The 120,960-nt window shown below is 43.8% G+C and overlaps 9 protein-coding genes, 2 long non-coding RNA genes, 5 other non-coding genes and 2 pseudogenes across 16 annotated transcripts; 7 read left to right on the top strand and 11 right to left on the bottom strand.

The window, feature by feature from the left end:
- Nucleotides 1–2,143: 2,143 nt before the first annotated feature.
- On the bottom strand, nucleotides 2,144–2,336 carry LOC127781012 (U2 spliceosomal RNA). Its single transcript, XR_008018901.1, has one exon. It is a non-coding gene; the product is annotated as a U2 spliceosomal RNA (small nuclear RNA).
- Nucleotides 2,337–3,655: 1,319 nt separating this feature from the next.
- LOC127778839 (uncharacterized) lies at nucleotides 3,656–7,205 on the top strand. Its single transcript, XM_052305472.1, has one exon. The coding sequence runs from the start codon at nucleotides 3,777–3,779 to the stop codon at nucleotides 4,266–4,268; it is 492 nt and encodes a 163-aa protein (XP_052161432.1). The 5' UTR covers nucleotides 3,656–3,776; the 3' UTR covers nucleotides 4,269–7,205.
- A 1,670-nt stretch (nucleotides 7,206–8,875) lies between these two features.
- Nucleotides 8,876–14,771, bottom strand: LOC127778361 (serine/threonine-protein kinase RIPK-like). Its single transcript, XM_052304945.1, has 4 exons — nucleotides 14,157–14,771; nucleotides 12,843–12,978; nucleotides 11,538–11,674; nucleotides 8,876–10,792 (listed from the first exon to the last, which is right to left on the bottom strand). Exons 1-4 carry the CDS (start codon nucleotides 14,607–14,609, stop codon nucleotides 10,106–10,108), a joined length of 1,413 nt encoding a protein of 470 aa, XP_052160905.1. The 5' UTR covers nucleotides 14,610–14,771; the 3' UTR covers nucleotides 8,876–10,105.
- Nucleotides 14,772–21,750: 6,979 nt separating this feature from the next.
- LOC127778360 (exportin-T) lies at nucleotides 21,751–29,969 on the bottom strand. The gene is made up of 15 exons (XM_052304944.1): nucleotides 28,225–29,969; nucleotides 28,044–28,139; nucleotides 27,871–27,960; nucleotides 27,675–27,779; nucleotides 27,429–27,488; nucleotides 27,258–27,320; nucleotides 27,079–27,174; nucleotides 26,105–26,269; nucleotides 24,966–25,139; nucleotides 24,791–24,856; nucleotides 24,589–24,687; nucleotides 23,372–23,515; nucleotides 22,762–22,917; nucleotides 22,603–22,654; nucleotides 21,751–22,259 (listed from the first exon to the last, which is right to left on the bottom strand). Exons 1-13 carry the CDS (start codon nucleotides 29,917–29,919, stop codon nucleotides 22,828–22,830), a joined length of 2,943 nt encoding a protein of 980 aa, XP_052160904.1. The 5' UTR covers nucleotides 29,920–29,969; the 3' UTR covers nucleotides 21,751–22,259; nucleotides 22,603–22,654; nucleotides 22,762–22,827.
- Nucleotides 29,970–32,355: 2,386 nt separating this feature from the next.
- LOC127778425 (60S ribosomal protein L27a-2-like) lies at nucleotides 32,356–33,075 on the top strand. Its single transcript, XM_052305025.1, has one exon. The coding sequence runs from the start codon at nucleotides 32,448–32,450 to the stop codon at nucleotides 32,886–32,888; it is 441 nt and encodes a 146-aa protein (XP_052160985.1). The 5' UTR covers nucleotides 32,356–32,447; the 3' UTR covers nucleotides 32,889–33,075.
- A 7,151-nt stretch (nucleotides 33,076–40,226) lies between these two features.
- Nucleotides 40,227–43,914, top strand: LOC127778290 (probable GTP diphosphokinase RSH3, chloroplastic). The gene is made up of 6 exons (XM_052304869.1): nucleotides 40,227–40,761; nucleotides 40,868–41,053; nucleotides 41,923–42,383; nucleotides 42,599–42,757; nucleotides 42,837–43,191; nucleotides 43,302–43,914. Exons 1-6 carry the CDS (start codon nucleotides 40,354–40,356, stop codon nucleotides 43,542–43,544), a joined length of 1,812 nt encoding a protein of 603 aa, XP_052160829.1. The 5' UTR covers nucleotides 40,227–40,353; the 3' UTR covers nucleotides 43,545–43,914.
- A 387-nt stretch (nucleotides 43,915–44,301) lies between these two features.
- TRNAS-GCU (transfer RNA serine (anticodon GCU)) lies at nucleotides 44,302–44,383 on the bottom strand. Its single transcript has one exon. It is a non-coding gene; the product is annotated as a tRNA-Ser (tRNA).
- Nucleotides 44,384–45,339: 956 nt separating this feature from the next.
- TRNAS-GCU (transfer RNA serine (anticodon GCU)) lies at nucleotides 45,340–45,421 on the top strand. The gene has a single exon. It is a non-coding gene; the product is annotated as a tRNA-Ser (tRNA).
- A 1,084-nt stretch (nucleotides 45,422–46,505) lies between these two features.
- TRNAS-GCU (transfer RNA serine (anticodon GCU)) lies at nucleotides 46,506–46,587 on the bottom strand. The gene has a single exon. It is a non-coding gene; the product is annotated as a tRNA-Ser (tRNA).
- A 6,595-nt stretch (nucleotides 46,588–53,182) lies between these two features.
- LOC127779949 (uncharacterized) lies at nucleotides 53,183–55,561 on the top strand. The gene is made up of 4 exons (XM_052306882.1): nucleotides 53,183–53,841; nucleotides 54,595–54,690; nucleotides 54,787–54,854; nucleotides 55,007–55,561. The coding sequence occupies exons 1-4, from the start codon at nucleotides 53,197–53,199 to the stop codon at nucleotides 55,134–55,136; spliced, it is 939 nt and encodes a 312-aa protein (XP_052162842.1). The 5' UTR covers nucleotides 53,183–53,196; the 3' UTR covers nucleotides 55,137–55,561.
- A 1,582-nt stretch (nucleotides 55,562–57,143) lies between these two features.
- On the bottom strand, nucleotides 57,144–58,446 carry LOC127779950 (uncharacterized; annotated as a pseudogene).
- Nucleotides 58,447–62,306: 3,860 nt separating this feature from the next.
- On the bottom strand, nucleotides 62,307–64,195 carry LOC127780305 (uncharacterized; annotated as a pseudogene).
- Nucleotides 64,196–65,969: 1,774 nt separating this feature from the next.
- On the bottom strand, nucleotides 65,970–68,540 carry LOC127778816 (uncharacterized). Its single transcript, XM_052305448.1, has 8 exons — nucleotides 68,291–68,540; nucleotides 68,009–68,141; nucleotides 67,253–67,375; nucleotides 67,101–67,154; nucleotides 66,862–66,908; nucleotides 66,514–66,612; nucleotides 66,274–66,325; nucleotides 65,970–66,156 (listed from the first exon to the last, which is right to left on the bottom strand). Exons 1-8 carry the CDS (start codon nucleotides 68,384–68,386, stop codon nucleotides 66,137–66,139), a joined length of 624 nt encoding a protein of 207 aa, XP_052161408.1. The 5' UTR covers nucleotides 68,387–68,540; the 3' UTR covers nucleotides 65,970–66,136.
- Nucleotides 68,541–69,139: 599 nt separating this feature from the next.
- On the top strand, nucleotides 69,140–70,678 carry LOC127780073 (uncharacterized). The gene is made up of 3 exons (XR_008018770.1): nucleotides 69,140–69,519; nucleotides 69,953–70,111; nucleotides 70,335–70,678. It is a non-coding gene; the product is annotated as an uncharacterized LOC127780073 (long non-coding RNA).
- Nucleotides 70,679–77,327: 6,649 nt separating this feature from the next.
- LOC127779985 (uncharacterized) lies at nucleotides 77,328–78,310 on the top strand. Its single transcript, XR_008018758.1, has 2 exons — nucleotides 77,328–77,415; nucleotides 77,847–78,310. It is a non-coding gene; the product is annotated as an uncharacterized LOC127779985 (long non-coding RNA).
- Nucleotides 78,311–92,912: 14,602 nt separating this feature from the next.
- On the bottom strand, nucleotides 92,913–92,985 carry TRNAF-GAA (transfer RNA phenylalanine (anticodon GAA)). The gene has a single exon. It is a non-coding gene; the product is annotated as a tRNA-Phe (tRNA).
- A 15,549-nt stretch (nucleotides 92,986–108,534) lies between these two features.
- Nucleotides 108,535–109,271, bottom strand: LOC127780798 (uncharacterized). The gene has a single exon (XM_052307769.1). It carries the CDS (start codon nucleotides 109,267–109,269, stop codon nucleotides 108,619–108,621), a length of 651 nt encoding a protein of 216 aa, XP_052163729.1. The 5' UTR covers nucleotides 109,270–109,271; the 3' UTR covers nucleotides 108,535–108,618.
- A 6,145-nt stretch (nucleotides 109,272–115,416) lies between these two features.
- Nucleotides 115,417–116,543, bottom strand: LOC127780715 (uncharacterized). The gene has a single exon (XM_052307674.1). It carries the CDS (start codon nucleotides 116,514–116,516, stop codon nucleotides 115,677–115,679), a length of 840 nt encoding a protein of 279 aa, XP_052163634.1. The 5' UTR covers nucleotides 116,517–116,543; the 3' UTR covers nucleotides 115,417–115,676.
- Between the last annotated feature and the right edge of the window lie 4,417 nt (nucleotides 116,544–120,960).

Raw genomic sequence — 120,960 nt, 5'->3', positions numbered from 1 at the left:
TCCCTAATATAGCCCTCTTCCGTGTGGCTATTATTCCGCCAGGTAAACATGTCTCCCTCAAAACCGATGTCAATGAGGCCACAATCAGCTAAAGTGTCCCGGAACTTGTCCATCTGAGCTTGGCTCTTCGGCCTACCTCCCTATTTTTCTGCAGCTACGAGTATCTCATTAAAATCTCCCGCCATCAGCCATGGCTGAGCTGGATTCATCGCCAAGCTTCGCAAAGTGTCCCATGTCTTGAATCTAAGATCACTTTGTGCCTCTCCATACACCCCTATAAATCTCCAACTTCCACCACCCCCCTCTTCAATATCCACATCAATGTGGTACTTTGACATGCTTCTAAGAGACACATCAATCCCCCTCCTCCATAACACTGCAATTCCCCCCCTTCCTTGTCCTTCACAATCTTTCACCACCATATTAACCAAACCCAACATCCACCTCAGACGCTGCATTCTTCTCTTGTCTAATTTTGTTTCTGACAAGAAAAGAACATCGATCTTTTCCGACTTCTGAAGATCCAGAAGTCCTCGAACTGCCGGGCGGTTTCCCAACCCCCGACAGTTCCAAGCCACTAGCTTCATTTCTTCCCGCAGGACTGGATCGCAAGTCCCGCTTCCATTGGGTTTTGTTCCTCACTATTCTTTAGCTCTCCCTCCTTCCTTCGCTTTCCTGAAACTTCCTCCCCTTCCTCCCCTCCCTCCATCTATCTTCTCTTTCCCGGGATCACCGTCCCCGAGCCTGCTGGCAAAATCTTACCTCTAGTCTCCCTTGTCATTCTTTTGAAAGTTTTCTGTTTGCTACCTCCTGGCCCTGTTACTCCCGAAGGCACCTCTCCCTGAGCAGCCCCTCTGTCGACGTGCATCGGCTGCATGGCGTTGTTTTCCATGTATTTCCCCTAGGCGTCCGCTTTTTCCTGCACTCCGTCATGTTGAGCTGGTTTCAGCATCTCCCCTCCTATTTCGCCCCCTTGGGGCTGATTCTTTCCCGCACTAACCATCTCCTTCTCAATGGAAAACAATGCTTTCTTAGCCTGTTCAGGTTTGTGCATCTGAACCGATTTCTTTACAGGACTCGTCACTTCCTCCTCCTCCCCATTTCTGGCCTCTCTTCCAGTAACTACTGCCCCAGAATCCTTCCTCCTCCAAGATGGTGCATCACTCCCCCTACTACTGCTATCCCCAGATCTTCTCTGCGCTCCCCCCTTCCACCCAATTGTCTCATGTTACTTCCCTCCTCCCACCTCCTCTTTTCTGGGATGAACCGCAGTTTTTTGCTATAACGTTGCTCTTCTCCCTCCTTTAGCTGCACACTACACACTTTATCAGTATGCCCTATGATCCCACATGTATAGCAGAAGTACGGTAGGAACTCATACACCAGGGGACACCATATCTCCTTCTTCCCCTTCGCCAAACTCAGAGTTACACCACGCATCAGGGGTTTACGAATATCCAGACGAACCTTTATACGAAGGAACTGCCCCATAGCAGTGCCATCCTCTTCCGACTCCATTCGCATGAATTCACCCACCTCTCCCCCGATCGCTCTCCCTATGGCCTTGTTCATCATGCCTAAAGGCATCTTTGAAGCCCTGATCCAAATAGGAACAAAGGCAAACACCATCTCCTCCAAAACCTTTGATTCATCATAATCCACGACGATCACCAGATCTTTACCAAACATCCAGGGTCCATCCTCCAGAGCATGCCGCTTCCCAGATGCTGATGAAAGGTAAACAGGAAATGGTTCTCGCCCAGATCTCTGCACGTTATTCCCCTGATCAGACACCAGATCTTCCCAGTGCTTGCGCCAAACCCTCCGCGTTCACCACTTTCTCCGCCAGAACCTTCCCGATCGCCTTCGGATCCCCTGATCCCACACTTCCGGACTCCGCCTCGCAGATCCAGATCCCCTTCTTCTCCGCCTCCGACAATTGCATGCGCTTCATCAGTGCCTGCATCGCCTCCATGGTGCCCTCCGAACCCTAAAACTACCCCTCCCCGGCTAGTAAGGTTTGGCTCGGCTCCAAAATAGAGAATCTAACCGTGGACATAGAGGAAGGATGGGATGTGGACTCAAGGATCTAGACCGAAGAGATCGATCCGATCCGGCACGAGACCGATGGGGCACGAGACCGATGGGGTGGAGAGAAGATTGAAACCCTACCCACGCAGAACCCACCCCGAGTCGCCTAGGAACCCTAGGCGCCGAGGACATGGTTGGCTAAAATAAATTTAATATCAAAGTGAACACATGGTACACATATCAAATATTAAACTGATAAGAACATATACTACACTTGATCTTAGCCAAAAAGCCGAGAAAGGTATGATTTGGTTAGAAACCCTGGGTCATCTCATATACCCATGTCTCCTCTTCCAATCAGGTCTAGGGCGCGAGGTGGGACTAAGATAAAACCACGCAGCATATATACCCTGTTCGAGCCTGATTGGGTCTCAGATTGACGGCCCAAAAGAAGCAGTATATGTGGGCTTCTCCCGTGCGTAAAAGCCCAAGGCTTCGTATGCCGTGAGCAACGAGGCCGAGACCGAGACGCGGTCGCGCGCTGCCACGCCGACCAACTTCGCCCACGCACGACGCGACGCGACGCGCCCACCGCCCACCACGCCGTCCGCTGGTCGGCGCCGTCGCCCCCGCCCGCGCCGCGCCGCGCCGCCTCGCCTGGCCGCCGTGTCATGTCTACGTCGAACACGCACGTGTGGCCCTGCGCTTTGCGCGTGGAAGCTATAGCGATCTCTCCTTCTCCCTTGCGTACGTGTTGCTCGTGCGCACGGCGCGCGTCGCGTCGGCGGCGTGGCGTGTCGCCCAGCGTGCGTGCGCGCGCGCGCCACCGCGGCGGCGGCGGCGAAAGTCAATGACGACGCATGTCAGCGTGCGTGTGAAACGAACGCGACGCCGCCTCGCGCTCCTCCTTCCTTGCAAGTAAACGCTTCATCTGTAGTGTAATAGTAATGGATAGATTAATAGGGATAAACAAAATCTCCTTACTACCTACTAGCTGCCTTTGCTTCTAGTACTGATTGTTCTTTATAATCTTTTAGTACGTTTCATCAAAGTTTCTTACTTCAAGAAATGCATTTCATTGCTCCACGAGAAACCGTGCAGGTGCGTGCTTAAATTTTATCAACAGCTGTAATGGAAGTCTTTCCTCAAAGTCAATTTGATTATTTCGAATACACTCATATATATACATAAACAACAAAGCAATCATAACACCATGCGTCTACCATGTAATAATGTATAGTATATAGTACCTGTATTTGTCATTATTTAGTGGACTCTGCTTAGTTCTCCTAAAATAATATCAACCAGTGCCGTACTCTGAACAGGCACAAAGTATACACACTTAATCAACCCAATAAAAAAAACAAATATATTACCGTGGTTTTCTCAATCAAGCAAACGAAAATACTTTACCGACCAAACAACCGCAGCAAGTTAGCGACAGCAAGCAAGCCAGCCGCCCACTTGGCGACAGCTGGCAACGCCCGTTGCCACCCGTCCGACGTGGCGTCCCCATCCCACTTACTTGTGGGCCCCCACACCTCCATGATTCCCTCGCGCGTGGGCCCCACCCTCCTCCTCCTTCCGTTTATAAAGCCCAAGGCCCAAAACGATCACGCGCGCACGAAGAGGAGACGAGAGAGAGAAGACGCGACGGCCACAAGGTGTTCGACGCCGTCTCGCCGGAGCAGCAGACGCCGGCGAGGAGGAGGAGACTAGTAGCTTGGAGTCTGAAGGTTCCAGCCATGGAGCTGGAGGTTGGGGAGGAGACGGAGGAGGTGGGGGTGGAGGTGGCGTGCGAGTGCTGCGGGCTCACGGAGGAGTGCACGGCGCCGTACATCGCCGGCGTGCGGGCGCGGTACGAGGGCCGCTGGATCTGCGGGCTGTGCGGGGACGCCGTCGGGGAGGAGCTGGGGCGGGCCTCGCCGCCGATCTCGCCGGCGGAGGCGCTCGACCGCCACGCCTTCGTCTGCGGCGCCGGGCGCCGCTCCACCGCGCCGCCGTCGCCAGCCGAGAGCGCGGACGACCTCATCTCCGCGCTGCGCCACCTCCTCCGCCGCAGGCTGGGCTCCCCGCCGCTGCCGCCGCCGAGGAAGGTTCGCTCCACGCCAAGCAGCCCGAGGCGCGATGTGCCGACCTCCGCCACCGCCATCGTCTCCGTCGATACCGGCGGCGGCGGCGGCGCAGGCGGCGCGCTCGCGCGGACGGAGAGCTGCTTCGCGGCGCTCGTCGAGTAAAATCTCCCCCCCCCCCCCCCCCCCCCGCCACCCCCCCAAAGGGTAGTTTTCTAGCCTCAGCTTTAGTTATCTTTTGTAATGTAAATAATTTTTCTACCTTTTTTTCGTCTTGGTTTCATTGATTTTGCTAGCGAGAACATAAGAGCAATAATAAAATTGTGTACAGATCAGCGAAGAACTACATGAAAAATGGAAGTAATTCCATTTGTTTCTCTTGTGTGGTTTGTGGTTTGTGATTTGTGTTTGTGCATATATTTTTTTTCCTTGAGAAATGCTTCTGTGCATAACTAAGTTGATCTCTTTGTATCATAGAAGTTCTCTCTGCCCTGCAATGTGTATGATAAATCATAATCAATTCGTGGTTAATGTTTTATGCATTATTACTAGTCTGTCTTTTTAGTTCACATTATTCCTGTTCCTATCAAAGAATTCTAAGTTGATCACCAACCTCGTTTTTTTTGCATAGATGACAATTTCAATTGAAACTATTAACTATGTTATTGTCCATACGCTTCTGACCTCACTGTAAACTTGGAGACAACAGACAAATCCTATTTTGATTACCGCAGCATCTGGGAGTAAATCGAAATGAATATTCAAGTTTCTTTTTATTTGCATTCTGAGATGGTTTTCTAAACCTCTAGCACAGGCCAATGAAAACTTCGTTTTTAGCTTAATTATCCCAATAGAAAGATGCACATATGTCTCTGGTATTTAACCATGTGTAGTACTAGTACATTTCTAGCTCATGCCATGAACCTGATTTTAGGTCGGCACAACAACTTAATTAATCGGTCTGCAACGCGTGAGACACGATTGATGTTGATCACTGCCTCCAATTGCTGGCCTTACATGCCCCTTAATTAAACCTGTCTTAAGGAAGTCTCCAACCTCTCAATCACTGCGTACTTATCTATCCTATCAGTGCCATCTCGATCGTTCGTTTTCCTTGCACACTAATAGTACTAGCTCTTTTTCTTTACTTTATTAACTGCTAATTAACCAGTCAACACAATCAACACACAGATGTACGTCAGAGCCCAGCTAGCTTTACATGCTCCATTGGAATATTACACTTTGAAGAGAAATATGGTAAGAATAATTAAACCTAGCTTAAGACCAGTGATCTCTAGCAGATAAACATGGGCTGTAGAACGACGTGTCAAAGGTAATTAAGCTGGTTAATAACCACATCTTGCGTGCTCTGAGATATAGTAATATCTTGGTCACTTTCTGTTCCTAGCTCACTGCTCACCTGTCGAAGAAATGGCCATGTTGTTCTGAACTTTCAGACTTCACCTTGCCCTTACTGTTTCTTCACCTGGAGCCATGGAGATCAGATGGACATTTCCTACTCGACAGATGTGATGTATGAAAGGTTTGTTGTTTCTGATTCGAATGGCATGAATTTATCATGATGTGAGAGAGATGAGCTAGGATGCATGAACATGTTCAGGAAAATGGGCCATATCTTTGTCCCCTGTGGTGGTTTTCGGTCGCTCCTTTTGGTGGCACTGACCGTCCGAAAGGCACATTTGGGTCTGGTTTAGTTCCCAACTTTTTCTTTAAAATTTTAACTTTTCCATCACATCAGAACTTTTCTACACACATAAATTTCTAACTTTTTTCTTCAAACTTCTAATTTTAGTCAAACTTTCAATTTTAGCGTGGAACTAAACACACCCTTGGCTCCAGTTAAACACTGATGAGCTGTAGAAGTACCGTTATCTGACCGTAACCTAACGTAAATGCAGTCTCTACGCTGATCAAATCCTCTGAACCAGGTACTAAAAAATGTTACATCATGTCCTAGTTTTGTTTTTTTATGGGATGAGTAGTGATCCACACCAATTATTGGAGGGGCCTCTTCCAGACTTGTCTTTGGACCAAACAACGGACTTGTCTTTGGATATAAACAGCCAGCCAGTTCTCACTGATTGCTGGCTGCTGTTGTAACCACAGGAAAATTTCTCTGAACTTCCTCCGCAAAAGAAAAGGAAAAGGTCTGAACTTCTGAAAGCTTGGCAGGATTCAGATACGGCAAACAGGAGTAGCAGGACGAGACCAAACCTGTCAATTCTCTGTTGCTTTCCCTGTTTCCATCTTCTGCATGGGCCAAGAAGACCTCGAGAGTGACCAGTAGAGTAGTACAGTGTAGATGTGTGTGTGTGTGAGTGACCCAATAATTGGAGGAGGCTATCTCAATCTTGCGTGCTCTCCCGAGGCGAGGGAATCAGAGCCATTTTGTCTCCGGAAGACAAGGAAAATGGCCATCACGATCAATCACCAGAGTTTGTGAACGAATGGCTGCTTGCTTCTCTTGCTCAAGAATACTCCTTTTGTTAAAGGGTAGTGGCATCGTATTCCTATCATGCTATCATATGTACTCCTTTTTATCAAAAAAAAAAAAACCTAGAAGTGCATTTGATACTAACTAGTACAACTAATCATGATATACTCGTTCCGTTCCAAAAAATATGAATCTAAAACCGGATGTGACATATTAGGACGTGGTACATCCAGCACTAGATTGGTTTTTTATGGGACAGAGAGAGTACTCCTATTCAAATTCATTGTATAGTGTCAAATTTACTTATAGGTTTGTTTTTGCGATGGAGGGAGTATTGGTTTGCCTGGATGGGTCATGGAAAGCTGGAAAAGCAACAGCGGTATGCATGGCAAAAGAGGGACAAAAGAACAAGACGAAACATAGGTAGGATTGCAGGATGCTCAAGTGAGAACTTGTAGTTGTAGATGAAGTGAAGTGACAAGCCGAAGTCCCGTGAACGAAGCAACAAAAAATTGTGGGAGTTTTCCTTTTGTTGTATGTGTATTATTTGCGATTTGAAATCCAGGCTGTATTTAGTTCCTTTCAAAGTTAGAAGTTTGGGTTGAAATTGATACCATGTGACTGAAAAGTTGTGTGTGTATGACATGTTGATGTGATGAAAAAAGTTTGAAGTTTGGATACAAAGTTTGGATCTAAACATAGCCCCAATGTTTAAAGAGAACTTCAACAATTAAATTTGGCCACGACCGGTAAGCCGATAAACAAAAGATGAGAGTAAAGTACTGTATATACAACTTCCAGTCTATCTTTTCACTTATGCTTATATTTATCAGCTAAAATTTAAATTTTCAACCTTAAATTTAGAGTTAATTTTGGGATTTTTTTCATCGAAGTTTATTTTTTAGCCTTTACTTTTAGATTGTTGGAACACGTATATGAAAAAATTATTTATAAATTATTTTTTATTTGCAATTATACCGTTTGTCTTATTCCCTATATAAGCGAAAGAGGGACCTTCCCTGTCTTGCTTGTGATCATCAGTCATCTCATCTCTTCGCTGGATGTGAAGTTACGACAGAAATGATCCATCGTTCAACTTGAACACTTGTACTACTAGCGGTGTACTCTATACTCGCATGTCAGCGTAACGAAACGATGACATCGCCATCACAGTAGGAGTATTGGTACTAATCTGGCAGGACCGAAGATAGAGATTTAGACGGTGACCATAGATTTTGTGGCCAAGTTTTGGCTATAATAACATGTGAGGTTAAGGGTTAATATGCTTCAATTTTAGCAATGAATCAAACATTTGTTATGAATGGTCGTAACTTGTACTCCTAACCTCCTTCTATATTCAATAAAAAGGCGCACTCTTGTACCGTTTTCCGTTTAAAAAAAAACTTGTACTCCTAACTCAAGTTCCGCAAACTTCAGCAAGCAGCCAAACAAGTGCAATACTAGTACTCCATGTCGACCAAATTGAGTTAAAACTTTGAAAGCCAACATGATTTATTGGTAATGTTGGACTATCTGCGATTACCAGACCGACTCAATCCCGAATCCATATCAATTCTGGTTATGTATAATTCAGAATTTCAGATACAATTCTTCAAATCCCTCTTTTATCTTTTTTTTTAAAGACAACAGAAATGTTTTACATCCCCGGCCTCTTCCATAAGACACATAACCTCCCTCTTTGTTTTGTAATGAGAGGGATTTTATCCTCATTTTGTACTACGAGAAAATAGCTCTATACTTTCATACAAGAGTGTCTGGAACACCAAAGAGGAATTCAAGAATATGTAAGGAGTTAATTAGTATTACAAGCCAAAGATAATTTTTCCCTCGTTGTTTTCAGAAGATGGAAGCAGCAAGTACATACCAGACGTGCACTACTGGTGAACAACACAAATACACAAATGGATTAGAGAAGAAAAATATCTGACGCAGACTGTGGTCTGAAAGAAACCCAGATACAGAGTACACCGTATTAGACAAAACAACGAATACTTGAGCTGTATGGCTGCATGCGTGAATAATGCAGAAGCAAATCAATGATTCATAGCTGTATCGAACATTCTAATCTGCCTCTTTTTTAAAACAGAAAAGACTCATGGCAACCACGTACGCAACGGGATATGATGTACTGATGTTTGCAGAAACCAGCAGCTGTGCATCCATCCTAACCTTCGTATAGATCTAGCATCAGAAGTTCAGAAACTACTTGGTAAAGGCCTTCTGTTCATCTGACCATCAAATTGTCCATATATATAAAAAAAAGAAGGAACTGCAGATCTAACAGAACACCAAAAAGTTAAACAACCTTAATAAGATCGATGTTATTACGAGCGCATTTCATACAGAAGAAGAAGAAAAAAAAAGAAAACGTACTAAGTACAAGAACTGAAGAACAGTGTAATCTGAAAAGTACCTTGTACCTAGCATGTTCTACTATTTACAAGTCGTATGAACAGATCTAGTGAAAATCAACAAGCATCAATCAAGGACGCATTTTGTCGAGCACTAGCTAGCACAAAGTATCATTGGCGCAAAAACAAAAAAAAAAAGAAGAAGAAAAAAAAAAGCTAGTACAAAGCACACCTCCCTCCATGGCAGAGAGTGAGAGAGGAGAAGAAGATCAGATCACTGACGTTTCAGGACGCAGCTGCGCCTTCACCTTATGTAGGCGAGGTGGCCGAACCTTGCCGCCGGGATCGACCGGCCGAACACCTTGCCGGCCTTGCCGACGAGCCCTCTTACCACCACCGTCACCCCCCGCGCAACGCCGCCGCCGCCGCCCTTCGCCGGAACAGCCGCACGGCCGGCGACTCCGCCATCACCCGCCGCCGCCACCGCCGCCACCTTAGCGCCATGAAAACACCGCAGTGGGAGCTCCATCTTTCTCCTGCAAGAAGACGACGACGACGATCTAGCTAGCTATGGACACCGTGCTTTTATCAGCTACGCGACCCTTTCTTTCTTTATACGGCGGGCGCTCGTCGGAGCCGGTCAAAGACAGCGTGGCGTCGCGACGTCGGCGCCGCCGCCCGTGCCGGGTCGTGTCGTCGGACGAACACGTTGCATGCGAGGGCACGACGGCGACAGTAACCTCTAAAACTAACTACACGGCGAGAGACCTCGTCAGATACCAATGCCTTGTCAACGGCCGGTAATAAGAAAAATAATCCAGGTTGATGTGATCGTCGAGATCGATCTGTTCATCCGTATCTGCCATTGTCAAATGCAAATTGACTTTCGAAGGGATCAACCAATCAAATCAAACAAGGGTTGGATTAAAGAAGACGAGACCTGATATGATATTTTCTGATCTGATCTTCGTTGTGCTGTGAATTATGAATTGATCGCTCTCTCACTCTGCATCTCACTGAAACAAACAGAGTACAGGGATGCATGCAAATCCTAATCAAATCACCAGTGTTACTACTAGACCTCATCGCACACACACACTGTTCGTCGCACACGTGGAGCAAAGCAAAGCGGCGGCTGACATGGCGTGCGATGCAACGCGCCACGTGTCACTCGCTCACGCCTTGTGGTCGGCGGGGACGTGCCACACCCAGAACTCCTCGTTCCGGCAAGCGGCGGCGACGGCGGGCTTCCTCGGGCTGCCCTTGGGCGACGTCCGGAGGCGGCTGCGGCGGCGGTGCTGCTCGTCCTTCCGCGTCCGCCGCTGCCGCCGCCGTGCCTTGTCGTCCTCGTCGTCGTCGGCGGCGGCGGCGGCGTCGGCCTCCTGATCCGGCGCGACGAACAGCACGACGGGGCCGAGGGGGACGTCGTCGGTGGCGACGAGCAGCGGCTCGAGCGCGTCGACGACGGCGGACATGTCGGGGCGGTTCTTGGGGCTCCCGCTGAGGCACCGGTAGGCGACGGCGGCCGCCTCCCTCGCCGCCGCCGGCGAGTAGCGACCCTCCAGCGCCGGGTCCATGATCCGGATGAGCCGGAGCGGGTCGCGCAGGCACGGCCGCGCGTACTCCACGAGGCTCTGCTCCCTGTTCGGCCGCGTCTTGTCGACGGCGCGCCGCCCCGTCAGGATCTCCAGGAGCACCACGCCGAAGCTGTACACGTCGCTCTTCGCCGTCAGGTGGCCGGTCATGATGTACTCCGGCGCGGCGTAGCCATGGGTGCCCATCACGCGCGTCGACACGTGGGTGTCGTCCCCCTCCGGCCCGTCCTTGGCCAGCCCGAAGTCCGACAGCTTCGCCTTGTAATCCTGGAGGGAGGGACAAAATTCACAGGCCCAAAAACCATTAGCCCATTTGATGCGATTCTCTTACTTGGGCTTATTACTAATGAATGGGCTTTAAAGTGGGGGAAATTCAAGTTGGGCCTGATTTTGGCCCATCTTGAGTAGTAACCCATTAAAGGCCCAAACTTAACATTTGCTTTTTCTTTCAAAAAAAAAAAAAAAGAACATTGACACGGTCATGGAAAAAAATGTAAAGATTTGATTATATTTTTTAGATAATAAAGATTTGATTATATGACCCGATAAAATTATTTTCAGTGACGCTTTTCAGAGGTGAAACTAAAATTTGGGCCTCCTTTTAGCCCAATCTTGAGCAGAACTCACTTACGGCCCAACCTATGAACCATAGCCCACATCACTAAGCTTTCCTTTCCTTTTCTTTGGTAGAGAAGTACAATATGATAATAACCATTAACTAGTACTAGTTAAGTATGAAGTGATGCATAACACTATAACAGCATAAGTACAGTATGATACTAAGTTTCTCTGACATAATCATGTCATAAAATGCTTCAAAATCCAAACTGTGCCAAGTACAATTTCCTAGTCATTACTCTACCTTTTCACTGATGATGATGAAAAGATCATTAGGATGATACTATATATATAGTATATCATATGTGATGTGTGCATCAAAAACTCGTAGCTAACTGAGATGCATGCATATGAGAGGTGTCAATCTACCTAGGAAAAGCTACAGGGCACTCACCGAATCGAGCAGGATGTTGGAGGCCTTGAAGTCACGGTAGATGACCGGCTTCTCTGCGTCGTGGAGGAACGCCAAACCCTTCGCGGCGCCAACCGCGATGTTTAATCGGGTCGACCACGGCAGCACGGCAGGAATCTCTGCAGAAAAAGAAGAAAAGAAAAGAAAATATCTTCAGAAATCTCAGCAGGATCAACGTCAGCTAAAGCCGCGCATGTCATCATTATAATTAATTAATCGATAGCTGATAGCCATGTTATGTATACACATCAATCGAATAAGAAAGCTGGAAAAGGAAAAACAAAGCAGTTTATGCGTATTGTTGCAGCAGAGGAGAAAAAAAAGACGATGAACAGTACTGGCTAGCCGGCCATGCGTGTTGTCGCCTTTGTGGAATTTTGGTTTCTTGTTCTTTCTGCCTTCTGAATTTTCAAGAAATGTTATTATTGTAATTTGGAGGGATTCGATATCCAGTCAACGAGTTAGGAGATTTCGTCATGACCAAGAACAAATCAATCAGCTTGAGCCAGTGAGGCAGCTGGGAAGATTGCAGCACACTAGATTACTATGTCAACCTGAAATTGATCCAACAACTACAGGTGACCTCACTTTCATCTGACGTCTGTAATCTAGCATTAGAAAACGTCTAGTAGCATAATCTATAGCTTGTCTCGCAAGGGTGAGTGAATGTATAATTGACCCTTACCTAATGAAATACTGTTTTCCATGGGTTTTGCAAGCTCATAAGTGAGCAGAGAAGGCCAGTCAAATTCAGTTTGGTCAGAACTCTGAACTCTAATAAGCTAAAGAAGTTGGCTAGCCAAACGAAGGAAAACATATCCATCATCCAAGCTGAAAGCCTCAAAGACACAACCAAGTTTTTTGAGTAGCAAAGCTACCCATTTGAAGTAGACTTCTGAATAATGGCTTTGCTTCTCTCTCATTTTATGATATCTATAATCCATTATTAAGTTGGAATATAACCTCATTTTCTCAATGACCATCAGACCATGGATGGCACCATGCCGTGCCAGGTCATTGCGTTTGTGTGAGAATGGTCAAGCCAACTTCTGTTTTAAATCTCCACTTCACGACCGTACCAAACCACTCATTAACCATCAGTTAATTAGGTAGTCCTACTCGAACTAAAGCTTCAATTTGACACACACCCATGACATGGTAAAGAGACATCTCGTCAGATAAAAAATTAGCACAATGGCAAGTTGGCAACTAGTGCTATAGATCAATGGAACAGTAGTACAAACTTAAGCTGAAAATCAATTAGCGAAGGATCGGTTCAGTGCTTACGTTTGAAGAGGTGGTTCTCGAGGCTGCCATGCTCCATGTACTCGTAGACGAGGAGGCGGTTCTCGTCCTCGCAGCAGTAGCCGACCAGCTTCACCAGGTTGGGATGCCGAAGCTGGCCAAGGAAGATCACCTCTGCCTGCAAGCAACGACGTCAGAATCATCAGAAATCAGGTAGTAGTAGTAGTAGCAGCGAATCAGCAGCATGATCACGTCCATTTCAGTGGCACTGTTGCATTGGGCAGCATGATTAGATCACTGGAAACTTATCCGACCGTCGCCGGAACCGTCACATCGTCCAACTACCCCTCCCTTGTTCTTTGCCTCGCACGTCCTAATCGTGCTGCTTAAGATATTTTTAAACCTGTTTGATTATGTTCTAGATGATCGTGTGAGTAGTAGTAGTATTAGTTGATCTGAAATTAAACAATCTGTAATTAATTGTTTAGGCCAAGCGTTTCAGAAACCGGGTTTCCGAAGCTACTGGCCCCTGACAGTTACTGAATTTTACCAGATAAAATTTCAGATTCAATTTTTTTTAATGAATAATTGGTAGTTAACTAGTCATAAGTCGTAAAAGTTCAAAATTTTCAAATATAAAATTTGAATAATACAGTCTTTTAGGTGGTAACCTCTAGTCGACCGATAACCAAACTAATTACCGCTGATCAGTCTCTGTTTGATGGGAAACTAAATAGCATTAGGAAAGAAACGATTGGGTAATTTGACTGAACATTCCCTGTTGCTACAGGAGAAACGACACAACTTTGCTTCTATGCAATAAATAAAAGGAAAATCGACACTTTCCCAAAGAAAAACAATAATATTAATTTAAAAAACAAAATCAACGATATCTCATATCTCTCACCCTCAAAAAGAAAAAAAAAATACTGTTCCTCACTTGCAAATTTCAGTTATCTAGAGGGTTACTCAATGCCCTAGGATATTCATATACTGGGATACATATATTTGAGTGATCCTTGCAAGGCAACTACTACTCTACCAATTAAGCTATATTTGATGGCCACTCTTTTACTATAAGAAACCATGTGAGAAAATGTTGTTTCCCCCAAGCATTAGATTTAGGGACTCTTCCAAGGAAGCTGGCACTACACTATCTCAGATTAATTACTCCAAGCTTAATTGTTAATCTTATACAAACATAATCGATCAATCTGATTTAATTATCGTATTAAATGATTAACTAACTAAAGTGATTAACGCGTGCATGTCTAATTAATCAAATGAAATCATATCACTTTTTTATTTTTTTTTTTATGATTAAGTGGAAAAGGGACACGTGGAGGGGTGAAGTACCAGCCATTCCTTGTGGCCCTGGGCGCCCTCGGGATCCCAGAGCTTGACGGCGATGGCCTGCGGGCGGAGGCCCGGCTTGACGCCGTCGCCGACGAGACCCTTGTAGACCGGCCCGAAGCCGCCCTCGCCGAGGAAGTTGCCGGAGACGAACCCGCGGGTGGCGTCGCGGAGCTCGGCGACGGTGAAGACGTGGAGGTTGGACCCCACCAGCGACACCGACAGGTCCTGGTCCGCCGCCCCCGTCAGGTCCGTGAACGACAGCCGCCGCAGGCCGCCGCCGCCGCCGCGGGGACGCACCTTCTTCCCCCCGCTCTTCTTCTTCCCTCCGCCGCCGCTGCCGCCGAGGCAGCCGGTCAGGAGGAACCCCCACAGCGACCACGGCCACGCCGCCGCCTCCTTCTCCTTCTTCCTCGCCGCCGCCGCCACAACCTTGCAATCGCTGGATGACCTCATCTCCGCCGCGGGCTATACGCAGCTAGCATGCGCCGTCGCCGTCGGCGGCGGGGCGAGCTCGTCGGCGGCGAGCGAGCGGAGCTGATCGGAGAAGACGCGGGGGTTTGCTTTTTGGTTGGCGATTTGGTGGTGTGCGTGGCAAGCGAGAGGGGGCTGTGTGTGTCACGAGTGAATATATAGGCGAAGGCGAGAGGCTGCAGGTGGGGCCCACTTGTCAGGGCGGGATGGAATGGCCTTTGATTATCTCGTGTGTGTTTTTGTGTGTGTGTTGACCATTGGGGGATATTTTTAATTTTGATTAATGGGTTATAAATTTGGAGGGGATTTGATTTGTTTTTGTGATGATGCGAAATTTGGAAGAGGTTGATGTGACGATTTTTATATGTGGTGATGGTGCGATGTGCTTCCCCCGGCCTTTACCTACCTTGTATTGCGACATGCAAAGACTAGCGTGCTAATTAATTGTGTCCATCTTTTTCTTGTTCATTTTTGTATCGTGGAAATGGATGGATGGAAGCAAGCATGGCCATACACTCCAGTGTGTTTCATACTTCGTATTAGATTTTTCTCAACATATAGAAAATTCGACCAAAACATGTTTAAGTATTACATTTTTCATGTCTCGAAATGGTGCAAATCTTTATAAAAGAAACTTTGCGTGTATAAATTTAAAATTTATAAGAATGCTTTTTTTAGAACAACCTTTTGACTTTGTTTTATTCAATTCATTCGTTTATATTCTCGAATATTATCATAGAACCAAATTATTCGTTGTTAATTCATCCATTCAGCTGCATGCAAAGAAGTACTTACTCCGTTTCACGGTGTAAGTCATTTTAGCATTTCCTACATACATATTGATGTTAATGAATCTAGATAGATATATATGTCTAGATTCGTTAACATCAATATGAATGTGGGAAATGCTAAAACGGAATTGCTAGAGGACTGTCGACAATTTTCTTGAGTGAAAACTGTCAAATTTCTTAGTCGTTGATTCCGCTTTAAGATTTGTGCTGAGATATTTTGCTATTAGATCTAAACCCTTTTTTCACAAGCTAGTCCCATCATTGTATGTTTATAGTAGATTTGTTCAAAGTTATATCTAAGTTACATTACAGTTACATGCTAGTTACATTGTAGTTACACTATAATTACAATGTAATTACATTGTAACTATAGTGTAACTACACTATAACTATATTGTTATCTCTATATAAATTACATATAAAGTTGCATATATTATTTTAATACATATATATATAAGTTATTGTTATTATAATATAGTTCTAGTGAAATTATATACTATAGTTAGATTTGAAAGTTTTCCTCTCAAAAAACACTCGACAGTTTTTTAGCTAGTCCCATGCTAAAATGACTTACATTGTGAAACGGATGGAGTACCAAATTGGTGACCGTGTCCCTGTGTGTACGTACGTATACGAGCCGGCCAACGCGAACAAAGGAACGCATCAACCCAGCTTCAGGCAATGCAGCCAAATTAAGACCAATTCATCAGAAAGAGAGAGAGAAAAATCCAGTGATCACCAACTCAAACTATTAACTGCCCCCAAATTAAAGAAAGAAAAGCAACACCACCGTCTGTTGCAATGCAAGCAAACGCATCAGACTTTCAGAGAAAAAAAAAAGAAATGCGCCGTAAAGGAGGTCGCTTGATTCCAGTCCATGCATACGCGTTTTTGACTCGGAACAAGCAAAGGAGGAAGAAGAGGAAATGAGCCGACGATGGATGGATCGAGAGGTGTTTGCAAGAGTCCCAATCGCGAGAAGAGATGCCAATATTCTCGTCGGTTTGGAGGTTTCTTGGTCGATCTGACTGAATATTTTGATCACTATTCGTCGATCAGTCAGTGCGTGCGAGCTGCTGCCCAGCATCGATGTGATGTACTTAGAGCAAGTTTAATAGCATAGCCCACCACTAGCTTTAATTCATCTATAGGCAATCTAATAGCTCATTCATATAATAGTTACATATATATACTACACTATTAATATCTGGTCCCATATGCCATACACACACTAAGTCTTGGAGTCCATGCTACAGCTGGCTACAAATCTGTAGCCCGCTGCTCTTCTTTCTCCTCATTTATCTTCTTAAAATATATTTACAGCTTGTTTATAGTATGCTATTCTACATACTCTTAATGGTGGCAAATGGCGACCAAAACGACGTTTGTCTGTGTGTGCAGGTCGTTGTCGATTGGTCATCGTTGCCACCACTGGAATCCGGGCATCCAGCTGCGACCTGCGACTGCATCTGCATGCACCATCCAGATGAGAACACCTTGCTGGGAATCTGAGTTCACGACATCAGCATGGTTATGAAGTTCCAAATGCAGCAAATGCAGAGTTAGTACAGTATTTGAGAGTATTAATTATTTTAAATTTAAAATTTAGAATAATTTGATTTTTATTCAACTTTCATATAGAATTCTTTTAAAAGAAAAACGTACTGTTTAGTAGTTCGGGAAACGTGCACGTGAAAAACGAAATATTTTTCATCTCTATCTTCTACTCTCAAAACCTTACAGTTGGTGCCCAGCAAGTTTAGGAGATTGTTGGCTTATTAGCCGAGCCATAGCCATGGTCTATTTTTTAGCATTGGTTCTAGAACCATTAATGATACAAATATAAATGTTTTACCTGTATTTTTTTTTAGTTTGCTTGTTCAGTTTTTTAGGCATACCAACTATAGCTCAACAATCAGAGTTGTGTTTCAATGGGTATGTGTATGCCTCAGTAACTTTCAAGCATATGTAAATAGAACACGCACTTGGTACACTGAAATTAAATTCGTCAAAGAGGGTCAAACAATATTGATCTGTTAACATTTTTAACTGAAGTTACAGTAATTAAAAACAAACCATGTGGCCCCAAACAAGCCAAGTGAGAACATAACCAAAGCTCGTTTCATTTTCAATTCCTTTTCCTTCTAGAGGGAAAGTATATATTGTAAAGTACGTGTGCTCGGTGACAGAGAAAGAGGCTTCTCATGTATGGATCTGATGTCGGTATGATTTACTAATCGTGCCACTGATCATGTGGCGCAGGAATTGCCATGCATGTACCACGAGTTGCTCCTCTGAATAATGGCCATGGGAAGATAGGGACACTCTAACCATGTAATCGAGTATATATCTTATCAAAAAAGAATTCATCCGATAAGAAGCTATTCAAGTTTTAAATTATTTCGGATCAAAATATTTAGAAATTTCGGTACCATCGGTGCCCCCAATAGAAATGGTCAAAACTGAAATTTTGAAGCCTGGTTCTTGGTTAGCTACTTAGCTAATTCTTGGTGCCCAATCAAGAACTAATCAGGAAATTAATTACTGGTTAGTTACATATGTCCAGTGGGAAAACCATATGCACAATGGGTCAATGGCTGTTAATTGATTAGTACATGACCTGATGAGACGGCCGTGCAAGCACGCATGCATGCTGCATGAATTCAGGCAAGGATCAAATATTTAATTAGTGTAATCCTCTTTGCTGCAGTAGGTTGTCAAACACTAGGAGTAGGAACTGATTAAGTCAGAACTGGGGTTAGGTTAAGGGTAATCCTGTAATCTGCATTTGATGATAATAACAGATTATTTGCCAAGGACTACTTGCTTCCAAGAAACATCATTCTGGAAACCATCAAACCAAGTGCCTACGTGCTTTGCAAGGTGAAGAAAAAACAAAAGAACTGAAGAGCTTCGAATGCAAATATGTACTATATTGTTTCTGAAATCAATCATCTGCACCAACTCTGCAGTGACGACCTTCTTAATTTCAGGATCTTTGAAAAAAAAAACTCGGTTTTGAGTTTTGACGTCTAATTAATGGCGGCTCTTGTACACACGATGATCAAAGAGAGATTAGCCATGCAACTAATTAAGAAGCCGTTTTTGTGTATAGATTGTGTTACTTTCTTGTTTTTCTCCGGTAGCTGGTGAAGCGTAGCAGAAGTCCATCGCTTCAGAAATGACAGTCAACCTGTTCCATGCATATGCTTTGGAATGCTTGCAATGCGTGTGCAGAGATACAATATAAAATCCTTCCATCCACTTTGACTTTTGCAGTGGATGCTGATCTCTGTCAGCCAAAATGATTCAGAGAAACAACCAGGCTATGTACCACGTGATCAGTTAATCGAGACACTTATTTTTAGATAATGAGATAATTATTGAATTCAACCAATTACAATAAGGTGATACAAAACAATCTTACTAAGTATTTTCAGGAAGATTGTAAAAATCTTGATTCAGCTCTACACTTCTACGACTTTACAATCCTAATTAAAGAACCTGATTCTACGATTCTAGTAGATAGAATCCACGATTTTACAATTCCTACATATACTATTTTTTATTTGCGATCCTACTCAGAGACCTCTGATTTAGGATCACGATTTTAACAACCTTAGTTCTCATTGAGTTCAATAAAGCTTTATTTATCTATTAAAAAACATAATAAGTTCGTTTTTAAAAATAATCTGTAAGTTTCTTTCCTCGGAAAGAAAATGTGATTAGTCCGTACATGATCTTCCGTATATCTAATTAGAATTAGTTTTCTCCTCAATGACAATAAACCTGAAATTAATCAGCTTGATGAAATTGACACGTTCTAGAAACACTTGTGAAGGACAGGTTAACTTCGTGAGATACGGGGTAGGTTTGCAATCTCTTTCCATGAAGAGATCAAATGTCACGAGACTCCTCACCAAACTGCTAAGCATCGACCTCTACGTCATATGCATACTTTCTGAACTTACTTTCCTATGCAATATGCACTTCTTGCTTCCTGATTGTTACTAGTTTCTCCTCTTCTCTGTACCTGAAGATAAACACTTCGGCAGGTACAACCGCAGCCTTAAGATAATGATTTTGACCCCTAAAGCATCTATCATTATCATCTACTAAACAAGCTAATGCTCTAGATACATGCATAAATGCATTGCATGGTTTCTTGGTTTGATCAGAGAAACAAGAAGATAGGGGGAAAAAATTCAGTGTCAGGGGTTCTTGATTTGGTTCAGGATGGGCATTAGCTACTGGTTTTGTTCATCCCCTACGTGAGCACATATTCCCAATCAGAATTCTTTAAGATGATGTTCTGCTGATGTTTCTTCCGTATATATCCATATGGATTTGCAGTGCTGTTGGTGTGCACATCAATCTTAGTTGGAGTAATGCATTCTTCACAGGCCTGTTGATTGGTGCAGGATTTAGTTAATTTATCACAACTTGTCGGCTACAAGCAAGCAAATGTTATGCAGTAGCTAGCTTAATCATTTTTTAATTAGAGAACATCTAGCTACTAGCTTGATTACTTCTTAATTAGAGACGATCTTTAGCTTGATTTAGTCAACCCATTCTGTACACTGAACTGAATACTAACCACACCTTTTGAATACGAATGCTGCCTTCCTCAATGGACACATTACCTGACATTTGAAATGAAGAAAAAACAGGTCTATGCCGCTACAGAAAACCAAGTCACCAGGCTAGTCGTAAATAACTATCTTATACTTGATAATGCAATCAAATTGATTATCTTTGTCAAAAGCAGATAGCTTTTCTTTTAATATAGGCATTTTAATCAGCCTTGCTCCAATAGCAACATCAATCAGCATATATGTAGTCATTACTTTAACTAGCATTGTTAACTTTCTAAGTAAGTGGTTTGTCTTCACACATTTTCAATGGACATTAGACCAGCAGCAGGCATGTGTGCTGATCAACAAACTCTCATGGTAGGTGTGATTAAAACAGGGTTTGAAGGCATAGACAAATTAAACTACTGTCCAATTAGACAAGAAAGTTAATCTGTCTTCAAATATCTAGTCTTCTCAAAGTGATTAGCTGGCCATATTTTACTACTCTTGGGTGAGAGCACTTGGTTCCAACCTCCAAGTGCCCCCTCCAAGAAAAACAGCTAAAGTGGTATGAAAAAGTTGATGAGCATGGTTAGCTCATCTTGGTGAGTGCTTCTTTTGTCTCTTGTGTATTTTGGATGATGCAGGGTTTTTTTTTTGTCAACTCTTTTGGCATTTGTGTTCTTTGTTTTGCTACATTCTCTATTGGACTTTGCAACTGTCCCATTCTTTTGTTTGGCATTTTCCTTTGTCAGGATCCCTTTCTAGCTGTGCAGTGCAGATGAACAATCCAATTCCAGTGCTTCAATTCCCTTCCCTTTTTTGGGAGGTCTTCAGTCCCTTTCACTACCAAGTTAGTGCTTCAATGTGTAGAAGCTTCAGAAGTTATCAAAAAATTGTGAGAACAGTGAAATCATTTTTCATGCTCTTTGCTGCACCTCCAAATTAGTATACGAGTATTTTAGAACTTCTGTAATGTGGGGATTCTTGATGAAAGGAAGCAGACCATGGTTTAGATTAGAGTCAACTTTTGCTCACCCAAATTTTTTGGTAACTAAAATAATATCACAAAAAATATTTAGTTTGATAACAATGTTTGCCAATACTGTTACACTACCAAATATGGGCAGGGCGAAAATTGGCTCCAAAGTTCCAAATTAAAACCCCATATTTCCTCGTGCGGTGCGGAATGTGCATGATTGGATTAGCATTGACTTTCAGAAGATGATAAAAAATGACTACGTGGATGGGTCTCGCAAGATACATGGAGCCACCACCATAGGGAACAACATTTTTTTGCAGATGATTCCAATGACGTGCAAAGAATTCGATGACAAATTTGATAATATGCACCAACAGCAGGCAAGCAAATTTTCAACAAAAGTCATATGGCCATAAAGCCATAAACATCTTGTCAACCTACAAATATGGGCCTCTATGTGCAGTCATATAAGCTAGACAATCAATATCGTTATGTCCGTCTCTAGCACGCTGATGTGCTCCTGGCCAAGTCCTTGGATAGTTGGATCACAAGAACAAGAACAGAAGATATGATCAAACCCAACTTTGATGGCCTGGCCTTCACTTCACAGCCATATCCATCCTGCCTAACAAGTAACAGTGACTAGACTCTGTTACGTGGTCTAATCCAAAGCAAACTTATCCAAATTCTGAAAGGAAGCCGAACAAGCACGAAAGTCGCACAGAATGGGCAAAAACAAGGATGAAAGATTTCGACCGTTCAAAAATACCGACCGCTATGGTAAAAAGAAAATTTCCACTACCTCAAAAGGAGAAGAGATCAAAGTTGAACTCTTACATTGCAGTCAGCATAGCATGCCTCTTCTGTCACTGGATAATCAGGGTAACGAGAAGGTGACCACGGAAACTTATTAATGCGAACGACGCAACTATATTAAAGAATCTGTACAGCACCCCAGCTAACAAAGGGGTGAAAAACCACTGCCAAAATTTGGTAACACGACAACAGGCGGTGTGACAGTTTCTGTCAGGAAAAACACGGCCCACACATCACTCTTTTGCCTATCCCATCTGTTTAGCTTCACCCGAATCGCCTTACAAAAAATTTCAAGCTCGGAGCAGAACAATGATCACTTCCAGAGAAATATCAAAACAAACATAATGAAACCCTGTATGCTCACAGCAGAAACTCTGGGGATGTATCCCCTGCATCTCACTAACATGCCTTGATCAAGGAACTTTGCCACGGTAGCCAGGCTCGGTAAAAATATTCCCGCAGTATACATCTGCAAGCATACAAGGGTAATTTTTCATCAGTTATGTGCCACTGGCATAAACTACACTGAAACATGCATTGAGGTCAGATTTCACAATAATGCGAGGTATGATTACTGATATTGAAAGGTGTATGAATAGAGCTTCGGATGCTCCATCATTACAGAATATAGGCTAAACCAGAAGCTTTACATCAACTATATTACCACCCTAATGGTGGTGAGGACAACAAGGGAGTGCCCAACGAAGATGCACACCATGTATACAGCAAAATAATGCTCCATGGGGAGAGAGATTTTAATAACAGATGGGTCAAAGATGCAAAAAAGAAGTGTATCAAAATCAAGGGAATACCTTCTGATCTCAGAAATGGTCGAGCTTTATGTACATAGATGATACAACTACCCTGCAAATTATAGCAAGTTAACACAAAGATGTGAAGGCAATAATACAAGCAAGTCATGCAGGAATAAGCATATTGTTGATAAGCCAAGAAAAGAATGAAATAACTACCTATATTCAAATTGTAGAACTGAGGAATCTTTCACTGGCAAACAGATTTAAAATAATTGAATGACGCTATCTGAAGACAAGACTCCCATTCTGCTGTTGTCTTATTTTCATGACAAGTGATTCATAAAATGACTTGAATGCCTTGATATCATTTCCCTGTGATGGAGAAAAGTAAAAGTGAAAAATTTAAATTTGATACAGCAGATAAGAGATCAGATTACAAATTCCTGAATTATGTCAGCATCTTATTACTTTGTTTGTAATAAAACCATAGAACAAACACCATTGCTTTAGTAATACGACAAACAAATGATAATTACCCATTGAATCATTACTCAAGTCTGAAGGTAAATGCTAAATACTTGCTCTCTCATATAAGCCACAACAAATAAACTAGAGCTCCATCATGGTACTAACAACTTCCCAAACCTCGATGGCATTTTGATGGCAAGTCAACCAGTTATCAACGAGACAGCAACACAATGTACTTACATTTAACTTCGTAAATTAAGGGAACGGTTCAACTTTTTAAAATTGCAATGATAGCTATGTTCTAGCTTTTGTGCAGTTAGCAACCTCAAACACAGTGGAATCAAAAGAACAAGCATACCTGTAACTTTTGGTAGTACTGTTCAGCAAGGTCTGGTGGGCAGTGTGCTTCTCGAAGTTTTGTTACAAAATTTACAACAAAGTTCTCGCCAAATCTTTCATACATAACCTTTTGAGCCATCATGATTTCACCAAACAGGGCAATCTAAGAAAGAAGCAGATTAGACTAAGCTCTTGAATGTAAAGAAATACATCCATCACCACGCAAAAGTCATGTCCATTTCAACTATAGTAATGAAGTAAAATGACAAGACAATAAGTTGTGAGACAACAATCATTTAAAAGAAGAAAATAACTCATGTTCTATTTGCTTTTAGATTAGTAATTAACTAAATGATAACCTAGCAAGACTGTCACTGAGAATTGCATTGCTACATGCCTACTTTGGCCACTGAGCCTCTAATCATTTATGACCTCCTTGAGAAGTAATGAAAGCACCAAGAAATAGCTCATTGCATCCCATTGGCCAACTGAATTTTCAATTGTCATATTAACATTCCATCAGCAAAGGGAACAGATTAGTTTGACGCTCCCTTACATAGTAGTGGGGCATATAGAAATATTTGCAGATTGTATTTCAAATTTAAGAGAAAGTAGAGTGTATTCTCGCTTCTAGGGACCAACATGAAATTGTGGGGCTATGGGCAATAAAATTGGGAATGTCAAAAGAGGTTGTGACCAATAAGATTCAAATGTCGCAACCCAGTCTGCTTGAGAACAATTAAAAGGCATTTATGGCAATAGAATTCAAACACTACCTAGTGGCACTTTAAACATCATGAGAATAATATATGAAAGGTTGGTTACAGAAAACATATACATTGTCAAAGTACAAAGAAATTTATCGCTCAAGTTAAATATTCTAAGAATTTTTAAGAAATCAGTGTGCCCAACAAGCTACAGAATCACCTGAATAGTTTATATAGAGTGGAGATTTAGATTGCCATTTGATCCAAGTAAATCTGATGTTTAGGAAGTGATAAGAGATCACATATTAGACTACAAACTGCAGTTTCACCTCCAATCGGACACCTATAGGCTGGAGGTCACAATCAAATGCCTATAAACCCTATCAGGACGGACATTAATAAAATTACCAAGAATTTAATGAAGCAATAGACAAACAGTATAATAACTACTTGATGGTATACATTTAACACAGTAAAACAGGTACGAGAAATTGAGATAGATATAGATTGTATGGTTGACAGGTCCTACCGAAATTCCATCACGGAAGTTAAATGACTTGTCAAGGACACTCTGCAAACAGCAACCAGTAGCGAACTTCTCAATCATAAACACTCGGAAGCCAGGAAGCTGAGGAAAACAAGAAATACATGACATTATGAGTAATGCAACTGCCCAAGTACTAGATAGACTCTTCAAAACATGACATAAGAAGAACTGAACACAACAATACCTTATCTTCAATTTCAGAGCTACTACACCAGTCTTTGATAAGGTTGACAAAAGTCTGTACGCATGTCTACAAAACAATAACCGAGTATAAAATAGACAATTCTATTTAAAGTGGAGATGGAGAATGTAACTCGCTTGAAGTGGAAATAAGAAATTCAAGATCAATTAAACCCCACCTTCCGATGTGATATCTCTTTATGGCTGCATGAAGTAATCAAAAGCAACTGCATTATGTTCTCCAGATAATGCCTACAACTAGGAGTTAGGAGAACTGTAGACAGATCATGTGTTGCTATATGAAGCAAGAATGCGTAAAATCTCTTTTCCAGCTCTTGCAGCTCACGCATTTCCTGCAATGAACAAAATTGGCATGAATACAGTATACAAGGAACTACGCAATCCATGAAATACCTGTAAAAGCCTGGCTACATAGATTAGCCAAATTGGCATGAACAAAGTAGACAAAAGGTAGCAATTCAGATGGGGCCTACTAGCTGATGAAGAACCAAGCCAGCTACAAACAGTAGTGTGTGACTAACTATGCAATAAGCCAAGAACATTATCATATCAAGATGATTGCCATATATGTAGCATGGTTGTTAAGGCGGTAAGGCTATAGCAGTAAAACGCTAAGGCATGGCGATGCCATAACCTATGTGGTTAGCAGCGATCAGAAGAAAACCAGCCTAGCAGGCCAGCCCACAAAAGCCCAATAACCTTCATACCAGCCCAAAGACAAAGAAATAACCCTAACACCCGCACCAGGTGTGTCTCTCCTCTCACAGCACCGCCCCCGATGTCGTTTCTTCCTCACGGCTGTATCGCTTCTTCCTTGCACCGGCTCTTCTTAATCATGCTAGCTCTATTCCTCTATCTGTGCTCCCTTCCCCCTGATTCAGAATGAATCAAGTGCTTCTCTCTGTATGTGCTCCTTCCCTTGGATGGATCTGGCGGCTGCTCCCTTGAGTCAAGATGAATCTGGCACAGGGGAGAGAAGAGAGTGGAAACCAGAGCTAAGGGGGAGCAAAATGGTGATGACATGGAGCAGAGAAAAGGGAAAAGGGTGTAGTTGCTGCCGCCTTCACCTCTCCCTCTCCCTCTCTGGGTTATGGCATTAAGCCCTAAGGTGGAGGGATGCCTTGACCCCCTCAGGGTGCCCTAGCACTATAGCGATGCCATAGCGACGCCTTAACAGCCATGATATTTAGTGACTAACAACAAAACAAAATGCTTAGAGAAAACAACATTAAATTAATTGGTTAACACACAAATTAATGCAGTAATATACTGGGTCTTATTTACCAATTCAATTTACCTCAGTATTGCTTGCAAAACCATTTGAAAAGGCATCGTGTGATAGTATCACAGATAAATGACTTGCGATGGCAGGAAACACATCCTCCAATAAGGCATTTGCTGAAGATTTAAACTTGCATATTATTTGGTTTATTAAGTACAGAAATTCCGACATATCTTTTGCCTGTAAAAAGATGATGTCAGCAAGGGCCGCAAAATAGAATTATATGTACGACAATATTGTTTTTAGAGAAATAATAAGGTACTAATTTGATGTTGCATCAAATAGTAATATGCAGTTCAACAGGTACTAGAAAAACATTAAGGCTAAGACACAAGAAATTAACACAATTGCACAAAAGAATGTTTAATGGATTTCTGTGGACAATCATATATTCATTGATTTCCATTGTTGTTTGGATTGACAGTCTACACAATCCTTTCCTTTGTATATTGCTATTTTAAGAACTATATGATACCCCTTGCATTGCTGCAGTACGAATGAATGAAAATAAGCTGCAGAACTGTGATGAAACAATAAGATGGAGAAATAATATTAACTGTAAACAAAATAGTTGTAGAACTACTAAATTATTATTAGAGTCCATAAAGTGGACATTGTCCGCTCAAAGGGATGGGCCAAAGAGGGGGAAAAGTGAGATGTGGAGTCTAACTGGGCCAATCCACTGTATGGCCCTAAAGCGGTCCTTGTAGAACAGAACATCGATCTAATTTAATGGTTAATACTATGATCCAATGGCTGAAATAATTTTGATGGTATGATTAACAACAGAGGCACCTTTTTGTTGTATAAGTATATAAAAGAAACATTACAAAGTACGATAGTTTCCAAAGTCCTGCCGTTATTATTCCTCAGAGAAATACAGCTAAAACAGGACAGTTACCGAAAAAGGGAACACAGGTGCTACAGTTACTATTAGAGATCGCAATAGCTTGCAAAACCAATAACCAGGAAACAGGGACATGAAATACCTCATTATCAACGAGCAACTGTCGCAGTGCAATTGGAATACATGGAAGCATCGAAATGCCTAATATCTCAACCATACGGTGGAGAAATGATATGATCTGTATTTCAGCATTGCATAAGTTACAAATTGGTTAATCATCCAAGCAGTAAATTGCAAAAGATGTTGATAACAGTTACTTACCTTAGATCGCAGGGGCTTCACATTAGGAAATGAGATGAGGACTTGCAAAACTACATCAAGGGTCTGAGAACAATACGAAAAAAAAAATCACATACGAAAAATGGAAATTATGCACATATATGATAATTAAAAAGCATATATATACGTGGAATGGAGAATGACAGAATGTACCTTCTTGAACATAACGCCAAGTGTCGGCCTGCTTCCCATCACAAGCCGTTCATTAAATCCCTAAAAAAGGACAGCATCCAGACACAGTAAGATCAAGCATTAATACTTGAGGCACTTGCCATATACAGAACCAAAGATTTGGCATATGAGTGAATCAGAACGTTTTTTTAGAAATAAAATGATATACTACGTTCACGGAATGTGATATTGCCAACTCCTCGTGATGTGTGAGGATGAACAGCATACCTTGCTGATCATAGTCAATGCAACAATAATCTGTTGAAGACCTATAGCTCTTGGAGATGATTCTTCAAGTCCTTGTGCTTTGGCATCCATAACAAGTGACTCGATCTGGATTGATTTTCACCGATGAATGTAAGATTCTTAAACCCATAGGACCTAAGGCCAGCATAAACAGGGGGAGAAAGAGATCGATGATCACCTGTTGACAGAGAGGATTAAGTAAAGCTGTCAAGCACTGAACCTGCTTATCTGGTGACACCTCTTCAATGCCGATCAACAGTCCCACAGCCTAAAATCATAACAAGCGTCATTGATCCAAGATTAGTGTTCCCAGTGTAAAACAACAGCTAGACAAAGGTGAGAACATTGTACCTCGAATATTTGGCTGCCATCCTCTGAGCTGGAGAACTTAATATCTTTGTTTGCCCAGTCCGTAGCAGTGAATTGCACTAGGGCATCTTGCAAGCTCTGTTAACTCATAGACACACATAACTCAGATCTATAATAGAAAACTAGACTGGCTTAAACCTATTAAAAGAGATAGAGGAAATACCTGCAAAATGGTATCCAAGTAAGGCACTAGCTTAGCCTTCAACAGCCTGATAGCTCTCATGAGCAAGTATCCTGCATGGCAGCTCACGTGGGCATTCTGATGGTGTATGCCACGCTCATCCAAGAACACAGTAAGCAGATGTGGCACATATTGGTCATTCTCCTGCATGAACTTGATATAGCGGCTAATTGTGTCTAGGTACACTAATGCAACTAGGCGGTGTGTGTGGCATGAGAATCTCGCTGAAAGGAGCATTGGGACAAGCTCCCTAATTAACCCAGCTCCAGTCCGGATCTCTTCCTCACCCACTATTTCCCCAAGCCGGTAAAACAGAGTAAGCGCGACCTCAACATCCTCAACACTAACTTCTGCAGATGAAAGGGCCGTCACAAGCAACCCTCTTATGAACAGCTGAGTGGCACCTGGTGCCACACGACAAATGCTCCGAAATAGTGCAATTAAATCCTTTCGCTGCTCTGCCATCAGGTCTTCCTCCTCCTTCCCTATCTTGTCAAGGACATCAAGATGACCCCTATAAACTGGATCATATGACATCTGCATCCGCACCACCTCCAGTATCTGTCCCAAGTGTCCAAGTTGCTTCTCTGTCGGTGCCTTCATCGTACTCACATACCCAGATAAAAACTCAAGCACCGAGCCCGAATCAACCTCATCATCATCGCCGCTCTCTGCGGCCGCAAATACAGCTGGCAGCACCTCTTCCAGCATTTCCAATGCCGCGGCTCCATCAGCATCACTAGAGCCAAGCTTGCGATAACACTCGAGAGCCTCGACAGCGTATGCCGTCACCAAATGTGCCATTTTCAAACCGCTGTCAGGGCTACCAAACCCCTTCTGGGCAGACATGAGCGACCTCAGCAACGCCACCTTTGCCCTCGCGTCCATCCTCTTCGCTGCCACAGCAGAGAGGCACCCCACCGACGCGGCAGCAAGCGGAGCCACGCTCCCCGGGGACAGCGCAATGTCAAAGAGCAAGGGAACAAACACGTCATTCGCGACCAGGGAGACATCGATCCAGGAGATGCACCTCCGCGCCGCATCGAGGACTACTGCGGCGACGGCGGGGTCGGCGGCGCGGAGGGACACGGCGGCCTCGTGCCAGTGGCGGGCGATCTGGGGCACGCACTGCGCGCGCATGGCGTCCTTGACCCTCCCGGCATCGGAGGCCTCCTCGGCGTTGCGCGGGTAGTCCTGGGAGAGCAGGTCATCGTCGAGGGAGACGAGGACGCGGGCGAACATGTCGGTGGGTCCCGGCAGCGGCGGCGAGGGCGGGATGAGATCGAGGAAGTAGGAAGGGTAGACATGGGGGTACTCGAAGCGGACGAGGAGGGCGAGGAGCTGGGCGAGCTTGTTGCGGAGGAAGGGAGGGGAGGCGGCGTTGGAGGAGACGGCGAGGGAGAGCAGCGAGGAGCGGAGGAGGGCGAGGTCGTCGGGGAGGGCGAGGCGGCGGCGGAGGAGGAGCGCGTCGTGGATGGTCTGGAGGCACCAGAAGTGGACGTGGGCGTGCGGGGAGGAGGCGAGGCCGTAGAGGCAGAGGTGGAGGAGCGACGACGGCGGGGTCTCGTCGCGGGCGCGGGCGCAGTAGGCGAGCGCCTCGGCGCGCACGGCCGGGGAGGCGGCGGCCGCGGCGGGGGAATCCGAGGCGAGCAGGATGGCCTGCTCGAGGTCGTCCATGGCGGTGGCGGTGGTGGCGGAGGAATCTGGGGCGGGGCGGAGGGGGGAAAGGAAGAGGGGCGAAGGGGAGGCGGAGTTGGGGTTAATATAGGAGAGGAGAGGGTTTGCTCCTCTTCCTCTCCACTGCGGTGGTTTTCTTTCCCTTCCCTTCTTTCTTCCTGTCTAATCTTCCGTTTTTGCCGGATTTCGTGGGTTTATGGACGGTTTTGGTTTTGGGTTTGGGTTTGGGTTTTTAGGTTTAGGACTAGGGAGGGGAGGGTCTTTTGATATTTTTTTAATCTAAAAATAAATTATTTTGCATTGTCCTTTGAGAAATATCTAGCTCTAAAAGAAATATTTAAGGAATATTAGCAATACTTGAAAAAAATAACAATGTCGTATACATATGAATTGATCATGTGTCACTCTCAGACATTATTATGCAAGTATTTTTTGCGCATTACATACATAATATGAGTTTTGAAGTTTTTATGCAGGCTCCAAGTTGACAATTGCAATCCTTAGGGTTTCGACTCCTCAGCTGATTGTGACGTTATGTGCATGGAATAATTATTGCTCGGGGTATAGAAGTTACGTGTTTCCTTAATTACAACATACCAAACCTATCGTTTCTATGAAAACATTCAAGATTTGACATGTATTTATTTTGGTGTTGGTTAAATCATATTTTTGGACGGTCAGAGATTCCTTGTTTGTGCATATCATTATTGATACATGACACAATTACTAGGGATGTAGATGGGCTGGGTCAACCCATTTACCCAGTGACCCAACCCACGATCTATGGGGCAAAAACCATATGGGTCAACCCACAATTTCACCTAGGCTAACATGGGTTGGTGGCCTCGTGACGCACAGACCACGCGTGGGGTCGACCCATATCTTACACCACGTTTACGCGCTCACAGGCTCCAGTAGATGTTGGTGGGCGGTGGCGACGACGGCGTGCATCCGTGTCAACACTACAGCAAAATCAGTAGCCTACTTCTCATGCTCATTACCTCATCATCTATATCTCCACCTCTGCTCACCCCTTGTGCTTGACGTCGGGCTCGGCATCCAATTCAACATGTGTCTCTTGGAGCTCCGGTCACCATGTTTGTGAATTTCACCATGGAGAAGATCACGGGAGGCTGAGGCTAGAGGCTCTTAGTAGCGCTTGCTTGACGGCCCAGTGTCCTCGTCGTGTTCCTCATTGCCAGCATCGTCTTTCTGCTAGAGATCCAACAAGGCATAGACTATGACAAAATCAAGATGTTGCTCCAGAGGATCAGGGGCATCCGCGTCGTGGGCGACAAGTTGGACGATATCGCCACTATGAAAGCCATGTAACTAGACGAGATCAAACCTTTTTGCAGTGCCGGTACTCATGCATATGCTTATTCAACTTTTGGGTTATGGGTCGACCCATGGGTCAACTGCCTAGGAACGTTGCGGGGGCAAGATGACCCATGACCCATAATCTAGCACGGGGGCGTGGTGGGCATGGTTTCCCTTACCGGCGGTAACCGCGCGGTTACCGCGGTTACCGGGCTTATCGCGGGGATACGGTAATATAAATACCGCGGTAACCTCCTTAAATTCAAATAAATTTAAAAAATAATTTGAATTTTTGATAAATTTTGCACGGTTTTTCGCGGTTACCGCGGTAACTGTGCTTACCGCCGGGGCGCGGTAACCCTGGCCCCGGCGGTTTGAGAAACCCTGGTGGTGGGTCAAGCCTTGGGGTCGACCTACCAGTATCCCTAACAGTTATTCCCTATTATAGGTAACGGTATTACCATATTATCTTATTGTTCTCATCAAACACATGTGTTGAAAAGATAAACTAATAGTAGTGATATTACTCGACGAGAAAAGAACCATGTCAAGTGATTAACACATTCCACTTCCGAGTTCTTACAATGGTTCAAAAGACGCTTCTCTTCTCTTATTTTCCCCTTTCTTTGTTGTCTCTTATCTAACTTTCTATCCATTGGGATGTGGCAATCTTACTGCCAAAATGTTAAAGATAAAACCAATGATGTTTTTTAACAAGAAAAAAATATTTATCGACACTTGTCTGGCTTACTATAGTGGTTTGAAAGACAACTTTCTCCTATTTCATCTATGTCACGTGATTCCTTTAGGGCTCCAACCGTGTGTCCGGTGTGACATGGGACTCTTAAAATAGTAAAATCCCCTTGCGATGCATTTGCATAGTTCATCTACATGGAGATTCCACAACAAAAACACCAGGACAACACATCAAGAAACAAAAATCTAATTTCTTCTTAGCTTCCAAAAAAAATCTCCTTCCTTCTTGGACCAAAATGGCGATAAAACCCCAAACCACAGCCCAACATCCCAGCATAACAAACCAAGAGAGAAACAAGCCTAAAAGAAGCAAGGCCCAGCCCAATAGCCCATCAAGCTCACCATTCCTCGCCTCCTAGGGTTTCCTCCTATCCAATCCACCAACTCCGCCTCGCCGCCTCCATCCCTCCCATTCCCGAACACGTCCCCAAGGTAAGCCGGCGGCGGCGGCGATGACGACGAGCCTGAGGAAGAACCGCAAGAAGCGCGGCCACGTGTCCGCCGGCCACGGCCGCATCGGGAAGCACCGGAAGCACCCGGGAGGCCGGGGCAACGCCGGAGGCATGCACCACCACCGCATCCTCTTCGACAAGTACCACCCGGGCTACTTCGGCAAGGTTGGCATGCGCTACTTCCACAGGCTCCGCAACAAGTTCTACTCCCCGGCGGTGAACGTGGAGCGGCTCTGGTCGATGGTGCCCGCCGAGCAGGCGGCGGAGGCCGCCGGCGCCGGCAAGGCGCCCCTGCTGGACGTGACGCAGTTCGGCTACTTCAAGGTGCTCGGGAAGGGTCTGCTGCCGGAGAAGCCCATCGTCGTCAAGGCCAAGCTCATCTCCAAGGTCGCCGAGAAGAAGATCAAGGCCGCCGGCGGCGCCGTCGTGCTCACCGCCTAGGGTTTGGTCCTGGCCCTGCCTTTTGTTCTGCTTCTTGGTTTTTGAGATCTATTAATCTGAAGTAGTAGTCGTTTCTTGTCTCAAGCTATTTGCGTTAAGAAGACTTGATTAGTTTGTTTTCTACTGTACTTCTTGCATGTTAAGACAGTACGTTATGAGAATTTTTGCACTAAGCGATGCCAGTTCATGTCAGATGCTTCAGATATATCAATGCTATTTTGTGCTGCCAATTATGATTCGTTCGATCTGACTTGGCATGCCCGCGTTATATTAGATCGTCTGATCATGTTATGTACTTGTCTGCCAAATTATGTGGATGGTAAGGTTCACATTAGTTTTGATCTGGCCTCTGCATTATGCTTCATTACAAATTTACAATTATCTGAAATATGTTGAGAAATGTATGATGTTCCTGATAAGAACCCATATTTATAAGTTAACTGTAGACATGTACTAGTAATAAGCATGTTGAATACTCCGGGTTCTGCCATGTTCTGGATTATCTTTTAGCCATATTTCTGAAAATTAGATGTAAACCTATAGCAAGCGCTGTTTGGGTTCTGTGCCACATGACAAACTTCTCAGTGATTTACTGATTTGCATTTTTTTTCTCTCTATGAAAATTTTTGGTCCATTTAGGCATTCCATGGTTGTCTGAATTATTCTAGACCTGTAACTTGAGCACTGATTAATTATGTTATTCATTCACAAATTATTGGATAGGATCAATCATGTAGCTGTCCTTTCTGGAAAATTCATGTCTGCTAGATACTGGATGATTAAAATGTCATGGTTGTTTGTCAGAATTATTCTATTGTTATTTGGGGATTTGTTCTACTAGGTTGTCTACTGTCTAGGGGCAGGGGCTGGATGATGATCATGTTGGTCATTTTGTTGTCTAGTGTCTTGTGTCATTCAACCCTGCTCGCAGTTCAAATTTCTGTGGGTGCTGGAGTACATGGTTCCGCACTTGCACTATAGATGTTGAAATGAGCCAGCGCGAAGTGCAGTCATGATGTTTTTGTGATGAAGTATTCTGATGTTTCATATTGCGAGATATCAGTTTCCACTCATTTTGAAATTTTGAGTAGTATGGGTGGTACTGATTTCTTCTCGTGTTTCATAAGTAGATCTTCTGTACGGTGAAGTCTTGGTAAATATTTCAAGAAATATGGATGTGCGAAATTGATATTAGGGGTGTGTTTAGTTCACGTCAAAATTGGAAGTTTGGTTGAAATTGAAACGATGTGATGGAAAAGTTGGAGTAGCATTTGCCCGTTGCAATGGGACAGGCCCATACAATCGGGGATAGGCCGAGAGGGTGGATTGAGGAGGTGATGAGTCCGCTTTTTATGAACTGTGATCGATCCTGTCATTGTTGCTTTGTACTAGTAGTAAATGGTAATGCTTGACGTAATGACATGTGTCCTAGTGGACAATGTTTCAATCTAAGCTTTCAAACTTAGCGTGCCTAACTTCAAACAAACTTGGGGTGTGTTTAGTTCACGCTAAAATTGGAAGTTTGATTAAAATTGGAATGGTATGACGGAAAAGTTGGAAGTTTGTGTGTATAGGAAAGTTTTAATGTGATGGAAAAATTAGAAGTTTGAAGAAAAAGTTATGAACTGAACCAGACCTTGGTTCCATTGCGTTGTCGAACTGTCAGTCATTGTCTCATCACCATGCAATGTCTTGTTTTGCATCACATCACGCTATTGGTTTTTTTGCGTGAATCAGCGTAAGTCGGATACTTCAACATGTCAATGGCTGTGTTTAGAGCGTAAGTCGGATACTTCAACATGTCAATGGCTGTGTTTAGATCTAAATTTGGATCCAAACTTGAGTCCTTTTCCATCACATCAACCTGTTATACACACACAACTTTTCAGTCATATCATCTCTAATTTCAAGCAAAATCCAAACTTTGGATCCAACTAAACATAGCCATTAATATGTCATTGTCCTGTAGCAGTATACCCTTCAATATTTCCTGATTGATCATTGCGTAATGCATAACAACACTGTCAACACATCATGTTTGGCCCCTTTGAATTACAGGAATGAAAAAACGGAGGAATAGGAAAAACATAAGATTATGACAGGAATGTAAGTGTAAAACAAAGGATTGCAAAACACAGGAAAAACATAGGAATGACCGTTTAATTGGACCACAGGAAAAACACAAGAATTTGAGGAGAGATAAAGACTCAGGATTTCTTCCATGAGGTTCTACCTCTTGTTAAAATTTCTCCAAAACTGTTAAAATTTCTCCAAAACTTGTATGGGAAGAGGCATTCCATAGGAATTTCATAGTATTCCATAGGTTTCATTCCTTTGATTTAAAGGGCTTTGTAGGAAAAATTTCTATAGGAATAAAATCCTCTAAGGGCCCCTTTGAATCGCAGGATTGAGAAAACATAGGAATAGGAAAAACGTAGGATTTTGATAGGAATGCAAGTATAAAACAGAGAATTGCAAAACACAGGAATGACCGTTTGATTGAATCACATGAAAAACACAGGAATTGGATGAGAGAGATAGACTCAAAGCAAAGTTAGCAAGAGGTTGAAGCTCTTGCTAAATTTCCTCCAAAATCTCTATAGGATTATCCATTCCATAGGAATTTTAAAGGATTGGATAGGATTCAATCCTTTGTTTCAAAGGGCTTCATTGGAAATTTTCCTATAGGATTAAAATCCTCTAAAATTCCTATATTTTTTCTCCTAATCAAATGGGCCCTAAAATTCCTATGAATGTCCTTTGAATCAAAGGGGCCTTACAAACTCCCTGGGGGAGAGTTGCAGAATCGAGAACGTCAGTGCGTGGTGGTTTTGATCCGTTGATGCTTCTGCTCGCTAGAGATGCGCCTGCACGTTTGGTTGAAAGCGTTGGAGAGGTTGCAACCGAGCGCCGCTGGATCGCTGGCCGGCCTCACCGGGGCATCCTCCTCCGTCGGCGCGCAGGGCCCGGCCGGCCATCATTGCCGCCGACACTGAATCACAACCATTCGCAATCATGCTGCTGCTATCACTGTGCACACGGTTGGCCGATGGAGGAGGCGGACAGATACCAGTATCCAGTATATCGCATGCCATTCGCATGTACCGTTCCAAACTCCTCCATCTCACACACTTTTTTTTTTCCCTTCAAAACGCAGTAGAGACGTACAAATTCGTTTTTTTTATGGGAGGGAGGAGTAGATGTTAATCGTGCGTGCATATTTATTCATATAATACACATGCACAGTCTACATCCCTATAATCATCTCATCTCAGATGATTAGGTCATTATATCTTCATATTGATGAAATCACCATAGGTTTCTCGCTCTCAATGGTCTACGGTTTATCACAGAAAGAATAATTAGTATAAATACGAATATCCTTATCAAGCCTAGAACTTAAACTCGAATGGACATGTTTCACTATGAGAGACCTAACCAGTTGAGTTATGTTTACTTTGTTCATCCCACACATTTTTGTGTTTGAGAAAAACACACACTAGTACATACTACATACTACAGTTCTCATCCCCTGAATCAATATTTATATACACATCACGGTCGTTTTCTGGAGTCGTCATCGAAGAAACACGGCGCAACGATCTGATCCTGACAGTGAACGGAAGAGGTAAAGGAAAGAGCAAAGGGAAATTAGCCAAGCCAGGCCAAAGCCGCCCGTTTCATCTCCGGCTTCTGCTGATGCTTTTGCCGAACCGGCAAGCAACACCTCGTCCGCACGCACAAGCAACCGAGACGACGCCGTCCGTCTCTCGTCCGTCCGTTTCCCCCGGCGAAACGGCCGCCGTCCTCTTTCCTCCTATCGGTCCATGACGCGCGGGCCCCACCGTGCCGCGGGACCCACGTGACGGAGAGGAGCGGGCACGTTTCGCCGTTTCTGCACGCCGCTTGTGGACGAGGAGGGGAGGGAGTTTCCACTGAAACCGTGTCGTCGTTCTAATCCTTTTCCCAGTGTTTTGCTTTGCTGATCCTCTTGCGCCATATCTTTGCCCAAGACACCCTCAACTTACCATTAAATCATGTATGGTCACACTGCTGACGGATACTTACGATTGTTTAATTTGCCCAATGGGATTTTAAAGCCTCTTTTAAATCGCAGTAATGAAAAAAAATAGAGGAATAGAAAAAAAATACATGATTCTAACAGAAATATAAGTGTAAAACAGATAATTATAAAACATATGAAAAAATATAGAAACTACCGTTTGATTGAACCACATAAAAACACTTACCATAGAATGGATAAAAAAGATAGATTCAAAGGAATCTCTTGCTAACTTTTCTCCAAAATTTTCATAGGATTACCTATTTCATAGGAAATGATAGGATATAATTCAATCCGTTGTTTGAAAGATTTTTATAGTAATTATTTTTCATATAATTGAAATCCTCTAAAATTCCTATATTTTTTTCTATAAATTAAAGGGGCTCTTAGCTTTTATTGATTTTCTTTTTGTTTCTCCGGGAGTCTGCAGGATTTTTGTTTTCGCTTGTGTACGAGGTGATGCCTACGATGCACAAGCTAACCATGAGACGCCAATGTCCAATTTTCGGGCCCCTTTGAATCATAGGAATGAAAAAATAGAGGAATAGGAAAAAATCAGGATTCTGACAGGAATGCAATTGTATAACAGAGGATTACAAAACACAGGAAAAACATAGGAATGACCATTTGATTGGACCACAGGAAAAATGCAGGAATCAGATGAGAGAGATAGACTCAGAGGAAATGTTCCAAGAGGTTAGACCTCTTGCTAACTTTCCTCCAAAATGTACATAGGATTACCCATTCCATAGGAAATTCATAGGAATTTTAGAGGATTTTATTCCTATAGGAATTTTTCCTATATAGCCCTTTGAATCAAAGGAATGGATCCTATGAAATCCTATAAAATTCCTATGGAATGCCTCTTCCCATGCAAGTTTTGGAGGAAATTTAACATGAGGTAGAACCTCTTGGTAACTTTCCTTTGAGTCTATCTCTCTCATCCAATTCCTGTGTTTTTCCTGCGGTTCAATCAAACGGTCATTCCTGTGTTTTTCCTGCGTTTTGCAATCCTATATTTTACACTTACATTCCTATCAAAATCCTACGTTTTTCCTATTCCTACGTTTTCTCAATCCTACGATTCAAAAGGGCCCTTAAAGGATTGAATAGGATTCAATCCTTTGTTTCAAAGGCCTTCATAGGATTTTTTTCCATAGGATTGAAATCCTCCAAAATTCCTACATTTTTCCTACAAATCAAAGGGGCCCTTCATGTGCTTTGGAGTGTCACATTATCAAGGTTCCATACTATCATGGGTTATAAGCACTGACCACATCTTAGAAAAAAAATACTTTCATCTAATGGATTAGCATGGATATATTTCATTACTTATGTCCATTATATGAAACAAACCGATGAGAAAACACTAACATTGATGGTGGAGTTGACCATGTTTAAATCCTGGTTCTCCACGAATATTATGCACGCACGGATAAGGTTTTCAATAGGTATGTAAGTGTGATACACATGTATAACCGAGCGAGTATGTGTTTTCATTTTAAAAGAAAAGAAGCTAATGGCTTAACACCTATGCAAATGCATGAGTATATTAACTTTCCAAATCTAAAGGTTTACTAATACGAGGTGTAAAACAGGCACGAGTGTGGTGCGGGTGTACAGGGATGTGTATGCATCTTCCGTGTAATCAAGAGTGTACACTGGTGTGAATGTGTCTTCCGTGTAATCAGGAATGTACGTAAGATGTGTATGCGTCATCCGTATAATTAGAAAAAAAAACTAGGGCATAATCAGATTGTAGCCAAAATAACCCTTACCAATTTTTCGGTAAGTTGATAATGTTACCAAAATTTTGGCAGGATTTTTTTTATATATTTACCAAACTTTGGCAAGAAGCTAAATGTATACACACCTTTGACAATTTTATCAAAAATAATATAATTTAAAATAGTATCAATCTGAACAGCCCCTAATGAATTATCACCTATGTAAATGCAAAAAGAATAGTACTAAAATATTTCATGTGTAAAACACAAATGGCCACTCGAAACAACCTCCCAGCTAAGCTAAGCTAGGCTAGCCTACTATTCATAACCTCACCACCACGCACGAAACCAAACCACCTCGACTATTTCTTCTCTCTCTCTTTCCCACCCATGCCTCTCCCTCCTCCTCCACCACCACCACCCCTCTCCCCTCTTCTCCTCCTCCTCCTCCTCCATTTGCCATTCCTCCCCGCCCAGCTCCCCCTAATCCTGCACGCGCGCGCGTGCGGGGAGGCGATGGCGCCGGCGAAGGTGATATCCTGCGCGGTGGTCAAATGTGGCGGAGGCGGCGGGCCCTGCCACCCCCGCGTCTCTGCCCCGCCGTAGGGGCATGGCCACGCTGCCGCCGCCACCACACTGGAGAAGCTAATGGCTTAACACCTATGCAAATGCATGAGTATATTTACTATCCAAATCTAAAAGTTTAGTGATACGAGGTGTAAACAGGTGCGAGTGTACTGCGCGTGTACAGTGATGTGTATGCATCTTCTGTGTAATCAAGAATGTACACTGGTGTGAACGTGTCTTCCATGTAATCAGGAATGTACATCAGATGTGTATGCGTCATCCGTATAATTAGAAAAAAAAAGGAGCTGTTCAGATTGTAGTCAAAATAAAACTTACCAATTTTTTTTAAGTTAACAATATAACTAAAATTTTGGCAGGATTTTTTTATGTATTTACCAAACTTTGGCAAGAAACTAAATATATATACATCTTTGACAATTTTACCCAAAAAATGGTATGATTTGAAATTGCATTAATCTAAACATGCCCTAATGAATTAGGCTGTGTTTAGTTCCACCAGTAAAAAAATTTTACTAGGTCACATCAGATATACGGACACACATTTAAAATATTAAACAAAACAAATTACATAATTCAGATGTAAACTGCGAGACAAATTTATTAAGCCTAATTAATCCGTCATTAGCAAATATTTACTATATCACTGTATTGTCAGATCATGGCGCAATTAGGTTTAAAAAATTTGTCTCGTAATTTACACGTAAACTGTATAATTAGTTTTTTTTCAATATTTAATACTGCGTACATATGTTCAAACGTTCGATGTGACGGGGAAAAATTTCTTTTGCCGGTGGATCTAAACACCCGCTTAATAGAGATGTAAATGCAAAAAGAGTGCTAAAATATTTTTCAGGTGTAAAACGCAAATGGCCACTCGAAACAACCCCCAGCTAGGCTAGGCTACTATTCATAACCGCACCACCACGCGCGAAACCGAACCACCTCGACTATTTCTTCTCTCTCTCTCTTTCCCACCCATGCCTCCACCACCACCACCTCTCCCCTCTCCTCCTCCTCCATTCGCCATTCCTGCCCGCCCAGCTCCCCCCTGATCCTGCGCGCGCGCGCGCGCGCGTGCGGGGAGGCGATGGCGCCGGCGACGGCGATATCCTGCGCGGTGGTCAAATGCGGCGGCGGCGGCGGGCCCCGCCAGCCCCGCGTCTCCGCCCCGCCGCGGCAGCAGGGCCACGCCGCCGCCGCCGCCTCGCTGGAGCAGCTCCTCCTCCTCCCCCGCAGCGGGGAGGCGCGGCCCGCGGCGAGGAGGCGCCGCGGCAGCCCGCCGTCGTCGCCCCTGTCCTTCGCGCGGCCCGCCGCGGAACGCGTGGCCGCGAGGCGAGCCCGCGCCGCCGCCGTGGCGATGGAGGTGGTGGAGGACGCCACCCCTCCCGCGGCGGGGGCGGTGCTTCTCGCCGGGGCGCAGTCGAGGCACGCGATATTCAGGGACGAGCTCGTGAGGAGGGCCTTCTACGCCGCCGAGGCGGCTCACCGCGGCCAGGTGTTCGACCGTATCCCACCCTCCCTCCCTCTCGCTCTTTAGCTTCTGACATGTTGAAGTGACCGAGGCTGCTTGTGTGTGGGGGTGGGGCGTTTGGTTTCCTCAGATGCGCGCGAGCGGTGACCCTTACCTGCAGCACTGCGTGGAGACGGCGGCGCTGCTCGCGGAGCTCGGCGCCGGCCCCGCCGTCGTCGCCGCAGGGCTGCTGCACGACACGGTCGACGACGCAGGCCTCGGCTATGGCTCACTCTCCGTCCAATTTGGCGCTGGTGTCGCCGACCTTGTGAAGGGGGTAATTATTTCGATGATTCGATCTCTCGATGATTCGATCTCCTTAGCTACTACTAACTGTTATTTGGATGACATGAGCATATGCACTAGAAAATTCTTTGCTGGGAGCTATTTTCTCTTGCAAAACTTACTGAATGTACCAAATTGATTCCAGCATGTCAACAACATTAGTAATTAGCAGATCAGATATTTTATTCCTTGCTCAACTATTTTTGTACCATCATATGATCTGCATAAATTTCCCTATGTTTGAGCATAGTATAATCTGAGCTGAAGTGCAAGATTATATGACAAACGGCTGTACTTCTATGATAAGTCTTTGTATGGGCCCCCTCTTCTTTCATTTTTGATATTTATTGGACTTGTCAATTTCCTGACTAGGAAGTGGCCACTGCTAGATCATTGATAGCGACCGATAGAACTTTCTGATTGTTACTTTGTTCAATGGGGCTTCTAGATTATAGTTTTTTATGCCTTTCTGAGGTGGGTACTGAGTTTCCGTCATCTCTTTATTATATTGAGCAGAGGGAACCTGCTTGTATTGACTTGTACTTCAGTATTGTAGAATCTCGAACAGATTCCTGGTTGGTTATCAGATCCAATCAGCGTGGTACAGTTTGGTGATTTTTGTTGCCTGCTCTTTTCATTTTCCCTGTTTGTGGATGGGCTATTAAATGTATGATGCTTTACTATTTTGTTGTAACTTGGGGCACTTTTTTTTTTCTTTTTTCTTTAGATAATGGAAGCTTTATTAAGACTTAGTCAAATACACCAAGTTCTTGGGGCACTTATATATGTTTAGTAAGCATGGCTGTTGTCTGAGAACATTGCGAATTGGCTGCAATTTAAGTTCTGCTGCCTTTTCTGTAGGTTTCAAATCTAAGTCATTTGAGCAAACTGGCTCGTAGAAATGATACAGCCAGCAGAGTAGATGAAGCTGACAAATTGCGTACGGTTTTCCTTGCAATGGAGGATGCGAGAGCAGTTCTCATCAAACTTGCTGACAGACTACACAACATGAGGACGTTGGATTCTTTGCCTAAGGTCAAACAACAGTGCTTTGCAAAGGAAACGCTGGAGATATTTGCTCCGTTGGCAAATCAGCTTGGGATCTTGAATTGGAAGGAACAGCTTGAAAATCTGTGCTTCAAGTATCTTTACCCTGAGCTATATGAGGAACTGTCATCCAACCTTCTTGAGTTCTACAACCAAGATATGATTGCAGCTGCAATAAGGCGACTGGAACAAGCCCTTCAAGTGAGGGGACTATGCTATCATACTATATCAGGGAGGAACAAGAGCATGTACAGTATCTACAGCAAGATGGCAAGGTAATCTCGTGTATTATACTCCTTTTGTAGGCATGACCAGAATGAATCAAATAATTGCACTTATTTTAGTTATATTATTTATGTTGTTAGACAAACTAACCTCCATTTTGACCAAGTCAAGCACAAAATTCAACAGAACACCCTGAGGAATGCTTGCTATCCTGACATTTATGTACATATCAACGGATATGCTAATGGGATTTACTTGATTATAGGAAGAAACTGGACATGGATGAAATCTATGATATACATGGGGTGCGTGTTATACTCGATAACAAAGCTGATTGTTTCACCACTTTAGAGATTGTCCATCACTTGTGGCCTAGAATTCCTGGCAAATTCAAAGACTACATCAACAGCCCCAAACCCAATGGGTAAGACTCTGAAAACTAATACTATTATGCAAAAAAAAGAGTAAGTCACCGTGATAACTGTATGCTTGCTAACTTGTAGGTATCAATCCCTGCACACGGTTGTTCTCAGTGAAGAAACACTGCCATTGGAGATCCAAATTCGTACGAGGGACATGCATTTACAGGCAGAATTTGGAATTGCTGCACATTGGAGATACAAGGAAGCTGTTCGAAATTGTTGTTCATCTGTTCCTGAAATGGTGGAATGGGTTAGATGGGTTGTTACATGGCAGTGCGAAACTCTGCACATAGATCACCCTTCCTCTCTTACACATGGAGCTCCACCAAGGGCAATATGCAGTTGTTCTTCTCAGTCTGATGACTGTCCTTTTTCGTATTCAAAACGATGTGACCACAGTGGACCAATCCTAGTAATATTACTGGAGAATGAAAAGGTTGGTAACCTTTTAAATTATTTGTATGTTCCAATGTTTTTTTTTTTTACCTGTTGCCTACCTGGTATTGTTGTTGAGCAAGGAAACTAATTTCTGAATGGTGCTTTCAGATGTCAGTGCAAGAATTCCCTCAAAATTCAACTGTACTGGACCTACTGAAGAGGACTTCTAGCTATGACATGCAGTTGAGGTTAAGACTGAACTGCCATGTCGTGCACAACTTGAACCAAGAGCTTAAAATGGGTGACGTGGTCGAACTGATCCCTTCGGCTCAATGCAATCCTGGAGCTGGAGGTTATGCGAGGGAGTTCCACCAAATGTATGACCACCGGCTCACAGTTTCGCAGTCGTGACAACTCTAGGATACCAAAAACTATGTACATATATATACATGACAGATTGACAGCCCATCAAGATCGTCGGAAGTTTAGGTTTTCCTTTACTGACAAATAGAAGCACTACTCGGGAATCATCTGAAAAAGATCAAGGAATCGTTTCCCTGTGCCAAATGCGCGCGCGTGTGTGACATATCTTGTACATTTGTGTTTGTTTATATGTTAACTAAAGAGGAGTAGAGTGTCAATACGTGAAACATTTCTGGAGTTTTAGTCCAAGAAATGATCCCTGTTTGGGACAGTGTATCATTGTAAGCTTCTATGGCTGTGCAATGTGTGACGTTTCTTCAACTGAAATATATGAAAATATATGGGTTTCCTGCCTGCATCTGCTTGCTCTGACTGATATAGCACACTACTTACTAACCCAGATTTGAAGTGCAGCTGAGTTTAACCACTTACTGTCACATGGAACAAACGAAAAGTGTATCATTGTAAGCTTCTATGGCTGTGCAATGTGTGACGTTTCCTCAACTGAAATATATGAAATTATATGGCTTTCCTGCCTGCATCTGCTATTCTGCTTGCTCTGACTGATAAAGCATAGTACTACTTACTAACCTAGATTTGAAGTGCAGCTGAGTTTAACCACTTACTGTCACATGGAACAAACGAAAAATAAGTATAGGGAGAATAGATAGGGAGAAAGGAGAAAAAAAATATAAGTAAAGGGAGAAATAGATAGGGATAAAGGAGGAAAAAAATAAAAATAAAACGACGCCTGAGAGATTCGAACTCTCGCGGGGAAACCCCATGTACTTAGCAGGCACACGCCTTAACCACTCGGCCAAAGCGTCGCGTGTGCTTGCTTGCACAGCAATACTTTATATAGTATGTTCAAACAAACACTAACTCATTGAATAGCTCTGGATTAGCACTTAACGCATTCTCAATTCTGGTTGTTTGCTTTACAATTGGTTTGCACTTGGCAGATTCTCAAGACATTAATCTGACGATCTCAGAACATGCTCCAAGAGCGTCAGGCGGGGAGGAGGAGGCGACGATAACAGTTGAAGACATTGCTTTGCTTCTCCCATTTATTAAACCCCATTGGTTTGGATTCAGAGGTTAGGACGGAGATGGATAGAGATTAGGGAAATCGCAGCAAGGTGAGGAGGAAGAATAGGGCTAAAGATCATGGAGACAACAAAGCTGAACCTAGAAGAAGAGATGAAGCGAGCAACAGGTACGCGAGCACAATTCATCGCTGGACTTTGCGCTTTTGGCACTTACATTTGAGGTTGCTGCTGGTGCTCCAGACTGTCAGCAATGTGTAGTACGCTGGTGTGTTCTTCGTCCAGAGGGTAGACTTCGAGTGGTTAATGGACGGCACATTTCAGATTTTCACTCAGCAAATCCTCTTGATCGCACGAAGTACGAACCACTATTCTGCATTCCGGACATCTCCTGTTTGGCTGTCTCCATGGCATTAGCGGTTCCTCCTCCTCACCTTGCTGCGATTATCTCCGTCCCAGCCTCTGAATGATTGTTAATCCAAACCGATAGGTTTAAATGGCAGAAGCAATGCTTTGTCTTCAACTGTTATCGTCGCCTATTGACGCTTCTGGAGCATGTTCTGTAGTTCTAGGATATTAAGGTCACCTTAAATACTAAAAAATGGTTTGCAAAATTAAATGTGCCAATGAATCGTAGAACAAACAATTAAAACTGCTACATGACTGGGGAGTACCATTGTTTTTAAGGTGGTTTTATAAGATACAATTATAGCTAATTTGCGAACAGAAGCAACAAAGACGCTTTGGCCGAGTGGTTAAGGCGTGTGCCTGCTAAGTACATGGGGTTTCCCCGCGAGAGTTCGAATCTCTCAGGCGTCGTTAATTTTTTTTCTTTTTTTATTTTCTCCTGTTTATATTTTTGTGTTAGCCTTTTCCTGTTTGCATTTTTTTTGGGGTGAGATTTCAGAGGTTAATGCTCGTCTAGACGTCTACTCTGTCGATGTGAGACTGACTTGTGATCATCTGTTAAATTGTTGATCCTTGTGGGATGTCAATGTGACGATTTTTTGTGATCATCTATTAAACTGTCAATCCTTGTGGGATGTCTGCTATTTCTGTGAAGTGCTCCCGACCCCAATAGATGATTGATCGGTGTTCGGTGGTGGGGGTTGGGAATCATCACCCACGCACGGAAAATGGAGTGATTTATTAGCGCGTAATTAATTAAGTATTAGCTATTTTTTTTTTAAAAAAATTGATCAATATACTCCATCCATTCCAAATTAATCTACATATTTCATAGGTATACCAAGACCAAGAAAAGCTAATAATTCTCTCATACTATATTTACTCTAGCAACAAACTTAATGCATGCACCATCCCCAATATTTCCTAGCCAATAATAAATCAAGATATTATATGTGTGTTATAAATACTTGTGTGCATGGATGCATGCATCAATGTCCATTTACTCTAATACACAAATAACGAATAGACTGTAATAAATAAACACAAATGTATAGATCATTTAGGAATAACCTAAAAAAAACTATATGTAGATTGATGGAATGGAGGGAGTAATTTTTTAAGCAACTTTCGTATATAATTTTTTTTGCAAAACACACACCATTTAGTAGTTTGAAAAGCGTGCACACAAAAAACGAGAGGGGAGTTGGGAACGGCTGGTATCGAACATAGCGAGTCATTTATCGTAACTCACGAACTTAAATCAAACGGTTAAGATTTTCCTTTAAAACATCTCTAGCACTTCTCACTTCATATGGTTCTCACAGAAGAAGAAACAAAGAGTAGAAAATAAAAGAGTCATTTATCGTAACTCCCACGAACTTAAATCAAACGGGTAAGATTTTCCTTCAAAGCATCTCTAGCACTTCTCACTACATATGGTTCTCACAGAAGAAGAAACAAAGAGTAGAAAATAAAAAAAGAAAACAAAAATTAACGACGCCTGAGAGATTCGAACTCTCGCGGGGAAACCCCATGTACTTAGCAGGCACACGCCTTAACCACTCGGCCAAAGCGTCGCTTGTGAATGCGGAAAGCAACAAATTTTACTTGTTTGCATCCAACCATGCATATACCCGAGCCTCGAATTTCATTTTTACCTCTCCCGCTCAAGGGGACGGGAGTTTGATCGGTCACTCTAGATCCTGACCTAATGGACACCGGCGCCGACCAGGCACCACCTCCTCCTCCTCCTCCCCCTGTGGCGGCCGCCTCCGCCGCCGCCGACGAGCCGCGGGACCTGCGCGTGGTGCGGGAGATCCTCCACTCGCTGGGGCTCCGGGAGGGGGACTACGAGGAGGCGGCCGTGCACAAGCTCCTGCTCTTCGCCCACCGCTACGCCGGCGACGTGCTCGGCGAGGCGAAGGCGTACGCCGGCCACGCCGGGAGGGAGTCGCTCCAGGCCGACGACGTCCGCCTCGCCATCCAGGCCAGGGGCATGTCCTCCGCCGCACCGCCGAGCCGCGAGGTAATTGATTTGAGCCCGAAGCCCCTCTTCGCTTTTGTGGAATTTTTTTTCGCCGGTGTTGTTTGCTGCGGAGGACATCGAATTTTCCATCGTCGGTTGCGAAATCGTCAGGACTGCGTGGTTTTTGGGGTTGGATCTTGCGGTTTTGTGTCCAAATCGGAGCCTTTTAGTCTTAGGAATAGGTGAATTTCTGCAAAAACGGAATCCTTTTGCCTTCGGATCAGGGGATTTGTGCTATCAAGGCAGCTCACTAACCCTTTAGCCTTTGGATCAGTGTATGTTATACAGACACGCCATTTGTAGACTAAGACCCCTTTAATTCTAAGGATTTATTGAGAAACTTCATAACATTTGAAAAAAAAAACATGTTACAAAAGCAGACATTCACTCACCCATATGAACGCAAAACCTATCCTTATGAACACCCCCTAAAAGACTGAACCGGCATGTGTTGTGATTCATGAAGTCACCACAAAGATGTCTCGCTATCAATGGATATGTCGCCTATCAATGAAAGAATAATTAATCATAAATGCAAGCACATGTAAGTCTAGAACTTGAACCTGGGTAGGCTGATTCCACCACAAGAACCTAACCAGTTGAGCTACGCTCACTTTGCTCCTATTTGGCCCTTTGATATAAAGGATTGGAGCTTTTCAAATCCTATAAAATTCCTATGGAATGACTTATTACATATAGATTTTGAAAAAAATTAGCAAGATCTCATATCTCTTGGAAAATTTTCTTCGAGTCTATTTCTCTCTTCTGATACATGCATTTTTTTCTTGTGGTTTATAAATCAAATGACTATTCCTATCTGTTTTCCTGTGGTTTACACTTTCATTCCTATCAAATTTCGTGCTTTTCCTATTCTCCGTTTTTTAATCCAATGTTTCAAAGGAGCTTTAATAGGTGTGGATGGTATACTTTTTTGGCAAGAAGATGATATAACTAAATTAATGCTGACAAGATTTTTTCTTTAAAATACTTGAGCTTCTAACCCTACTCAATTGTCGAGTGCTCTCCAAAATTCACAAAGCCGCAATACCAAATTGGAAACCGCTCTTTAGCAGTTCTCTTGGTTTTTGTGAAAAATTGATAAAGAAATGATGAAATTCAAATATATTTCATTTAAAATTGGAAATTCACTTGGTTTTCTATTTGACTGGTTAACAAAGCTGTTTTGTTAACTCAAGCCAGTTCAAAACCTCAAAATTGCATGAAAATCGAGCAGTTTTTGTTGGTTTTGTAAACCGTGTTGGTCCCTTTTATTAAATTTTAATGTTTCTTTACTCACTAGGAAGCTCTTCTTTTGAGAGTGTAGGCTAGTTCCTCTAAGGTTAGTTACAAGGTGGTGATAGGCATGTGAATATTGGATAAGCAAGTCGATGGCATTGTCTAAGGAGGAAATGGTGTATAAGGCGACCCAATGGAGAGGAGGATGAGGTTGGAATGTGGTAGAGGAGGTCGGGATACAACGAAGTAGGTAATAGTTCCAACTGAGGATATGATGAATGGGTTTTATGGTGGTGAAGAAGTATGCGGCTGAATCTTTGGGCAGCATGATGTGGGAGATAGGATCACACTTGGGTTGGAGGAGGTTGATGTTTGTGGCAAAAAAAAAGGAGCATTGAATGTGGCTCTGGTAGCAAAAGAAGAAGATCAATCACAAGCATAGGTAATTTGATGGCATCAATCAATGTAAAAAAAAGATAAAATAGCATATGAGAGGGCCAAATAAGGAAGTGAAGCTAGAAAATAAGTGCAACAAAAGGAGAGGCAATTTTTTACAATGGAAAATAAGGGGCACGATCAATTATAGAGGAAAAAATAACTCTATATTACTTATCTTTTTTTTAATTCATAAACTTCATAAGTAGAGCTAAAAATATGATATGATGTTTTGGGGGTTATATATGATGTTTTTTAGCCATCCATACATTGTCATGTCAATCCTAGAAGTCTCTTCTCTATTCTTGTTCAAATTGAATTATTGTGCAACGTAGAAATGCTCGGTTGGGCCTATACAAGGTCGAGAAAGTGACCTAAACTAGCCACCCTAACATTTCTATTATATTATGCAACAAAATCATCTTAAGACAAGTTGTTTTTTTCCCAATAAGCCAGCCCATTAAGGGCTTTTTGTGGGTCTATTCTTAAGGAATTTTATAAGATCCTACGTTCAATCATTATTTAATTGGTTGCTATAACGTCCATATACACATGAAAAAATTGTCGTAACATGACGGATATCTTCACTTTGGACAGGAGATGCTTGATATAGCACATAAATGCAATGAAATTCCGATACCCAAGCCTTGTGTTCCTTCTGGATCAATCTCTCTTCCACATTATGAGGACATGCTATTGAACAAAAAACACATATTTGTTCCTCGAGTCGAGCCAACACCCCATCAAATTGAGGAAACTGAAGATGATTATAATGATGATGGTTCCAATGCTAATGTTGCCTCTCCCGATTCCAATTATGACCAAGATCTTTTTGGATCGATCTCTCTTCCACACTATCAAGACATGTTATTGAACCAAAACCACCTATCTGTTCATCAAGTGGAGCCGGCACATGATCAACTTGAGAAAATCAAAGATGATGGTTCCAATGATAATGCTGACTCTTCTCATTCCAATTATGTCCAAGATTCTTCTGGATCAGTGTCTCTTCAACATCATCAGGATATGTCATTGAACCAAAACCACCTATTTGTTCATCAAGTAGAGCTGACGCTTGATCAAATTGAGGAAATTAAAGATGATGGTTCTAATGACAATGTTGACTCTCCTAATTTCAATTGTGTCCAAGATCCTTCTCGATCGGTGTCTTTTCCACATTATCAGGTTATGCCATTGAACCAAAACCATCTATCTTTTCATCAAGTAGAGCCGATGCTTGATCAAGTTGAGGAAATTAAAGATGATGGTTCTAATGATAATGTCGCCCCTCCTGATTCCAATTGTATCCAAGATCCACATTATCAGGACATGTTATTGAACCAAGACCACCTATCTGTCCGTGGGGTAGAACCGACACTTGATCAAGTTGAGGAAATTGAAGATGATTGTTCCAATGACAATGTTGCCTCTCCTGATTCTAATTATGACAAAGAGAAGAATGACAGTAACAAACAGAAGCCTTCTAAGAAGGTTTCTCAACTCAATACTTTGGTTGCTGCAAGTAAAGACAAAGTAGATTGCTCAACTGAACTTTCTTAGATGATCATCCGATGGATGAACAATTCCTTTTCTTTTGAAACATGCACAATTTTTAATCTTGCATTTTTATTGCCTTTTATTAAACATACCATGTGCCTAATTTTAGAATTTAATATTCTCATCATAGCCTGAAACATTGTTTTAAAGATTTTAATGCAAAACATGCATGTCTTGGTATTGGGTCTGTGTTTGAATTAAATATTGTATTACATGGTTACTATAGTTATCATAAGTAGTCATATATATGGTCTCCTATGCCCTTGGGGGGTTGATTTTGGTTTCCATTAAAATCTACATATGATGAAAACTTGCTGAGCTTTTTAGCTTGTTTTCATATCTTATTTAATTATCACATGAGCATAATACATATTGAATAAAAAAAAGCAAAATATTTATTGGTAATGAGTCGCATGTCTTTTTGTGAAGTACCACAGTTGTTCCATTTGAATATTAGAATCTACAAGTTTCATGAAAAGTGTGTTGAGGTGAGCAAAAATACTCAAAATAAAAGTGTTGCCTTTTGGGTTGAGTTAATGCACTAACAACTTCAAAGTAAGGATGTGTAGACTGGTCAATAACCGGCTACTAGTGTTGTGTTTAGGATGGAGCGTTCATCATGTTATAACCAATACATAGTTTGTCAGTTTGTTTAGTTACTTAAGAAGGTTCTAAACATGAGGTTAAAGGTGATCTTAGCAACTTATGCAATTTGGTCTAGATATTGAATGATTTTGAGTGGTTTGGATGAGCATTCATACAAACTTGGCTGAGAAAGTGCTATTATAGGGGAGGGTTAATGCAAGTAATGTTGCATTTCGACAAGCGAACCAAAGAGACGATATTCTAAAATCTAGGAAGCCAATATGAGGAAATGTTGAGTAGTGGCGTACAAGCAACCAACTAGAAAAGAAAGATATCTTGAAAGTAGAGTGATCAGGGTCGACATTGTGTAGGAAAGATTATAATGAAATGGAAAACATACGAAGAAAAACTAGGTAGATCACGAGGGTGAAAAGGTATGAAAAAATGGAGAGAGATAGAGGGAAATGTGCTAATAGTAGATGAATTGTTGTGACATGACCTTGTCACATAGAATTGCTAGGGCACACTATATTTACATGCCAATATATTTATATTGCATTTTCCTACATCTAAGTAATTAGATTTCTCGTACAATTCATACTTGGGTATGATATTCTCATGGATAGTTGGGGATGTCAGCAATCTATAGCTTACACGGTCCCTTATGAAAGACTCTATTGGTCTTATTGTGCTCCTTGTGAGCACATTTGGATACACATTCAAATAGATTAAGATAACTCGATGGAATGTATACCCTCAAATTCTTTTTCGATAATGTAATCAATATTACCCCATTATTTTTCTAGCATGAAAATCTCAGATCAATCCAAAACCATGTCCAACTCAATAGTTATATATCATAATAATTTACAACTCGTCCACTCATAAATTATATTTTTTTAAAGAACCGCTCACCATCCCTTCCCTCCTCTTTGTCATATTTGTATCCAATAAACACCTTGCCCATTCTCTTGCTCATCCTTCTGTCTGTTTGACAGATTGGACCAATTTATCACTCGTAGTTGAAAGGAACAAGAGCGATTTAATGATATCTTATCACTTGTAATTGGACTTCAAGCCTCTTTTTTTTAGAACTACTTCAAGCCTACCATCATCGAGTTATGCCTGGTGTCGTGGCAGCTCGGTAGAGCCATGATATCGATTGCGCAGCATTGTCACGTGTGTCATGGATCTGGCTAGCCTGCCTTTGGTGTGTTGGTAAGGCTTGAGGCCATGGGGCTGCGTGTTCAGCTTTGTGGTGTTCTTGAATTGGTGGTTATGTCTGGCACATAGGGTGGTTGTGTGTGAGGATTTGATTGTGGAATGACGAAAGCTTTGTCAAATTCTAGCAAGCTTTGATGACGGCGACAATCTTGAGCGTCGTCACGACATCCCATTTCTCCACACAAGTTTCCATATTAAAATCTTGGTCCGATTTCCCAAACAAGCAACGGCGACGTGAGCGTCCCCATGGAATTGTTGCTTTGGAGAATCTTCTTCCTATGACAGTGGCCATTATTAGGAACTTAGTGGCATCTTGGACCATCTTGTGGCTAGGGTTCACCTTTTCGTATCGGAAATTATACCCGCTTATCAACGGTTTATCGAAACCCGATAAAAACCAACAACTTTCGGTCAACACGGTATGAAAACCAGCTAAAACTGACCGGTTTTGAAAACATAGCAGTGTGCACGTGTTTTCCGTGTAACAGACAAAACAAATTAGGTCTAATGTCTAGTTTCACGTAAAACCGTTTTGTTCTATCTTCTTGATAAAAAGGCTATCTTTTGCTATTTAACTTTGGAAATTGCTATGCATATGACCCAACTGTTCGACTCACGTACGATTGAATTTGATCAACGGTTGTAAACGGCTGCAGTGTATATGAATATGCTATCATTTGATTGATCTATAATTGCTTGTCTCTAGTTGTACATGAGTTGTACAACTAGATCTCATGAGCAATTTTACGGTTCTTAAGGAGGTACCAAAAATTTAGTATAAAATTTGGTACCTTATAGTACCCAGGTATCAAGAGGTATCAAATTTATAATAGAAAAAGTGATACCTCATGGTACCTCCTCAAAAACCGTAAAATTACTCGGATCTCATACATATAGCAGTACTCTTTTACTTTCCTCCCTGTTTATCCCTAATTAACTTTACACTGTTAGGCCTAATTAATTTTCTCTACATTCGTCCCGACTGGATTCTCAAGTAGACGACATGCGTACGTAGCATCCAAATACACGACTCGTGCGCCCGTAAGACACCAAACTCCCCTCTTAAAACGACGCGACAATCACAAGCCGCCGCGCCCCTGCACTGCACCACCCTCTCGCCGCCATGCCGTCGCTTGGGATCGCGCCGCTGCTCGACGCCTACTTCCGCCGCCGCTTCGCCGCGGCGGGCCTCGTCCAGGCGTCCGTTCCGCTGGACGGCGGCGCCACGACGGTGCAATGCTGGCGCTTCCCGCCGGGGGCGAGCGAGGAGCTCCCCGTGCTCGTCCTCCTCCACGGCTTCGGGCCACCGGCGACGTGGCAGTGGCGGCGGCAGGTGGGCCCGCTCTCCCGCCGGTTCCGCCTCGTCGTGCCTGACCTCCTCTTCTTCGGCGGCTCCGGCACAGCGGCCGCCGACGCGCGCTCGGAGGCGCACCAGGCCGAGGCGGTGGCGAAGCTCGTCGCCGCGGTCGTGGGGGCGGCGGCGGCGCGCGTGTCCGTGGCGGGCACCAGCTACGGCGGCTTCGTGGCGTACCACGTGGCGAGGCTGCTCGGCCCCGCGGCCGTGGCGCGGGTGGTGATCGCGAGCTCCGACCTGCTCAAGGCCGACGCCGACGACCGCGCCCTGCTCCGCCGTGGCGGCGCCGAGCGCGTCGAGGACGTGATGCTCCCGCGCACGCCGGAGCGGATGCGCCGGCTGCTCGGCCTCGCCTACCACCGTCCCCGCCGCTTCAGCTTCACCCCGGCCTTCGTGCTCCGGGACCTCGCCCAGGTAACACCACCAATCCAATCCACCATACATTGCTGCCTACATTTGCTGAACAAACTCGAACAAGTTCTTGTGCTTGCCATGATGCCATCTGACATCGAGATCAAGTAGTTCTTGGATCATCTGGATGATCCGTGATGTCACCTCATGGAAGTGTGACGTAGCACTGTAGTATCATACAACAACTGATTGATCACTGAATCGTCGAAAGAGATATGGTCCCTGAATTCCCAACCGCCTTCGTAGCTAGCTAGCACTAGCAGTCACTCACCTGTCACCAACTCACCAACCAATCATCCCTGGATGGAGATGTCTCCCTCAATTTCCCAACCGTTTCGCCGTTCTTCCAATCAATTCAGAGTTTCAGACTGCCGTTCGATCCAGCCTAGCTTTTCCAGTTAGAGACATCCTACTGTTTTTGTGTAGTTGACAAGCACAGAGGCACTCACACTGTGTGAATGTAATTGCCATCTTTGCCAGGCTAATAATCTTCCAATCAAGGTGAGACTGAATGAACTCTGCGTTTTCCTATCTGAATTTCAACAAACGACAGGCCTACCTGTCACCTTTCCCCAACCTATCCGAGCTGGATTCTCAAATTAACTCGTCGTCCTTTTTCACTTTTTTAAGATAAAATGCCTTATTCATTAATTGTTCCTGAGAGTCATTATCTTTGCTGACAGCCTCTTGACTTTAGTACCAGTAACTTGTTCTCTAAAAGAATATAAGAAATAGTAACATTTAACACTGTTGCAGTATCTCTACACCGACAAAATAGAAGAAAAGAAAGAGCTGATCAAGGGGATAACACTGGGGGACAAAGAAAAATTCCAGCTCACTCCACTTCCTCAGGTATGCATAGCATTTAGCAGCTGACAAATAATTACAGAAGTGCTTTACTTGCCAAGTTTACCTTTATCAAATGTCTCTGTCTGTCTAATCTTTCAGGAAGTTCTTGTATTATGGGGAGAGCATGATCAGATATTTCCCATAGAGAAGGCATTTGAAGTAGCAAGGTCAGTACTTATTCCTTCTAATATAATTGCATTATTAATACATATGAAGCAAAACTTTTGCCCTCTTTTTGTTTAAAAAAAAACAGTAGAATTACATGTTGAAGTTGCACCTTGTAATGTTACTTACACAAGATGAATTAACGCAAATGCAGGCAACTTGGTGCAAATGCTAGGTTGGAAATCATAAAGAACACCGGCCATATGCCACAGGAGGAGGACCCGAAACGGTTCAATGAGGCCCTCCTGAACTTCTTGTTACCAGCTCCAAATTCGTCGTTGTGATGGGGATATCAATGCCAACTTCTTGAGCGGCTATCTGTGGAGAGTACTTGATCTAAGTTGTACATTGTCTTATGGCACAGGGTAAAACTTGTACCTTTTGAGATAAAAGTGGGAAATATGATATAGAGTATATGCATTGTTTTTCTTCTCATATACAAAATTGGGTTGAATCCTCTGCACTTGCTAGTTTCTACAGTAAAATAAGGGGGGAAAATGAAGTTCCCTGGATTTAATAAGGGGAAAAAAGCCGCCTCTAAGAATGAGGGGTTACATACATTAAACCAAGCACTGGTAAAAAAATTCTGTTCTGCGCTAACTTATGCGACGCCTGATTTGTCGGACCCAGCCAACCTTTACCTCCTGAAGTAAGAGGAGTTTCGCTTTGATATCCTGTGCTAAGGCTTCATAAGCTGATCTGTTGAGATCCCTCCCCTCAAGCATTCTCACTACATCTGGATTGTCTGTCTGTCCGACTGTCCCTAGGTAACACTCTGACTTCCTTGGCCTGTTTCAATTGCTCTCTTGCATGCAATTAGCTCAGCAAAGCAAGCATCCTCAGCCGGGATGATGGAAGTTGTCCTGCACCGGATCGACAAGCGCTCTTGGCGCGGGTGGTGATCGAATACGCTCTGCTCGGGTGCGGCGGCGTCAAGAGACGCGATGCTTTTGCTGACATGATATGTAAACGATGCAAAATCGTATTAGTGTGATCATTAGGGAATGAAGACAAAAGTGCAATTAAAATGCTTGTCAGCATCACCTCTTTCTTTCTTTCTGACTAGCTGCTTTTTGTCTGCAACTCGGCTTGACGCATTGCTTTGTCACGCATTGAGAATAGTTCCCTTCTCCTCTGTTCTCATCCAAAGAATGATGAAAATTACATTATGTTCCCCCCAAAAATATGGTGCAGCTTGTTGGAAAGATTTATGCATGAAGCTAAGCCTTCATCCACACTATCTTATGAGGATTGCTACGGTCCAGCAGGTTGTACCGGGGTACCGCGCGGTACGAAGATACATCTAACCATTGAATCCGGGATGGGTAGGATCGGGAGAGAAAAGATGAGCAAGGGTGGATGAGGGAGTACCTGTTTTGAGTCGTCGTTCCCGGCGGCGGCGGCGGCGTCCAAGTCGTTGTCGTTCCCGGCGGCAGCGCAGAGCAACAAGGGAACGCTGGCGGCAGCGCAAGAGAGAAAAAAGGGAACGGCGGCGGCGGAAGAGGAACAAGTCCGGCGGCGGAAGAGGAACACGGCGGCGGTGGCGAGGAAGAGGAACACGGCGGCAGCGGCGAAAATCATCCAGCTTCGCTAGGGTTCAAGCCGCTCGATCTCGATCCAGACCCATCTATTGCACACGAAATTACAATACTGCCCTTCCACCGATTATCATCACTCGGTACCGCTTCGGGGACAAAACTGGTACCCCGCGGTACCGATCTACTCCAGCCGTTCGATCTGCCTCGATCCAACGGTCAATAATCGGTACCGCAAGGTACCGTTGGACTGTAAAAATCCTCCTATCTTATACCACTTGCATTGGAGCTAAGCTTCAGCGAGTTCGGTTTAGGATTAGACTATGGTACTACAAAGAGTGACTGAGTGAAGCAAAATCCAAACAGCAAAAGTATTTTTCATATGTACTAGTTACACAGAGGTAAAATTAATGCATCTCACAGTTTCCTTGAAAAATGCATCTTGAAGCTAATGCTAAAGCATTAAACACTCAGGGTTTTAAGGTTCATGCATGATACAGCTTTTCTTTTTATCATATGCAGTTAATATTAAACAAGAACAACAAATAATAACTAACAAGAACAGATAGTGTCACACAGTATTGCAATGCACATTTCTGGAGTTACTTTGTATTTCTCTTTTTGAAACTAAAGAGTCAGTGCTTATATATTTGTATAAAAAAAGGATTGCACAAATAATTTTAGGAAGACAGCTAGAAAAAAAACAAAGAGATATGTGCGAAGAAAAAAATGTTAGCTGCTAGTTCCAAATGGCTAATAGAGCAACTGATAACTAATTAGACTGAAGAAAAGAGCAGATAACATTGCCTACAGTGCTCCTACGGTGCAGTTTCTACTTTGCTACGACTGCTGTGCAATGGCTTACGACTAGCCAGGAGAGATCATATCAAACTAGAACAACTTTCATCAATTGGAAATCGAAAAGCCAATTCGCTAATTATAAAGCGGCATATATCATGCGAACTTATAGATAAATATATGATTGCAGGCTTCCAAATTAAACAAGATCTGATACTCCTTCTAGTGGCCATACTGAATGAACAACAATACTTGCGCAGATAATTAGGGATAGACATTGAGTACCTTCTTCACGGCCTCGCAGGCATTCTCATTATGGCGAATATCGTTACCCCGAGCAATCATAGTGTGGACGTGATCGAGATACCCCTCCCAGTGTGATTCATCAGCCAGAGTACCCAGTCCGTCCAACTCTTCTTGGCTGTAGTCCGCGAGTTCGTTAGGGGCTAAAGGGGCAAGTAAAGAGCTTCGCGTTCCGCGCTCGGCGTTGAACTTGTCAAGGGCCTTGACAACCTTCTTGAAATTCTCATACCGATGAGCCTTCTCCTCCTCGGTTCTGTATCTCCGGCCGTGCTCGCTCATCCAGTCCTCAAATTTTGCCTTCATGGCCACCTCATCCACCACATTGTCCTCCTCGGCGGCATCATCGACGACGGCCTCCTCCTTGTCGGAACACTTCTTGTCATAGAGTGGTTTCCCCCCATGGTTCATTTGGGAGTTGAGGTAATCGATATAGTCAAGATAGGCAAATGTGCCATCTTTCCTGGTGAACCTTGCCATGACGGATGGCTCGATCACGTCCCTCCAATTAACAGTCACCTCCTCCTCCTCCTTCCTGGTCTCCTCCCCGGCTGCTACAGGTAGGAAACAAATTGAAGCTAGCAACGACGAGGAATCGAATCTAATCTAATCTAATGGCGCTTTCTTTCAAGAACAAGGCATAGATAGATACCTGAGTCATCTCTATCTTGCTTGAAATAGAGGAATCCGAGCAGCAATCCAGCCAACGAACTCGTCAAGGCAAGAACACCTTTCACTGCGCCACGGCCGACGCCGAGATCCCTCTGCGCGGAGATGGACGGGAGCGTGAGCCGCTGCGCGCGAGTGAAGAAAATTTTGATCTGAGATCTGGGGAAACGGGAGAGCGTGGTGCTGGACTAGTCCCCGCCGTCGCCGCCGCCGCCGATCGCTGCGCCTGCGCGCTGCGTGCGGAGAACCTCCGGGTGAGGAGGGGAGCAAGGGCCCGGAGGAACATGGACATGGCCTCGATCGATCGATGGAATCGCTCTCCTCCGCCGCGCGTCGCCGCGATTTCTAGGGTTTAGTGTTTGACGGACTTCGCCGCGGATGCGCACGGTGTCGAACGGAATTCCGACAAAATCCGATCAAATTTTGTCACAGTTTAAAACTCGATCAGTTTGAACTTTGAAGAGGTCGCATGGGCCTTGCGCACGCGCAAAATTGGGGGCCGGGCCAAGCTCTAGGGGTTACAACCATCCTTATTTGATGGGCCAATATGGGCTTCTACCTTTTGTCTGACTGCCAACTAAATGATATTGGGCCGAGATGTTCTCCTAGTAGAGGCAGCCCAACAGATTTATCTTGACCGAACAAATTCGATCCGACGGTTGAACAGATTTATCTCGTCCGCTGTTACATTGTTTTTTTTAATGGAAAAACCTGTCACATTGTTCAGCTCATTTGGATATTACATAGAAATTTTCTGGCAGTGATGAGTACAATCATGTAATCAACTGCACTAATTGTTCTTGAGAGTCATTATCTTTGATTACAGCTTCTTGACTTTAGTATCAGTAACTTATTTATCAAAAAGAATGAGTAACAGTAACAGGTAACACTGTGTTGCAGTATCTCTACACCGACAAAATAGAAGAGAAGACAGAGCTCATCATCAAGGGGATAACACTGGGGGACAAAGACAAATTCCATATCGCTCCATTTCCCCAGGTATTCCATAGCGATTAGCAGCTGACGAATAATTACAAGAGTGCTTTACTTCCCAAGTTTACCCTTATCAAATGTCTTTGTCTGACTGTCTCACCTTTCAGCGAGTTCTTGTATCGTGGGGGAGAGCATGATCAGATACTTCCCATAGAGAAGGCATTTAAAGTAGCGAGGTCGGTACTTATTCCTTCTAATATAATTAGAGTAATACATACTCTCTCCGGTTTCACAATTCTTTAATATTTAAACCACATAATCTTCAAAATACATATTTAACCATATTTTTCTACAATAATATTTATAATAAATAAATATATTTTACTTTTATTATAATACTTTGTAATGTTGTTTTACTGACTTTGAACTAAATACTTTTATAATGTTATTGTTCGTTAATGATATAAAAGTTTGAATTTAACCCTGTCCAAAACATCGAGTATTATGGAATCGAGTATTATGGAATATGATGGAGTACGAAGCAAAGCTTTTGCTCTCTTTTTCAAAAAGAAAATTAAAAATTAAAATAATTGCAGGGGAATTACATGCTGAGGCTGCACCTTGTAATTTCACTTACACAAGATGAATTAATGCAAATGCAGAACACTTTGGTGCGAATGCTAGGTTGGAAAATCATAAAGAACACCGGCCATATTTGCAAGTATATTGTATCACAATTTTTTTATGTTTCACTAGTTGAGGTCTAATGTTTCATGTAACTGTGGTTATTGTTGCAATTAGTAATTTTTATAAGTTACATCTTTCTAAAATATTTTATAAATATTTAATCACGATGAATAAAATGGTGTAATCAAATTATGGATTAGATACATATCTAAAAAAGTTGTTTATAGTTTGAGTAAAAAAAGAAAAAGGAGAGAGAATGTAGTCACACATGCACGGTATATGCTCTGCACCCCTAGCTCCCTGCAAGCATGCGCCTCAGATAGATGTGGCAGAGCATGCCTAGCTCTCTCCCCGGCCGAGATCCCTCTGCGCGGAGAGGGACGGAAATGTGAGCCGCTGCAGCTGCATGCGAGTGAAGAAAAATATTCGGCATGAGATCTGGGGGGGAGTGGAGACTCACGAGGGCGGAGAGAGCGTGGTGCCGCTGGCCTAGTCCCCACCGGCGCCGCCACCGATCGCTGCGCCTGTGCCTGCGCGCCGCGTGCGGAGATTCTCCGGGTGAGGAGGGAAGCAAGTGCCCGGAGTCGGAGGGACATGGCCTCGATCGATCGACGCTCGCTCTCGTCCGCCGTCGCCCTGCCTGGATATTTATACGGGTTTTGGCGGACTTTGTCTTGGATCTCCTTGAGGCTTCGACTAACGGCGACGGCGCTTTTGTCCGCTTTTCATCCTGGAGACATTGTCTAGAGGTCAGGTCCCTCTATCACCAAAACCGCTCTTAGACAATTTGTGTGAAGCACTTTGATGCCGACGGGTCGGCAGGAGGGGGATGAATCTTATTTGTTCTCTCGCCCTCTCCCGGCGTAACGTCCTGTTTCGACGACGTCCAGTGGAGCATTTGCTTAGCTATTTTGAGTTGGCGTTGGAGATACACTTGTAACTTTTTGTTGGTCTAGTGACAGTTGGTTCAGTTCTAGTCCTTTCCTCGGTTGTGTGGATGCGACAACAATGAGTCTTGTAATTCACTCCTACTTTATTCAATAAATCTTCATCATGCCTAAATGCCGGCTCATTCAGGGAAAAAAAAAGGCAAAGCTAAAGAGGTTCCCAACTTCCCATCACAAAAGAGGCTGCCTTTCATGAAGGTGAATGGAGAGAGGCTAATGTATATGCACATGTTCTTTACTGGGTGAAACCCCGCGCGTTGCTACAGAAGTTTAGTGTGATAAGACTAAGTAAAAATAATACTCCCTCCATATTTTAATGTATGACACCGTTGACTTTTCGAACAACGTTTGACCATTCGTCTTATTCAATTTTTTTTGCAAATATAAAAATATTTATATTATACTTAAAGAATATTTGATAATAAATCAAGCCACAATAAAATAAATGATAATTACATAAATTTTTTTTGAATAAGACGAATGGTCAAACGTTGTTAGAAAAGTCAACGGTGTCATACATTAAAATATGGAGGGAGTATGTAATATAGCTAGGCAATATAAACTTACGTAAGTTGATGTGGTTTATAATAATTTAAATTTTAAATAGTATATAGAATGTCGATTCAAATGTAAAAGTAAATTGATGTGGCTTTATGAGAGAAGAAAATGAGGGAGATAGTTTGGATCATTGATTAATCATTTAAGGGTTAAAATCAAAAGAGGTGATGCAACTTAATAAGAGAATAAAAGGAGAGAGATAATTTGGACCATAGATGATCATATAAGGACAAAACAATTGATGTGATATGGCTTAAGAGAAGAGAGCACATTAACAAATTTGGGAGTTAGGATTAACCATATAGGTATATAAGATATTATAAAAAAATGGTGAAGAGACATATTGAAATAGTATGTGAATTATAAAATGTGAGATGATGATGATTTGAAAAGCTATAAAATATAATAAACCATAAAATTATAGATAATATAACATGTTTGTATGATGTTTTAATATAATAATTGTTAGTGGATGATGATATACCATATTTGCATATTAAGCTTTAAAATTTAGTGGACTCTAACTTTATAGGATAAGAGAGGATTAGAATAATGAGGGCCTTCTATTAGCTAGGTATTGTAATGCAGATCGAGTGATCAACTTGCTCGTGTGCTGTGTTGACGATTATTATAGCAATTTGCTAGATGAATTGACGAAGCTCTGCTGTGTTGCCTGGTCATGTAACAAAGCGGTCGAGCACAATTAACGGGTGGTGAGTATGATGAATTCAGCTTGCTGAGCTGACGCAACTGTGCTCTGCTGTCTGGTTATGTCATAAAGCAGTCATGCACAACTCATGGCGAGTGAACATCATATACAGCTTAGATCCATATTTTGCCAATACTTCACCATCAGTCTTTCAGATAGCCAATGTACAAATGCTGGAACTAAAATAAAGCTAGTTGTTCAGCTAGGACAACATAGTTTCACAAATAGACATGCGTTGCAACTGAAAATTAAATAGAATTACACATGACTTAGTCCATTTACTTCAGCTTGATCATAACATAAAATGAAATAGCACATTATCATGACCAGGTGATAACTTAGATTTAGTATACCATGAAATAGCACATTGTCATGACCAGGTGATAACTTAGATTTAGTATACCGTCTATGAAACATTGCTACAAGCAGGTTCAACTGTCCCAGAGACACAAGATCAACAAGGAAATCGAAGTTGATGACATGAGCTGTTAAAAAAAAACTAAATTGTATTAGTGATCATTAAGGAATGAAGACAAAAGTACAATTCAAATGCTTGTCAGCATCACCTCTTTCCTTCTGACTAGCTGCTGTTTGTCTGCAACTTGGTTTGATGCGTTGCATTGTCATGCATTGCGAGTAGTTCCCTTCTCTTCTGTTCTCATCAAAAGAATGATGAAAATTACATGATGTTCCGAAAAGAAATATGGTGCCGCTTGTTGAAAAGATATATGCATGAAGCTAAGCCGTCATTCACACTAAAACTTATACCAATTGAATTGGAGCTAAGCTTCAGCTAGCGCTCTTTAGGATTAAACTATGGTACTACAAAGAATGAGGCAAAATCCAAACAGCACAAGTGTTTTTCATATGTACTTCGTATTAGTTACAGATGAAAAATGCACCTCACAGCTTCCTAAAAAATGCATCTTGAAGCTAATATTAAAACATAGTTGCTCATCCTTTTTTTAATTTTTAAGGATTATGCATGTGACAGGTTTTTTTTTTGTTATCATGTACACTTAATATTTAAGCCAAAACAGCAACTAAATAACAAGAACAGAAAGTGTCACGCTAATGCAATGCATATTTCTTGGTGACTCTGTATTTATTTCCTTTTTAGAAACCAAAGAGTCAGTGCACATATATTTCTTTCAAAAACGGATTGCACAAATAATTAGGACAAATAGAAACAAAATGCAAAGAGCAATGATGTGCAGGAGTTGTTAGTTGCTTCCCAAATGGCTAATAGAGCAACTAATAACTAATCAGACTGAAGAAAAGAGTAGATAGATTTGCCTTCAGTGCTCCTACAGTGCAGTTTCTACTTTGCTAGAACTGCTGTGCAATGACTTACATACTAGCCAGGAGATCAGATCAAACTAGTTGGTGTCTGCTTCACGAATATAATGACCCATAGCCAGAACAATTTTTCACCAATTGGAAATCCAAAGGCTAATTCGCTAATTCTAAAGCAGCATCTATCATGGGAACACATAGATTAAAATATAATTGCTGGCTTCCAAAACAAAAGATCTGATCCTCTTTATAGTAGCCATATACCGAATGAACAATGATACTGGTGCAGATAGTTAGGGAAAGAAACATATACCTTCTTCACGGCCTCGCAGACATCCTCATCATCAACACGAAAAACGTAACCCCGAGCAATCGCAGTGTGGATGTGATCAAGGTACTCATCCCAGTCTGAATCATCAGCCATAGTGATACCAAGTCGCTCAACCTCTTCATCGGTTTAGTCCGCTAATTCGGTAGGGGCAGCTAAAGGGCTTCGCATTCCGCGCTTGATGTTTAACTCGTTGATGCCCTTCATAGCCTTCTTGAAATTCTCATACCGATGAGCCTTCTCTTTCTTGGTTATGTATATCCGGCCATGCTCCTTCATCCAGTCTTCGAATTTTGCCTTCATGGCTGGCTCATCCACCGCGTGGTTGTCATCCTCGTCTGTGTCGGCGGCATCATCATCGACAATGGCCTCCTCCTTGTCGGAACATTTCTGGTCATAGTTTGGTTTCCCCCCGTTCATCTGAACGTGGAGGTAACCGTAGTACTCAGGATAGGCGAAGGTGCCATCTTTCCTCGTGAACTTTGCCCTGACGGATGGCTCGATCACGTCCCTCCACTTTACGGTCTCCTCCTCCTTCCTGGTATACTCCCAAGCTGCCACATAAAAACAGGTAGGGAACAAATCAGTGTATTAAGGCTGTGTTCTTTTTAGCTATTGCAGCTTAGCTACTCCTTGACGTTAGCATGTTTTTTAAACTATTAAACGATATATTTTACGTAAAAACTTTTTATATATAAGTTGCTTAAAAAATCTAAAAAAATTTATTCATCAAATTTTTATATATTAATACTTAACTTTAACTAATCATATGTTCATCATGTTTCTCGTTTTACGTGTGGCTAAATAGCCGTATCAAGAATGAACGCAGCCTAAATAGCGGGCTAAAACATTTAACTATAACCTCTCTCAAATAGTTTTTTTTTCCGCGAACGCATAACCTCTCTCAAACAATTAATAGTGGCTAAATTGTAGATTAGAGAAAATAGATAGCCTCTTCTCAAACAGCTATGTCTCTCTCTCTATATATATATATGGCGGCAAAACATTGGAACAAATTGAAGCTAACAACGGCGAGGAATCCAATCTAACGGCACTTTCAATTTTAAGTGCCATACTATACATACCTGAGTCATCTCTATCTTGCTTGAAATAGAGGAATCCGAGCAGCAATCCAGCCAACGAACTCGTCAAGGCAAGAGCACCTTTTACGGCGCCATGGCCGACGCCGAGATCCCTCTGCGCGGAGATGGACGGGAGCGTGAGCCGCTGCGCGCGAGTGAAGGAATTTTCGATCTGAGATCAGGGTGCGGAGAGCGCGTGTCTTCGCTGGCCTAGTCCCCGCCGCCGCCGCCGATCGCGGCGCCTGCGCGCCGCGTGCGGAGAGCCTCCGGGCGAGGAGAGATGCGAGTGCCCGGAGGGACATGGCCCTCGAAATCTCTCGATCGATCGGAGGAGACGCCTCGATTTCTAGGGTTTTGACGGACTTCGCTGTGGGAGTGGGAAGCGTTGATGCGCAACGGGTCGAACGGACTTCCGACAAAATCAGATCAAACTTTTGTCAAACCAAATATTTATAAGGGTAGGTATGGTTTGCTACCCTACCAAATCTAGTAGTACCAAATCTTTAGCATATTTTGGTACTACCAATTATTTGGTAAGTTAAAATTATAATCTAGTTTGTTTGGATTCCTACCAATATAAAGCCAAAATTTGACATTGTAGAGAAGAAACTTCTAGATTAGTGTCAAATTTGATTTGGCATTACCAATTATTTTGGCCACAATCCAAACACCCAACATTACTATTCAAGCTACCAATAAAATTGGTGGGGCACATTTTGGCATCAATCCAAAATGGCCCTAAAATTCAGTTTGATTTTTCCCGTCGGTTTTTTTGTAAACACTTGAGGAGGGTCGCATGGGCCGTGCGCACGCGCAAAATTGGGCCAATATGGGCTTCTACCTTTTCCTTCTAGTGCGCGCCGATGCAACTTGGACCTCCACGTCTCGTGCGCTGCCGGCGACGGCGGCGCTGCCACCGCGATGGCAAGCGCGGCGATGAAGAACTCTTTCGCGTCCACATGGCCGCACAAGGCAGCAAGGCTAACGCCCTTGTCATGAGAATAGCCAGTCTCGACTTGATCCTGTTTTATTGTGAATATATACGCCACTAGACTATTAGTAAAAATGCATAATTTTTACAGGCAAAACTTGACATTTATTAGTACACATACATCAACTCTTAACTCATATTAGTTCTTAGCGTACACATGTTACTTTGGATTTTGGAGAAAGATGCCAAGTAGCTTTCGAATTTCTGTTCAACAATGTCCGGAATGTTTTGAAGGCAAATACTATGTGGGAATAATAATATCGAACGAAGCACATCCCAGCACATAAACAGTAGCAGCAGCCTACTCCGTATTTCAGAATTCAGATAGATTCTAGTTTCTGATACAGCATATTGACAGGAAAACATATACCTCTAATCACCTAGCAAGTATTATAGAGAAAAAGGAACAGAAACAAAACTTGATATTGGTCAACTTTTGTAGACAGTGGCTCTAATCATAGTAGTCTTCATCTGTCAGAAGAAAAAGAGAATGCTTTCATTAGTAATCTTAACAAAACCATCAGTAGTCCATTTTAGGAAGAGAAAAGGATAGATCTGATATGAATAGAAGTTCAAATTTAAACTTACGTGCTTCCTCCTCTTGGTTCCAGTCATCATCGTCGTCATCAAACTCGATATTCTACAGGAAGTTAAGGTATTAGAGTGCTAAAGAGATGATAAATTACAATTCGAAAAAAAAATGATGCATTTGTGTTCCAACCTGTGAAGAAACATACACACCACATAATTTTGCCAAAAAATGAGCTATCTAATAGCCGATTTTCCACATAAATGAAAACCTCAAGGTGTAACTTCCAAGGTACCCACCTGATTATAATCATCATCTGAATTCTCCTCCTCTTCTACTTCTTCCTCTTCATGTTCATCCTCATCATCCCCATCCTTTTCTGTTTTCTTGTCTCCGTCCTAGAAGTACAAAAAACCATATTAACATGGTGAAAAAGAGAAACAAACAAAACTACAAAAACACGGAATTGCTTTCTTGTCACAACAAAATAATGGTGCTTAGTGCATCCATATTAGTATCATAGTCCACAGCCTCAGACCGAAAAGCAGTAACATGTCTAAAATGCATAGATGATATCAAAAATTAATTTTAGATAGATGAGCTGATGAAAATTTGAAAAACTGAAAGATTAGGGATGATGCTCTTGCCTTGTGCTTCTCTTCAAGCTTCTCGAAAACTTCAAATGCCTGATCATCTGTCAAAAAAGGTCAGATCCATGTAAGGATCGACACATATATGGATGAACAACATGTAGCAGTAGCATTGATAATTCAGATTTTATTGCTGCTAACAGACATGACAACAGAATCGTACAACCCCACAAGCAATGCAGTTTGCTAAAGTTCATGACAGAAGCAAAAGGGACATCATTCTTTATCAAACAAACCTGAGCTTCTATCCCAACGCAGCTTCTTACTGCTTGGCTGTCCTCGCTTAGAACCTGAAAAGAAACAAAATGTCAAGAGAGTATTCTGCTGCAACAACATAGCAGATAAATTTTATATGTACAGAAATACAAAAAAAAATATTCAAGATTACCTTGCACTAGTTCCACAGGGAAATTTGCAGGAGTTAGTATAAGATATGACGCAAGAGCTTCACGTTTGGAATGTGTCTTACGTTTCCTATCAGAATACCTTTCAATCTCTTTATCATCATTCTCTGATGAGATATCAACACACAAAAAAAAGTTATCAGAAATAGCTCTACAAAAGCAAGCACAAATCTCTACAAATGCAAGGAATGAAGCAAAACCAGAGGATGGTTGGAAGGAAAAAAAGAGGCTGATATGTTCATTAATTTGTAAAAATGTTTCAATGGAGATATAGATAGGGCTAGTACAAAAGAAGAGTAGGTACTAAAATGATGAATTTCTGGTTAAATTGAGCTCGCAGGGAAGCAAGGCCCACAAAGAATATTATGATTTATGGATTCTAGGCCCCATATCAACACCAAACTGAATGCAAGAGAAAGTTCTCTGTGCATGTCGAAGTCAAAATTATGTAGTCCATCATAGTTCAACAATATATAGGAAACCATAACAGGTTCCACTCAGTAAAACAGGCAGTCAGTCCAAATAAGCCAGAGCTCCAGTAAAACACTTCAGTACCCAATTCTTTGACCCAACAACTCAAAATAAACATGAATTACTTCTTGTAACGAGATATTAACATGTGTTAACTATCTGACCTATGCTACATATATAGTCGAGTTGTATTAATCGAGAAGCAAGTTATCATAATGGGCAGCAAGAGGAACTAAGCATTGTCTCGATAAGTTGAGCCATAGTAGTACTTTTCTTGGGGACATCCTCCTCCAGGTGGTAGCAAGAAGTCTTCCAGAAATCCTCAAATTTCAAGGTGGACTGTATCAGAGCCTTCTCCTCCATGGTCGCCCTGGCGCACGTCATCTCCGGCAGGGTGATGTCCTGAATACACGGGCGCCCAAATGGTGAATCGCCCCCACGAGCATGGCGAATCGCATTCAGCAGCAGCAGCAACGAGACTAAAAGAATGGATGAAGGGAAGTGTGGGGATGGTGGAGCGAGGAATGGAGCGGAGCGGAGAGGAGGCTCACCGGGAAATCCTCGTGGGGGGTGTGCTTGGCCGGGTGGTCGAAGCCGTACCCTCCTCCCCGCCTCCCCCGGCCTCTCCCGCGGCCTCGGGACGCCATCTGGGGAGGAAGTCGAGACGGTAAACCTCCCCGCAGCGGAAGAAGGCGAGACCTCACCGGAGGGAACAGCGGCGCGAGGGAAAGGGTGGCGTCGGCGGGGATGGGCGGAGGCGGCGGGACTGCCGCGAGTGGTCCCCCAGGCTGTGGCTGTCTTAGGGTACGTGGCGGTTGGGCTTTTGACGGGCCGCACGCAGAGGCTATTCGGCTTATTGGACTACAAAGGTGCGGCCGCTCGCTCGCAGGAGACACTTGATCGGAATAGGTTCGTTTTAAGTCCCTTGATTTGACAGTGAGTTTCGATTTCATTCTTAAACCGAAATACCATGTACAACAACGGGTCACTCAACTATCAAAATTAGTGCAATAAAAATCCTACGATTATATAACGGGTGGTTTTGTCCAACGTGACAATTTAACCCCTTCCTTCTCTCTCTCACTCTTCTCTCTCGTGCTCTAGGCAGGCCGGCCGCCGGGTGGAGAGGAGACGACGGGCGAGGCGGGAAAGGAGGTCCGGCGGCCAGCGACGCGGCGGCGGCGGCGACGCGGCAGCAGGGGAGCAAAGCGTCGGCGCACCCCGGGGGGGGGGGGGGGGGGGGGCAGTCGTCTCTGTTTTTGAAACCCACCTGAAAACGAAGACGTTTTAAGAGACATTCAAATAACGTCTTAGATTTTACATTTATTTCAATTTTTTTCGTAAAAGAAATCCTGAAAACTGCCTACTCGTACTGGCCCACCACAAGTCCAGAACCCACGTCTCCTCAGTCCACGGTAACAGAACTCCCCGTCCAGATCTGTACGCTCGCCATCTCGCCGCCGCAAGGGATTTCGCCGCCTCATCTTCACCGAATCGCTGCCTCATTCCGCACCGCCGGCTTGCAGTCCTCAGCTCCACGACCTGGCAACTCCGTTTAGTCCTCACTTTGGCCACCATTACCGGCTCATCCTCGCCCGAGGTGCCGACGCTAGGTGCCTAGCAGCCTAGGTCGTTCCCCCTAGGCCGCCGGCAGCTCGCCTCGCCTATGGACAACAGATGGCTCCCGTCACCGGCATCTCTCCCTCGCGACTCGGTCGCCCTCGCCAGCCCAACCCCTTCTTCCCGTCGCGGCATTGGCTTCACGGCTCCACAGTGACAAGTATGCTCTATCATAGTATCATTCCCTAATCTGTGGGAGCTATTTTTCCAACTGTGTGATCCAATTAGGTTAGTTTGTATTTGAGTGTTCCTCCCATTGGGTTATTCGTTAATCCTGCAGCACTACAAAATAATGCTCCTTTTTCTTCAGGGATTTGCCATATGGCACTAATAAGTTATTTGATGAAATGCCAATGCGTGAATACAGATTCTATAATCGAATTGATGCTTGGTGAATCTTTGCAGATCGATCCATATTGACAATACACTTGTTCTAAATAGTATTCATTAAGGGCACAATCCATTACATTTTTAACAACATTGTTTCTTCTTTATGTTGCATATCTGATATATTTCATTGAATTCATATTGTAAAAAGCCAAAGATTGTGAGAACAGTATCACAGTACATGATAATATCTACTCATGTTGCAGGTACAGTAGCACAATGCATGCAACCTGTGATGTTTAAGCACACATCTAGTTTATGGCATCTTGTCTGCAGAACAACCTAGCGAACTGGAATTCAGAGAAATCAAACTTATATTTTTTTCATCTCTAAGATACATTATCATCGGGGAAGACAATGTTCAGGTTCTCTTCATTAGCCTTTACCCTGTCTCATCATAAATTCTTAAATTCTTAATTGCTAATGTTGTTTTCCTTTCATTTGTTGTCTACATGTGAAATCTTAGCTTCAAAACAGTACAGATTATATATATCTCTTGGTATATCTTATATGAGGCAATATATGGATTTTCTAATTTTTTGTGCAATGGCCTAGTAAACTTAGCTAGCTTATTTACATTTTTGACAGGTTATATATTTTGCAAGGTAATGCAAATCGATTGCATGGGAAAGCTACATCATGGTGTGAAGACGGGAGGAGCTAAAGCAAGTATTAGCTTATAAGAACATTTATAAATTTGTTTTGAGAGAAGATGTAAATCTCATTTCCTGTATGTTTGTTTACATGACTTGTTGAGCACAGTTGCTCTTAATATAATTACCTTTCGTCGATTGGAGTGTGTTACGACTTTGTTTGTGGCATTATGTTGACGGCTTGGATATGAATGGTGTGAATATGGCAAGCCTGTTATCCCACAATTTATACTTATGTGACACGTCTCAATTATTTATAACGAAGCATCATGAGACGCTTGGATAGTTGTAGAGACGTTATTGGATCCATCCATAAAAGTGTCTCAACCAATGTAGAGATGCTATTTTGGTGTCTCAAATCTGCTAGAGATGCTTTACAAATCGTCTTTACAATTTTGCAACGGTCCCAACGGAGACGTTTTTGGGACGCTTTGAAGAAGCGACTCTGTATACGCGCAAGGACAGTTTATAACGTCTTAACGTCTCTAGGACCTAAATAAGGTGTCTCTAAATGCATGTTTTCCTGTCGTGGGGGGGGGGGGGGGGGGGGGGGGAGCAAAGCGGCGGCGATGCGTCGTTCATTCCATCGAGCAGCTTCTTGGCGGCCGCGTTGAACTCCACGGCGTATCCGTTCACGTGGTCCAGGCACTTGCCGTTGCCGGAGTGGATGCGCTGCGACGGGATGCAGCCCAGCGGCGGCAGCGAGTTGAACACCACCTTCCTCGCGCCCAGCACGTACAGCCTCTGCAAAAGCGAACAATTTAACCACCGCCATGGACGATATATCAGGCCTCGTCTTTACCGGTCATTTTCACAGGGGAGATTAGTGTGCATTCTTGCCTTTAGTTGCCGGTCCAGAGTGGTGATGAGGAGGCGGATGAACGTGTCGTGCGTGTACGTCTGGCCATCCGCCATGAACGGCTGCAAGAAGTTATTGATGTAGTCGTTGCTCCCTTCAGAAACAAATCCAGCTAACAATCTGATCAAATGGGGTCAAAACTATCTGATCAGCTGCGCTGGCGGGCAGACGACGGCGTTGAGGTCGACGAGGCCGTCGAGCAGCGAGCAGCAGGGCTCATACGGCGCCACCGCGCCGACCTTGGCCTTAACGAGGCCGAGCACGTTGGTGCTCACGCGCAGCTTCAGCGCGTCGCGTGGGAACAACGACGACCCGGTGCTGGGCGTCGGCCTCGGCCTCGGCCTCAGCGCCGGCGGGCAGTCGGAGTCACAGGCGCTCGCCTCCCCGGGACATTTAATAATTTGCCACTTATATGTCATATATGTCAATTAATGATTTGCCACTCACTGTTTACGACATGTGGGTTTAGTGGCAAATCCTTTAGAACCACTCATAAGAATGGCAAATAGTTAATTATTCCCGCCGCGACGGTGGGCACGACGGTGGGGGGCCTGTGCCTGCCAAACTCGCGGCCCTGCAGCGACCGCAAGGCGTTCGTCTTCTGGGACGTGTACCACACCTCCAACGCCGCCAACCGGGTCATCGCCGACCTCCTCTGGGACGCCATGCCGAGCGCCGGGAGCGGGGGCGCTGCCACCACCTCCGACGCCACCAACCGCGCCGTCGTCCCACTCTACCTGGATGCTCCGCCGCCCTCGCCCCATTCCACCTGCCTTCTCCGCCCGCCACCGCTCCGCTCCGCCTCGCCGTCGCCCCCCAATGCTCGTTGCCGTGCTCGAGGTCGTCCTCTTCGATCTCCCCTGTGCTCCCGCTGCCGCCGCCCTTCCCTTTTGCCGTGTCGCCGCCGCCTCGTCGCCGGCCGGCCGTTGGACCTCCATGACCCGACGACCTCCTCCCCAACGCCAGCCGTCCAGAGCCTAGAGAGGACTGAGAGAGAGAGAGGAGGAGGAGGAGGAAGGGAGGGAGAGAAGAGGGGAAATAGAGAAGAGGTTGGCGTGGCATCCTGACACGTGGGTCTCACACTAACTCAGCCGTCACGTAGGATAAAGCTGGGATCAAAACCGTTGAGGTACTTATTTTGACCGGTTTTAGTTAGTTAAGGGATTTTGACCGGTTTTGGTTAGTTAAGGGACGTCGGATATCTGGTTTTGCGGTTTGAGGACGTTTTTTTAACTCGATGACAAGTTCAGGGACCTTTGGTGTACTTTTTTGTTCTTTAAATGGAGCTGCTATGGATGGGGGGAAATGGGCTGCCACCACTATTGGGCTGGTGCGGTTTGGTGCCTACAAAATTTGGTTTGGGCCGATCTGGTTTTGGTTGAAAAATATTGGGTCCAAAATGGTTGAATCCAGTGGAGGCACGTTCGGCCATTCCCCCAAATCCCCCACCGTCACACGCGTTGCCTGTGCTGGAGAAGAGGGCGAGACCGCGAGACTCCCCCACGTGCGTCGCCTGCGCTGCTCCCTCGCTCTGCGCCCGTCACCGGTGAGCTGCTTCTGTGCGCCGGAGATCTTGGTGTCGGCGAGGCCGAGCACGACAAGGTTGGACAGCCTCGAGAACGACTCGGGGATCTCGCCGGCGAGGTCACGGTTGCCGCCGGCACGCAGCGACTCGAGCAGCCGCAGAGCAAAAGTATTGCCTACGTGGTATGCCACGTTGGCGGTCAAACGCAGTCAGAGGAAGTTTAGACCGGGGGTGGTACAATGAAACAAATTCACGGATTTAAAATGTAATTTTCAAGTTCACATACCTAAATTACACCACCACATATAAGTTTAGGGACCGATCATGTATTTTACTTATATTACTAGCTACTTCCTCCATAAAAAATAAACAAATTCTAAGTACGAATATGGGGGGTAAGCACCATCATGTGGGATGTGGCAGCTATTTCAATAAGTAGCGCCTTTAATTTGTGATTGTGACACGGCGATATATATATGGGATATATTTTCACCGAGTATGTCCACGTCTATTGGGTATCACATCTTTACTACATTGACAAAATGCTTTCACAATATGATATTGGTGTGATTTTTTTCGTTTATACGAAGGAATTAGCTAGGTAGTGGAAATTCCTCTTTTTTGTTTTTCAAAAGACTAAAACAACATTTTTTTTTACTATAAGAAGTAAACATATATGTCGGTGATATGGGTCCAGGGGTATCATGTCTAGAGGGAGGAAGCCGCCCTCAAACTCACGTGGCGCTCCCCGAGGAGGGTCGGGCCCAGGGTGGAGCGACGGCTGCCCCCTCCTAGTTAGGGGTCGGGCCGCTCCGACCCCCTCCGCACACTTGCCAGAGTACATGGATTTAAGGCGAGTCTTGCAGCCGCGCCACGCCACATTTAATGCAGCGTGCGAGCGCGCCTGACAGGCTGAGTGATGCTCGATTGACCGGTGTGGTAGGGTAAGTGTGCCTGCGCACTGACCCCTATCAGGTGGCGTGCGGCCGGTGCTGTCTTGTCATGTCATCATGATTTTTAAGATAATGGAATAAACATCCCGGCCTTTACTTAACAGAGATACATCCAATTATTACAAAGTATCACTCTAACAAAGAGTGTAGTTCAAATAGAATGAAACACACCCAACAAAATAAAAAAGCAAAAGCAAGATAGGAGTACACATTTATTGAAGTCTATTTGTGAATCTCTATCCATAGTTTACAAAGAGTTGCATAACCGTCGTCTCAAGCCTACGACGTGCAACCTTCATAAGCTCTTTATCATCTTCACACTTTTATAGTTGTGCCTAAAACCGGAGCCAATATGTTGCCCTGAAAATTACCTGCATATATGAGATAGATGGTGATTTGTCAAAAACCATATCATTCCTACTCAACCACAGAGCCCAACATATGACAGATGCTCCTACAAGTATGAGTTTACTCTTTTTCTTGTTTACCCCAAAAAGCCAACCATCAAACATATTAGATATGGTACTAGGAAGGTATAAACCAAAAGAAAATTGTACTTCTCTCCAAATAAATTTTGCATGATGACAATCTATAAACAGATGTTGAATGGCATCATTTTTCATGCAGAAACAACATCTTAAACTGTCATTCCAATTTCATCTTACTAAATTGTCCTTAGTTAGCACAACCCCTTTAAGAAAGTACCATATAAATATCTTGATCTTAAGTGGCATCTTAATAGTCCAAATAATCTTATTTCTCTCAACATAACCATTATTAATTAGAGCTAGATACATTGACCTAACTGAAAACCTATCATTCTGATGACACTTCCATCTAAAACAATCAAAGGATTGATTCAACTGAATATGTACAATAGAAGCACACAATTCATGCCAATATACAAGATTCTGACCAACTAAATCTCTCCTAAAAGAAACATTAAGTGGAACAGACCTCGTAACATTAACAATAGTGGAACTTTTCCTTCGGACAATAGAGTATAAAGATGGATATTTATCTTTAAAAGCCAGGTTTCCCAACCATTTATCTTCTCAGAACATTGACCGACCCTGCTCCTGCTACAACATTTGCACATTTGGATGCTACTACCGTACTTTCCAGAGGATTAGCTTCCAAAGGGATTTATCCTGCAGTAGATCCTTTAGATTCAACCTCAACTATGGATCAAAAACCGCTAATTCGTATAAAGCCATCGAGCCAGCCCAACCAGAAACTAGAGCTGTGCTTAACTTTTCGAGGAATCCTTCATCAGTGGTTGTGAATGACTGACTTTTTCAATCCTTTCGACCTTGGTTCCGTAGGAGCAAGTCAGAAAGGTTGAGAAATAGAACCAGCGATATTTTTTTGTTTATAAACTCCCCCGGCGGGTGGTTAATCTCAGGAATGGCGATTTTTGATACGATGCAAACGGTGACACCAGATATATATACAATATGCCTCGGAATAGCCGCGTCCATGGCGTCCTTCATTCTGCTTGGAGGAGAACCCATCAAGCGTATAGCATTCCCCCATGCGAGGATTATGCTTCACCAACCTGCTAGTGCTTATTATCGGGCAAGAACACCAGAATTTTTACTAGAAGTGGAAGAGTTACACAAAGTTCGCGAGCGGTGAAATGCATTGAGATCGGAAAGAACACCAACGGCGAAAGCACTCTGCTGGGCTTGTTTATTCCACATTATTCACATTCCAGTAACCCATATCTAGAAAGTACTTTTGACCTTCATGAGCCCGGACCAAAAATGGGAATCGCCATGTTTCCTATTAACTTGGGTTATAGACTGATTATAAAGATACTTTCTCTTCAATAAGTTCTGCCAAATACCTTCCTTATTAATCAACTTAAACAACCACTTACTCAAAAGACACTTGGTCATGTCATCATGATGAGAAGATTTTTACCTCACGAGCAGACCAAGGGCGAATTTCTACTCATGTTCAGATTAGGGTGACTGCTCCTTAGTGGGAGTAGGTGCCCATAAGTCTTTGATAATTAATGCGAAATGACGCAGGCGTCCCCCGTGTCATCTGGCATGATTTGATGGTGTGCGCATGGTCTCCCGAGTCAGAGGGACAAGACATGTAATAAATGTAAAGAATGTTTCCCTTCTATCCTAGATAGATTTTTAGGCCCCTGTGGTAACCCCTTAAGATATAATAGGAGGTCCAGACCTAGTGAGAAGGGGGCTCTCTCAGATTCCAATCGACTAGACACGTTGTGTTCCTTATAGCGTCAACCACACACAGGAGTAGGGTGTCATGCTTCCTAGCGGCTCGAGCCTGTATAAACCCCTTTTGTCTCATCGTTCCCGAGGGGTCCGACCCCTACATCACTCCTTTCACCTAACCTTGATTCTCACCCGCTGTCCCGGGCCAAACCAAAAGGGGCCCCTTAGTCCGCTGCTATAGGAGTTCACCCTCCGGCAAAATAAATTTCTTTAATTGTTCGGTATGCATAGACGAGATCACTTATAGCGGTACGGCACGACAATAATTCAATAAACACACGGTGAAATGCAAAAAGAAATGCAGGACTCTTTTGTTTACGTTACTGGAACGTGCACTCAAGAGTTAATACTATGTCAACTCTAACTGCCAATTAATTAACCACTGTACTCGTCATTGCTTTAGCCTTTAGTTACGTCGTCGCTTCCACCTACTACTATTAAACAATTACTCCGATAGAGACAATTAAGCGCATGTGGTCAACAATAAACACTGACGACGACTGACCTGTAATTCCGATTCTGAGATGGGATTACTTTTAATTGCTTCAACACTTGCTATTTGTTGCATAATGTATTTCCCTGTCAACAAAGTCAGCAATTTTGTATACGCATATGCTGAAGTTCTTTTTTAGCATAGTATATGAAAGGTTTATTCATGACAATTCAAAAATCAATTAATTAATTTAGACCAGTTCCAATGTCAACTATTACTCCAAACAAAAATGTGAAACTCTGAATTAAGGAGATTATACTCTTGCCCTTTGACTAAATCATAGGCCACGATCAGTGAGCTAGTGAGCGTACGCGTCGAATCGATTTCTTTTTTTATAATGAAATGAATTTCGACCTTTACTTTGAAGAAGCGCTATAACCATTATGTCGGATCGATTAGTCGAGTGAACGTATATATGCTCACCTGTCATATATTGATTTGGTAAGTACCAAAAATTAATAAACTTACTTTCTCCGTTTCACAATATAAATCATTATAGCATATCCTACATTTATATTGATGGTAATGAATCTAAATAGATATATATGTCTACATTTATTAACATCAATATAAATGTGAAAAATATTAAAATAACTTATATTGTGAAACGGAGGGAGTAACATGAATTAAGATGTCAACTAGCAATCAATCAATTTGCTATAATTAACCTCTTGGCCTAGCATCTTGGGCAACTTGGCAGTTGACAATTAACAACGCCCACTGGAGCATACGTTCTACTCCTAATTATATAGCCTACTTGTCTCTCCTATTGCGGACTTGTTCAAAAGTATGCATCTATAAAAGACTCTTCGTAGTAGCAAGCTAGCATAGACATCGTGTGTCGTTCTTCTCCAATCCTAAGGTTATACATACCTTTGGGTTCGTCTTCGAGGCTCTTGGTCGTTGGTTCCGCGCGTCTTTGCGACAAAGTTAGGTAAATTTTTCACAATTTGCATGCAAATTAGTTTGTTTAGTAATGCCTCATAGAGTCAAAGCATGAACTAATTCTTTCATATTTTCATATATACAAGCATATTACTTGGAGCAAATTTACTGTTCTTGAGGAAGCACCATGAGGTACCAAAAATTTAGTGTAAAATTTGGCACCTCCTAGTACCTAGATACCAAGAGGTACCAAATTTGCAATAGAAAAAGTGGGTACCTCATGATACCTTCTCAAGAAATATAAAATTGCTTTTATATCTAATAAGACTTGTTCGGGCTAAAAAAAATTCCTACATACGTTGAATGCTTTTCATCTCAGAGAGCAAATACATGTTTCTTGCTTTATATATACTGACATTATTTTCAAAGATAAAGAAAACTAGCACAAAATTTTTAACATCTTTTGCATCTCCAAGCTAGGATGGCGAGCATCATCACCCACTCCTCGCACCCAGAACACCAACTACGAAAGATGAAGCTCAAATATCCATTTACTTGCAACTTATGCAACCAACCCGGTGCTATCAGTTGCTACCGTTGCACCCCCTGCAAATTCAGCATCCACGAGAGCTGTCCAGGAGTGACTGCCGGAGGTGCACCCTCTGGGCCTGCACAACAAGCAGGGGTTGGAACACAAGGAACAACAGTGGCTGCAGGAGCAATGGAGGAGCTTCTTCTGGGGTAGGAGTGCAAAAAACAAAGGCAGAATCAACACGCGCAAAGTTGTTCGGAGCAGGGGCATTCGGGGGTGCAGGAATCATGGGCACTGTGGCAACCATAGTTGTAACAGGAGCAGGAAAAAGCCTAGTAGGCAAAGCTATGGATTCTCCCTTTTTGTATTCAATCTAAAAATCGAGTCCAATGAATTTGGTTAGGGTTTTGAATTGGAGTGGTTGAGTTAATCTTTGCTCAAGCAACGTCGTCTTGGGATTCTGTCCCTAATGCATTAGATTCCACAGGTAAACCCGACTCAGGTGACCTACTTTCTCAGATGAGAGATTCGGCGGAGTAGTAGGAAGTCCCTGTGGAGAACTAGAAGACAAAACGAATATAGCGGACCAAGCAATGAATGACCTAGCCTAGGTAGTCCTATGTTTGACCAATGCTGCCTTGTATGTCTTGATCCAAGATTTCTCAGCTTAAAACTGAAGAATCTACTCACAATTTTAATGTAGAACTGAAGAAGCACAATTTCCTTTAATGACGAGGACTATTTTAGGATCAGATCAAATCTGGAACAAGAAGCAAGCTTCCTTGGAGAAAGGTTTTTCTATGATAGGTATCTATTAATTGTCAAAGAATTCAGATTAGATGATTGATGTCTGTTTAAATTCTTTCTTTGATTTGCAAAAGTAGTAAGTCTACTCTTCTTCCGGCGGGTCTCGCTGCCGGATCAATGCGCAGGACGCACGATCTACAAACAACAATAGAGAGAGCCAACCAAGAACGAAAGAGCCGACCACCAGGCCGTGAGGCTTTCCCAGGGGATGTTTTCTATTTACATTCCCGTCTCTTAGAAAGAGCCGCCTTTCTCTCATATGCTTAGAACCTATCCATAGAAATGGAATTCAAAACTTCGGAATAGTTTCGAGGAGAGCCTCAAGTCCAGTTCAAGGAGTAGTGTAAAGTAGCAGACAGAGGGGCGCTCCCGCTTAGGCATTAGGCACGAGAAAGGACATCGTTCTCGGCCGTCCCTTCCTTCCCGGAAAAAGGCTCTCTTGCATCTTTTGCTTCCCCACCCGGCCTCTATTCTAGATTCACCGTCTTCGAGCTATTGATATTCCTAGCGCTATCCCTTTTCTTTGCAAAGAAGCCCCTTCCCTTAATAAATTGAAAACATCATAAGGCTTTACTAAAAAAAGTAAGATTTGGCTCGGGTGCATCAAAACTTGCAATACGAAGATCCCTTTCAGATCAGCAGGAGGAGCAGGTTGCACCACTGGTTGGGGAGGAATTGTCAAGCTACGAGTGGGTAGAGTAGTAGAAAATACTTTATTTCTTCTATCCTTCATATCCATTGAACTAAAAATTATTCCAGAATAAATGGGCAATAGTTAGGAGAGGTGCGCCAGCGGAACATACTCTCACGTTCTCCGAGTGGGTACTGCACCGAGTAAAAAGGGTACTGGTCGACACGGGTAGCCCATTTCGACTGGGGTGAAGTCGTAACAAGGTAGCCGTAGGGGAACCTGTGGTTGGATTGAATCCTTCGCGATGGAAATGCCCTCGCCTACTTGACTAAACTAAGGACCTCAGGACAAGATTTTATCGTCTCGTTCGAGAACTTCTTTATGCAAGAAATGGGCTACCCGTGTCGACCAGTACCCTTTTTACTCGGTGCAGTACCCACTCGGAGAACGTGAGAGTATGTTCCCCCGCCCTCTTCTAGACTTTATACACTTGTAAAAATATGTCATGCGCCACTGGCGCCTTCTCTGCTTGCTTTTGTCACATATTGAACTCCTAAGAAACACCTGACCTCAGGTGCTTTTTTCTCTTGCCTTCTGGATGGTTCTGAAGTAGTTACGATGATTAATCTCTTCTAATCTAGATCCCACTTCCCTTCACTTCTTGCCTCACGCCCGTCAAGAGTGTTATGTTATGTATTCCATATTTGATCTTCTTTTTGAAGGCCTCATCGTATTAGATGAAACGGAGTGAGAAGATGAGTTGTTAGAGTTTTAGGATAGGTTGGGGAACCTATACGTCAAGCCCCTACGAAGATTGAGAAAAATCGATGCACATAAGCCATCCGATAAAGCGGTCATACTTTCTTCCCCTAAAAGAGAATTAAATTTAGCGGCTCTTTCTAAAAGGCGTGAATGCAAATAAAAAACATCCCCTGGGTAAGCTTCGCAGCCGGGGGGTCTTCTTAATAGAAGGGACATTTGGCGATAAGCTTGTGCCTGTTTGGAGAGATCATCATAAATTATTAAAGTATGCCGGTACATAAAATACTCAGCCAGGGCCGTATAAGGAGCGAGGTATTGTAATGTAGCAGGGGAATCCGCCATTTCAGCTACTACAATAGTGTATTCCATGGCCCCCTCTTTTTCTTCTTGTTCCCAATACCGACCTTCCAGCACCGGGCAGGTGTCAGACTCTATACATCGTGTTACCACTTAGCAGAGTCCTGTGTTTTTAATAAACAGTCGCTACCCCCCTATTATTCAAAGAAACACAAAACCACCACCAGGAAGAAAAATAACCTTTTTACAATCAACCCTAAACGACCATCTCCCCATACCCATCCTCATTGTTCCCTATGATCCAACAAAATTGATGCTTACTAAATCGAAACTTTGACTTCTATATTCAACTCAGTCTTTCCCTTAAGATCTCTGCTGTTGGAGATAGCGTGGGCGGCCCCTCACTTTTATTCTCCTGACCCTGCTTCACCTTAATTGTTATTTGAACAAAAAGATCACAATAAACTTTTGGTAAAAGTTCTGTCTTGGTCGGAGTGGGGATAGAGGTAGTCAAATTGGATCAGTGATCGATTTCTAGGTTTCGTCGTAAACCTAATTGGTTACTTCCAATTACGTAAATCAATAGTTCAGGCCCAATAGAAGCAAGCCCTACGGCCAATCCAGCAGCAATTAGTGGATTTTTTTTAAAAAAAAACACAATCCAAGTCGATTGGGTATGGCTTTATAACCATTCAGGGATTCATTCTCTACGCACGCCATACCTATACCCATACAGTGCCAGGCAGGCGGTGGACTCATTTTTGGATTAGGGAAGGGGGGAAGGGGCCTAAGCACGGCAGATGCCGTACACTTGAGTGGCAAAGGAAAGCGAGACCGTACTTCTTTTGCCAGGCCTGTTCTTACATATTCGAAATAGCGAAATACATAAATTATCTATCTCAAGTACGTCTCCAACTTATCTTGAGCCATCAGTCAGATTAAAAGCAGCGCCCTGCCGGCAGCTCCTGACCTCTGTTCCTATGGGAGAAAGAAGGTGTGGCTTTGGACCCCAAGAGTGGTGATTCCAATCTGTAACTCCAATTTCCAATACTGAAAAGCCAAGCCTACTATTCTTTTTACCGGCGCTTCACGACTTACCACAAAACTAGAGCCGGCGGCATAAGATGAAGCCCTAGACATTATGCCTGTCTGCTTAAGTGGACAAACAAGGCAATCTAATAATTTAGGAAAAGCCGGGATCAAGGCTTTGCAGAATGCGTGATTCCACTGTGTTTTTTGCACTTGACTGGGTGGACAGTTGACCGGAAGATAACTTCGATTCGCCCGGCCAGCGAATACCTAAAATAGAGATGATCATAGAAAAAGTGAAATATTTTATAGGATCCGTTTCGGAAACATGGAATGTCAGAGAAATTCAAATTATGTGAGGCTTAGAAAGAAGTCCTGCGTAGAGTCCAGGGAGAGCCTATTTGGATTTTTTCTCTAGTTACCCCTTCTCAAACAACGCGTTTGATTTCCTTCCTTATACCAAAGGAATTCCATCTTTCTCTTATGTGCATCGATAATTCCACAGGTCGGGATGTCATCAAAGCCAGGGCTGCTCGCCTTTCCTTTTGACGGCTTGGCTTCCTATCGCTCCTATGTAGTGGTCGGCCTTAAAAGTATCTTTGGACCCTACCATACCATCATGCATGCCTATGTTATAGTGCGTTAAGCTTCGCCAGAAGCAAGCAAGATGATGAAGCGAAGCTTCGTAGACAAGGCTCGTTCCGTGCTTGACTTACGAGCTCGTGTAGTAAGGCCTCCGCCCTATCTATATCTATGGATACTGAAGTGTGGCCGGTACTTGAATTTTTCGAAACAACTTTTTGTTGTTCTTCTTCTGAGAAGCCTCTATTAACAATCAGTGGTAAAGGCATTGTATTGAGAAGCGAGCCCGATGAGCCTAGCTCTAACTTCGGGTGGATTGAGGAATAGTGCTATAGATAAGCATTAGGTTTAGGTCGCCCATAACTGAACATAGCACTATCACTATCTGAAGGATCGGAAAATGGACCGCCCAATTGAAATGATAATTCTCGTTTCTCGTATAGAAAGAGAAAACAATTAGGGCTCTAACTGAGCTATTTCTTGTGACACAATCGATCTGAAGAACAATATGTGCAGAGCGCAGCCTTGCTTCTTCATGAGGTATTACAAGGATGACTACCACCTGGAATCACTCAATTAGCTTACTTGACGATAGGAAGTGATGGCAGGCAGGATACATCACAAAGTAGCGTAGCAGGGAAAGAACTGAACAGAAGAGATCCGCTGCCTACTATACAAGACAAGTTTCCCGGAACAAACCAAATAGTATAGTGAAGTTCGGTGACAATGCTCCTCAAACTCTTCTCCCGGCGGGTAAAGACAGAGAAGGGCGGCGAGGAATTGGTCGACTCAGTAGTATAGCCCCGATCGAGAGATGGTTTTGACCTCAGTGCGGGGTAGAGGTGAGATTGAAGTTGCCGAGTGCTCGCTTTATTTAGCTGTCGCAGCGCCCCTGTAAGTTCGAAAAAAGCTGCCTTCTGAACGATTTGCTGTACAGGCTCTTGCGTTTTGAGTATAGATAGTCACACACTATGAATTGTCTGAATGTCGTTCACTCTGTGAGATAATGGATCTAACGTTAGGGCTTTGTTACTCCATCTCTCTTGCCGGCAACGCCGAACTACTTGAACAATGGCTTAATAAAAGGATTAAAAAAGGGCTTCTCTTAGGTCCCATACTAGATGACCACCCGGAACTGGATGTACTCGTACTAGAACATTTGTGACTAAATATGATCTTGATCTATAGCTCGGACACCTGGGACCATACTATTACGATGATGATGGAACGGACCTAGAGATCAGCATAATGGAAGAAGTTACTCCAGAGATGAGAGTATCATATCGATCTAGTATCTACTTTTTCACGGGGACCTTGATCTTTCCATCGATCCTTAGGCGAATTCATTTACTTGAGTACTGTACTATCTTTCTTTATACTACTATTCTTGATACCGCTTTTCCTATGCATCTGGGATCTGATATGTGGGGGTCAGAGTGAGAAGATGGTTTTGGCCACGGAGTTGAGTTCGGAAGAATCCTAGTTTGTTTTTTTTCATTTTCTCTGAGCAGTGAATAAGAATATCCTTGGCAAAAAAAGAAAGAAACCCGATCACAACTCCTATCACTTTCCTATTAGTCAATCACATCACCCACTCGTACTCTTCTTTTCTTTGAACCCATGAAAGGTCTGTCTCAAAACTTAGATTTAGATATGCAAGCACGAGATTCCCTACTTCCGGATATAGAAACATTAAAGCCATTCCATAGTACATGCCGATTGAAGGATGTGGACCTTTTGTTGGCGATGAGGCTGCAGAGAAGAGTTCAGCCATGATTGCCTATGCAGCTAAATCGATAGGAATAGGATTTCTCAAAGGAAAGGGCGGGTGGACATACGTTGCGGGTGTCCAGTTGGCATGGGTCTGGGTTCCGCTCATCAACTCGAACGGTCAATGCTGGCCAGATACCTGCATCGTTATACGTCACAAGTTGGGGTGGTTGAACAGGAAAAACAACAAGGCAGGCGATAGGCACACACACCTATGAGAAACAATTCCACAGGTGTTGCTCAAAAAATCGTATAAAAATAAAGCAATCAAAAGGTGAAGGCAGGGCAGTGGGCGTGGGACTGTAAATCCTTTTTCGTTCGCTGGGCCTCAGTCCCTCGTGCAGCTTCGAATTAAATATATGATGTGGTCTCGCTCATTTTTTAAGGGCTGTGTCTTTCGGAGTTATGGGCTCTTCCCTGTGTCCGCAAAGAGTTCTGCTTAAAACTATCGTGTCTGCTTGATCCTAAGCCAAGAAGACACTCGAAAAAGGAAGGATAAACAAACCTACCCGGTGGACTGCCGAGCTACAAGTCCTACGACACAGGAGCGGGATTCTCTAAAAAGCCAAGGTCGTGGGTGGCCAAGAGGGCCCACTTGGAGACTTGGGATCTCAGCAGGAAATGTGAAGGTTGCTTAAAGCCGGCCGATAGGCGAAAGAGAATCCAAAAGTTTTGTTCTGATCTGAGTAGGCTCAACATAGGGAATACCCTAACCCTGGGAACCGGGGCATATAAATCCGCTTATGGCAAACGTATGCGCTTTAGCAACAAAGCGCTCATCCCTTGCTTGTTGCTTCGCGTTCTTTCTATTCCATCCCAGTCCATTCCGGGATAGGCGGCTAATATAATATGTGCGGTAGTCGTCGTTAGCCTCCGGTGTGCTATCTACCAACGAAACGCAGAATAGAAGATCCTGGAAACCCACTTGGTCCAGAAGTGAGAAAATAGGTGTGAAATTCCAGGCTAGGGTTAGCAAGGAATTGTTTGGGCTGATTGAGGATATAGAGCTGATGGAGCTACCTTTGCAAGGATGAATCACCTATCCAACATCCTTAAACAAAGATTGGCCCCCCCCGAATTGGGGCTCATCTGCCCCCACAACAGGGATGGAAAGGTATCGATCGACCATGAACTTGTCGAATTTCTTTGACCACTGCCTCGGAGCCCATACAAGCTCTTCTTCAACAACCAGTTAAATAGCTGGGAATAAGGCTTACCCTTCGTAAGTCCAATATGCGAGTAAGAACATGTGCGGGAATAGGCAAACGTATCCGCACAGGCGCAACAAAGCGCTCATCGCTTGTTCTTGAGCGCGCAAGGCGCTCAAGATGGTCAGAGTTCAACTCACTACTCGGGCTCCTTTTCAGTTAAGGATGCAAGGGAGACTTCCATGTCTGGGGCTGACAGCTTTCGTGTACTGAATTTCTATGAGATTCTCTTGTCCGCGGGAACAAAAAGCTAGTAAATTCAGTACACGAAATTAGGATATTCTAGACAACGAAGCGCTTTGAATTTGAATAAGACCACTCTCCTTTTTCAGAAAATGGGGGTTTGGTTGTTGATCCATTAATCAAATAAATTAGGTCGGAAGATCGAATCAAGAATTTCATTATATCTCTTTCCTCTGCCTTCTATTTTATATTATATTTCATAAGGATAAACGATAGGGTCTAGAATAGAAGTAATAAAGCGAATAAAAAGGGGCAATATAAATATTGCTAATATATCAGGACCATCTTATTAATAATTCTAATGAGTTATCTTGGAATTTGGAATCGAATAAAAAAATCTATATTATGCTCAAGGAAAGTAGATATAGATAGGGACTTATACTCTTAAAAAAAATAGACTAGCTTTTTAAATTAAAAAAAGGTTTTTTTGTTACGTGGAGAAATCCAAGATAAAAAAAGTCCGTTAGGCACCCAATCCTTATGTCATAATAGATCCGAACACTTGCCTCAGATTGACTTCAATATATAATTGCTCCAGTGAATAACTAAAAAAAAAATAGAAGGACGGTAGATAGTAAAGAAAAGGACTAATCATAATATCTATCTTTCAAAGGTTCACTAAAAAGTTGGCGGGTCTCTTTGTATGTCTTGTCCGGAAAGAGGAGGACTTAATGATGATTCGTTCGCCGGAACCAGAAGTAAAAATTGTTGTGGATAGGGATCCTGTAAAAACATCTTTTGAGGAATGGGCCAGACCCGGGAAGTGTGGATAAATCGACATCAAACTCTAGTCGACAGAAGGTTTTTTTTGGTCTGCCAAACCAAATTCTTTTCTTATTAAAGCCTTCTCGAAAGAAAAGGCCCCTATGAATACTAGTCCACTTGTAATACGTAATTCTTGGCTTGGGTCCCTACTTCTCAAGAAAAGAAAAGTCAACTATCGCTTTCCCTGCTTTCAGGAACTTCCAACTAGTCACTTCTCGCTTTTGATCTCTTCCGTTTCCCAAGTCCGCTAACCCGCTTTGCTTTCCTGTTTCCTTTTACGAAACCTTCATCACTACTTCTCCGAGTCAGGAAGAAGATGGATTTACCTTGCGTAGGATTGCGTATGTTTCGTATTCGTGGGCCTATTCCTATTCGTATTATAGAATCGTAGGAACCGTACCAGAAGTTGTCATCGCTATCGCTGTTCCGGATGGGTTCTTTTCCGCCTGGTGGAGGTTCCGCTAAATAAAGACCCTCTAAATCCCTGGGCGAGTACCGCTTCGCTCCAGCTATATTAGGGTAATTATGTTAGAATTGAGCCATATAGCTTCTCACTTGTTATGGCTTGGACCTTTTATGGCAGATCTCGGTGGTAGGCGCTGCTTACTCACCCTACTCCCTTAGACAATGCAATGCTGTGAACACGAAAGTTTGCAGTTCAGCCCTCTTCTCCCATGCAGAGTCGCAGGCGGTTGCTTCCCTCTAAGGCGGAACGCTCCCCTACCGATGCATTTTGACATCCCACAGCCCGGAAAAAAACAAATAGGCTCGGGCAATTATCAGCTTAGGGACAGCAAGCGGATAGTAGATCTGGCTCCATCCCTTGAATCCGCTGTAACTGATAGAATCTTGTACGAGAGAAAAAGACTTTTTCCCCATAAGCAAGAAAAAAGAACTTACTATCTTTGGGATCTGATACTACACCGCTGCTTAATCCCTTAGTGGATCGGCTCTATTACATAAGCGGATTCCTAAATTTTGCCCCATATCATGGGATAAGTAAGCAGTTTTTTTTAGTTGTATCGACCCAGTCGCAAATTCTACCCCTCAGAAGAACCTTCAAGCAGTACAACCCGGTCAACGAGAACTTATAATCGGGGACAGACAAACTGGAAAAACAAAACTTTTCTTATTCGTCTTTTTCTATCTTCCCATTCATCTCCACTATACCCCTCGTCTTCTAATTCCTTCCATTCGACCGAGGAATTCTCGAAAATAATTCGCAAATCCAAATCTGCTAATTGTTCTCTAATAGCACCTGCTCCGGAAAAACGACTGCTCCCGGACTTGAGTTGTGAAGTGATAGCTCTCTTGGCGAAGAATGAATAGTAGGGACAGCAGGTAAAGCAGTTGGGACGGCCTGTGAAGCTTTCGCCCTTGCTTGCACATGAAACATATTGAACTCCTAAGAAACACCTGACCTCAGGTGCTTTTTTCTCTTGCCTTCTGGATGGTTCTGAAGTAGCGGTCTAAAAACGAGTCTTCCAAGATCATGTCTATGTGAAGAGCTTTTGTTTAACACCTGCTACGAAAGGTACGCAGACGACATGGTCTTTGGGGATTCCCTAACTGGGACCCGAGATATATATTGCTGAGAGGTTTGCAACTTAGGATTTCAGTACTGTGTTGCTTGGTCCAAAACTGATGTTAGCTACATTCGAGCGTTCACCGCACAGAGGCGATCTCGAACACTACCTATGATAATAAATCCAAAGGAAAGGAACAAGCAACGGATTGAGCGTTAAAAGGAGAATTGGGGAAGCCTTTGGAGTACATTTACAACAGATGATAAAGTGTTTTAGGGGGTGGAGTGCAAATGTGAATGGAGAGATTAGGAGAACAAAGGAAGAATTGTTGACCAGTCTGGATAAGTTGGAGCTTTTGCAGGAAAGAGAGGGAATTGGAGCAAGAGGAGTGGGAGTGCGTTGATTACTGATTTCACTGGGGTTCCCCTACCGTCCAGAAAGAGTTGTCGCCAGGTCCTCGAAAAAAGAATCCGCCATAAAAGAGATGGAGATTGACCAGATTCCACCATTCTTTTATTTGTAGGAAAACTCTGGAACATCTATAGAAGCGAACCTTGGCATGTATATTATCTTTGACCTTAGCGGCCTTCTTCATAGGAAAGAGCATTTCTCCACCAGCATTGCATTGGCTTCATTCTTACCTATGATATTACCAATAGCTGATTCGATAGCAAGAGGAAAGAGAACAGCATATTCTTTTTAAGAGCCCAAAGGGACCGGAACAGTCTAGTCTCTAGCTGCGTCTCAACCGCTTGCTGGCATGCCAAAACACTTATTATGTTTATGTGAAGTGGATTCATCGGAAGAGAGAGGTAAAGCATTTTAATTTCTTCGCTTTTGAGCAGTAAGTATTTCGCAAGGCGGCCCAGGGGTCTTCTTCGTTTAAGGGGCTAAAAGGCGTGAATGCAAATAAAAAACATCCCCTGGGTAAGCTTCGCGGCCGGGGGGTCTTCTTAATAGAAGGGACATTTGGCGATAAGCTTGTGCCTGTTTGGAGAGATCATCATAAATTATTAAAGTATGCCGTTCGCGGTACATAAAATACTCAGCCAGGGCTGCTCCCGTATAAGGAGCGAGGTATTGTAATGTAGCAGGGGAATCCGCCAGTCTGGATAAGTTGGAGCTTTTGCAGGAAAGAGAGGGAATTGGAGCAAGAGGAGTGGGAGTGCGTTGATTACTGATTTCACTGGGGTTCCCCTACCGTCCAGAAAGAGTTGTCGCCAGGTCCTCGAAAAAAGAATCCACCATAAAAGAGATGGAGATTGACCAGATTCCACCATTCTTTTATTTGTAGGAAAACTCTGGAACATCTATAGAAGCGAACCTTGGCATGTATATTATCTTTGACCGTCGACTATTTGGGAAAAAGGAGGAAAATCACTCTGATCTCAGATTTCGGAGAAATAAGTGGCTCACGAGGAATGGAGAGACAGATTCTCTATTTGATCTCGAAGTCCTCATATAACACTTCTTCCAGTCGGATCACTTGTTGGAAAAAAATAATGCTCACACATGTTCCACACGGGCAAGGAAGCATAATCTAATGAAAGCCGTCTGAGATTCTTTCTATAGGAACCCTGAAGAGAAAGGACCCTCAAACAAAAGGTTCCTGAATAAAGAAGGATGTAAGGAAGCTGAAGCGGAAATGCAATTCTCGGGTCTTATATTTCTAAACGGAAACGCCCAATACATCGAAACTCATTACCCATGGCCAGTCGAGAAAAAAAAATAAAACAAACATGGGGTCATTTTTGAAAAGCATTTGTCCCAACCATGTGCAAAAGTAAAGAAAATTGCTTCTCCCTCGTAAATGGCTCCAAAATCTGCTCCATTTTTGAAAACTTGATAGCCAGCATGGGGCAATTTGGTAGTTTTTTCATTTTGCTTGTAAATCGGGCCTTTACTTGCCTTCGATTCTTCTGGACCGCCGGACAGGTCAGTCAACCCTTGAGCTGTACTGAGGAGGCCAGGCAAGAGCCGAGAAGCTATCCGTCAAAGAAAAAGAATATGTTCAACCCAACAAGCAACGGATTGAGCCACTAGCGTAGAAAGACTCTATCCAGATCTATGGATCTCCCCTGCGTCCAAATCCCATACAGAGTAATGGGCTTCACCGCTGCGCGCCTTTTCCGGAATAAATGGGTCTGTTAATGGTCCAATCTTATGGAATGATCTGGATACGGCGGGCAGTGCAATCCAAAACGGGAGGGAATATAATCCAAACAAGTTGGAGCTTTGGTAGCGCGTTCGTTTTGGGTACAAAATGTCACGGGTTCAAATCCTGTCATCCCTACCTATTACTTCTCCTATGGGCAGTAACGAGGGATCAATTGAGATCGATTCAAATGAAATCCAAGAACACCTATACTTATCATGGCATAAACCATGCCTAGGGCTCTTTATGCAGAAAAAGAAAGAGCAGGGCAATATTTCAAACTTGCATTCGAACTGCGAAATATTTATACAAAGGAGGAGAGATCAAGATAATGCAGCAGGGTTGGTTATCTAATTGGCTAGTCAAACATGAGGTGGTTCATAGATCTTTGGGCTTCGATCATCGAGGAATAGAGACTTTACAAATAAAAGCAGAGGATTGGGATTCCATTGCTGTCATTTTATATGTATATGGTTACAATTATTTACGTTCCCAATGTGCTGCCATGCAGCACCTGTATGAAAGTCAGTACCATCCCGTTAAGGACAGGTTTTGTTGTTCATATGTCAAGGGCTGGTAAGGTTTTGCGCGTTGTATCGAATTAAACCACATGCTCCACCGCTTGTGCAGGCCCCCGTCAATTCCTTTGAGTTTCGGTCTTGCGACCGTACTCCCCAGGCGGAGTGTTTCATGCGTTAGCTGGGCCCCTGATCCGCGTAGACCAAGGGCGAGACGATCTAGAATCTACCCAAGAAGATAGAGAGTCCCACATACGAGAAAAGGTCACAAATGGAGTTGAACCAAGTAACATTGCAAAGGCATAATGATAGTAGGGTCGGGATATCCCCGCCCTTCCTCAAAATTTCTAACTGGTAAAGCTTCTTGTTCCTCATCAGCGGTTTGATGGTGTACTCGACCATATGACTGGCTAAAAACTTCATTAAGAGATCGAATCGTGATTTTTTCTCTCGGTGCAGAAAACATGATAAACATGGAATGCCAGAGTAATTCAAAGGATAAATGTATTTTCGGCCTTCTCCGAAAGCTCCCGGACCAGTAGTTCCACCCAAAGAAAAGATCATGAAAGAGGCGATCAGAATGGTACCCGAATCCATTTACGATCCCGAGTTTCCAGACACATCGCACTTCCGCTCGGGTCGGCTTAAGTTACTCGTTTCATATTGCTAACTATTTTTATATAGCTAGAAAGTTGAGTAAGAAGTTCTTTCATTCCTATCCCGTGATATTCCGCCTTGCTTCATATTGACCTTTTCTATTTTTGCCAATAAATGATGAGCTACAAAAGGATTCGTTTTTTTTCGTGTCACAGCTGATTACTCCTTTTTTTCCATTTTAAAGAGGGCGGTGTTTTGCTGACGCCTCGAATCGACGCTTTTGCTGGGCTCTAGATATGCGAGTGAGATACCCACCCTCGGTCATGACCTGGGTTGAAGAAGGAATCTATTTTCTTGGAAGCAAAGAAAGAACTCCGGTATTCCGACCTTAGATTTTTGCTCTGTAGGGGCTACCCTATGGGCTGTTATCTCAAGGTCCTGGTTAGGCTCTTCTTTTTGTCTCTTAGAGGCTAAAAAGAATTGTCTCTTGTGGGAGTGCCCGTTTAGGGATAATCAGGCTCGAACTGATGACTTCCACCACGTCAAGGTGACACTCTACCGCTGAGTTATATCCCTTCCCCGTCCCCTCGAGAAAGAGAATAGCCTTTCTCCTTCTCTTCATCTTGCCCTATGAGCTCATGCAGTGAGTGCCGCAGGATGATTTAGTTCTGAGCGAGGGCTTGACCCGTTGAGGAGGGCATATTCTTCTGCATCTCTCTTGTCGGATCGCCTCCCCGTGTCCACGTCGTCGAAGAGATAGTCTTTGGACCCCAATTTCCCGTCGTAGGGAGCACTCTTCTGAGCCCCTAGATTCGCCGAAGGATGAGATCTTGCCTATGCAGTAGGATGAACAGGAAAGTTCTCCTCCATTGAGACCCGTGGCGGGCCGCTTGAACCGGGACCTATTCTCATAATAGGCAGCAAGCAAAGCAAAATAGGAAAGGGGGCGACTGATGACTGCCTTTTTCGTCATAAATAAAAAAAGGGTGGAATGTGGAGCTAATATGGCTGGCTACAAGTATAGCCAAAGAAAGATGAGACGAGACGGACTGTCAGAGGACGCTGCGGGACTACCAGGGGAAAGCCCGCCCCCGCTTTCTCACCCGGCCCGAGATGGGTGTTGAAGGCACGTGTAGTTTAACAACTTCCTTACGTTGACGCATATCATCATGGGGAATCGAGTGAGTTCTTCGGATCGACGGACAAGAGGACCTTTTCATTCATCTCACCTATCCTACGCAGCTCATAATAGCGGAAAGAGGGCCGCGCCCGGTTCCAAGGACAACAGATCCTATTTCTTCTTATACATCAATTATGCCAATTCGGGAGCTTCATCGTTTGTATCGTTCACTCCCAGTGCGACTATGAGTCTTCCTTTTCTAGCCGAAGAAAACTATCATAATGCTTCCCAGATGAAATGCCATTGAAGGAACGTTGAATGCGATAGGGGCGGTAGTATCTACATCCCGTATTCACGTCTAGTTGAAATAGATGCAAGTCCTCGGCCGCTACTATACCGAGAATCGTCCGGATGGTTTTGAGCTTGACTGCTTACCTGAAAGGAATGATAAGAAATTCATGCTCACTTATACAACACAACTCCTGATTTTATTCAAGTCAAGGAATATTTTGACGTTCTGTTTCGTCTAGAAACAGAATACCTATTATATTGGAATTAATTCCTATTATACAAAAGGGTCCAGATAGACTGAGCAAAAAAGGGCTTCATTTCGATTCTCCAATTTGGAAAATCACATATTCATTTCCTTCATATAAACAGAAAAATACGATGACTCAAAGAAGTTCCCTACCACGAACTTTGTACCGCGCGCATTACTTGGAACAACTAGGAAAGTAAGATAAGATAAGAAAGAAAAAAAAATATTCGGAATAGCGGAATAAGAAATGCAAAAATGAAGAAAAGGGAACCTAATCTCACCTCCTTCTGTACCATAAAGAAAAGAACCAGAGATTTTTACCCTTCTCTAAAAAGAAGTGTCTCTATTTAGAGATTTCTCTACTTAGATGAATAAATCATACTCTAGCTATATTTTTAACGAATATGTATCCCAATCCATCTCGAGTAATTTGTATCAATACCTATTCGGTAGATCCTTTTTTCTGTGCCAGGAACCAGATTTGAACTGGTGACACGAGGATTTTCAGTCCTCTGCTCTACCAACTGAGCTATCCTGACCATTTATTGTGCATCATCCTAGTAGAGTACTTGTATCTATGTCAATTAAAGGGACTAAAAAATGCCCGTAGATCTAAAAGGATCCATAGGCCCGACCGGAAAGTATGTTTGTCCACGAAAAAAAGTCGTTCATGAGACCTCGAATTCCCACGTTCCAGCCTGCATTATGCCAGCAGGTCCCACCCCGGGCCGTGTCTCAGTCCCAGTGTGGCTGATCATCCGAAAAGACCAGCTAAGCATCATTGGCTTGGTCAGCCTTTACCCGACCAACTACCTAATACTACGCAGGCTCATCAAACAGCGCTTTTGAGCTTTCTTCAGGATTTGGCCCGAACTGTTCGGCAGATTCCCACGCGTTACGCACCCCACTTTCCATATTCCCTTTCTTTAGTTCAGACGCTATCATACCTCAGGGAAAATAAAATTTCTATCAACGATTCCCACCCAACTCTGGAATGACTCTCCCTCATTTCGTGGCACCGGGTGTGGCTGAACCATCTACGATGGGGGGAGCGAAGGGAGGAAGCTTAGATAAGAGAATACGCTCTCACATCGCTTTTTTTGTAGAAAGCTCGACCAGCGAGAAAAAGTATGTCTTGCTAGAAGATAGAATTTCTTGGAATTGAGGTTTGGTATCTTTTAGGTGTTTACGTAACTCATCCAGAAATTTCTTTACCTGTCCAATTTCTAAGGAATCAAGATATCCTATTGCTGCCTCAAACTCTGCCAAGAAAGCGCTGCTTTACGTTTGATCCTATGTGCCCAGAGAACGCAATGCGTTCTCCACTTTCGGATCTCGCAAAGAGAAAACGTCTTTTTTCCGATTTTCTTCTCTCTCATTCGCTCCGCGAAGAAAGCGGGCTTTGCCCCAGCTACCGCTATCCTTGGGAAACCTAAAGAGCTGCCGAAGGAAAGGGATGCAGTCTCTCCCTGGGCCAAGGGAGAGGACAGGGAAGAGAACGAAAAAAGGCAAAAGATAGTGGCCGTGGTGGATTCGAGGATCTTACGCGGCAGAGCGAACTCTTCTATCGTCTTGAATTTCCTCTGGCAGACAAGACATCTCGCAAACAAAAAATAGTCTAAACAAAAAAAAGATTTCCAAAATGGATCATAGAGAATTCTAGCAATCGCCAATAAATCGCGATTCTCGTACTCGTAATTGGAAAGTTACGGAAGGAGATCCATCATTTTGCAATGAAAACTACACTCCTTACGGATGTTAGGTTTTTCGAATCACCGATTCCATCGATCGAGAAAGTAAGCAGCAGGCACGAGTAGACCGACTGATAGCAACGGCGAATCAACGCCCAACCCGGCTCTTTTGTCCTTTTGTTCGCAGAAGGGAGATCCTGTGCGCTAGCTATATCTGTTATGGATGGAGCCCTCACTCAACCGACCTGCTACCTGGAAATCCCCAATGCACCAATGTACCAAAGGCACTATACTTTGAATAGGAAACCGTTCCCTACTTCACTTCCTAATTAATAAAGTAGGAGGTATTCGAGTACGGAGGTACTAGACCGTGATTCTGGTCCTGATGCGGACACACCTGTCGACAACAGAGAAGGGATTCAATTGAGAGCGGATAGCAAGATCGAATGAATGGATACTCTGAGATAGAACGAGCATTTCTGGGAAATCTAGAGAGAGCTATTCTAGATAGAGGGCTCCGGGGCACGAGTTGTAAAGAACTAGTTCTGGTAGTTCAGCTCACCCGAGGGTGATCATTCTCCGCTTCGTTCGCTGATCTCTTGCTATTGCTGCAGTCCACCCTTTCTTTGAATCATTTACATTCGGAATTTCAAGAGAAAAGAGTCTTATGTGTATTGGATCCGCTCTTCTGTTAGCATGAACACATGAATGAGATTCTATTCCTCTTCCAAAATAGAACCCCCAACCTAGGTGCGGGAAGTCAAATCAATCCTTGTTTGTACATCGCTGAACTTACATACCCGGGCCCGGCTCAACATTCTTTTAAAACAATCGAATAACGGCTTTTCCATGACTTGGCCATTCAATCTTGTGAACTAATTGAGACCGAAATTGGATAAAGAGATACAAAAGGAGAGGAATACCCAATCGATGAAAGAACATGAAACCCTTCTGTTTCTATAGAGGTACGGGAAACGGTTGGGGGCAATAAAGTAGGTGAAGTGGTTGGATTTTGCATTACAAGATGTTTTTCCATACTTTCCGCATTCAGTTCTAGCTATTTCCGCACCCCCTAATCGACCAGAACAACAAATACGTATCCCCTCCACCCCTTTTGGCATTATTAATGGAATATCCTTCACTATTTGACTAAAAATGGATTGAAAGCAGCACATCCATCAAAGAATATAATAGACCACTAGCAAGAGTGTTAAAGACCTACGTCCGAACTTCCGCCTTGACAGGGCGGTGCTCTGACCAATTGAACTACAATCCCCGCGGGGCGTATGGCATACTTATTCTTAAATGGAACCATAAGAATAAGAATATTCACGGAGCAACAAGTTAGAAGGGAAAACATCTGTACTATGGGGAGGACTATCCGATAAAAGACTAGAAAAACTAAAATGGAAATCTTCAAAAAGAAGATCAAATTGACCCTCGTTTGATTCCGACGGCCGGCATAGATGAAATCCCATGAGACCCGCCCACTATTACTACAAAAAAGCCCTGCCCCTGGCACCTTCGCTAGACGGAGAGCGCCTCTTTCATGATCTTTTCTATGGGTGGAACTACTGTGAGCGGTCTAAACTTCGACCCTTCTTTCTTTCTTCATTTAAAAAAAGGGGAGCAAAGCCTGTTTTTTGCTCCCTCAATTGATAGATCAGGGCCCCTCCTGCCGGCCCGAACGAAAGGTCAGTTTGAGTTACACACTAAGCTGCTTATTACAAAAGGGCAACTCGCTTACGATCCAACATGCCAAGCCTGGTAGCAGAAAAGGCATGCAACAAATACCTAGCTTGAAAACTAGAGTATAAAGTAGTTTAGTGACCAGTTTTTATATCTCTCTTGGCTTTACCTTTTTTTAAAGAAATGTATGTGCGTAGTTCAAGTTTTCGACCGATTCACCAAGGAATATTTTGGTTGCTTTTGGCGGATTGCTTACTACTAGGTTGGATCGCTAAATTTAATTCTCTTTTAGGGGAAGAAAGTATGACCGCTTTACCAATAGTTGAGACTCAATCTGGAGACGTTTCCGCCTATATTCCTACTAATGTAATCTCCATTACAGATGGGCAAATATTCTTATCCGCCTTAGCGGCCTCGTTCTTTAAAAAAAGAACTACATTCAGTTGACACAGCTATTGACTCAGCTGTGAAGGAATGAATGGCGAATCGAGGGAGGAATATGGTAAAAGCTATGCTCAAAGGTAGGTGGTCGACAACATTGGTATCCCTTGCCAACTCTTGACCAGAGATACAAAGCGGCCTACCCACCCTATTTGTTCCATGATCTATGGGTCTACTGGAGCTACCCACTTCGATCAATTAGCCAAGATTTTGACCGGATACGAAATCACTGGTGCTCAATCTAGTGGTATTTTTATGGGGATTCTTTTTATCGCTGTAGGATTCCTATTCAAGATTACTGCAGTTCCTTTTCGGGCGGCTGTAGGACGGACGGCCCCCTATAGGTAGTAGGGTAGGATGGGTGGTACCGCTCAGATAGCGGCCAATCCTCCTAACTGCGCGCGGGCCGGGCTTAGAGCGCGTGAAACTCATCACTACCTCGTAAGGGCGTTGAGACCATAGCATGTTACACAAAAGCGCCGCTTTCTCAGGAGTGTTGTCACACAGCTGCCCGACTAGAAGAGCTACTCGCTCTGTAGTGTTGTCACACAAGATTACTATTGATTGGTTATAGGCCTTCCTTCCAAGCATCAAAGAAAGAAAAGAGCAAAGCAATTCCAACATAAACTGACACTTTAGGATCCTCTAAGCTCTTCAAGTAGGTGGCGTGGACGGTGTGTCCCTTGCCTATTCTTAAGTGACTTTGTTTGGATTCTGTTTATGTGTTTTTTCTAGAATTGGTATGCCTTTCTTTACCCTTCCGCTTTTCGGGAAACAGATTACGCTTTCACGTAGAAAATGGAAGGTCTTCGCTATATATAAAAGAGCTCTTTACCCTTGGCAATAGAGCAGCGCCTACGTACAGTACCTTTTATCCTTTTTTTATTCCTTTACTATTATGTATATGTATGTGGGTTTACATAACTTTTTATGAGCACAGGGTTTTTTATAATGTAAAATTTGGATAGGACCTTTTCAAAGACTTCAGAAAATCGTATAAAAATGTGTGGTTCCGAATGCGCTAACGCGCAACGGCTTTCGCGCTAGTTGCTCAAAAAATCGTATAAAAATAAAGCAATCAAAAGGTGAAGGCAGGGCAGTGGGCGTGGGACTGTAAATCCTTCTGTGTGTGAATTGGGAATTTCACTTGTCAGGACTCAAGCTACTGCGCAAGCTACTGCGGTTAGCGGGGAGGAAATAGACTTTGAAAAGGGCGGAAATCGCTATGTACTTACTTCTTCTTGCCGAATGGACAGTAGGAAACCACAGCTATCTTACTCTGTCCGGTGACCAAGAAAGCTTAAAGAATACCGTAAAGTGATCACATACCGATTCGCCACGTGAAAGCGGGGTTAAGGTAAGGCAGGAAAGACTGGCGCCGAAAGATATGTTTTGAAGAGAGAGATCCGCAGGCTAAAATCTTGAAGGAAGGCCGTAGCAGAGCCCAATCTTCTACCACAAGCTCTGACCTGACTTGTTGTACTTGATTCACCCACGTAAATAGAAAACTTAGATAAGGGTCCCATAAAAGAGAAGTGAGTCCGCATGTCGGCAAATGATCCGGTAGTGCGAAAATCTGCTGCACTGTCTTCACTGCCAAGCTCTAGTAATAGAAAATCAAATCAACTATCTAATCGCTACTGAAAGAAGCCTGCCTATTGACTAATATTCGTCTTTAGAATGAAAGTAGCTATGAAGCCCAATCTACTGTCGCGCCCGCGCCTTCCGTGGAAAAGTACTAGTGCTTCTTATGGAGCAAGAAAACGGATGCGCGTGCTAACGCTTTCGCGCTAGTGCGCTCAACCCGTTGCTTGTTGGGCACTGAACACTTTTCAAGATCCGGTTTTGGTAGGACGAAGATTTTTCACTTTCGTGAAGGTCGTTCTGCCAATGCGAAATTGAGTAGTAGGCACTTTCTTAATATCATGCGAACGGACAGCTGAGTCAATAGCTGTGTCAACTGAATGTAGTTCTTTTTTTAAAGAACGAGGCCGCTAAGGTCAAGGGACCTGATCCAGAACATTGAATCCAACCATCAGCATTCGCAAGAAAGAGAACAAGGACTCGGGAGAAGAACTAGTTATCCCCAGAGGGGGAACTATGATTCTCTCAGATGTGTCTATCGATATAGATCAAGTTGAGTGTTCAGCGAAGTATGCTAGCCATTGGCCTTACGTTCAGGATACTCCTTCCTGTCCTTGCGATGTTTGGTTAAGTGTTATCAATCAGCTTTCCTCTTCTTCCAGCATTCTTCTAAGGTTTGCCTCTAACGATGGTTGAATAGCTCCTGTTGTTTTTATTCCATTGAATCGATTTCATGCACTTCCCTCAAGCCGAAACCGGAACGGGAAACTTGTCTTGTATAGTAGGCAGCGGATCTCTTCTGTTCAGTTCTTTCCCTGCTACGCTACTTTGTGATGTATCCTGCCTGCCATCACTTCCTATCGTCAAGTAAGCTGATTGAGTGATTCCAGGTGGTAGTCATCCTTGTAATACCTCATGAAGAAGCAAGGCTGCGCTCTGCGCATATTGTTCTTCAGATCGATTGTGTCACAAGAAATAGCTCAGTTAGAGCCCTAATTGTTTTCTCTTTCTATACGAGAAACGAGAATTATCATTTCAATTGGGCGGTCCATTTTCCGATCCTTCAGATAGTGATAGTGCTATGTTCAGTTATGGGCGACCTAAACCTAATACTTATCTATAGCACTATTCCTCAATCCACCCGAAGTTAGAGCTAGGCTCATCGGGCTCGCTTCTCAATACAATGCCTTTACCACTGATTGTTAATAGAGGCTTCTTAGAAGAAGAACAACAAAAAGTTGTTTCGAAAAATTCAAGTACCGGCCACACTTCAGTATCCATAGATATAGATAGGGCGGAGGCCTTACTACACGAGCTCGTAAGTCAAGCACGGAACGAGCCTTGTCTACGAAGCTTCGCTTCATCATCTTGCTTGCTTCTGGCGAAGCTTAACGCACTATAACATAGGCATGCATGATGGTATGGTAGGGTCCAAAGATACTTTTAAGGCCGACCACTACATAGGAGCGATAGGAAGCCAAGCCGTCAAAAGGAAAGGCGAGCAGCCCTGGCTTTGATGACATCCCGACCTGTAGAAAAAGGATCAAGCAGAAGGAAGATCTGCTAAAGATTTTGATGCCCTTGCAAAACAGAGTCCTAAAAAAGGAAGTGGGTTGGGCTCTTATCTTAAGTGGGATGTTCGGCCATTGGTTTCAGCACTGACCGTAAGTCTGAATCTGATGAAACTTAAGTGCCTTTTACTTTGGTTCGAAAGATGACCGTCCCATTAGCCAGCCTCATCCACAGCTTCGCTAGATTTCTTTGATCTCGTGCATTTGCAACGCGGTGCTCGTAATTTCCCCAAGAGGTTGCTATGGCTTGGAGGTCTAACGGACTTTCGTCCTTCGACGCCTATAGGCGGCTTCGCTATCGCTCATGACTTGGTATAGAAATCTCTCCGTGTAGTGTAGTGGTCGGCCTTCCCATCTCCAAGTCATGGGAGTGAAATTCATTCCATTCCGTATAAGTAAGTTGATATGATAGGCTTTTCGGCACATCCTATGAAAGGCTCTCACCTAGCAGGCCTCTTTGACCCAGTGCTGGTACATTCTACAGTGGGAACCACCAGCCCCAATTGCTTATCCATTCAGTATTGGGTGCCATACTAGGAGTTATTATCATATAGTGAAGCGAGAAAACGACATATGCGACCGGTTTTGCTTTTAAGAAGAGCCCAGTGTTGAAGTAAACCACGAATCAAAGCCTAGGCTAGCCTATCAGTAAAGAGCTTCCTTCTAGGAAAGGTTTCATGAGATGTTGATGTGCTACCTTCTAGCCTACACCAATGTCTTAAGTTTCCTCATAATAATGACATCGTTGTTGTTTTGGCCGAACCGGAAACGGTGGTACCACCATAAGTAGGTTCTTTCGGTATTGACCAACAAGTCCCTCTCATTGAGATTAATACCAGCTTGGTGAAACCGGAATTTCCTAATCAAGAAAATCTGCTTGAAAATTTGCACAAGGAACAAGGTTTAGGAAAAACAAACCAAGGCCGGTTAGAGCTAGTGGTCTTAACCAAAAACAAAGGGACTGGGTTATTAATCTTCCAAAATAAATACTAGCTAGGGTTTCCAATTTTGCTCCCAATGTATCCATAAATGAGACATTTGTTCAAGGCCTTCCGGGAATGTAATTACGAATAAATGGTCTATTTCAAAATGATCTTGAGGGGATCAATGTGATAGATAGGGTACTCGCAAACACTCCACCTAGCCAAAGTAATGCCTCGTCTACCTCTAGAACAAACCTACCATCAACAGGCGACAATCCGATAGGCAACAGAGAGAAAGTGGAAGAATTGCTTATTTTCTAACTAGGGGCCTTCTACATGCTATTATTATACCTCGCATCCCATGAGCGACTTGGACCGAACCGGGGATTTTATGTTCCTACACGGCCCGAGAATCCAATGTTTCGAGAGTTGCAATCCGACATTACAAGAATTGGGACCAACGAACTAAGGAGAATAAACAATGAAATCACACCGGCAAATCGGTATGATGGAAAAAGTTTCCCTATAAAACACATCGAGACCTACTGTAAGCAATGTGCGCCTATGAGGTATGATGATTTCACTTTCATTCGGAGTTTGCAGTTCAGCCTATGAACCCTATTTTGGACCCAGTTCTTAGTCCAACGGGAAACTTATGAAAGTTGCATGTCATAGGCTTGAGACAACAGTCATGCAACTCCTTGCAAACTATAGATGGAGATTCACAAATAGACTTGAATAAATGTGCTCTTCTTATCTTAGTTTGATCTTTTATTTTGTTGGGTGTGTTTAATTCATTTGAACTACACTCAGTGTTTGGGTGTTACTTTTGTAATAATTGGCTGTAACTCTGATGAACAAAGGCCGGGATGTTTTATTCCATTATCTAAAAAAAATAACATATATATTGTGGAAATTTAAAAACTATCGTAGATAGGATGTGAAAATTAAAACATATGATATTTTTTTACATAGTTCAAAGATGGAGAAGGTAACAACTCATCTTCACACAAATGCTAGGTGAGATATCGTATTTATCTCTTCTAATCTAGATCCCACTTCCCTCCACTTCTTGCCTCACGCCCGTCAAACCTGACTCCACATTAACGACTGTCCTTCCACCCAATTCCCCGCATCCTTGCATCACATCTCCAACCCCTGCCTCCACGCGATCTTCCACAATCGTACCCCCCACCTCTGAAGCTTGCATAACCCCCGACGAACCTGTCTGCACCTGCGGGCCCGCGCTTACATCATTGGCATCGCATGATTAAACATCAGCACGCGCACTTCCCTCCGTTTTCGATGCCGACAGGGGGCTGCTAGGGGGTGTAAAGTTTCGTTTCGGTCGTGTCAGACGACATGCAGGGGGGGCAATGGCTGCCAACGGAATCTATAATAATTCGATACTAGGTCAACTGTACCATCGGACTTGTAAGAACATGTAAAATGTACCACACGAGGTTGTACCAGCTGTGTGCAGTCCTCCGGCACGGGTTAAGTGTCCTGCATAGATCTTCCCCTCTCTCCCAAAGAAGAGATGTTCGCTTCATAGCCTTCTCTTCCGAGATAAACCCTACAAAGGATCCTAATCGTGCTAGCCTTTCATGGACTCTTCTTGGATTTCCTTTCAGCTGCGCCCAGCACCTCTCTAGTTTCTCTACGAGATGGAGATGGCTCATTCTCTAGTTTTCCTACGAGATATAAGTCAGTTTCTATCGTACTTTGAAGTTCAGGAAGGAGTTATTAATTAAGACGAAGAAGAACTGGGTGGGGATATGCCTTTCCCATAACAATAGAAAGAATCAAAGCCAATATACACTATAACTATAGAGTTTTCGCCTACCTATGAAAAAGTGAGATGAGAGCTTTTAAATATAAGCATAAACGAATTCCTAGCCGAGCCCTATACTTACCTGCTTGTACGGTCAATGCCCTAGTAGACATCAACTTGTTCATAAACTCCAGCCTTATCTACTGCCTTTCGTTGCTTGACGGCAGATCGATCTAATCCTCGGCTCCACGAAGCGAAGGCCCTGTTCCCAGCTAAAAACAAACCTCTCTAGTCTAATAGCAACAAACAAAACGAAGACTGATCCCCAAAAGATTGAAGAAAGCCTGCAGATATCTAGGTTGGAAAGCGTACATTCCCTTTGTCAGAGGTTAGTGGAGGAGGTAATGGAGTAGGTGTTTCTGGTCGTGGCTTCGGTGGTACTGGTCGCGGGACGGGAGGTGCCATTTATAGAAAAGATTGGCTACAATAGCACTTTATGCACTTCATAATATTCTCTTTTATAAGAAGAGCGTCGGCTTGGAAGAAGAAAATGAAATACGAACAACCGCGCTGGTCGTAATAGATCGACTTGAATGCGTCTTCTTGCTCCAGCATTCAAGTTCCATTTCAAGGGAGGACGACGTACCATGATACTTTCAGTTTTGTCGAGCCCTGCTTTGGTCTCTGGTTTGATGGTTGTACGTGCTAAAAATCCTACTATTGCCTATGCTTGCTGCTCGCTCAGTGTCAGTAGAAGGGAAGAAAAGATGGTCACTTCTTTTAGGAACACGGCGAGCCTTACTTACGACTGTTGCACTTCACTCGCAGCTCGTTCATTCACTTGCTCATGAACTCGCTGCTTCGCCAGAAATGATCCCCTTATTCCCGTGTCTTCCGGCTACTTTATCCCCAACTTTGATTTCGCGTTTTTGTAAAATATATACACGAACCATTATGCCGAGGGGATCCCTCTGGATCCATTTCACATCGATAACGCGCCCTCTTCCACCTATCGGTAGTTTGAGAGAAGTTTCTTTTGAAGTGGTCGCTACGGCTTACGCAGTGGATCTTCGGGCAACCAACCCGGCACATCCAATTCCGATCAACAACTTGGAGGTATGGCTGAGTGGCTTAAGGCATTGGTTTGCTAAATCGACATACAAGAAGATTGTATCATGGGTTCGAATCCCATTTCCTCCGGCACGGAAGTAGAACGGGCGGGCGAAATTACGTGAGAGAAAGAACCTCAGATTGATGGAGTCCGCCGTCGGACAGAATAGCACTACTTAGTGACTAGGAGCGGAGCGCCCCTTTCTTGTTCTTGGTGGCGTCTATAGCGAAGAAGACCTTCCCGAACGAGGGCCGTCCAGTCCCTGGCCGGCTCTCGGTTCTTGAGCAAACTCCTCCACTGGGATGCTCATAGATGAAGAAAAGAGACTTTAGGCAAGTGGTTCTGGTAGCTCAGCTGGTTAGAGCAAAGGACTGCAAATCCTTTTTTGCTTGTTTCAGTGGGAAGAGCAAGGGGCATTGCCCTTGAAATCCTTCAGTGGTTCGATTCCACCTCAGAACGAAAGAAAATGCAAGTGAAAGAGAATTGTAGGACAAGAGCTGATGGATGATAGAACAAAAGAGATGGATAGAGGCGAGAGAGATTGAGTGGAGGGTTCGAATCGCAAGATTCCTATTGGTGCGGAAATGGGTAGAGGTAAAGCGAAGCACAGAGACCAGACCACCGGATCCCCCCTTTTCAATTGACATAGTTTGACCAGTGAACTCCCTGCTGCGTGCAATAGTTGTTCCGAGGACAATCAATGGGTATATAAAAGACCAACGAAACGACGAGTGAGAAGGATAAGGGGGAGAAGATATCGTATTTATCTCATAGGCTGTATTAAACCTTAAGCAATCAGGGTTAAGCTAGCTCATTGCCTGAAAGTGGAGCTCGTATTATACACCTTGACCCCCACCTTTTTTTAATCCTTCCTCCATATATATTGTTAGATAAGATAAGTCCCATAACTGCCTCATTCAGATCGATTCCAGTCGCCGCTACGGTCACATCAATCCGTTATGGCTCGGACCCTCTTAGCAGCTGGATCCTTCGGGAAGCCATAGTAGGGATTACGTCAGTACATTCTTAGGCGAGCAGTGGATTATATCACCCCTATTTTGGACCTTTCTTTTTTCGGCCGTGCCGTGAAGTGCAATTTTCTCATATGCGTTTTAGAGAGGTTGTCGAAAAAAGACGATCTATAGAGATTCCCCATCTCGGACTTGAAATTGGTGGAAATGAGCAAGTAGTACTTTCTTCGGATTCCGATCCAGAGTATGTTCCCATTCACTTGTTAAGGAAATGGCTATCAAGAACGAATTAACCCTTTATTCCTTTTTTTCTTTTTAAATACCCCTCGGGGAAAGAAGAATAGGACAAAAGATATGGAATGCAATACAAAAAAAAAGATCTTTATTTATTCTTTCCGTCGTTTATCCATATTCATACAGAATTCTTCATGAACTAATACCCAAAAGGACATTCATTCATTTCTTTCTTCCCCGTCGACCACTACGACTAAAACGACGCGACAAATCAAGACCCGGAAAGGATAAGGGCCGGTGGTGGGCATTTGGGAAAGTCGGGCCGATCGGGTGTCTTCATTCAAGCGAGGGTACAGAGGAAGAACGAAACGAAGTGAGAGGCCGGGGGGCAGGGCAGAGAGCCTCATAAAAAGCTTGATTCTAGTGATCAATATCAGGAATCCGAATTCCGGTGGGACGAGTTTCTGCCTCATACAGCTCGGGCCGAAGACCGGGGAAGCTGAGGAGAGATGGGGAAACCCAACTGCTGCGTACTCTAGAAGCAAGATCGCGGGACGTCCCTATAACACATCGCTGACGTCCTCAAGGCTTTCGTTGTCGAAGAGTGAAAGATCTCACAAGTCCTCCATACGTCAGTTTCTATTCCAGCCCAGCAACGAAGTGCCCGTCGGTCTGCAACATTCCTCGATGCTCGAAAGCGGATGGCTTCCTTACGAAAAGAGTAAGAGCGCTGTGTTTTTCTCAGGGCAGTTCCCGAGCCGGGTTCCCTGGATCCATTCTGACCTAATTGGATGAATGAAGAAGGGGGCGAGCAGATACGACGGCCTCTTTTTAGCCGAATAAAGCCGGATTGTCGATCACCGGCGACCCAAACGGCACATATATAGCCTTGCAGGTGCGAAGCGCGCGGGCTCGCCAGTGGTCCACACGCTAGCTAGCTTTGCCGAAGTGGGGGTAAACTTCAGCGAAAATGGATTTTTGCTTGTGACTGGTGACCGGAATCTCTCTTAATTGTTTTTACAAGTGTGTATTTATTAAATCCCTCAGTGAAAATAAAAGGATGGTGTTATAAAAAAAATGGTATTTTAATAGTGTGGGTACACGTCGAAATCGCACGGGACACGTTGGCATCGCGTCTCGATATGTCGTTCATGCATTGCGATTGATCTATGAATTGAACTTTCGCGAGATCAAGGCACTCCTCGCTTAACGTGCATGTTGAACTTGCAGGCGGTGTCGCAGCCGTACGTAGCCGTCTAGCCGATGGACGTAGTAGGGTGGCATGGGTATAGTACTCGTAGCAATTGCCGGTGTTTCACCGGTTTCGATCGGTAGCGTCGCATGCATTACGAGAGTTGGGGGCTCGTACGCTAGTTAGCACTTAACACCACCGTGCGTTTATACGATTTCCCCGGTTTGGTTTCAGGAAATGCCGACGGCCGATTCTGCTTGGGGGAAGGAGAAAAAACGAAAAAAAAAATACGGAACTATTTCGGCTCGGTTCTGGTTTACGGTTGAAACAGGCTGTTTCTCGCGCGAGCCGCGAGGTTGAGGTGGAGCCGTGGAGGTACCGCGTGGTGGTGAGGCATCGAGGCCCATGGCATAGTGGAGATTCTGGATAGGAATAAGTTCACTTTCGGTCTCTCTATTTATTGCCCAGTCCGATTTTCGTCCATTGACCGTAAAACCGGATACAACTCATCCCCTAACTTACGAAAACCGGGCAAACGAGGTCCCTCAATGATTTTGAAGGCAGTTTTAGCTGACGTGGCACTTATGTGGCAATTATATCTCGGAAAAATAATAAAAAGTGTGGCTCCACATGTCAGCTGCACACAAAAAATAATTTTAAAATTGTGGGGCCCACGTGGGCTCCACATGTCAGCCTCACTCCTCTCTTCTTCCCTCTCCCTTCTTCCCTCCTCACTTCCCTCACATGGAGTTGTCACGCCTAGCAATATAGGGCAATCACCACTGCAAGACGATGGGCTGGCAGTGGGCTGCAACCGTGACAAGAGAGAACGAAAGCCCAACCCAAAGTATAAGGGTGATCAATGGGTTAACTAATGATCTATAAATAGAGGCTAGGAGGGGAATGAAAGGGGGATGCTAATGAGCGGGTGAACGCCCCGGGCGATCACCCCCCAACCCCCTATATGCTAGTCTATCCCTTCCTTCTTTTCTTCTTTTCCTACTACACCATAAATTTTTAAAAAAATAAAAAAAACAATGTTGTAAAAAATTATGTATAGAAAATACTATATATGAAAAATATTTGAATTCAAATTCAAATTTAAAACGGGTATGTAAACTTTTGACTTATAAACTTTGGGTCTATAAACTAATATTTGAATTCAAATTCAAATTTGAATCGGGTATGTAAACTTTTGACTTATAAACTTTGGGTCTATAAACTTTAAGTGTATAAACTTTAGATGTATAGAAATACTATATTAAAAAATATTTGAATTCAAATTCAAATTTGAGTCGAATATATAAACTTTTGACTTAAAAACTTTGGGTCTCTAAACTTCAGGTGTATAAACTTTAGATGTGTAAATTTAAGGTGTACAAACTTTAGATGCATAAATTTACTAAAATAGAAAAGTAATGCGGTAAGAAAAAAAAGGAAACCACATGGAGGAGAGGGGAATCACGTCCTGATCGCCCCGGGCGATCACTCGCGCGATAGGACTTTCGAATGAAAGGGGACTTGAATTGTAATCTGAATCTATCACTATACTGATGAAATCTCTCCTCCTCGCCAACTTGTCTCTTTCTCGTTCAACTCTTCTGTCCGAAATTCTATCTCGACTCTTTCTTCCTCTGCAAGTTGGTAACAGGAGTATACGCGGTTCAGTCTTTTTTTTTTTTAAGGGAAGACTAGGCTCTTTCGCTCCGACCTGATTCAGTTTCGATCGGGTACGTACACGACATGCTGAAATTTGGAGACGTATACATTGATTTGAACCTGTAAATACTAAATACGGAACACGCCATGGAACGTAACAGAAGCAACTGTGACATGTGTTGGAATTTTCTCATCGAAAATTCAGAAAATATACAACTTGCGTGGTTTAGAGTAGAAAGTCGAATCTGAAACCTTAGGCACCGTTCCTATCAGCTACTCGGTTGAGCGCTACTACTACGTTTTCTGTGAGAGTTTCCTGAACCAGAACTATACCTATCCGCTCCCGGCCATCCAGCGGCGTGGACTCGGGGAGTTTTCGTCGTCTCCTTCGGCTCCGATCGATTTCCGCTTCTGCCCCCACGCGGATTCGGTTGGCAGCGCGGACTCGGGGACCGCTGCCGTCTCCCCTCGGTGCCGGCCGGAGAAACGCGCGCAGGCGATATGGAGCACGAACATATACATAGGCCACACCGGTAATGTCCAGGCGATATGGAACAGTGCAGGATGGGAATGGTTATGATATGGATTGAACTTAAACCGTTTCAAGTGAGTTCATTTATCCATGATTTAATAGGGTCAATCCATCATGAGTCTATTATATCAATATGGTCCATAGATATCCAAATGGATCATCTATGTCACTATTTCCTCCGTTTCACAATGTAAGTCATTCTAGCATTTCCCATATTCATATTAATATTAATGAATCTAGATAGATATATATGTCTAGATTCATTAACATCAATATAAATGTGGAAAATGCTAGAATAACTTACATTGTGAAACAGAGGGAGTAGTAGACAAAAAAAAATCTTATTATATGTATGTAAAACTCGGACCCAAAATTTTAAAACTCGCGTTCACATTTTAAAAACTTATCAAATTTAGTTGAATTTTGTAGAGATGATTTATTATATGGAGAAGCAACTTTGTACAAATTTTAAGCCATTTAGACATGCGGGGCCCACGATGCATTACTAAGATTCTAGTTACATGTATGTAAAACTCGGACCCAAAATTTTTAAACTCGCGTTTACACTATAAAAACTTGTTAAATTTAGTTGATTTTTGTATATGAATGATTTATTATAAAAAGAAGCAACTTTGTATAAATTTTTGAAACATTTATATATATGAAGTCATTTTGGGTCGAACCCCTTGAACCTAGGTTCTAATGGTTTGAACCATTTGATCCATTTACATTTCTAGAGCGACCCTAAGAATCCACTATGACAAATTTAGAGGTAGATTCAGTGGATAAATGGATTGACCCTACTCATTCCCGCTGGTCACTACTGTAATCACCACTTCCAACACGCAGTTGAGAGCAACCTTGGCGACGCGCTTCGCCGCTCGACGCTTCCAACCATGCTGCGGCCAGCGGCGGCCGCTGGCGCCGCCGGCCTCCATCAGCAGCGGCGTGCACCGCGGGTGCACGTCGACGTCGCACTCCACGCAGCGGTACATGCAGCGGCCGGCGTCGGAGGTCTCCCTGCAGGTGACGCACCGCCGGCTGGCCGTGAGGACGGAGAGCGTGAGCTCGTGGTCGCGATGGCGCCGGCCGAGCTTGACTCGCTTCGGCAGGGTGAGGCAGGCCTCGTGGACGTCGAAGCCGCCGCACGCGCCGCCGCCGCATCTGTAGCCGTAGCTGCCGCCGGAGATGGTGCGGTCGCACACGTTGCAGACACCGGCAGCGCCCCGCTTGCCGCCGTAAACGCGCCTCGTTAGCGAGTGCTCCGGGTGTAACCACGTAGTGTATCTGGCGGAAGCCATATTGATATATCGATGTATCGAATCGCTAGCTTCGTGTGGCCTAGCTGTGGGCTGATAATGCTTGGTTTTCGTTGTGCAGGAGGTGAATGCTAGTTGTCCTGAATGGCATGTGTGTGTGTATATATATAGTAGTTTCGACTTTCGAGTCATCGGTCTTAGCGGTGTTTTTTTTCAATACAGACAAAAGATATGTCAAAATTATGACTTGTATACACGGTAAATGTGATAAGTACGTCAGTTAGCCACATTCACCCGGAGCATGCACTTGAAACTCGAAAGAATAGTCTAGATTTGTTGTTGCGCTTAACACGTGTGCAATTTATTTTATATAAATTTCACAAAACTACGGGTATATTTGAGTAATTTATTATAAGCTACAGATTTAAAATAATATATCACAAAACTATATATTTAACACTAAAATTACCATAAAAGTTGAGTATCACAAAACTAAATATTTAACATCAATTTAATCACAAAACTTGGACGTTGATAATTCAAACATAACATTAGTACTAAGAATTTAAATCCTAAAATCTGTAGTTTAACTAATTTTATTATTAAATTTGTAGTTTTGCCATACCTAGTTTTAAACTTGTAGTTTTATGATAATATTATATAAAATATATAGCTTTGTGATACACCAACTTAAATCTGTAGTTTTGTGATAATTTAGTAAAAGTGTCTATATTTTTGTAAATTTTACTCTATTTTTTCAATATATTTATTGATAAATTTTCTTCTAAAAGATTAATAGATGTAAATATAACATAATTATAGTGTAATTATATTATAATTTGAATTTAACTATGTAACTTTTAAAAATCGCACGGTAACACGTTATTTGCGGGAAGCAGACGTCTCGTGATGGAGGGACGCGCAGTAATACGTTATTTCCGCAAAGCAGACATCTTGCGACGGAATCCCCTCACCTTTACGCATGCTATGGTTTTTTTCTTCCCGCTTGCATACAGGTTACATTTGATAAAGTTTTAGGAGAAAAAAATATCAACAAATGTGTAGCAATATCTTTTTTTTTTCTTCATATTGACAAGGATCCATGGTAAATGTGTATAAGTTTCAATTTTAAGTTACAATATTATTTAGTTCATCCAGAAAAGGTAAAAAAATACACTTGAGAGTTGTTTCATATCGATCTAGTGTTGGAAAAGGTAATTGATGATAGATTAGGGGAGAGATGAAACAATTGATATGGAATTTTAGGGGTTTTCTTCACAGCCTTTGTTGTTGAGCTCCCTTTTTTTTTCGTTGCTAATTAACATGGAAAGTGAACAAAATAACACTAATTAAAATCTGTTGAAGTTAACATCCAAAATTCCTTTGGGTTTTAAGAATAACTATATGGTAAACTAGCCTGGCAGAGCAAATTGTTATGCATAGTTCTATGTTTTCCTTGGGGCTCCCCCTCTCAAAGATTCCTGCGGCGATGGAGATGAAAAGAGCCGGTGGCGTGTCGTAGGGTCCTTGTGCCATCTAGAAGAAGGTTGGCTCTGCCATTGCTCCGTCGGTCGTTGTGTCCTAGTGCTCATTTTCCTCAACGACGGGGAGCGGCGGTGGTGGTAGGCGGGGAGCCCAGGCATTGGTGGCGGTGGTAGCTAGTTGGCCTACGGTGGTTTGACGATGGTAACATGGGATGTTGGCACGACTAAGGTGGTGTCGACGACATCCAGTGTGGATCCAGTCTAATGGCCAGATCGCCCTTCAAGTGAGCAAGGAGGCTACAGCAAGAAAGATAGACGGCGGGTTTATTAGCGGTGTCGGCGGCAACAAGTGTATCTAGATCAAGCCTAATGGTCAGATCGATAGTGAGCAAGGCGGCTACAATGAGGAGCTGAAGCGAAATTTGCTGACGATGGCTAGGCGCGACTCTATATCTAGTACCTAAGTGCCACTAGTTCTGATGTGTTTGTGCCCGAATTCGTCCGTACGTATAGTTGCAACTTGTGTTGGAGGATCTTCTTCTTCACTTTATCTGGATGATGTTAGCGTGCGAAGGCACAAGGGGCTAGGAGCTATCGGATCTAGATTGATTGAATCGGCAACATGGGGATTAGAGATGGATAGGTTGAGGATGTGGGTACTACATTAGTTTAGGCGGCGTTTCAACTTTCAACGACTTAGTGTCGTTTTTGGTTCGGCAGGACTCGTCAAATAAGAGAACATCTTGGTTTAGTCTTACAGTCTTTTTCCATTTTATTTTGTTTATTTTGTAGTTTTCAAGTTATGAGACCTGGAATATACGTATTTTCTGTGTTCCTTGTGTATATCCACTTGATATATAGACCAGAATTTTATTTATTATTAAAAAAGGTTGTATTATTTGTAGTGATTATGAATGCATCGGTGAGATAGTCTTTTTAGTTTCACTTCCGTGAAACTCGGTAGGAGATTCATTCTATTTGGTTTGACCCAAACAGTAAGTGACTATGAGTGAGCGTGTTGAATCGGTGGAGCATGTGTACTGTATACTTTTCTTAATCCCAAGTTCATGATAAGCATAAATTGAGAAGTCAGCGATCCCCGATTCCTTGCAACCCCCTTGACCTTGGTGGCAGAGGAAAACAACAAAGCTTTCTAACTTGACACGCATTGACATTCGAAAGTACGTGTGCATGACTTGGTCAAATACTTACTAGTAGTTACTCGTACCAACATCCATCGTACTCAGGTCGTGCTTTTTATGGGCTGGCCGCACGAGGGCTACTGGGCTTTAGCGGTTGCACGCACGCAAGACCGCAAGTCCGCTTAAGCATTTTCCAGAGGGTCTAGTACACAAATGTTCGCTATTAGACAGTCACGCGAACAGTTCCGACAACCTTCCTCTTACTCGTACGTGTAACCACGTCTGCATGCAAATATCTGTTACTAATACGTGTACGTGTTCACATGAGAGTTGCTCTAAGCCTGCCTTTTTCAAAGACCAAGTCCACCTATACATATGTTATTTAATTCTCCTAGAATCATACACGTGTACGCGTGTGCTTGTTATCTGTAATAATCGCACAAAACATTCTTGGCGTTTGTCGCTCAATCATGCCTCGAACGTGCCAGTTGGAACACGTACGTGACATAGCTACGTACACGTGATAAGATATGTGGACAGTCTGGTTGTTAGTTTGAGAAGATTAGTGGTGAAAACAAGCGGTACGGTTGGATTATAACATTATACGTCCAACATTATAACATTCTCGTATCCTAACCCATATTTTAAAAAACTCAAAGCCGAATATACAGCTAGTATCTTGGATAAGATATCACTCATCTCATATCTTATCTTATATTATTTCTTTCTAATCGAATTCGGAAATGGATATCTATTTATATCTCTAATTTATAGGTATTAAATATAAGAAAATAATTAAGTGTTCAATGAGATACATCAGAGTAAAAAAATGTACAATATTACATATGAACTCGTAAATAGTGATTAAACAATCTTTTATCATGTTTGTAGGTGGATTTATAACATATTTTCATATATGTTTTATAATATAGAACATATGGGCATATACAAGTCTTTATGTATTATAACACATTTTTTTACGCATTCGGATTTATACTCAGATAGTACCGGGTATCACATTTTCTCTCCTATATTCTTCCTGTGAGCCTCGGATCGGGTGGGTGATCAGGAATTACCCATCCCTTTTTCACCCCTACGAAAGATATGCAACTATTTGTATGTGCGGTGAAATGATTACTCCAAAAATTCTACAAGTGGTATCCTTTTGGAGTTATCTAAAAATATTTCGCAAGTATTCCAAAAATAAAGACAAAAATCAGATATAACTAGGTGTAATTACATTGTAGTTACATTATATATAGTTCCGTCCTAAAATGTTGCCATCTAGGATAGGCTTTTGTTCATGTTCGTTGTCCTTATCATGGTTATGTATACCACGTACCCAATAGTAATCGACTAAACTCGGTGGGGTCCACCATATACCAAGTCTTATACGGAATCGTACCTTATATATACCAAGAAAGGAAAAGAAGAGTTCTACGTGGAAACTATAAGGACTACTCATATTGTATCCATATTGGTCTCCCTAGTTCTACTTGGATAAGAGGACATCTATGGATATAAATACAAGACTCCCTAGGACGAAAGGGGACACAGACCAATGCACAAGCCAATACGCCGACAAACATCGACATTAGATATTATTCTAGACAGACCCAATCTGGTGCCTACAGAGGTCAACAAGAGGGATCTAGCGCTATCTCTGATCTCGACGAGTTCATATTCGAGGAGGAAGACTATCCCGTCGTCGACTATGTATTGGTGTTCGTGCCATCATGTCCACGACGGCTAACTAGGTTATCACCAAGAGTATCCCAATAATCAATTACCAAAACTATGTTTTTTTGGATTTTCTAAACTGAATATAGAAAGTGGGAAACCTATCTCTCCAAAAGAAAGCCTAATCTCCAAAAGTTGATAAACTTTTGGATAAAAGTGACATGTTTTTCAAACTGCTACACGGTGTGTTTCGTGCGAAAACTTTCTATATGAAAGTTGTTCTAAAATATCAGATTAATCCATTTTTCACGTTCGTAATAATTAAAACTCAATTAATCACACGTTATTACCACCTCATTTTACGTGAAACACTTAATCTTTATCTTCATCTTCAAGAGATTTATACACCACCTAAAATTGATTTCCTATAATAAAATGTGGGCCTTCCCTTTAACTACCAATAGAGAAAATTAGTTTTCTGCCCCTCTTCTATGCACGCTCCTCCTTCATCTCATTATTTTTTTTTCTTTGTAAGCGCGAGAGAGCGATTGGGAAAAAATTTGCTCCCTCGAAATGGAGGAACGAGATATCCTGGATTATTCGAAGACAGATTAGAGATTCTATTGGTTACGATTTTTTGACTAAAATTTTTTAAATCTAATGATAGAAAATAGAATAATAAAGCTGTTGGTAATGCTCTTATTCCGCTTTTGTTCCACCGTCGCGGGAGCCTGGCCCATCGGGGTAGTACAGCACACTAACCAACGTATTTAAAATTAAAAATATAAAAACGCCATTAGGCGACTTTACGAAAAACTCAACTAATCATTTATTAATAACAGGTAACCGAGCATTGGTCCATTTTTTTTTCAAAAAAGAAGGGAACCATCAGTAGAATTTTTGGTGTATAATCGTTTCACAATAAGTCACAACACATAAAAAGAGTTGCATATCTTCCGAAACTGAAGACCAAACAGTCCACGCGTACGTATATGCTTTAACTAGCTAGCTAGGCAGCTATAGGCCTATATAGAGCTGTGTCACGGGTGTTCAAACTGGCACGTTCGCATGATCGAACGAACACTGCTACAAAATATCAAATATGTGTCGGCGCTATAGGTGTCGAAAGTACTAAATTTGATACCTATAGGCATTTTCCCAGCTCCGTAGATTGAAATCGTAAAGAACCGGCACCTTTATTTCTAAATAGGTACCGATCGGCACCTAAAACCTGTGTTAGATAAATGTGTCGGTCATAGTAAGAAAACAGACACCTTTAATTTGTTATTGGTGAAACCGACACCGGAAAAAATCGAGCCGAGCCGACTGCTTTTTATCTCCTTGACCAGGTCACCCTTATCCACCTGCGAGCCGCCCGTGCTTCTCTCTCTCCCTCTCCCCACCCTCTCTCTCTCTTTCTCTCTTTCTCTTAGCAGCCCGGTGGAGGTGGCGGTAGCGGCCCGATGGCACGCTCTCCCCACCGCCAAATCCGGAACGAGGGGAGGCGGCGGCAACCCAGCGACCCGGGGTGGCGCCGCCGTCCCCACTGGCCACCGCTCTCTCTCTCTCTCTCAACGGCCCAGTGGAGGAGGTGGTGACGGTGGCCCGGTGGCACGCCCTCCGCTCCGCCAGATCTGGTGGAAGGGGAGGCGGCGGCAGCCTAGCGACTCGGCGGTGGCGCTCTCCCTCAGCCAGATCTGGAGGAAGGCAACGGCGGGGAGGCGGCGGCACATCCTCGGGTTGTCGGGCGATGGCGGCAATGGTGGTGAAGGCCCTCGTCCTCGTTAACATCCGACGACGTAGGTGGTGGTGGAGAAGGCCGGCGCGGAGGGCGATGTGACGGCCTGCTACGCGAAGTGTTATGTGTTCTGTGCTGTGTTCATGATGTTCTTGACATGTTTTTGAAGTTCTTGATTTGTGTTCTTGATGTACTTGGCTTGATTCGTGTTTGGATCAGCTTGATTCGAGCCGAGCCGGTATTATTTTAGGCTCGTTCATCCTTGTAGGTGCCGGTTCTAAACCATCAACACATATTTAGTTTCATATCTGTACCACCTGTGAAGTTCCGGTTGACAAATCCGACATCTATGTATGTGGGGTTGGCAACCGGCACCACAAGGCCTTTATGTGGTAGTGGAACTCGACAACTCGTTACGACAAACGCCAAGAAAGTTTTGTGCGATTATATTATTACAGATAACACGTTGAAACAGCACACGCGTGTTATACGTACGTATACGTAACTGACAAATCGCTCTCGGACGAAAGTTCAGCTGGCTAGCTGTACCAGTAATTAATCGTTCGAGCTCAACGAAGCTTGCAGGGCGTTAATGACGGCCACCATGCCATTGGCAGCTGGGAAATCTGCCGCCAGCTGCTGCTCCGCGACCACGACGAGAAACCTCGCGACGGCGGGGGCTGGAGCAGCAGCAGCTCCGCCGCACGAACCCCTCGCGCCGTCAGGACCACTGCTACCCTGATCCTCGCCGTCCGGCGCCGGCGGCGGCGGGACGCCGGAAACGCAGCCGCCGATGTGGAGCACGAACATGCAGGAGGCGCAGCGGTAGTGCCGCGTGCGCACGGTGGAGCAGTCTCGGCGGCAGACGGAGCAGACCCGGGCCATCTCGGCGGGTTTGCACGGGCCGGACGTCAGCCGGGACGGGATGAGCTCGGTGTGGGTGAGCGCGTGCTTCCGGTGGAGCGGGCTGCGGATCTCTCCCGGCAGCATCGTGCACAGCGGGTGCGCGGCGAACCCGCACCTCCGCGCGCCGCAGCGGTAGGCGAGGTGGCCGTGTTGGAAGGGCCCCCGGCACAGGGTGCACGGCCACGATCCATCCGCCGCCGTGACCTGTCTGAGCGCGAGGTTGTGCGACCACGGATGCCCGAAGAAGTTGGGAGGTGGAGTTATCATTTTCTCCGGGAAGAAGTCGGCGCAGGCCTCGTGGATGTCGAAGTCGCAGTGGTCGCAGCGGTAGCCGGCGCCGGCGACGACGCGAGTCCCGCAGATGCGGCAGACGTGGCGGCTGCTCGGCTGCCGCTCGCCGCCGCCGTACTGTGTCTTGAGAAGCGGGTGCTGTGGATGGGCGAAGTGCGTCCGGCTCTCGGTCAGCTGATTGCCGGACGCTGCTGCCATGATAAGCTATTGATGATTTGACGTTTGTGCTAGCTTTGATATATGTGCTTCATTCACAGGGTTCCTCGTGCACTTAAAAAGGGTTCATATGTCAACTCTGATTTCTGAACAATGTACTATTAGTAGCTTACGGTTTTTCGTTCTGATCGAAATTGGTTTTAACTTTTAAGATGTGTTGAACTTTTCCACGTCGCGAACTATGTATGAAACAGCTGGCGCTAATAGTGTAATTTACAAGTAAAGTCAATTTTGAGATCGAGCCTGATATGTAGGCAGTTTTAATTCCCTCTACGCACTGATCGAATTGAAGCGGCCCATAGTATATAGGTGCACTCACTGTATTGCTACTTGCTCCTTGTGCTAGCTTACATGCATACAGAAACATTCAGCGACGACTCGAGGTTACTCAATGAGTTCTAAACATAAAAAAAGAGGGGTCAGCGGCAATCGCCGTCTCGCACACGTACGTACGATCAATACCTTCTTCCCGACCGCATATGCACAGGCGAGCCAGGACCGCGTGTACACTGTGCAGCGCTACTGTGTAGACCGACAGGAGAGGGCCGGAACAGGGTCCAATATTGTTTGAAATTTCAGAAATTTTCACATTGTTGTGTGCTACTGTATTAGTGTTTTTGTGCGAGGATCGACTTCATCGTCTCTCATACGTCGCCGGTGTCATGGAGGCGCGCAGAGGATAACAGAGGGAGAGATAGGGTAAAAAGAAATAGACGCGCAGAGGATAACAGAGGGAGAGATAGGGTAAAAAGAAATACTCCGGTAGCTTAGGTTCAATCGACCTAACGAAGCATCATAAGGACGTAGCTAGGGGTAGTCCTTGTGGGCTCGGGACTACCCCAATTTTGACCAAGAAATCCCCTACACCTCATAAAAAATTAGGCCCAAATAACCAAATCCAATAGACCAAACTAAAATTAGCAACCCAACCCCAAGAAAAACGTTGAGCTGTGAACTCTGCAAGAGCTGCCCGAAAGACACTGATCATCTTTTCCTCAACTGTCCCTTGGCCTCAGCTTTCTGGGATATGATTCAAGTAGCACCCTTATAACATCTATGAATTTGCTTCACTCCAACACCCTGATGGACAACATTTTGGCTCTTCAGAGTAATATCTTCTTTATTCTCTGTTGCTGGCGCCTGTGGAATCATCGAAACAAAGCTGTCTTTCAGAACCAGCCCCCCTCCATTTCTCGGCTCAATAGAAGTTGTATTCAGGATGCTCAGCTCTGGGCACATCGCTTTAAACCTCCTCTTAAAGCACTCCTCCCTCTCTGGCTATCGCTGTTTAATGCTTCTCTTGCTCTTCTCTAGTCCCTGTTCTTTAGCTCTTTTGTAGCTTTTAGTTTTCCCCTTTTATTTTGGCCTCGTCTTTGTACAGTTCCTCTGTAATTCTCTTACTTCTTTTAATCCAATTTAGGTGGGGCCTCCCCCTCCCCCCCCTCCCTAAAAAAAAGAAAAACGTTGAGAGTGGAGGACGAGGGGATGGCTAATGCGCGCATACGCGCCAGCGATTTAGCTGGCGCGCACGCCAGCTATCCCCTTCCGCCGGTCCTTTTCTTTTTTTGCGTATTCGCACTTTTTTCTCTGATCTTAGGCGTGTTTTCTTCGTTTCTTTTTTATTTTTTAATCATTCCCACACCTCTTTACAAATAAATATAGAATTGAAAGAAACCGAAAAGGCGGAAAAACGAAAAAAAAAGAGTGCGAGAAGCTACGAACTAGGAAACGCTCGCGATTTACTAACCTGGCGCGTTTGCGCGGATTAGCAATCCTGGGTGGACGAGCCGTTACAACGCTACTCCCTACTCCCTGTCTTCCTCCCTTCAACTTCGCCCGATGCCTGTACCATGCGCGGTTGCGGAGTCGCCGACGAGGCGACACCCGTGTCTCAAGTCGCACCACCGCCACCCGTGCGCCGTGCCGCCGTGGATACACCACCCACCGTCCTCGTGGCGCCTTCTGCAGGACATTCCACAGCCATCTCCGCTCTGGTGCTCTCGGCCAGCCAAGCGACCACAGCCTCCCGCTCCCGCTGCAGCGCTCGGCGCCTCGGCCGCTTGCCCGCAGCCATGCAGCCTTTGCTTCAATTCCGGCGGAACGGAACGGCGCCTTCCCCTGCAGGTAGTGAACAACTGCCTCTACTCCCCTTCCTTTGGCTGACTAGCTCAGTAGTTATGTGTCTGTGTAGGTAATGGCTTCAAAAATAGATTTCTGATTTGTGAGTCTGTGAATAAGTGAATAACTGAATATACAATTTGTAAATTGTGATTATTGTTTAGTGAATGTGTCATTGTAGTTTGTAGGATTGGTAAAGCATGAAGAGGAGCAGGGATATTGATTAGTGAATGTGTCATTTTAGCTTGTTAAGTAAGCCACTTATCGATGTTATAAGACATTATTATTATATTTCTATCATATTTTCACTAATTTTTTTCTTGTATATGATATCTTAGGTGTAGAAAATTTTAGTATATGATGTGAATTTGTAAACTAGGACTACCCAAGGAAAATCTCCTGGCTACGCCACTGTATTCATATATTATGGCGGCGAGGGGCGCCCTGTGCGAGTGCACCATCAGCAGTGCCGGCTACCGATGCGTCGAGTGCGCGTGCGGCGGCTTCGACGTCCAAGATCAGGGCAGAGCAGTTTGTTAAGTAAATGTGTCATTGCAGTTTGTAGGATTGGCAAAACATGAAGAGGAGCAGGGATATTGATTAGTGAATGTGTCATTTTAGCTTGTTAAGTAAGCCACTTATGATGTTATAAGACATTATAATAACTATCATATTTTCACTAGTTGTGTACTTGTATATCATATTTTCGGTGTAGAAAATTGTAGTATGTGATGTGCATTTGTGAACTAATACTGTCCAAGGAAAATCTCCGGTTTACGCCATTGACATATATTACGGCGGCGAGGGGTGCCCTATGCGAGCGCATCATCCGTAGCATTGGCTACCGATGTGTCGAGGGAGTGTGTGGCGGCTCCTGTTAGGAAGCGATAGGCAAATAAACGATAATGAATAATAGATCAATCACAGAAGACACGAGATTTAATGTGGAAAATCTTCCCAAAGCAGGAGAGAAAAATATCTTCACTCTATCGGGGTAAGGTTACAACGTTGCACGATGGCTTACAAGAAGTATATATGAAGGTGAAACCCTAAAAGGATAACGACGGGCCTCCGCTTCGCTCCGGCAGAAGCTGGTCACAACTCAACAGCTTCGATGTCCAAGATCAGGGCAGAGGGCTGCCTCTCCCTGCCGATGCGCGTCGCGTCCCCCGCTCTCTCTCTCTCTCTCTCATGGCTAGCCGGCCGGTGGACTCGAAAACTTCAAATGTGGCCTCAAATCCATTAAAAAAAGTGAATGTTAGAAAATAACCTAATATAAAAAATAGAAGGGGTGAGATTTCAAATCCAGACCAGCTAGCCCACACTACTAGAAAAATCATTTTCGCCGATGTTGGGTATTCATTTTTGGGGGCGGACATGACCCTCAGAGCCAAATAGCCGCCTACAAAAATGCAAACCGAGATGAAGCTCGCTGTCCGCCTAAGAAATCCATTTTCGCAGGCGGACCACATAAGAAGTCCGCCTGCAAAAATGAAGGGCATTTTTGCAGGCAGACCTCTTATGTGGTCCGCCTACGAAAGTAGACTTGTAATATAAATAGAGCTGACCTAGGGCTGATTTTTTCTAAGTCCTCATTCTCCCTCACTCCTCTCCCGCGTCCCTCCTCTCTCCTCTCCCCTCCCCTCTCCTCCCCTTCCCTCCTCTCACCGGCCGCCGGCCGGAGGCAACGGCGGCTCCCTCGCGACATGGCGGCCACGGCGACCTCCGGCCCCTCCCTTCCTCCCAAATCTAGCCGGAGGGGGGCGGGGGAAGGGCGGCGGTGGCGGCGGCACCCGGCGCGGCTCCCCTCCCAGATCCGGCCGGAGGAAGGCCCAGGGAGGGCGGCGGGGACAACCACGGTGCGGGGCGGCGGCGGCACCCGGTGCGGCTCCCCTCCCCTCCCAGATCCGGCCGGAGCGAGGCCGGGGGAGGGCGGCGGCGGCGAGGCGTGGGGACGACCATGGCGCGGGGCGGCGGCAGCACCCGGTGCGGCTCCCCTCCCAGATCCGACCAGATGGAGACCGGGAGAGGACGGTGGTGGCGGTTCCCCTCCATCCCAGATCCAGCCGAAGGGAGGGAGAGGGCGGTGGCGGCGGCAGTGCCCCCCACCACTAGCGTCAGCGGCCCTGCAGCGGCGGCTGTGCTTCCCCTCACCTCCCCTTCCTCTCCCTCGACCTCCCAAAACCCTAACCTAGATCGACTGGAGGTGGGTAGGAGCACGGGTGGGGAGTGGCAGCGATTTTTTTTTGTTCATCAAGAGGATTTTCGCAGGCGGGTGATTGGGCCGCCTGCGAAAATTGATGTTTTT

The sequence above is a fragment of the Oryza glaberrima genome, chromosome 7 (assembly GCF_000147395.1).
Source record: "Oryza glaberrima chromosome 7, OglaRS2, whole genome shotgun sequence".
Taxonomy (NCBI): domain Eukaryota; kingdom Viridiplantae; phylum Streptophyta; class Magnoliopsida; order Poales; family Poaceae; genus Oryza; species Oryza glaberrima.
This window is presented reverse-complemented; position numbering and strand designations above follow the sequence as displayed.

Bases quoted from the DNA above. Each gene is read 5' to 3' on its own strand.
- LOC127778839 (XM_052305472.1), top strand. From the start codon at position 3,777: ATGGAGCTGGAGGTTGGGGAGGAGACGGAGGAGGTGGGGGTGGAGGTG.
- LOC127778361 (XM_052304945.1), bottom strand. From the start codon at position 14,609: ATGAGGTCATCCAGCGATTGCAAGGTTGTGGCGGCGGCGGCGAGGAAG. The intron at 12,979-14,156 runs GTACTTCACCCC...CGTTGCTTGCAG, and splicing joins AGGGCCACAAGGAATGGCTG to GCAGAGGTGATCTTCCTTGG. The intron at 10,793-11,537 runs GTGAGTGCCCTG...CCCTCCCTCCAG, and splicing joins CCAACATCCTGCTCGATTCG to GATTACAAGGCGAAGCTGTC.
- LOC127778360 (XM_052304944.1), bottom strand. From the start codon at position 29,919: ATGGACGACCTCGAGCAGGCCATCCTGCTCGCCTCGGATTCCCCCGCC. The intron at 27,961-28,043 runs GTACAATGTTCT...TTATGATTTTAG, and splicing joins ATGGCAGCCAAATATTCGAG to GCTGTGGGACTGTTGATCGG. The intron at 27,780-27,870 runs GTGATCATCGAT...AAATCAATCCAG, and splicing joins TTAATCCTCTCTGTCAACAG to ATCGAGTCACTTGTTATGGA.
- LOC127778425 (XM_052305025.1), top strand. From the start codon at position 32,448: ATGACGACGAGCCTGAGGAAGAACCGCAAGAAGCGCGGCCACGTGTCC.
- LOC127778290 (XM_052304869.1), top strand. From the start codon at position 40,354: ATGGCGCCGGCGACGGCGATATCCTGCGCGGTGGTCAAATGCGGCGGC. The intron at 41,054-41,922 runs GTAATTATTTCG...CCTTTTCTGTAG, and splicing joins TCGCCGACCTTGTGAAGGGG to GTTTCAAATCTAAGTCATTT. The intron at 42,758-42,836 runs GTAAGACTCTGA...GCTAACTTGTAG, and splicing joins AACAGCCCCAAACCCAATGG to GTATCAATCCCTGCACACGG.
- LOC127779949 (XM_052306882.1), top strand. From the start codon at position 53,197: ATGCCGTCGCTTGGGATCGCGCCGCTGCTCGACGCCTACTTCCGCCGC. The intron at 53,842-54,594 runs GTAACACCACCA...ACACTGTTGCAG, and splicing joins TGCTCCGGGACCTCGCCCAG to TATCTCTACACCGACAAAAT. The intron at 54,855-55,006 runs GTCAGTACTTAT...ACGCAAATGCAG, and splicing joins AAGGCATTTGAAGTAGCAAG to GCAACTTGGTGCAAATGCTA.
- LOC127778816 (XM_052305448.1), bottom strand. From the start codon at position 68,386: ATGGCGTCCCGAGGCCGCGGGAGAGGCCGGGGGAGGCGGGGAGGAGGG. The intron at 66,909-67,100 runs GTTTGTTTGATA...CTTTTTTGACAG, and splicing joins GCGTTGGGATAGAAGCTCAG to ATGATCAGGCATTTGAAGTT. The intron at 66,326-66,513 runs GTGGGTACCTTG...AACTTCCTGTAG, and splicing joins CAGATGATGATTATAATCAG to AATATCGAGTTTGATGACGA.
- LOC127780798 (XM_052307769.1), bottom strand. From the start codon at position 109,269: ATGACTCGAAAGTCGAAACTACTATATATATACACACACACATGCCAT.
- LOC127780715 (XM_052307674.1), bottom strand. From the start codon at position 116,516: ATGGCAGCAGCGTCCGGCAATCAGCTGACCGAGAGCCGGACGCACTTC.